Source organism: Nelumbo nucifera, chromosome 1 (assembly GCF_055504915.1).
Source record: "Nelumbo nucifera cultivar China Antique chromosome 1, China Antique-T2T, whole genome shotgun sequence".
In the NCBI taxonomy this organism is placed as follows: domain Eukaryota; kingdom Viridiplantae; phylum Streptophyta; class Magnoliopsida; order Proteales; family Nelumbonaceae; genus Nelumbo; species Nelumbo nucifera.
Genome location: NC_142649.1, coordinates 59,628,015 through 59,765,718, shown reverse-complemented (window position 1 = coordinate 59,765,718; position 137,704 = coordinate 59,628,015). Strand labels below are relative to the sequence as shown.

The 137,704-nt window shown below is 38.4% G+C and overlaps 2 protein-coding genes and 1 pseudogene across 7 annotated transcripts; 1 reads left to right on the top strand and 2 right to left on the bottom strand.

Annotated features, from left to right (window-relative positions):
• The first annotated feature begins 43,425 nt into the window (after positions 1 to 43,425).
• LOC104589805 (heat shock cognate protein 80) lies at positions 43,426 to 47,075 on the top strand. The gene is made up of 3 exons (XM_010248241.3): positions 43,426 to 43,754; positions 44,685 to 44,826; positions 44,928 to 47,075. Exons 1-3 carry the CDS (start codon positions 43,632 to 43,634, stop codon positions 46,760 to 46,762), a joined length of 2,100 nt encoding a protein of 699 aa, XP_010246543.1. The 5' UTR covers positions 43,426 to 43,631; the 3' UTR covers positions 46,763 to 47,075.
• Positions 47,076 to 51,345: 4,270 nt separating this feature from the next.
• Positions 51,346 to 103,766, bottom strand: LOC104589803 (calcineurin B-like protein 3). Of its 5 annotated transcripts, XM_088898733.1 has the most exons (11): positions 103,580 to 103,766; positions 100,593 to 100,747; positions 96,515 to 96,597; positions 96,332 to 96,404; positions 86,851 to 86,910; positions 81,953 to 82,061; positions 81,689 to 81,741; positions 72,116 to 72,274; positions 71,759 to 71,839; positions 59,137 to 59,249; positions 51,346 to 51,643 (listed from the first exon to the last, which is right to left on the bottom strand). In XM_088898733.1, exons 4-11 carry the CDS (start codon positions 96,344 to 96,346, stop codon positions 51,586 to 51,588), a joined length of 648 nt encoding a protein of 215 aa, XP_088754859.1. In that variant the 5' UTR covers positions 96,347 to 96,404; positions 96,515 to 96,597; positions 100,593 to 100,747; positions 103,580 to 103,766; the 3' UTR covers positions 51,346 to 51,585. The 5 variants fall into 5 exon arrangements, with proteins under 5 accessions (XP_088754859.1, XP_088754775.1, XP_010246540.1 ...); XM_088898649.1 differs by lacking the exon at positions 96,332 to 96,404 and having other exon boundaries at positions 103,580 to 103,765; XM_010248238.3 differs by lacking the exons at positions 72,116 to 72,274; positions 96,332 to 96,404 and having other exon boundaries at positions 103,580 to 103,765.
• Positions 59,175 to 68,080, bottom strand: LOC148803325 (uncharacterized; annotated as a pseudogene). The gene is made up of 4 exons (XR_016081133.1): positions 67,934 to 68,080; positions 60,511 to 63,347; positions 60,218 to 60,428; positions 59,175 to 59,249 (listed from the first exon to the last, which is right to left on the bottom strand). The product of XR_016081133.1 is annotated as an uncharacterized LOC148803325 (transcript).
• Positions 103,767 to 137,704: the final 33,938 nt, after the last annotated feature.

Sequence of the window (137,704 nt, the reverse complement as noted above, 5' to 3'; positions counted from 1 at the left end):
AATTGTTGTGATCAAATGATAAAATATAACTAATTATATATTTATTTTCTAATTCCAAAAATATAAAAAATAATTATTAAAGAAGAAATTTCAATTGGTCTATGGATATGATAGATCATCCATAGAATTATAATATATTCAATTATTGTGATCAAATGATAAAATATAATTAATTATTATTTTTTAATTCTAAAAATATAAAAAAATAAAAAATATATTAAAGAAGAAATTTCAATTACTCTATGGATATGATAGATAAATCCATAGACCTAAATATATTTAATCTTTATAGGTAGAGAGAAAATTACATTTTCAAATTTTTTTGTTAATTTATATTTCCCCAAATATCTTCATGAAATTTTCATAAATCTACTAATAACACAAGAAATTTGTGATTTTGAATGTATGAAATGTAGATCAACATAAATTTAATCATTCAAGAAAAAAAGAAATCACAAAATATTATAAAAGATTGAAAAGTTTTACCTATTTTTTCAAATTTTGAAAAATCTTAAAAAAAAAGTTTAATGATTCACACTTGTTTCTTGCAAAATTTTGCAAATCTAGAACTCTATGAATGAAGTTTGGAGTTTTAGAGTCATTTAGGGGTGAAAGAAGGCTTATTTCAAGGAAAAGAAGTTTGTTTTCCCCCCTTTAATTTTTTTTTTAGTTTTTGGCCGTATCTTTTTCGTCGATACGCCCTCGATACACCCCGATACAGGTTCGATACGCATGAAAAAAGATGAAACATCCTATTTCCATGTGCATCTTGTATCAATTTTTCAAAGATACGATACAATATGCCCCGTATCGGGCATATCGTATCGAAATTTTAAACCTTGTTGGCAACTCCCAAAGTGGAACCATAGTATCCGAACCGAGGATCCAGTGTGTTTAGACTCGAAGAGAAAATTTTTACGTCATTCATTGCTCAATTGGCCATTTATTAAAACACCCCTTGTAGTTTCATTAATTTAGTAAAACTTACTATGTTTTATTAAAAAATTCTTTACACAGTTTATAATTAATTTATTTAATCGACCTTTTATTAGATGAAAATAGAAAATGACAGTTTACACCTTAATATCCATTCAAATGAATTTAATCAAAACAAACTAAAAGCAAAAATGTCATTTTTGACCTTAATAAAATATGGACACCCACTCTATTTTTCTTTATTTGGTTAATTTTGTTTTATACAAAAAGTGTTATGAATACTTATGGAAGAAACAACCATGAATCATACCTTTGAACATTTTTCACTTAGTTTAAGGGTATTTTTGGAATAAATAACCATGGGTTCGTGCCCTTGAACATTTTCTAATTACTTTAGGTGATTATGTATTCATGTTACTATTTTCATATGGCAAAACGAATCAATGTTTTAAAAACGGACCCAAAGGTCGAACCGTTTTTATCTCCGAGTCATGGGTCACTTGTTTGACCGACTGGGTCAATGGCGGTTGAAAACATTGAAACAAATGGTTCTTAATGAAAGGTCAATTAAGTAAATAGGTTGCAAACTATAAGAGGTATTGTACAATTGTGGATTGGGGTGCAATAATGCACTGAACTGGATTTTACATTGTTGCCAAATGTAGCCCAAGGAACACCAAAGTTAATTATGTGAGTTTTTCATTTCCCAATTTTTTTCTTTTTCTAATGTATCTACTGATTCATCTATCAATCTTCCTGGTTTGGTGATTTGCAACATGTTAGAATTAAAACTTTTGTGGTTTAAGTACTTCTAAGTTGAATTGATTTCCACTCTTTATAGAGATGGTTTACAAGAGCTTGATTTTTAATGGAGATCTCTAAATACATTTTACATTCAAATATAACATCTACCTACAAGATCTGACCTAGATGCCCAACTAGATTCTTGTGTTTTTCCCTCAAAGCTTTCAATTAAAGTTCTAGCATTCATAAGTGGAATTTATAAATGAGAAAAGATGGATGGTTTCTTCTGTCCCATAATGGATGCAGCTGAACTAAGATGAACTGAATATTTACTTGCATGTTCTATTATTTCATAATATGCCCCAAAAGAATCCCCACACGCACAACTTAAGTTCTACTGTTTCTACTAAGTCAAGACAAGTAGAACCAGATTTTTACTCACGTGTTCTATTATTTCTTCTTTGTTAAAAGATAATTGGTCTTACATGTAGAGTTTGGGCAGCTTTTAAAGCTTATTAGGCTCCGATTCATGTAGACGGAGCATTCTCAAGCCTGCTTCTTTCCTAGATTTCTTTTTTGGTTTTTTCACTGGCTTTTTCTTGTTTTTGTTCCTATATCCATAGCAATTGTGATCGGGTAAGATGAAGAGCTTAATTTCTGTTTTGAATGTGAATCGATTACAAGGAGTAGTCAGTTGTGGCTAGTGGCAATGACTTGGTGGTTGATAGGTGGATGGACCATTCATAGGAATGGAGAGGAAGTGATAATTTTATTCAAAGCTAAATAGGGGGTTAATGCAGTAAATTTATAAAAATCGTTAATGTCCTAATGAGTGACAGGTCTACGTCTCTAGTATGGCACTATGGTGGTGTCTACAGGTTTTGAAATTCATTATGAGTTCAAGAGAAATGTGAAAAAAAAATCATGGCAAGTGTTAGATGATATCGCCAAAAGAATTACAATCACAATCTTTTAAGTAAATATCTTTTTATTTTTCAGACTCATAACTAGTTAATTTTTCTTGAAATCTAAGTGGTGTTCAAAGGTTTTAACTAGGGGTGAGCACTATTCCATTAAAACCGAAAATTTCGGTTTTAATTTTTTTGGTTTGTTTTTTTTCGGTTTTTTGTTAAATCGGTTTAATTAATTCGGTTTTTGGTTTCGGTTTGTAGAATTAAAATTTTGGTTAATCGAATTAGCCAAACTTTTTATTATTATATGTAATATAATAATATATTGAAATTTGATTTCATAATATATATTTTATAATATATAACATATATTATATGTTATAATATATAATATATTATATATTATTAAATTTTGGTTTTAACCGAAATAACCGAAAACCAAACCAAAACTTTTGGGTTTTGTTTTTAATTTCGGTTTCGGTTTGGTTTTATTTTTTTAGTTCATTTTTTTTTATTTCGATTTTTAACCGAATAAACCAAATGCCCACCCCTTGTTTCAACTAATATCAATCAAGTTATCCTTGTCCTTGAACATTGTAACAAATTCAACTAACATGATTGAATACCAAACTAACCCAAATAGCCATTGATGTCTTCTATTAAGATCATGGAATTAATCTGAACCACCCATGTGATGTACAAGGGTTTCAATCAATTTATACCATCCAAATAAATCAACACAAGTGTTTGGGTTATGGTTGAGTTGGCCCCCAGATCCCACGTGTCGCCCCGGTGGCCGCCCAATCACCTCGGCCACATCAGCACCACATCACCTCACGACCTACCTTATCTCCTTGGCCACGTCAGCGCCACATTACCTCCGCGGCCTACCTTATCTCCTCGATCATGTCAGATTCGTGTCACCTCCGTGGCCCACCTTATCTCCTCAGCCACGTCAGCACCGCATCACCCTTGCAGCCTACCTTATCTCTTCAGCCACGTTGGCACCATGTCATGCAGATAAGTGCGACCAAGACAAGAGAGTGGATGGGGACAACTCCGCTGGTGATTAGGTCTTATCCCGAAGACCTTAGTGGTTAACCTCATCCTGATGACCTTGGAAGCCTCATCTGATCAGGACACAGATCCTTAGCTATAAAAAGGTACCTCCCGCTCAATGCAAGGAATTCCAACTCTTGATTTCTATACCGTTACTCTGTTCGGACCAGCACCATTCTCCAACCGCTCGGCCTGACCACCCACCTTCCTCGACTAACTTGAGCGTCGGAGTATCTACTCGGGGATAACTCCTCGGGCCTCTAACTTTTCTTGGTTTCAGATCTTGGAGTGCGGCCTCATCCTTCCACCTCGACTTCGCCCAGTTGGCATGACTATCTGACTGTGACCTTGGTTCAAGCACTACCTCAGATCGAGCAACATCAGACATGAGTGGTTTCTTGAATGTAATGAATCAGTCAATGACCATCCAAGTATGCCCTAGTATTTAAATCCATCTTAGACATTCAATTAAAGCGGTACTAAAAAGGCATTAATTTATTACTCTAGGTAATATTTGACTTGGGTAGTCGAAAAAGAAAATGATGTATAAAGTTAAGAGGAAAATGATATATTACTTGGATAGTCAAAAAATAAAAGGGTAAATTTCTTATACTACCTTTATGATTCAATTAATTGACTAAGTGCACCCTTGTTGTTTGAAAATTAACTTTCGCTACCTTTATTGTTTTTGACAATTGTCTAAATCTTCAAGAGTCACTAAATACAGATGAAAAAATCAAATGTCCATTTTACCCTTCTGTGATCTCTGCCACCCTCCCCTCCTCTGATCCCTTCAAACACTCAATCGACAAAACAGGGAATCTCAACTTGAGTTTAATGGAGCTAATGAGCAAAGATCCCAGATCCGTATCCGTCTCCAGCGAAGATCCCAAATTGACTTTAATTTAGGGTTGGGTGGAGCACCATCTCCCATATCGGCAAAGGCATCACGAGAGGTTGCCGGTTCTGCAAAGGCAGAAATTGATGCTGCCAGTGCTGGTGCTGCAAAAGCGTTGGAGGGTATTTGGGTTGTAACAGAAAAGAGTCCAAAAAACTCTAAGGTTGTCGGTGATACAAAGGCGGAAATTGATGCTGCCAGTTGAAGCCTAACTGCATTGAAGCTAGAGAAGGCCTCCAGACCTCCGAAGGTGCAGCTTAATTTGACCTGCAAAAAAAAGCTTAATTACACTATAAAAGAAGGAGAGAGAAAGGCCAAAGAAGCTGTGACCATTAGATCTGGAGAGAGAGAGAGAGAGCAGATGTGGGAGTGTGTACCACAGATGTGGGAGTGTGGAACAGTGGAGAGCAGAGGTTGTGGGAGAGAGAAAAGTTGTTGTTCATCATCTCTCACCTTGAGACGAAAAACAAAGTAGTGGCGGCAAGAAATCTCTTTCTTCCCTATATGGCTTTGGTAGGAATGGTTCTTTTCGTTCTCAACCGCCACTGGTGGATGGTGGAATAGTGGAGAGCGGAGGCTTTGGGAGAGAGAGATGTTACTGTTCATCATCTCCTACCTTGAGACGAAAAACAGAGTAGTGGCAAGTAACCTCTCTCCTCTCGACGACAAGAAGGTAGGAATGGTTCTTTTCGTTCTCAACCGTCGCTGGTGGATGGTGGAATAGTGGATAAGGAGGTTGTGGGAGAGAGAAAACTTACTGTTCATCGTCTCCCACCTTGAGACGAAAAACAGGGTAGCAGTGACAAGAAACCTCTCTCATTTCAGCGGCAAGAAATCTCTGTCCTCCCTATTTGGCTTTGGTAGGAATGGTTTTGGTGGAAGTCCCTATGAGTATATAAGGGCGCACAGAACAGGGTCTGATGTAGGAGTACCATTAGACGTGATTTTTCTCCAAAAGACTTCCTCAAAAAAGTCCAGTTTATGAAGGCCACTGGGATTTGCTTACCTCTTCCAGAGTATCCTTTCTCTAATATAGAACAAAATAAGCCACTTGTTCTGCCAAGGGCATTTTCAAACTTTCTTGAACGTGAGGTTGAAAATAGCACACATCGGTGGAGGTTGAAGATAGCATGCATCAACGGTGGTGTTAGTTTCTCCTTCTTCCCCCTTTCGCCTCAAGTCTCTCTCTCCTTCTTTCTCCGTTCTCCATCAGACCTCCCTTGGAGAGAATGCAGAGGGTACTTTGGGTATTATATAACATTAAATCATATACTATTGCTACCCTTATTATATAACAATAAGGGTAAAAATAGTCAATTTTTAAACAATAAGGATACACTTAGTCAATTAGCTAAACCATAAGGGTAATTTAAGAAATTTATGAAGGGATGAGAGATTCATCATATAGATGGCTGAACCCTGTAGGTAGGTTGGGCGAAATTATAAAAATTTTTCTCTTTCCCATGTGGGAATCACATTCTCTGTTTTAGAAAATCTGCATTTTCAATGATCAATTTTGAACCTAAATCGAACCAGATCTGAAACATGAAATGAATGGTGGGATCCATCGTATGGATGCCAAAACTGATGCGGAATGGGTGGGCGAATTTCAAAAATTTCCTACCTTCCTTCAAACTGGGAATCACATTCCTTGACTTTAGAATCAAAATTCAAGGATCATACTTGAACCAAACCATACTAGATTTGAACCAGAAGAGAAGGGAGTGATTATACCTGATCCAGAGAAGTAGTATCTCCCAACGTTGGTGTTCACGCCCAAAGAAGATCCCAAAATCAACTCCCGCTGAAGATGACACAGTGATGATGGAGCCGAACCAGCAGTATTCGTCCCACGAACCAGGTTCTTCTAAAGAATTTGATGTAAGACTGTGAGCATCACAAACAATCAAGAACCTTTCTTGATTTTCTCTAGGTGAGAACTCAAACTGGCAGAAAGGGTGGCGGCAGCTGCTGGAGGAGAATGCTAGAGAAGAAGATGGCGAACTGTTATATTCTTCTCTAGAGTTATCTGAGATCCTATCTCAAGAATGCAGGGTGGTCTGCTGAAAAACACCTAGGGTTCGAATTTCAGTAATTCGAATTAGGGTTTTCCTCCTCTTTCTTAATGATTAAGAAAAACCTCATAATCATATCAAGAGTTGCCCTTATCTAAATCTGTATTTGGATTAGGACTCCTCTTAATCTTATCTGCAGATTAGATAAGCTTTTGGGCTTAACCTAATCTCAGATCCGCCCCCTTGAGTGACTGATCAAATCAGCCCAGATCGAAATGCGCTTTAGGCCCAATATATATTAAGTGCTCAATAGTCTTCCAAACTGCTGCCCAGTTGGGCTTCTTTGTATGGCATGGGACCCAAGCATTGATCTACACACCAACCACATGGGTTCGGCCCAACCTCTGTTACAAGGCCTAGCCGAATTCACTGGAAAGCCCGGTGAACCCCTTGAGCCCATCACATGGACCCCATGGGCCCAACACTTACATTAAGTGGTCCCTGGGCCAAGCCATCTTATAAAAACCCAAGGACTGTGGGCATATGCAAGATTAGCCCATTAGGTATTATCCTAAATGGCCTTACACTTAACCTCTCAGCCCATAATGCTGAAGCACTGCCCCGACAAGAGAGGACCTCTCCCTCGGCTGCAAGGAACAGTGTTGCACTCTCTACTCACATGGATCCCGAGAATTAAAACCATTTGCAAACTTTTTGAAACCATATGTAAGTATATATCATATATATATATATATATATATATATATATTTTGCAAAACAAAATTCCAATGATTGAAATCAACTGTCGGCAATTTGGTTTCTATCAGAGAGAGTGCATCCCCGATCATTACCTTTGTCCGACAAAGGGACTGATCCCGTCACTATGATCACCCACTCAGATGAACTCTCAGACTGTCCCAACATACCTAGGTTTTGACCCCCGCTAAGGATCTCACTGATTGGCATATCAAAGACAACCCAATCCGACACCTAGTGCAGTATCATAATCGGTTCTAGGGGTCAGGTGTAACATTCCAGTTTTGCCCACCAATCACCAAGGTCCAGGGCAATATTGGAATTCTGGTCCGGTTCAAGGTTTCAAGTAAACATACACTGCATGTACCTCGGGTCTCACCCTGGCAGCTGAGACACGCCACCCCAACCAATTTGGCGGCACATCAGTATCAGCCTTGGTAGGATGAATCTCCTCAAACTTACCCAACGGCTGTGAATATTCTAAACTAACACGAGTCTCATATGTGTCTAGTTTAAGGGTATTATACAGAAACACACCACAATAACATGAATCAAATATGTACTTTATTCATTTACAATAAATGTCATAATGTACATCATTCTTGATGGAGGGTGATTTTGCCCAATCTCTTAGCACGGGTACATGTGGGTGTGGCCTTGCTCAAGCAATGACTCAGCATGACAGCACAACAAACGCAACTGCAACTCGGAGGGAAGGGCCCATCGAGTTCAGCCTGACAACTCGGCGGGATAAGCTACTCGCCGAGAGCCGCCTGACCCGCACCTCCTCCCCAAGGCTAAGACATTCCAAGCTACCTCCGAGCTCGGGGCCTCCTGACCTTTCCTAATGCTCGAGCTCCTCCCAGTGGATTTTGGGCCACTCCCAAATAGGAACACCCCGATCCGTCTCTAGATACCCCGAGGTAAAGACACCTCGGGCCGGGCAGCTCGGTGTAGCTTGCCACGGGCAGCTTGCCACTTGTGGGATAGCTCCGCACAGGGTAACCCGCGAAAGAGCAGTTCAACATATCGCAGGAAGATCTCCTGCCCAACCATCGTACCCGACAAATCTGGGGACAACAGCCATGTCCCTCGTCAGACAGTGTCGTGCCTACCACCTTTAGAGGGTGCCTTACACCTGACAGGCACGTACCCTGCAATGACAGCCCCGCGCGTGTCACCTCATCCCTGCTTGTAACAGTTGCGGCAGGATGATAGTGGCGGTTATACCTGCCCTGTCAGAGGCTAGTGGGCCTGATGCAACCAAATTCTGTTATAAGAAGCCAAATCTCAAGGAACAGAGGTAACGTCCATATACTCGCGCTATCTGCACTCTTAGCCTTCATCATCTCTTTGCATTATTCACAGAATTTTAACTTAACCGTCGGAGTGTTCCCGCCAGGCAAGCCCTCGGGGATCCTTCATCTTCTCCATTTCAGGTATCTTTCAGGAGCCACGCAAGTGCCAGTTAGGAGTGACCGGGTTGCACACAATCAATTCTGATTGGAGCTAAGGGCATACACTGTCTAACAATAAAATGATATGTCAATTAGAGTAGTATTAAAAAGTACATCACTTGGATATATGATATTAATCTATTACTCTAGTGTCTACTTTTCAAAACTCGAATTTTGGCCTGAATTTTAGATTACTTTGGTATATTATTTGTTTGGAGTAGATGGGTTAGACATTGAATACAGAAAAGAAAATGATACACAAATTTGAATGTTGAGATTTAGTAACTGATTTTAGGAGGGCTTTTTGAATTGCCTAGATCTTGGTTTTTCCTTGACACATTATTCAACATGTTTTAGGCTTTTTTTTTTTTGTGTGTGTATGTATTGCATTGATATTAGATGAAATATTGGTGCATTATTGCATATAAATCATTGAACCTGACGCAAATCCGATGGTAAATTAATAAAATACCTATAAATTTAATATTATTTTTTAAAGTATCCTTGAATTTCTCCCTAAATTCTAGGATCCTATAATTCTATTTTTAAAATACCCACAAATTCCCACATCCCCAACAGGAAGAGGTGTCGCACCCTAGTGTTTCATACACATAGGACTTACACTCGTATACAAAGCATTGGTGTATCCGCTTATGATTGACTGTGTAGCATTCTACACACAGTGTGATGAGTAACTAATTTGAGATGAGATTTAATAATTAGCCAAAAAGGAGGATCTAAAGCAATTGGCAATGATATTGGAAAAAAGTTGTAAACAATAAACTGATACTGTAAAATCTGTAACCAATCAGTTGGTATTTACCAAAATGAACAAGGTATTTTGATTGGTCAAAGCCCTTAAAAGAGATCATGTCTTTCTAGCACCATAGATTTTAGGTTGTATTTAGTATGAATGAAAATGTACGGAAACCTATACAAGCCTTTTTCTACCGTTTTTCTTTCAAACCAAACACAATCTTTAAGGTTAGTTTGGTTCAAGGGAAGAATTTCATGGGATGGAATGACAAAGGGAAAATGGGTCCAACGTGATCTACTCACAAAGTTGTATATAATGGAACCAATAACAAGTGAATATGCTAGTATTCTATACACACAGGAATATAGGCCCATGCATTCGTAACAATGACGTATTCACTCTAGATCCAATGGACTCAAAGGGATTTTCTCTTTCATACACACATTTCTAAATTAACCGGAAAGATCCACATTTTTATCCATAAATCATTTCTCCTTGTCTCCTTTTCTCTCATCTTGATATTTATATAATGATGTTAGTTTAGAGGCATTCATTAGGATTGTGAAGCACCTCTGAATTAGTGTGCTCTTAATAAAAAACATGTTGAGGAGCTTTATTGATAAAATAAGATCATGAAGCTTTGAGAAATTTGGAGCAAGAGGCTCTTTGAGAGATTGAGATTGTGGACTCTTCGGATAAAATGCCATGGAAGCTAGTGCCAAAAGCCTAGGTTCAACCTGCATTACAACAAATATGATCATTAATGCCTCTTGATTTTATGTTCACTAATTTGCTTGACCCTTTCTTTGTTATCTACTCTACAAATAAAAAATTCCTTTTGTAGAGAGATCAATATAGATGCATAAAGTTGTACTACGTGTTCAGGTTTCCATGAATATTAAATAGTTATTTTTTGATTTTTGATGAGTGGGTATTAATAGAGTTGGAGCATCAAGAGAAGCTTTTTTGGTCAAAAAACTAATTTTAGGAATGGGGTGATTTGTTTTGTCCCATTTACAGTTGGAGTCTAAAGAATTCAGCCACTTCAAATAATTTTAGGATTAATTATTTAAATATACCCTATGATTTACTTAAATATACCTTATGATTTCAAAATCTATTTTAAGTCCTGTTTGGGATCGCTTATTTTAAGTATTTAGTCAAATAAATACTTTTTTTGGTAGAAATAAGTACTTAAAATATGTGATGAGATCACACAATAAGTGAAAAATAACCACTTATTATTCATGTTTGAAAAAAAAAAACAAAAAATAAGTGTTTAAAAAAAACAACCCTGTGCTAACTTATTCTAAGTGCGCATTTGAGAGGGATTTTGGGACACGGTTTCTCATGTTCCGAGCTGGGCCCCATATGAATTTCATACAAGTTATGTTTGGTGAAAATCGAGAAATCAGGTAAAGCTGCAAGTAGCTTGTCCGGAACGCAAGTGATCAACGATCATGACTTAATCACCTAACCCAACTCAATGCGCAATCCCTCCCAAGTCCTGGATGGGCTCGAAGCACTTATTGGATAAGTGCTTATTCTTTTTTGTGGGGCAAAATTCTCCTCACAAATTTTTTAAATTTTCATCGAGTGCCCCTATCGTCTTCTCCATTCTGCGTGAGGAGTTTTAGTGGCGGTGGAACCTAGGTGGGACTTCACGCTCCGGGTATGTGAAATCTCCTCTTTTTTATGTTTTTTCTCCAATTTTTGGGCAATCTTTTCTGGTTTGCTTGTAATTGGGAAGACTCCGTTTCTTTGCGATACAAACGCTAAATCAGGGTACATAAACACCCCGGTTCACGTTTGTGAGTGTCTGTTTGAAATGTAAAAAAGTAATGATTATCAGAGTAAAATTGTATTTTTTGACATTTTTGTACTCTGAGAAGAGAGCATTATTATACTTATTTTTTGGATACAATTTTGTATTATTTTGATAGTTAACTTTTTTATCAAAGTTAATGCAATGGAGTATAAAATAGTTGGAACATTTAATGATAGGCCAATATTTTTGCACCGATTTCAAACAAACAAGATGAATACAAAAACAATTTAAAATGTGAACCATGTTTATATTCATAAACCGAAAAATGGGTAAATATATAGTGCACATAGTTGCATTTACATTACAACCAAACGCAGAGTTGAACCACCTAGCCGGCAGAAGTCTCTGGGTTGGTGAATCCTAAATCCATTTTTTTCTCTAGTTATTTACAAATATATGATCGTTTTTTTTTTTTCCTAGCTATTAACAACAATTGACTTTAATTTTATCAAGATAAAAAAAAAGATATTTCCCTACTCGAACAAAAAAAAGTATAAAATGGCTAGGAAGCAACTTACATCTAAGTATCTTACTACGATGCTTAAGCTTCCAAAATAACAGAACCCAAAAATTAAGACTTTTTCCAACCGTTTAAGGCATTTACAGGACGAGGAAATTCAACATTGTAGAAATTCCCCCCATTGACTTCTTTAGATTTTTTTTTATAAGACTAGTTTCTTCCTTGTCTTTAGAGAGTTGAGATTAATTAAATTAATTAAAAAACATATTAAAGGCCCAAAATTCTCCACTTGAAATTAAAACTTTTTAAGTGTTGCAACTTGAAAGCGATATTGGTAGAGTGGCCATAGGCCCTCATTTGTTCATCCTCAACATGTTCCAGTGGCCATGTGACAAGCCATATGTTAATGGAAAATAAGTTAATCTTTGTGCTACACTTTTGCACCCACAATGAAGTTTTTCTTCTTTAATTATATTATTATAATTATCTATTTTCTATAATATTCTTTTAATTGTTTTTTTATGAAAGTGTTTTTCCTTCATTTTTTATGCACAAAGAATCCATTGTTTAGAATCTTTATTAGATCTATTTCCAGCTCCTATTGAGTCAATGACAAGTCATTTGACTTTATGTAGACTGGATAATCAAATGGTAAAATCCTTCGTCAGTGAGACATTTGTTTTAATTCGGAGGGGCTTGATTCAGTCAACCAAACGGTTGCACTTCAACATTCCTATTAACATTTATTGCACACAATAGGATGATGTTATAAAAAGGGCACTTGGCTTGTTTTTAATGCAACCCCGAAAGGAAGCTAGCTATTAAGGGAAGAGTATAGAACCTCCCACCTGGCCCAACTATTGAGGGAAGAGTATAGAGCCTCCCAAATGGCCCAATTCGGATTAAGCAGTTTTAGGTTGCATTTTGCTTCCATGGGCTAGTGTCTAGGATCTCCTTTGTTTCCTTTATTCTTGCAGATTGAAGATTGGAACGGATGACAAGTGGATTGAAATGGGTGATTCACCGAGTGGTTCATCAAACGAGAGGTGGAAATAGGAGATGAAGTTATGTGACCGAGGTGCTACAACAAAACAATGGTCACTTCTGGTAGTTTTGGCTCATCCACACTAAGGGCCCGTTTGATCCACAAGAATAGAGGTGTTGAATCAAACTAACTATTAGTTGGGTGGAATCGAAATGTCATTCCCAATCTTGGTGGAATGGCATTCCCTGTTTGTAAAGAATGATCATTCCCTCCCCTTCCCTTAAGAAATAGAAATCCATATGGAGGAATAGAGCATTTCGATTCTGATTCCCCTCGATTTTGATTCTGGTTCCAATTGTAAAATTAAATGAACCCTCATTCAATTGAACAAAATTCACCAGAGTAGTTTAGAGCTTTCTTGCATCAATCAAATGCATGGTTTTCAAAACTGGGAACCCGCTGATTCTGTTTTCCCCCAAAACCGAATTTTCTTCAAACCGTTGATTTTAATCAGCAAACCGTTGACCCAGATGATTAACCGTTCAAACGGTTTTGACTGTTTTTATTTTTTTTTTAATTTTTTTATCAGAACAGGCTGACCGTTCGACCCGGAAACCGAACCCCTGACCGATTCGTTCTCCGGATCGGTTTTAAAAACCTTGATCAAATGTTCATTTAAGTAAACTTAAAAGATGTTGAGAGAATCGGCGAGGGAGAAAACAATAGGGGAAGTTGGATGAGACAACGAGCAACGTCTTCAGTATTATGGCTTCAGTGATTTGACGATGAGATTGTCCAATTTAGGTATGCTGCCTACAACACAATGACCTTGGCCAATGTCTCCTGTTGGCCCACTTTGAAATCACTATGAAGGAAACTTAAGGCATTTTGTTTTTGTCTTTTAAATTGTTTCTGTCAGCCTTAAACGGTTAAAAGCTTTAACAATGTTCATTTAACTATTTTTGAAAAATAAGGATATATTTAAATAGTGTAGTAAAACTATAGAATATATTTAACTAATTAATTCATAAATTTGATTGTTTTATCTATTTTAGGGGTGAGAAAATGGGTAGTTCTACACAGAATCAATCTCGAATTGGCCTTGAATTAACCCTATCCAATCTGTTACAAGGTAAAGTCTAGTTCTAAATTCTTGGAACCGGTTCCCACCCAAATTAGTTCTAGGGTCTATGGATTTACCCTATTCAAACCGACCCAATGAACCAGCCTTGGTGGAACCGGCCTCGGAACCGAACTTGTCTTGAAATAAATTTCAAAATACTTTTGGGGATGTGAAGATTTGAACCCAAGCACTCCATATTTGAATGTATACAATAAGTAGTTTAAAAAATAATGTTTATAAAATTCAAATTATAAATTTTGAACCATACAATGATAATCTACATATTAAGTTATCCAATATAATCAATAAATATAATACAAGTTTTAAACTATATATTATATTTATTAAAAATCAAGTTTTTAGAGAACATGTTTTTTTTTTTCAAGGGGAAGAATAAAGAAAGTACAGATTCCATAGGTAGACCTTGGAATCGACCTTCATAGCATAAGGTTTCGGTTCCAAAAACCTGAAACCAACCTCTACAGGATAGGTTCCAAATTCTGCGATAGAACCAAACCACATCGGCCCATTCTCACTCCTAGTCTATTTAAAAAAATGAAATAAGTAATTTTTTAAAATGAGGAAAGTACTAGTCGCCTATTCTTACTTTGGACTATCGTAAAACGTGTGGACTAGAAGGAAAGAGTTCATATGGAATCCATGCACATCCTTATGCGCATTACAGGAGATGTTCCCAATGGACGGTTATGATATGTTGTGGGGCGCCTATGAGGTTGGGCTGGCAAATTTGACTCCAACCTGTTTAACCCACCTATTTGCATGTCAATATGGATTGAGTGACCCATTGGGGAGAGGGGTAAAAGGGTCACGGTGGAGTTGCTACTTAGGACTTGCTCAAGGCGCCATTTCTCCTGTCACTGTTTTCATCGCCACCACCGACAATGACACCTTAATCAATGGTAGATGGAGATTTTGAAGCTTTGAATCGTTGCACCATGATCGTCATTGCTTCAGAACGCTGTCTTAAAGTTTTTTGTTGATGTTCTTCCTCTCAAAGCTTTAAAGAAACGATCATTGGCATTCTTGTCGATGTTCGGCCTAGGAACCGTTCAAGCAACCGGTTTCGTTTTACTCCAAACCCGGAATTTGATAAAAAACTGTTAAAAAAGTCAATAAACTATTGACCTGGGCAATTAAATCGTCGATTCGTTCAACTGTTCTTGACAGTTTTATTATTTTTTAATTTTTTTAATTTTACTATCAGAATAAACTATCCATTCAAATCAGACGGTCGAACCGTCAATCCAGAAACCGGTGGCCAAAACAATTCCATTTCTGAGTCATTTTTTAAAATGTTGCTTGTCGATGTCTTAAAACTTCAACAAACTCCCATTGGCGTTCTCCTCCCCAAGGTATAACTTTCTCCCTCCTTGGTTTTCTTGTGTTTCTTTTTTGGAAGATTGAGCAGAGTAGAGGAGTAACAGGGGGCAAACAATTAGAATAGATGATGCCGGCAAGTGAGGCGGGACCATTTAAGCTGGGAGGCATTACTGCTGCCATTTTTTTAAAGATTTTTTTGTATATTTTATGTGATTATTATTTTTAGTTTTTTTTTGAAAAATTGTTTTTTTAGTTGAAATATATATAGCGGGAGAGATGATTATTATTTTATCTTTTTCTATGATTACTTTCTGCAATTTTTCTTTTATAGCAAAAAAATATAATTTATGTTTTTTGGCGGAAATAGATTTTTTTTTGAAAAATTTTATCATTTTATTTGTTTTCTTTAAACTTTCCCTTTTTACCTAAAATATATAGTTTTTGGAAATTCATATGATGCTTTTCTATATTTTTCTGTAATTATTATTTTTAGTTGAAATATATAAATGTTTGCATTTTCATTGTTTTATTTATTATTCTGAAATATCTGAATTTTTGGTTGTGTGGTTACCCGACCCGGAGTGGGGACGGTTATGGAATGGATATGGAGTCGCACTTAAATTTTTGAGAAATGAGAATTTAGAAAAACCCAGTATTTTTCAAGAAAAACAAAAGATTTTTCTTAGTGACTCGTTGATCCAATGGGATAGAGATTCTTAGAGTCGGGGGACCAAGGTACGGTGTGTAAATGTGTTAAGCACCCCACTCACACCTGGTTAAACCGACCTATACTTTACCAATATTCCAAGGAAAATCTTAAAATTTTTGGTTTGAAATAAAGTGATAAACAACACACTAAATTGACTAAAAAAACTATATTATACTAAATTAAACAAGCGAAAAAAGCTAACTATGGCCTAACAAATAACAAGAGAATAATAGTCAATAAACACTAAAAGATGAAAGAGCAATTTAATAATTAGCTAGGAAATTCAAACAACAAATTTGATGTACGAATTTTAAGGTAGAAAGTCATAAATAACAATTTAAAACTAAAAGGAAATGAACAATATGCAAGAAATTCTAATTTGACCTAATACTAATGCATTGGATGAAAAAAGATTTGCTATTGATTAGGTCGGTGCTAGAAAAAAAAAAAAGAAAGGACTAATTGAAAATGACGTTTCTAGCATACTTAAGTATGTAGAAGTAGAAAGACTAGAAGAAAAAAATGGAACTTGAAGCAAATGGAAAACAAGAAAGAAAATGGAAGGCATGGCAATTTCCATTAGTCCTTTCTTCTTTAATGAAGCCGAATCCTTAGTTACATAATTGAAAATTTTAAAGTAGAAAAGATGACCTATGTGTTAAAACAAAACACAATCTTTAAAGAAAGAGAAACCAAATGCTTTTGTGGACTAGCAATGTAATTGTTTGTCGAAAAGTAGAAAAACTTGATGGGAAGAGGCCAAAGAGAAATTGTGTATACTACTAAGCCTACGGGATGTCTACTCAATTCATAAAACTAATTTATTAAGGCTGCGTTTGGTAGAGGTGTAAATGAGAATCGGGTAAATTTTATACCTTAGTTCGATTTTGTAGGCATTTGGTAGAGGTGTTGGAAAATTCATCGAAAATCAGTAAAAATTTTATATCGCTGAAATCGATGTAAAACCTTACCGATTTGTCCAACGGTTAAAGGATAAAGTATAAAACTCGATCCCACGATCTGTCTGTTGCCCCTTCTACCGGGGCAAGGTTCTTTTGAGATAGGATTATCTGTTCATCATCTTCCTCCGACGAGAACAGAGAGGTGGCGACAGCAGTGGTTGACCATCGAAGGAAGATGATGGCGGGGCGTAGCCCCTTCTGTCGTGGTTGACTGTCGGCGACAGCAGTGGTTGCTGGGGCAAGGACCGATTGGTCATGCTATGTACCCATCTCCTTCTTTACCACTTTTGTATTTGCCTAGGTTCCCCAATTGACTATTGTGAGTGGCCATGGCATCACCTTGGCTTTTTCGCCATTCATGGGGTTCCCAGGTGCCGTGGCAAGTCAGTACCTGGGACTGTTCAATGAAACCAACAATGGAGACTTCTCCAATCATGTTTTCGCCATTGAGCTAGAAATTCTTAGCCCTGAATTTACTGATATAAATGATAATCATGTTGGGATCGATGTGAACAACCTTAAGTCGATTGAATCAACTCCTGTGCCTTATTATTCAAGCAAAGAAGGGATCAACAAGAGCCTGCACCTCATAAGTGGAGATCCAATGTAAGTTTGGATAGAGTATGATGGTGTAGAGAAGCAACTCAATGTAACATTAGCTCCACTTTATTACCCCAAACCTGGGATTCCCCTATTGTCGACATCACTTGAACTTTCTTCGATTTTTATGGACTCTATGTATGTGGGTTTCTCTTCGTCCATTGGTGCGATTATAAGCTCCCATTATATTCTTGCCAAGTGCAAGAACTGGGTCTGATACACCGCTCACGTACAAGAGCCTCTCCTGTTGCAACCCCTGGTCACCAGTTTCTACGTCTGGTACGCCACTCGTTGCTGCTCGCAGTGCTCTGTTTCTTGGCTGACCAGCAAGGACTACAAGGACTTTTACCTCGATGATTTACCAAACGCGAAGAGTGTTAAATGGGACAACATCCAGTTCCCATTTTACACTCTCATGAACCCATAGGTGTAATAATGAAGGGAAATGCACATAGTTAATCTAAAAAATGGCAAGCCAATGAGATAGTCGTATTGTCCCAAACAAGCCAAAAAAAAAAGATAATTTAACCCTATAATGCTAACTAAAAGGAATTGCAATTTAAAATGGACCAACCTAATTATTTGTGGAAAACAAAACAGTCTACAATGAAAGAAACCTGAATTAGAAAAAGAAAATTTAATGGCAAGTATGTTACTAAGGTTGCGTTTGAAAATGATGCAGATGGAGTGTAAATCCCGGTTCAGGGTAAATTTGCACTCTGGTTCAATTTTGCCTATGTTTGACAATATTACATTTTTGCATTGACAAATGATAGACCAATGCATATTTACATTGATAATAAGATGTAAAAGTACATTAATAAAAAAGAAGTGAATTTGCATTCAAGTGTGCTTTTGATAAAAAAAGTATATGCTTTATTGGAATTTGTGTTTGCATCCATTACAGCTAAAAGTTTATTTGGTAAGAAGATAAATTTATCAATGCAAAACTAACCCAACTTTGCAATTTATATAAACCGTTTTACACTCTACATATTTGCATCGTTTCCAAATGCAGCCTATGTTCCGACAAGTACCTTTACCTCAAAGAAAATCATTTCATACTTTAGACCATGGATGTAGGGGGTTTCTTTGACTTAAAGATTGATATGAAGGGACACAAGGATGTGGTGGGGAAAGTAAATGGGGGAGTTCTTGGACGTGAAGGGGGTATTCTCTATACTAGTGAGTGTAGGATAATCTCTTTGGGAGGGGGGGGGGTTATTTATAGATTTTTGGGTAAATTTCTTAAACTATTCTTATGGTTTAACGAATTGCCCTACTGTTTTTAACAATTAACAAAAAGATAAAAAGACTATTTTACCCTTTAGATATATTTCTCTCTCAACCCTTATTTCTCTTTCCTCCTTTTCCCCATTGGCCTCTCCCTCTTTCTCTCTCCTTTTTCCCATCATTGTTGGGTTCACAGACAGAGTAAAGGTCCATGAAATTTTCTCTCTCCCTCTGATCAAAATTGAGCTTTTTATGGGCCAGAGTAACCACTTTTGGGAGCAAGAAGCCATGATTGAACGAAACTGTACCCACAGGAGCGAGCAAATGCTTAGCCTAGCACATGACAGCAAAGGGTACCTACACGGTGACTATTTATGTTTCATGAGTAAGCATCAGTTTGGTTTTGTTCGTTCTATAACCAGACGGTTTAGACCCGAGAACGATTCTTTTCATGAAGGATCATTAATGGGTTCAATTCCTTATGAGGAGCCAAAATCCTTTGGTTCGTGATCTACTCTCAGATCCCGGATGGATGCATGGAGTAGTTAGACAGGATGACCACTCAAGACTCCCTCACATAATCTTCTATGGAAATTGTTTGCGGTCACTTGGTGGGTGGCAAAGACAAGCTAAAGGCTTGCTGGAGGTTGGGAGGAGAGCAGCACCAATCAAAGAACCTCATCACTGAAAGGAACCGAAGGAATAAGATCCGTCGAATGTTGCAATTGTCATCGGCTTTCAGAGAGCTTCAGCAAGACGAACAGGGGAGATCCGTCACTTGGTCCGGCCAAAACACACAGGAACAAAAAGGAGAAGGGGAGATTTGGCCGCTGCTCAATCTTCTGCTTGGTACAGCCAAAACACACAGGAAAAAAGGAGAAGGGGAGATCCACGCTGTTCTCTGCCATTGGTTGCCACTGTTGTCGGTGACAATCATCAATATTTTTAGTGAGCATGTTGCCGAAACTTTCATTTTGGGTACGTTGCCAAAACCGCCGTTGTTGACGAACAGAGGGGGGAAGAACAAAGAGAAGAGAGATCTTGCAACGGCGGTTAAAGAAATCGCTGTCTGCCTTCTCCTCCACTGCACAAGCCACCTGCCTTGAGGAGAAAAACGACCTCAGATCTAGATTCAGATCTGCACAAGCCACCTGCAGGTTGAAGAAATCGCAGGCAGCAGAAACAATGGCCACGGCTATCTCTGAAGCCCTTTTTAGTTTGTCCTCTTTGAATCCTGTAGCCAGTGAAAGGGGACTATTCATCGTCCCCTTCCTCTCGATGTGGCGATTAAACACCAGCACCCCCTTCGCCCTCTACTTTGCTGAGGACGATTTGAAAATCTTCTAACCAAAGTTACGATCTGAAGAAGTTGTCAGATCTGAATGGACGACCTCCATTCTTTTGTCAGCGGGCTTCGGCAGTTGGGTTTTGAGAGAAATATTGAGATTGGCGTGAACGCAAGTCAAATCCCATTTTAGATTGGCGTGAACTTCGCTGTCGTCGATCTCTCCGGTGGCGCTGCTTATGCATCAATGGCTTTCACTCTTATATCGGAGAGAGCTTGGAGCCGGGCCATGATTTGCAAGGTTCAAAACCGACGACAATTTGGCGTTGACTGAGACGGTTAGAGGAAGATAGAGAGAGGTCGGAGGAGGAAGGGGACGAGGGTAACATTGGGTTTTTAAACATTTTAAACGTCACATGGTGTTAGTGTATACGGGTTTTCATGAAATATTAGCGGTTACTGGTAAGGATAGAGCCAGACAATTGTTAGGGGTAGCATTAGTCAATTTTCAAACAGTAAGGGTACACTTAATCAATTAACTAAACTATAAGGGTAGTTTAAGAAATTTAAACTAGATTTTTTGAGAGGGGAATGAAGGATTGAGATGGGAGATAAGGGAGATCAATGGTTGAGGTTTAAAGGGGTTTTGGAGGGAGATTGATTGAGAGAATGGGCTATCAAGATAGATTTGGGAGAGATCCTCTCAATCAATCAAGACAATGAGTGGAAGATTTTTAAGGTTCCTATCTGGTTGATTGATTGAAGGTTCCTATCTGGTCAAATCTTGGATTTTTAAGATGCTTCTAGAGGCTGAGAGGAAGTTTTGGTCGTGGGATGCCCTAGGTTTGAAGTTATTGTGAAGAGGATTCCAAATGGAGGACCCGAATTAGGGGTGGCAATTTTTCTCGTCCCTGATGGGTACCTGAACTCCCCGATCTGACGGGGTCAGATATGGGGGGTATTTTGTTAGGGTCGAGGTCGGGGATGGGGGGGTGATCCTTGAATTCCCGATTGGGTTCGGGGATGGGGATGGGGAATGCAATCCCCGCCCTGCCCCAACCCCAATTAATATATATTATATCTATTATAAATTTATATATATAATACTACAATATTAAAACTTAAAAAATAGTAGAAGTGTAAAACACTGAACTAAAACCCTCGACAGAGAGAAGAGAGAAGTCGAGAACTCTCAGCTCTCAACTCCGTCTCTAGAATGGCTGAACCAGTGAACCCTAGCTTCATGCATGCCTTTGTCTTTGTCGTCGAACCGTCGTCGTTGTCGACCACAGTCGCTGTCAGAAGACTCAAAACCCTAGCTTCGTGCCTTCTCGAGTGATAGAGAAGAAATACTCAAAGAAGAGCTTCAGTCGTCAGTCCTTCAACCTTCATTTATCGTTGCCGACCGTCACCGCCCATTGGACTCTCTCTCTCGTCGCTAACCTCAACTCTCCCAACTGTCCTCTCTCCTTTTCTCTCTTAGTCTCAATCTCTTTGTTTCAGCCTCTCAGTCTTTCTCTCAATTTTGAATCTTTGATTGATTTCCATTATATTCTAGAATCTAGAAAATAAATTCTATTATATTTCAGACTTCAGATAGAATGCCTGGTCAAGATCGTTTGGCCCTTGGTATTTGGTGAAATAAAAACATTGATACACTCCAGTTCGTCGGGGATTCGGGTCTCCGACGGAGAATTCATCCCCGTCGGGGTTGGGGATGGAAGGGGGATTCCTTTCCCCACTGGGAACCAGGGACGGGGATGGGGGTGATTTGGGGGTCAGGGTCAGGGATGGGGAATGTAATCCTCGCCCCGAACCTGCCTTGTTGCCATTCCTAATCCGGATCAAGTCTAGCTTTAGGTCTCAAGATGATGGGATAAACGGTATCGAACTCGGGTGATTTTGGAGTCACTGGGTTTGGATTTCTGTTCTCTCGTGCCCATGGCCTCGGATTTTGGATTTGATGTGAAATGAGGTTCAGGGTCAAAATGACTCCAATCAGACGATCAAAATCGGTTTTGGCTTAGGGTCATAGGATGAAGGGGTAAACGGTGTTGGATTTGGGTGATCTTGATGTTGTCGGACTTGGATTTTTGGGATCTACATACCTATGGTTTTGTATTTCTGATCTGATGCGGAATGAGGTTCAGGGTCAAAATGACTTTGATCGGACGATAAGAATCGGTTTCATCTTTTGGTGTTTAGATGATGGGGTAACAAGTGTTGGATTTGGGTGATCTTGGTGTTGTTGGATTTGGATTTTTGGGCTCTATGTACCTATAGTCTCGGATTTTGGATTTGATGTGAAATGAGGTTCATGATTCAAATGCTTCCGATCGGACGACCGAAACCAGTTTCGTCTTTGGGTCTTAGGATGAAGGGCTAAATGGTGTTGGATTTGGGTGCTCTTAGTGTCATTGGGTTTGATTTTATGGGCTCTACTTACTTATGGTATTGGATCATTGAAGCCCCAACTCTTATAAAATTCCAAAAATACCCCAAAGTCGATTGAGAGGTCAACTGAAGCATGCTTGAAGCTCAAAATGCTGTAGAAAGACTAAGGAGCACAAAAATGGGGTGTCTACAGCCTATAGCTTTTTTTTTGAAAAACCCCAAACTTTACTCCAGGTGGAGGGGCGACCACCTTAAATTTTATTGATCATTTTCAAAGGAAAATTTGTAATAACAGGGGAGGACTTAGCCCGCCTTGCCCCATGACCCTAGCATGCATAGCTCTCCCTTACCACCTTAGGCCCACCCAAAAAAGAAAGAGAGAAAATTTCTAAACAAGAGCGGGGGAGGAGATAACCCCTTGGCCTTAATCCAACTAGATACAAACACTCTCTTATAACCTCAATCCTCCTACGAGAGGAATAAAATAGGAAATAAAAAGGAATTTAAGTTTCATTACAAAAACGGACTCTTGGAATAGCTAGACCTTGATTGTCTTGAGCAATCAAAGTTCTCACGTGGTTCGTTAAGTTAGAAAGATGATTGTAATAGTCATAGAACCTTTATCCACTCCCTCATTAGCAAGGCAATCAGCAGTTCAGTTGGCTTCCCTAAAAGCATGATGAAATTCAATGTTGAGACCAATTGAGAGTTCTTTTATTTTGTTGTGTGTATAATAGGTAGACCAAAGAGCAGCAATATTACCTTTCGTGATGTTCACTAAGAGCTAATTATCACATTCCACCTCTATATTGAAAAGAAACTTATCCACACAAAGTTGTATACCATCAAGAACTACTAGGAATTCAGCTTGAAGAGAGCTACTCACCCCGTAGTAGTTTGAGAAGGCACCTAAGATAATTCTAGTGCTATTTCTTATAATTCCTCCTCCACCAGCAGGCCCGAGATTTCCTCTTGAAGCTCCATTAGTGTTTAATTTGATGTGACCATCTTGAGGTTTTGTCCATTTAATCCAAAGCACTATTCTCTTGGTTGTACTTTTGACTGGGATGCAGAGGTCAATTAGCCATCTAGTATTACGATCAACATGCTTCGGGGAAGAAGCAAGTTTATTCCACTCTCTTATCCAGGCTTTAATGCGTTGAATTACATGAGTTGCAGTCGTGTACTTTGATTCAAAAGTTTTCCTACAACGCTCAACCTAGATTTCCCATAAGATAAGAGAAGGCAATCTTGCCAAAACCTGATTCTGTTGACAATCAACAGAACATTGGCTCCACCAATCAAAGATGCGATCCCTTATATGTTGGGATCTGAAAATTGGGAGCTCAAAATTAGCACTAAAGTACTGACAGCATTTATAAGCCAATACACCATTGCTGAAGAGGTGATCAATATTTTTTGTATTGCTCTGACCACAACAAATGCACTTCAAAGCAAGATAAACTCCTTTAGACCTGTTCCTATCATCCACAACTATAGCCTTATGGAGAAATCTCCACATAAATACTGAGATTTTAGAAGGCAGATCTGATTTCCAAACAAAGTTGTACCAATTTACTAGTTGGTTCTTCTTTCTAGAAATTTCCCAAGCTGATTTTATTGAAAACTTGCCATCTGAATTTACTTTCCAAATCAATCGATCATCAGAATTAGTAATTTTGAAGTCATAACTAGCCACCAAGGACTTAATATTGTCATTGATATTGTGGTCTTGTGAGAAGTGCCACACACCATTTTGGTCTAGGACTTCATTTAATTTAAAATCTTCAATCCCCATTGGCTCGTGATCCAAAATCAGAGGGCCAGTGCCTAACCAATTATCAAACCAGAACAAAATATCTCCTTTCCTGATCAACCATTGGCTTTGGTCAATTGTAAGGTCCTTTACTTGCATTAAATCTTTTCAGAACCGGGAGCTAGAAACTAAGGTGGTTATGGAACAAAGATGAGTACTATTCAAGTATCTAAACTTCATGAACTGTGCCAGTGGGACTTGCTATTTATGAAGTTAAAGCAAAACTTCATGCGATAGGCAATGCATACTTCATGCAGGGACCAAATTCCCAAGCCTCCTTTGGATTGAGGTTTACACATTCCCTCCCAACTAATCCAATGATGAGAAGGACCAAAGTCTAAATGACCCCAAAAGAACTGAGCAAACATTTTGTGAATTGAGTGGAGAATCTTCTTGGGTGGGGAAGTAGCACTAATTATATGAATTGGAATGCTTTGGATTACGTGTCTTAGAAGCACCAATTTCCCTCCTATTGATAGTAATTTCGACTTCCACCCCTCAATTCTTTTTTGAATTTTGGTTAAAATATTCTCATAATCACTACTCTTGGGCCTTTTCTTACTAATTAGTGCTCCGAGATAGGTAAAAGGAAGAGTCTTCTTGAAGAAGCCAGTGACCTCATATATCACCTTTACTCTTTGAGATGGGGATTTATCAACAACCACATAGCATGACTTGTGCTTGTTTATTTTTTGACTCGACTCTTTATAAGTGGATAGAATTATTCATCTGCAAAGAGACTGTGAGAGATTGCAATGGTGTTCCTTGGCATCTTGAAATACTACACTTGATTGCTTAAATAAATTATTCAAACCCCTACTGAGAACTTCTTCAGCTATTATAAAGAGACTCGAAGATAAAGGGTTTCCTTGTCTTAGGCCTCTAGATGATTTAAAATAGCCCACTGGAGATCCGTTGATCATAACAGAAAACCAACAGTTGCATAATCATAATTTGACAAGATCAATCCATCTATCTAAAAAGCCAAATTTCCTGAGAACATTCCATAAAAAATTCCAACTTAACCTATCATAAGCTTTTAACATGTCTAATTTGAGAATGACATTACCCCCAAGTGATTTCCTACTCAATTCGTCTGCCAATTCCTGAACAATGGAAATACTTTCCCCAATGTACCGGCCTTTAACAAATGCTCCTTGTTCAAGAGAGATGATTCGAGGCAAAATTCTGCCAAGTCCAGAGGTTAGGATCTTTGCAAAAACCTTATAGCAAAAATTGCATAGACTAATTGGCCTGTATTCAGTGAAGTTCCTTGGGTTATTCACTTTAGGAACAAGAACAATAAAAGTTGAAGTAAAATACATTGGAAGAGATTTGGTAATGAAAATTTCTCTGATTGCACGGCAAATATCCTCACCTACAATGTTCCAGCAATGAGTAAAAAATGGCCATCAAAGCCATCCGGACCCAAGGCCGAATCACCATTCGTTTCAAAAACCGTGCCTTTTATTTCATTGAAGTCCGGAACTCTTACCAATCCAAGGTTTGCTTCAGTTGTAATCATATCAGGGATACAACCATATAGCTGATCATGATTAGTGCAACTTTCTTCAGTGAGGAGATCTTTAAAGAACTGGATAGCATGATTTTTAATTATAGATATATCCTCTGTAATAGCTCCATCTACTTCCATTTTCCTTCTACAAGAGGAAATTTGGTTGGCTTTAACTGAAGAGTGAAAAAAAAACGAGTATTCTTGTCTCCCTCTTGTAGCCATTTTTCTCTATATTTTTGTCTTAAGAAAATTTCTTCTTGGAGCAGAAATTGATTGAGTTGCTATTTAGCATCAACCAAATTCTGTCTTGTAGCCTCTAAGCCATCGTATTCTAATGCTAATTCTGCATCTATAACAATACGTTCAGCCCGTTTAATGTTTAGAAAGACATCACCAAAAGTTTCTTGGTTCCACACTTTTAGTTTTTCCTTAAAGTTCTTTAGTTTAGAAGGTAGAACTTGCATAACGTTTCCTTCAAAATTAGGCCCCCAAGCCACTGACATGCTTGGAACCGACCCCTCAGTCATCACTCACAGGTTGAGTGTGGACCCGAGCTCTAGGCCAGTTCGGCAAAAGAAGAGGAACTTTGCACTGGAGCATTGGAAGGCTATAGGAGAGGAAGGTGGCAAGCTACTCGATGTCGGCTTCATCCGAGAGGTATACTACCCTAACTAGTTGTCCAATGTGGTTTTGGTAAAGAAAGCTAATGGGAAATGGAAAATTTGTATTGACTTCACAGACCTTAGCCGAGCCTGCCCTAAGGACAGTTTTCCTTTGCCGAGGATAGACCATCTCGTCGACGCCACTGCAAGGTACGAGCAACACAGCTTCATGGATGCCTTCTCTGAATACAACCAAATAAAGATGCACGCAAAGGATGAGGAGAAGTCCTTGTTCATCACTGAGCACGACACTTACTGCTACAAAGAGATGCCATTAAGCCTCAAGATGTAGGGGCTACCTACCAAAGCCTCGTCAACAAGGTGTTTAAAAATTAGACGGGGAGGAACGTTGAAGCCTACGTGGATGATATGGTGGTGAAGAGTCTGAAGGCCGAGATGCACACCTCAGACCTAACCGAGACCTTCGACACCTTGCGGAAGTTCAACATGAAGCTTAATCCCAGCCAATGTGCCTTCGACGTTACCTCAAGTAAGATTTTAGGCTTCGTCGTTACTCAAAGAGACATTGAAGCCAACCCCGACAAGATACAAGCCATACTGGACATGGCACCTCCTTGGTCGGTGAAGGAGACGTAGAGACTCATCGGCCGGATAGCTGCTCTCAACCGCTTCATGTCGAAGTTGGCTTATCACTACCTTCCCTTCTTCCGGGCCATCAAAAAGTTGAAGGATTTTTAGTGGACGGAGGAATGTTAGCGTGCCTTTGATGAGCTAAAGGCCTACCTCGCCTCACCTCCCCTCCTTGCTCGGCCAGCCCCAAGAGAGACCCTATATCTATACCTATCAGCTGGGGATGAGGTAGTCAGTTCAGTTCTGATAAAAGAAGATGAAACACAGAAATTGATATACTACATTAGTAAGGTCCTTTGTGATGCCGAAACCAGATATCCCGAAGTGGAGAAATTGGTCTTTGCCCTCGTGGTCTCGGCTAGAAAGCTCAGGCCCTACTTTCAAGCTTACACTATAACAGTCTTGACAAACCAGCCCCTTAGGGCTGTCCTCACCAAACCCGAGACCTCAAGGCACTTGACCAAATGGGCCATCGAGCTATCTGAATTTGACAAACAGTACCAGCCGAGACCCGCTATCAAAGCACAAGCCCTAGCAGACTTCGTAGTAGAATGCACTTTCAGCCGAGCCCCTAAAGATGCTGAAGGGGACCGCCCGACCGAGGGGACTCATCCCAAGTGGATACTCTTTGTTGGCAGTTCATCCAATGCCAAAGGAAGCGGAGTAGGCCTCATCCTCTTTACCCTAGACAATGCAGTCATAGAGTATGTGATAAGGTTCGACTTCCTGGCATCCAATAACAAAGCCGAGTATGAGGCCCTCCTCGTTGGTTTGCAACTTGCCAGGGACCTTGGCTCCTTACATTTTGAAGTCTTTAGCACAACTGGTGGTGAATCAGGTCAATGGTGAGTATGAGGCCTGAGGGCCAAGCATGTCCAAGTACCTCGCCAAAGTTCAAGAACTGGCCCGCCACTTAAAGCGCTTCTCCCTGTAGCAAGTCCCATGAGCCGACACCCTTTCTAAGTTGGCAAGCACCTCAGATGCAGTCCTCAGCTGTACGGTCCGCGTGGAGAAGTTACCTCGGCCCTCTATAAAAGAAGTTCAGGCACTTCCAATAGAGGTCAAATAGTCATGGATGGACCCCATCATCGACTTCCTACTGATAGAATGATTGCCAGATGATAGGAACAAAGCTAGGCGACTCTTGCGTCAGGCAACCCACTACACCTTGTTGGAGGGAAAATTGTATAGAGATCCTTCACCTTGCCTTACCTCTGATGCCTCCATCAAGAGGAGGGTGAGTATGTGCTCCGAGAAATTCATGAAGGCATTTGCGGTAACCACCTTGGCGGCCGAGCCCTAGCCCAAAAAACACTAAGGCAGGGATACTTTTGGCCAACCCTTCACAAAGACGCGGTCGAGATGGTATGAAAGTGTGACCAATGCCAGAGACATACCAACTTATGCCATCAACCAGCCACCACCCTCTCACCCTCTTGGCTCTCAGCAGCCCCTGGCCCTTTGCCAAATGGGGGATGGACCTCCTTGGCCCCTTTCCTCAGGCAACGGTGCCAGGAAATAACTCGTTGTTGTTGTGGACTATTTCACCAAGTGGGTAGAAGCCCAGCCCCTGGCCTCATCACTTGCCTTGTGCATGTACTAACTTGATCGTCGGAGTCCTCGCCTCGGGTAACAACCCGAGGCCTCTGACACCTTCTCCCTTACATGTTCATTACTGCGGGAACAACAACTCATCCTCCCTCGGACATCCTTCCTAGTACTAGCCCTCAGCTTCTACAGTATCTGAAGGAGTGATACGCCTCGGCCTCGGGTCCTCTCCCCTGGACCCTCAAAGCCCTCGACCAAACCGAGCATCAACAGATATCATTCATTTCCCTGTCCATAAGGCTACAATTATCTATGAGGTTATTAAATTCACTTGTTTGACTAGGAGAAACACTCTTTCCTCCAATTTTGTTTGAGCTGTCTCTAAGGCTATATTTGATTTGAAGGAAAAGGTAGGAAAAGGAAGGGAAAGACAAGGAAACCAGTACAAGGGTTGTAAAGGTGTCTCTACCTTTCCCTTCCTTTTCCTACATTTTACTTCAAACCAAACATAGTCTGAAAGAATCAAAGTCCCTAATTAAACACCATGCACCATTTGTATTCTTAGCAATCTCTTTAATCAGTTCCACACAATACTTTGCTCAGACTTACAAGGAGGGGCATAAACAAAATTTTGGAACCAACTTTTGTTGGAATTTAAATCACCAATTAAGGTGTGCACCAATCTATCATTTGACAAAATTATATTATTATTGCATTGATTGGAATCCCACATAATCATCCATAAACCCCCTGAAAAACCAATAGGATTTATTACATGATTACGATTAAAAGGAAAAGAACTAATAATTTTTTTTGCTATGTTCAGGTTGATTCTTGTCTCCATAAAAAAACTGATGTTAGGTTTATGAATTCTCACAATTTCAACGAAATGGTGCCTGAAACGGATCCTACTTGCACCCCTAACGTTTGAACTTATCACTTTTATTGCAACCCGTTTTGAAACCAGGACCCATATTGTCCTCCATAGTCTCATCCAGTAAATCATCCATCCCTGTAATGTTATTTTGATTATCCCATGCCTCATTTCCATCCCGTCCTTCTCAATCTTCATCATCCATGAGATCATCATCTTCTCCCTCCACTCTAGCGACAACATCTCTTCTCTTGTCATCTTCATCACGATCATTTAGTATTCATTTCCCTTTCTTATGATAAGAGAAAGATAACATGCCCATCACATAGTTTTTAGTGACAGCCCCCTCCCCATAACCTCCTCCTTGCTTTTGATTTTAGGCACCCACTGTTGCTCTTGTTGCTTTTTCTTTACAGGCATGGTTGTAGCATGACTAGGATTAACGAAACTAGCAAGAGAATCACCACAAGCACGGATCTGTCTTTTGTACCAAACTTGGTTCCAGTTAGTGTTTTTTGCTAGCCATGGCTTGAAATCAACACCTGCAACCTTGTTGTTCCTAACCATATTTTGGGCAACCCCGTTGTTCTTTCTCCTTATAATTTGATTTTGGGTAGCTACTTTTATTGTATTGTCTTCATAATTGTTAGAGGTGAGTCGAATCTACAGAATGAAAGGTTTTGTTAGGTTCAATTAACACATACCTAGGGGAACATTGTTCGCCTCAAGGATTTGATATCTTCATCAAGTCTGAGTCTAACCACAGGACCAACTTCCCTTAAGATCACCTCCAGGGCTCCAGGGTTCCAGGTCCTCCTATTCCCAGCATTCAAGCGGCATGTTGGATTTTAATCTCATTAGAGATTAAATCAAAGGGGTTTGATTGGTCAATTACATGAGAAATTGCACCTGCACACTTGTTGTAGAAAACAACTTTTCTCTTACTAAAACCAGTTTCGAACTTGTCCCACATTGGATATTTACAAGTTTTGTTTTGGGTTTTTTAATAGGAGCTGATTTACACTCCTAGAAATAGAAGAGGAGAGTATGGAGACTTGACACCGCGCAATGCACGCGCACATGTGTGCAGCACCTTAGAAGCGCACTTTGCTCGCACCCGCGTAGCTCGCGAAGGGCGGCTTTGGTTTTGGTGCGATGCTGACCGTTGATCATCGTTGATGTGATCAACAGTAATGATTCGATCAAGTGTGATCAAGAGGCACAATTCAAAATTAACAGTAACTACCTTTTAAATAGTCATAATGTTTGAAATTGTGACTGTTCAAGGAGCCTTCTCTGAACCAGCACCAACCTTTTCTTCATAACTCTTCAGAAACTATTTAAGGGGCATGAATCAGACATCTCACACACAACAATTTCAAAATTCACTTTTCCTCTCTCTCTCTCTCTCTCTCTCAGTCCAGTCTGCTAAAGTCTCACTGAAGGTTTTTTCAGAGAATCTTCAACTTTGTGGTTGCAGATTTTCACCAAAGGCTCTGTTGTATCCTAGGAACGGATTTGCCTATAACCCAATAGTAAACTCAATGAAAACTGAGTGGGGGCAAACAACATTCTAAAGACAGTGTCTTCAAACACGCCTCAGAGCTTCTCCTCAAACTTTTAGTGGCCCCATTTCCCAACACGACAGACCATGAAGTCTTACCCAAATATCAGCCTCTAGCCTTTTCCCTAAGTGGGTTGAATCCCACTTTCCATTGCACAAAAATGAAGTATTTCCCATTGATAATCCATGGTCCTTTTGTTAAAATCTCCTTGTAATCAGCTTTGGAGGTGAAAGAAAACAAGAAGAAATCGTTACCAATCGTTCGGATGTCGGTTTTGCTTTCCAGCTTCCAATCTTGGGCTTTCTCAATTACCACCTTGAGTGGTTCCTCTTCACCAAGAAACTTGGAAAAAAGACACAGAGCCCACTTACTTTCAAGATCCTTCTTTCCTTTGAGTTCATTTATATTAATTGCTTGAGCAATCTTGGACCTGTTTTCATGCTCATAAGCCCCCATTGCTTAGTGTTCATTTGGGACTTAATCACTTCCTTCTGAAACTCATTAACAAGCGTCCTATGTGCCTTATCGGATTCAGCCCTTTCATTGACCATACTGATATTGTTGAGAAAGGATGGGATGAGAAGGTAAAATTTATTTTCTCATTCTTGTCACTCTGTGTTTGGTTGCTAAGACCAATTATCCTACCAAATATGCTTTTCAATGTTTGGTTACTGAGAAAATTTTGCAAGATGATTAGATTCACCTTGGAGGTTAAAGGACAACCTTGATTACAATATCAGAAGCAACTTTGATATTCTGCTAAGTTTTAGAGTTGCACTTAAAACTTAGGATCAACTTAGTATTGATAAGGCTTTGATGATGGTTTCTGAAATTTATATAGTATCTTTATATCCACTCCAAATTTAGGATCAACTTAATATTAAAACTTATACTTTTCTATTATGATTTGATTGTAAATAACTAAATATTACCAATGACTATAAATATATTAAAAATTACAGATTTTGGTAAATGACATTTTCTCTTCTGAGTTGATTGTAAATTATAGATTAAAAATTATTGAAACTTCTACTTTCTATTATGATTTGATTGTAAAAATTCCAGATTTTGGTAAATGACATTTTATTTACATAGTGATATGCCTTTTGTTAGGTTGGATTCCAATACCGAACCCTTCTTTTTTACATATTTGTTTACATGTGATACTCGGGGTTTTGAAATATTGAACTCATTCCCTTCAAAAATTTAAAACTGTTGCAATCTATAATAGATTCCTATAAAAGGGATGACTAACAAAAACATCCGGATACAAACTAAGTTGACCAACAAAAGCTATCATATGATCTAATCTCTTTCCAAATATTTACACCATAAAAATGAAAACAATTCAACAAATGAAAACATGTTTTAATAGATTTGCACAAGGGTTTATCAGATCTAAAAAAATAAGGAGCAAGATAGAAGGAATACTTCATAGTGTTTTGAAGAGTCTACAAAACAAAAAACACTAGTTTGGTTTAGCAAATCTATCACAAGAGGTTGTAGATATGAAAAGCACAAACATGTTAGATCTACATCATTAAATTCATCCAATGGAAAAAACATCAACATAAAATGGTATTACCTTTGCTAGAAATGAAGTAGGTGATGGTTGGAGCTGTAATCATTGAAGGTGTGAAGCTTGATTGGGGAAGAATGAAAATGAGAAAAAATACAAAAAAAAAGGCGTAAAGAGAAGAGAAAGGAGAAGAAAAAAGTGTTTAGATAACCTACCTTCATCGGAGATGATATGGAAATGATGGAGTTGTGTGACTGTTGGGGTGTTTGAAGCTCGGTTGAAAAGGTGAGGAAATGTTGCCTTCAATAAATTGTCCCACTTGGTTCTCACTATTTTCATTTCTCAGTGGGGTTGCACCTATTTGGTGAGACTCTGCATCCCTATTTTTGTGAACCAATTTCTCATCGCGTCTCACTGTTTCTCCCAAACCAAATGTGAAAAAGGAGGAATCTAAAGGAAATATTCTTCCTTTCTCAACCCCTTAATAACAACCAAATGTACTGTTTGGGAAGATAAAGAGGATGATGTGTTGAGAAACGTTATCTTATCTTTATTTATATTGGGACTGGATCTAGTAGGCACAATATAGTAAGCACGTTACATGAGCACTTTACAGAAGTGGTTTTTAATCTTTTTCAAATATAGGCTACGTGTATTTTAAGGGTAGGTGTAGAAAAAAATTCTAAGTGCTCATTGAACATGTTTACAACGTTGTGCCTACCTGATCTAAACTAATTTATAATCAGCCTCAACATTCTCTGTCATTACTGGGCTTGGGAACTCGTAGAGACATAGAAACACACAGATTTACCTTTCAATTGGATACATCCAGCGAAATTGTACTAGGCCACACATACTAGCCTCCTGTGTTAGATGTATTGCTAAATGCATCTTGATGGTGAAAAATGATGGAGGAAAGATCCTCTCTAGATGACAAACTATTAGTGCAATCTCCCTCTCCATTCCGCATAACTCATCTGGGTTCAATACTTTTGAGCACAATTTCCTGAAAAAATTGCATAGCTCAGATAAAGAGGAATACACATTCTTAGGCAATGTTCTTTGCGTGGCCAATGGAAGCAATTGTTAAATTAAAATGTGACAATCATGACTTTTAAGTCCCCAAATTTTGCATTGTCTTACATCCACCCATCATGATATGTTGGATGCATGTCCATCTGGAGCCTTAATTGATTTCAATATTATACAAAAAACCTCTTTCTCAGTAGAAGATAAGGAGTAACATGCAGGGGGTAAATATGTAACATTTGATCCACACTGTCGAGGATGAAGTGTGGGCCTTATTCGCATTACCCTCAGATCTAAGCTTGCCTTTACATTATTCTTTGTCTTACCAAGAAGGTTCAAGAGGGTCCCCATTATGCTATCACATATATTATTTTCTATATGCATCGCATTAAGATTATAACGACACAAGTTGTGCTGCCAATATGGTAATAAGAAAAATATACTCCTATTCTTCCATCTAAAGAAACGACTCTCCAACTCAGTGTTGCATTTCTTTTTTCCCACAGTACTACCTTGGTACTTTTTACAAAGTGTGAAGTGCAATCCTTTTAACTGGTGCAATACAGTAATGCCACTTGGTGGAGTAGGTGCAACTCTAAACTCTTGATTTTCATCAAATGATTATTTCTCAAATCGATATCTATGGTTGGCATCCAAGAATCGTCGATGACCCATGTAACAAAACTCCTGACCATGCTTCCACTTATGAGAACAAGTTTCACTATTACATGATAGACATGCAAACCTCCCTTTGGTACTCTAACCCGGTAAATTGTCATACACAACAAAGTCATTTATTTTCAACAAAGAAATACGCAATTGGAAGTTCTGATTAGTAGATGCATCATATGTTCCGACACCATCCTCCCATAATTCCTTAAGTTTAGCAATAACGGGTTGTAAGTACATGTCAATATCATTTCCAGGAACATTTAGGCCAAGAATAATCAATGACAAAAACAAATATAGCTATTTTATATACATCAATGGGGGAAAATTGTATAGGATCAATATCACTGGCCATGTACGTATGTGACATTGAGTGTTCTAGAGGGATTTATGTCGTCACTTGCCAAATCAAGCCTAACATTACGAGGTTCAGCTACAAAGTTTGGATACTTAGCATCAAATTACTTCCAAGTAGGAGAGTCATCAGGGTGTCTCATGAAGCCATCCTTGATATGTCCATTTTCATGCCAAGTCATAAGAGATGACGTTTTAGTTGACATGAAAAGACGTTGCAGCCTTGGCTTTAAAGGAAAATAGCGTAGGATCTTTGTAGGAATCTTTCTCTCCCTCGTATCAACTACCCCATCAGTGTTGTTCTCATGATTGTCATTTGGCTTTCATCTTGAATCACCACACACAGAATAGATCTCATCATTAGCATGCTCTTTCCAAAATAACATGCAATCATTTGGACATGCATCAATCTTTTCATACTTAAGTACAAGATTTCCTATCATCTTCTTAGTTTCATAGAAAGAACTTAGTATTTGATTAGCTTCCGGAAGCACCTCCTTCAACAATTCAAGCAATTCGATAAACGACTTGTTACTCCACCCATACAAATACTTCATATGAAATAGACTAAAAATGAACGAAAGCTTTGAGAATCTTGTACACCTTGGATATTATTCTTTTTCTCTAACCGTTTCCTCATACTGGTGTTGCAATTTTGGAGAAAGTGTGTCAAATATATTAAATGGATGAAAAAATGCAAATCTATTAGATTGAAAATCTATTATTTTATACAATGCTTTAATCAATGATACATTTGTTTATTTGTATAGAAGACATCTTAACTTTAAAAAACACAAATCTATTAGATGGAAATGTTTTTTATATACGTTATTGTACACATATTTTGAATCTTATATTGTAAAAAGGCTTAAGAATAACAGATGATGTGATGGTTAAAAATCGAGAAATTGTAAATTTTGTTAAATGTGTCAATCAAGGTGAAACTCTATGTATTTGATGCTTGAAAGAGCTATATTTTATCGAAAAATGTTTTTTCTCATTTGAAATCATGTAATATCAATTATGTTAAGGGTAAATTTCTTAAACCACCCTTATGGTTTGGCTAATTGACTAAGTGTACCCCTACTATTTGAAAATTGACTAATGCTATCGTTACTATTTCTAACAATTTACTAGCTCTACCCTTGTCGTTTGCATCTGTTAATATTCCGTTAAATTCATATGTAGATGACGTATATTTTATTTTTAAAACCCAATTTTACCCTTTTCGTCTTCTTCCTTTCAACAACAAACCAAATTGATTTGGTCCTTAAACTGTCACTACGTTAACCCCCTCCACCTCCGGTTCCTCTTACACACACACTCACCAAATCAAGGCTCTCATTGTCACTCTCTTCTATTAAGTAACATCTCCATTTGGATTCTTTTCCTAGGTTGCCTTTTCCCTTTCTTGTCTTCATCGTCTGTCAAAAGCATGGGACGTCGGACCACCGATGTCAGATTCTTGGAAATCTTAGATTCTTCATTGTCTTCGATTTTAAGAGGCTTCTTCCTGTCTTTGAGTTGTCGATCTAGGTAAGAATCTTGGAGCAGAGAGTTTTGAGAGTCTTCCGATGTCGAGATTCGGTGATGTAGAAGGGTCGTTGATCCTTTGCTCTTATCCATTAGCTTCTTGTTGTGATTCGCTAAAGTTTACAAAGATAAGGTCTATGTCATTTATGAAAATGTGAAGTATACATGGAGAGAAATGTTGGAAAGGTGTTTTCTAACCATCTACTACCAAACTTGTTCGGTCCTTAAAGAATCCAGTAATATCTGAAAAATGGACATTTGAGCTTGAAATCAATGGTGAGTCTCCTTCGGTGCCTTACGAATTGCGTTCCTCTATCTCCCATTAGCTTCTTATTGTGATTTGTTAAATTTTATAGAGATACGGTCTCTGTCATTTATGGAAATGTGAAGTACAGATGGAGAGAAACATTGGAAAGGTGTTTGAGGCTCGCTTCTTCTTTGACCCATATGGGGATTTCAATTGGGGATGTCGTAAGCTCTGTTTTTTTGGCCATCTGCTACCGTTTTCATTTTTTGGGTCATTTTGTCATTTATGGAATTTGAATTCGTGTTGATGTTATGATGTAGTTGACTAGTTTTCATGTTTTCTTCTTCTAGTTTATCTTCAACTATTCCTCCTCACGTTTTCCTTTTTTTTTTGCATGAGGCGTAGAGAATGCTTTATTTCTTTTTTTCTTCATTAGCAATACTATTATGGCTTAAAAAAGCACTAAAACTAGACCATTCGCTGTTTATATTCAGCTATTCTTCCTCATGTTTTCCTTTTTTTTCTACAATTGCACTGAAATTTTCTCAAGGAACCTAGATTTGCATTTACACTAAAATTTTCTTGTTGAGACTTTTGAAATCCCCATATGAAGTACACTTAAAAAGCATTTCCAATGAAGAACCATGATGTTTCTACCATCGAGGCTTTTGTTGATGTCGTTGGTGCTATTCTTGAAAAATCAGAAGAACCCAAATCTGATATGGAAACCCAGATCTAGCTATTCTCTCGAATTCCCAGATCTGCAAGGAACCTAGATCTCTCAAGGAACCCAAATCTGAGATCTGAGAGATACTCAGATCTAAGATATAGTCATCATCCTCCATTTCGGCAATTCCAGTGGTTCCGATAATTCTGGCAAGAAATGAGAAAGAGAGGGAGAGATCTGAATGATGGGTAAAATAGTCTTTTTCACATCTCCGTTGACACATGTTAATGATTGAGAAGGATTAGTCAATTGTCAGAAACAGTAAGGGTAGCATCAATCAATTTTTAAATAGTAAGGGTACACTTAGTTAATTAACTAAACCATAAGGGTATTTTAAGAAGTTTACCCTTATGTTAATTCTCCAATTGGAGAAGAATGGGTAAAGGTTAAAAAATTGTTAAGTTTTTAAAAGTTCTCTATGACATAACCAACTTTTTCTTAGGAACCCAATATCTAACATAAAATTTATATTTTTCATGGGGTTTGGAAAGTTAAAAAGTCTTTAAGGAAAGCATTTAAAGATAGAAAAGAATTATTGTAAGGAGATGGATAAGTCCATGTTAAGTAAATTTGACAAATATTGAAAAGAATATAGCATTATTTTGGTAATTATTATGGTTATAGATTGTTATTTCAAATTAAAATTTATGAAATTTGCATATAAGAAGTTGTATAACATGGAAGATGCAAAAAATCACAATATTCTTGTCGAATAAACATTGAATAACTTATTTGATGATTAAATGAAGTGTAGTAGTGTTATGCCTAATGTGAAATCAATACTGAAACTAATGATCAAAATTTCATATGATATGCCCCATATCAAACATATTATATAGCACCTTTTGGATTCCAAAACCTATTTATAGGTGTTTCAGAAACCTCTCTTTTTTTATATAACTATATAAAGACCAATTTGAAAAATAAACTAAAAAAAATAAAAACACAAGGTTTTTAGTACTGATACACCTTTGTTGATACACAAAGGTGTATCGATACTTTGAACCTTGACTAAAAATAAGGTCATTGGTGATATGATGCATGATACGGAGTTTGATCCATTAGAGATAATTATAATTTGAAGGCTTTTTAAAGAATAAAAATATAAAATTTTCATATATTAGTTATTTAGTTAATGCCTACTTATTTCTTATTATATATGGATTTGATACTTTTCAAAGTCAAGTCTATGTTATTTATGAAAAAAATTCCAATTAGACTTATATTTAGAGTAAACAAGCATTGATAAAAAAACATATTGATATTTTAGGATTTTGGAGATAGAATGAGCTTTGCTTTCTTGAGTTATCTATGATGCCTTTTGTTATTCTTACAATTACAGTTTCTTATAGTTGCTTCAGAAACTACATTTAGTGGTGGAGGTAGAATTTTAGAGGCAATATCGCAATTATCTTCTTCCAGAAAAATGTTGAAGCTCTAATTTGCATAGGATTGATTGTTTGGGTTATAAGGTAAGTTTTTCCCTTTTTGTAGATTTAATGAAACAATTGATATTCGTTTAGTGATGGATCCATAAAATTCTAAATCTAATCACTCTAGTAGTGTAGAATCATAGAATTTCTATATTTAGATGTTTCATAATTACAAAGTACAAATCTTTAGCCATTGGAGTTGCTTTTAGAGGCCATGCTATTGAGGTTTTTTCAATACACTCCAGAGCAATTGGCAATTATACTTCAAATGTAATTAGTTTTGGGCTTTTGTTTTAGGGTCTCCTCATTGAGTGGCTATTGGATGTATAAAATGTAGCAATTCGACTTACAATTCTCATACTTTGGAGTGAACTTTTTTGTTCAACTAGAACTTAATAGTGCATTATACTATTGTAGATAGGTTTCATAGGAAGGAGCATAAAGGATGGAATGATGGATATTCACTTGGAGATTTAGTTTCATTTTGCTATTTGGTTTTAGGTATTTGCTTGTTAGTTTGTTTTTGGTTCTATTGTCACATTTGTAAATGGTTGTTAATTTCACGGAAAAAATGCTCCATTGTAAAGAATGCCATCTTAGATGGAAGCTATTGCCTACTTTTGCTTCATTTGTCTTAGTTGTGCATTGTCTTCCCTTGCTCTTAATAAAATTGTTGTTTGGTTATAAAAAGAAAAAGAATATTTAATGTGGGTTTTTTTTGTTTATACTAGATTTATAGGGTTAAGGTTTAGGTTTATCTCGTAAAAAGTGGGAAGTTATCAATAAATATACCCTTTTTAATATTTTCTACTTTAACCCTTGATATTTCTACCCAAATTATTTCTTATTTTCTTGGCTATTCCTTGGTAAAATTTCAATGTTCTTGCTAAACTACTTGTCTAATTACATCCATACCTTATGATTGAATGTTAAATATGTAGCATCCTGTTGTTCTAGTACTTGTTAAGAGTTTGGATTTTTGTGTAAAGACTAATTAATAGGTTTCTTAAAATGTTTAGAGTTTATGCATCTTCTCTCTTGCTCAAATGCAAGCAACAATCTACTTCGTAGTCTTACTATATTAGAGCCTCTAAAACTACTAAAGTCTTTAAAAATGTAAGATAACTCCTACAACAAGGTTAGTTTGTACTCCATTGACAATTCAAGGTATTTTATCTCTTCTTCTGTCTCACATCAGTCATATGGTAGGTAATGATTGGGATATCAATACATATGTTACAAATTGTGTTAAAATGGTGAACTATTGGGAAGTGGTAGTGATATTAATGGCATGTATTTAACTCAATCAGATGTTGTAGGGATTGCAATAGTTAATGAGAAATTTAGCTTATTTTTTATACACTCTTCCAACATTTGTGTGGTTTTGGCAACAATGAAGTGATTTGTATAATTTAGGCCCAGTTTGAAATCAATTCTTAGGATTCTCATTCTTAGAATTTTTTCAGAAAAGGATGGATTCTAAGAATTTTCATCTTGTAAATCGCCAGTCCTGTTTGGCACAGTCATATGATTCCTGTTTTTCAGAAATAGAATCATGTTTGGCAGCGACCAATTTCTTTGAATCAATTTTTCGATCATTTGATAGGCAAAACAATGTCAATGGTTTTATTAATTGTTCCCAGAAAGGCAAAGTGACTATGTTCAATCGTTGATTATAGTATCATTAGTATTACTAAAAAGAATGAGTAAACTCCATTCAGAAAACGAATGATGGGGTAAATTTATCTGACCATCCACCTAGACGTTAATGGTTTATTTGCAATCAAAGCGGATTAACAAAGCAGGTTCGTAGCCAAAGAAAAAAAGGATGTACCAAAGTAGATTACCATCCACCTGGATTTTACTTTTATTGCCATTGCCATGTTTGTTTGGATGGTAGCTGCCAAAGAACAAATGGATGCTTTCATATAAATTTTACCAACATTTTGTTTCTTCTAGAAAGGCAAAGTGGAACAGGAGATGAACCGAGAAAGATCAAAAGAAATAGAGGCGGGTCATCAACTGAAATAAAGGCAGGTCTATTTTGGTAATCTTGGTGGTTTTGAATCTTTTTTTAGCGTTGGTTGTCAACAATTGAACAGAGACAGGTCTTAAAGGTTAAAGTCCATACCTGTAACGAGTGGGAGATCGAAGATCTTCAGAAAATACTAGTTCGTGAGAGTCACCTCTATAAGGAAGAAGAAAACCAGTCAGATAGATGACACGACTTCTGAAGAGATAACTGGCACGAAGAAAAATTGAATGTTTCTCACTTTAAACTTGGTCGGCACCAAAGATCTTTTGGACCATTGTAGATGATGAGGAATAACCATGGTTTTCAAAACCGGACTGGACTGGACGGTCGGACCGGAAAAACCGATAACCGGTCAGTCCCCCGGGTCCAGTTATACTATAAACCTGCAATTCTTAAAAAATGTTGAAAAAGTCAGAAAACCACTGACCCAAGTGATCAAACCGTTAAACCATTCAACCCGAACAACGGTTCGTGGGTTATAATTTTTTTTTCTGATTTAATAAAATAAAAAACAAAAAAAAAAAATGACTACCATATCTCTGACCCCAAATCTTACATGCTTGGGGTTAGAATGACCCCATTTTCATTCTAACCCTTCCCTTCTCTTAGCCCTTACACCCAACCGACCACCTGCGGTGGCCACACCTACGACATCTGACTGCGATACACAGCAACCGATGGCGACTGGTGATGGCGGTGAACTTCATCTACGGCAACAACGTTGATTTTGCAGCAGGTCCAGCACTAACAGATGCGGCAATAACAGGTCGGACGACTGATTTGTAGCAGCAGCTGGCGATTTTGTAGTGGTGATTTTGCGGGGGTTTCTACTTTCTAGCAATAGTAACAGTTGCAGGCTTGCAGTAGCACTTGTAGTGGCAATCACCTACGACCAAGCCTGAAGCCTATCTTTCTTACAATTGATAGATAAAGATAATAGAAAATGAAGCCTATTTCACTTCAACTTGAGATATATACATAGAGAGAATCATATCAAGATCTCATCTCCTCATTCTAGAAATTCACCCTAGGTATAAAGAAAAGGAAAATGGCATTGCTCCTCTCGCCTTGTTAAGAATCATCAATTCCCCAAAAAGTTTGAACTTGTCAATCTTCTCATTCTAGAAATTCACCTTAGGTAAAATGAAAAGGAAAATGGCATTGCTCCTCTGGCCTTGTTAAGAATCATCAGCTGAAGTTATCAATTCCCCAAAAAGTTTGAACTTGTCAATCTCCTCATTCTAGAAATTCACCCTAGATAAAATGAAAAGGAAAAGGGCGTTGCTCCTCTGGCCTTGTTAAGAATCATCAACTGAAGTTATCAATTCCCCAAAAAGTTTGAACTTGTCAATCTCATTCTAGAAATTCACCCTAGGCAAAATGAAAAGGAAAATGACATTGCTCCTCTGGCCTTGTTAAGAATCATCAATGAAGTCATCAATTCCCCAAAATCATTAATTCTATATTTTTTCTATTTTTATTTAATTTTATGATATTTTTATTATTTATAAATATATTTTTAATTTTTAATTTATTTATAATATCACAGGTCGAACCACTTAACTGGAAACCGGTCCCCTGACCGGTTCTGTTTCTGGTTCGTTTTTAAAAACCTTGGGAATAACAGAAGTTGAAGAAGAAGAAAAAATAAACGAAGGGGTAGGGTTTCGGGTTAGTGTTAGAGCCTAAACGGAAATTACAAAAATATCATAGTTTTCATGTGTGACTCTGCCACACTTGCTCGTTGTTAGTAATTAACATGGTGAGAATTGAGAAATGCGAGTTTTTAGGATCCACCTTTTTTAACTCCGAAAAATGTTGTTTCTGGAGGGATTTTTCAGAGCTTGGATCTCTGCCCACGTTTATCTTAGCCATACACGAAGAACATCTCATCCTCTGCATAGTATTATGTAAAGGGAGATGTTCCCAATTCACGGGGGGTGGTGTATTGTGGGTAGGCGTGGACAAGGTTCTCGTGGGTAGGAGATCTGGAGTATCCCGTTTCGAATGGAACTAACGTACTGGTTTGAACCAAACACCATTCTCATCCTGTGAGAATGAGTAGAATTAGAAGAATCAGCCTCCAAAGTGATGCCAAATAGGGCCTTACATTTTCCTATGTAAAATTTAAAATTTGCATTTTAATTTTCCTATAATTTATGTATTTTTCTGTAATTTCTATTATTTTCCTATATTTATGTTTCTTTTTGTTAAATTTCAGCATCTTCTATGTCTTTTGTATATATATATATATATTTGAAAATTTTGTTAAATTTTGTGCATTTTTACATTTTCTATAATTTTGTAATTTTTTGCAATTTCTATTTGTTCATTACTAGCGGGGTGCATGCGCATTGCACGTATATATTTATCATATTATTACTAAAAAAATATTTAAAATATTATAAAATAATTTTCAAATTTCAAGTATGTAAAAATAATAATGAATCAATTCTCCATTAATTTATAAACCAACTTTACCTTATAATAAAATAATTAGGATTATAAGCTAATCATCATAAGGAGGGAAATCAAGCTATTAAAGTTTTGAAAATTTACTCGATTTGATAAAACTATTCATAATCCAACCTGCTTTACATGATTACACGCGGCATAAGACCCTCACACAGTTGCCCACACACAGTGCGTCCCAACCTGCCATGGCAGCTGTATATCTAGAACATCTCTCAATAAATGACACAGAGATGTTCTCAATATACGGCTGCAGTGGACTATTCTGAACGTTTTGTTAGTAATAGAGAAGCGGGATCTGCGCCTCACCTATGGGCGCCTCACAGGCACATCCGCAAGAGTAATTCAGGTGCCATGAACACGTGATGGGAAAAATAATTTCATTCTCATTTATATTTTCCTTCTTAATACTAATTGCAATTTGACTTTCCTTTCATTTCGGGTTTAGAATAGAAGGATCTAGAAACCCTAGGGAAGTCCCTATATATCGACACAGTTCGACTCCAAACCCATTCTCTATTTGTTATTTCTCTCTATCAAACCCTAACCAACACCGATCTCAGCTCTGTTTTCTCATTTTTCTTCATCATGGCGGAGACCGAGACGTTTGCCTTCCAGGCTGAGATCAACCAGTTGTTGAGTCTGATCATCAACACCTTCTACAGCAACAAGGAGATCTTCCTCCGAGAACTTATTAGCAACTCTTCCGATGTGAGCATTACTACCTTCAATCATAGCCTTACAGAAATGTTACTTAACTCTAGAGTTTATGTCTTGTTTCTCTGTCGCTGATTCTGTCCCTTGTTTTACACGGTTGTTTTGTCTGTTCCGTCGAAATCTTCTAGATTTGTTATGGTTATTTTGCTTACTTTACGTTGTATTGAAGTCGATTATTTTGGCTTTGGGGTCACTTTGTTATCTGATTTTGCGTGCTTTAGCACTGTTTCAAAGTGGGATCTGTGATTCTAGGCGTGTGTTATTGGGTTTTAATAAGAATATGGTTTGTATGTTTTTGTTCATTTTTCGTTGTTCTGCAATTTTACGTATTCTAAAACTGCTTTGAAGTGAAATGCGTGGTTCTTATTTTGTGTTCCTTTTTATATCGAATTTAAATGCAATATAATTTATCTTTATTTTTCATTTTTAGTCCGCTTGTTCTTTAATTTTATGCACTTAATCAATGCATTGAAGTGAATTATTTTTTTGTTTGTTACCCATGTTTGCTCTGTTTTCATGATCTCATCCAATACAAAACTTCTTACTAGCTGCAGTGCCATTCCTCTACTTAAGATATTTTTTTTGTAGTTTGTTCTCCTTGATTTTGCTGTTTTAAAGTTTAATGAAGCCATAGAAAACCTTGAATTAGTTCCGGTGTGATTTTTTTTATATGCTCCATTCTGAAATCTTCTTGGGGTATTCATGTTGGTTATTTTACTGTGTTGTTCTTAATAATGTTTAAACCAACCTAAAGGGTTGGAACTGGTGTTGTTTTTTGGGGAATGCGCGAACTTTGTTTTGGACCTGGGATTTCTGTTTCTATGCTGTAATTCGAATGTTTTCGTATTTCACGAATTGGTTTTCAAAATAGTTACCCTATTGTCATTTTGATGTGTTTTTTGTGTTGTTGATCATCTGTGATAGGCCTTGGATAAAATCCGATTTGAGGGCTTGACAGACAAGAGCAAGTTGGATGGACAGCCGGAACTCTTCATCCATATAATTCCTGACAAAACCAACAACACTCTGTCCATAATCGACAGTGGTATTGGCATGACAAAGGCTGGTAAGTGTTGGCCTATGAGAATATTTTCAGGAAGGGGTGCTTATTCTAGATACATATGCTTTATGAGATACTAAGCTAAACGATATTTGCTGTTTACTCAGATCTGGTAAACAATCTTGGTACAATTGCAAGATCTGGAACCAAAGAGTTCATGGAAGCCTTGGCTGCTGGTGCTGATGTGAGCATGATTGGGCAGTTTGGTGTTGGTTTTTACTCTGCTTACCTCGTTGCTGAGAAGGTCGTTGTTACCACAAAACACAATGATGATGAGCAATACGTGTGGGAGTCTCAGGCTGGTGGGTCTTTCACTGTCACTAGGGACACCTCCGGTGAGGACCTTGGAAGGGGTACAAAGATAACCCTCTTCCTCAAGGAGGACCAATTGGAGTACCTGGAGGAGCGCCGTCTCAAGGACTTGATCAAGAAGCATTCTGAGTTTATCAGCTACCCTATCTCTCTCTGGACTGAAAAGACCACTGAGAAGGAGATCTCTGATGATGAGGATGAAGAAGAAAAGAAGGATGAGGAAGGTAAGGTTGAGGATGTTGATGAAGAGAAAGAGAAGGAAGGGAAGAAAAAGAAGAAGATCAAGGAAGTTTCACACGAATGGAATTTAGTGAACAAGCAGAAGCCAATCTGGATGAGGAAGCCAGAAGAGATCACCAAGGAAGAGTATGTTGCCTTCTACAAAAGTCTTACCAATGACTGGGAAGAACATTTGGCTGTTAAGCACTTCTCGGTTGAAGGCCAGCTTGAGTTTAAGGCTATTCTATTTGTTCCTAAGAGGGCACCCTTTGATCTTTTTGATACAAGGAAAAAGCTCAACAACATCAAGCTCTATGTCCGCCGTGTCTTCATCATGGACAACTGTGAGGAGTTGATCCCCGAGTACCTGAGCTTTGTGAAAGGCATTGTTGACTCTGAAGACCTTCCCTTGAACATCTCCAGAGAAATGCTGCAACAGAACAAGATCCTCAAGGTAATTCGCAAGAACCTGGTAAAGAAGTGCATTGAGCTGTTCTTTGAGATTGCTGAGAACAAGGAGGATTATAACAAGTTCTATGAGGCCTTTTCTAAGAACCTCAAGCTTGGGATACACGAGGATTCCCAGAACAAAGGAAAACTGGCTGAGTTACTTCGATACCACTCTACCAAGAGTGGAGATGAGATGACTAGCTTGAAGGACTATGTGACAAGGATGAAGGAAGGACAGAACGATATCTATTACATCACTGGTGAGAGCAAGAAGGCTGTTGAGAACTCCCCCTTCCTTGAGAAGCTGAAGAAGAAGGGGTATGAGGTTTTGTTCATGGTTGATGCCATTGATGAATATGCAGTTGGTCAGTTGAAGGAGTTTGAAGGGAAGAAGCTTGTGTCTGCAACCAAGGAGGGTTTGAAGTTGGACGAGAGCGAGGACGAGAAAAAGAAGAATGAAGCTTTGAAGGAGAAGTTCGAGGGTCTCTGCAAGGTGATAAAGGACGTCTTGGGAGACAAGGTTGAGAAGGTTGTAGTGTCAGACCGTGTGGTGGATTCTCCTTGTTGTTTGGTTACTGGGGAGTATGGATGGACTGCCAACATGGAAAGGATCATGAAAGCACAGGCACTGAGAGACTCAAGCATGGCTGGCTATATGTCTAGCAAAAAGACCATGGAAATTAATCCCGAGAACCCCATCATGGAAGAGCTCAGGAAGAGAGCTGATGCTGATAAGAATGATAAATCAGTAAAAGATCTGGTTCTCTTGTTGTTTGAGACTGCTCTTCTCACTTCGGGTTTCAGTCTTGAAGACCCCAACACATTTGGCAATCGGATCCATAGGATGTTGAAGCTTGGGCTGAGCATTGATGAGGATGGTGGGGATGCTGATGCGGACGCTGATATGCCCCCACTAGAGGATGCTGATGCTGAAGGCAGCAAGATGGAGGAAGTTGACTGAAATCTACCACATCTCTAATATTCTAATCTAGGTATTCTATGATTTGTATTTTTTTTATTCGCCTTTTCTTTCACGAGGAGGATTAAGGTTGGGGGTGAAGAACCTGACAAAGTACTACTTTTTTTTTGGTTAGTGGGTTATGTTTTTGTTTTCGTTTCCAATTAGTGAGTGGTTCATGGATGGCAGCATATTTTCATATTTTAGTCTTTTAATCGTCGCAGGTGGCTTCTGATGAGCTTATCTTCATTTTATATACTTTTGTTATATCATTAAAATTTTGAGTTTTAATCAAAGAAATGTTAGCTTTTCCTTCTGGGATGGATGGGTTATCGCTTTGGCTTCGAGCACTTGTCTGACTATTATGCTGTAATGCCCGTTCTCTCTAGTCGTCGTTTGTTTGACCCAGTTTTTTAAAGTGGGTAAAGGTTGGGGGCCGAGAACTTCGTTCTTAATGGATGGATGAATTATGATGTGCCAAGTGCTAGTCTTGTTATGGGAGAAATAGAGACTGCTCGCTTGCTCAGTGCAAATTAACAAGGGTGTCTCTAGTCCAAAGTTTGCTTTTGTAGTTGTTTACAAAGATTGGGCGCTTGTGATTTATCAATTTGGTTGTGCCAAAGAGGTCCTATCCACACTTGCCATTTAGGATAGGCGACATTTCAGAACTCGCAAATGTGGATGTGGTCGGTCATATGGTCTTGTTGCTGAGAAAACAGAGTAGGAGGCTCCAATGGAGGTCTGCCACTAGGATAAAACCCAAGGCAAGAATGTGTGAAACTGATAACCAAGTGGGCCAATTTTGATACCAACCAAATTTGTTCTTGAGAAATATGGTTAGGTTTTAGAAGTTTCGGTTTATTTTTTTTTAGAGTTTAGAAGGAATTGCTTACATTTTCTTTAGTTTTTCTAATAAATGAGAACTAAGTGCTTTAATTGTTTTCAAGGAGAATTGTGAGACAACTTTTGTTTTTTTTTTTCACAAATTCTGAGAAAGGCAGCAAGCAAATTAGCAAACGCAGGATTAGATTAAACAAAGGATCGTCTTTTTAATTTGTAGTAGTGGAGTGGGACTTCGGGGCATTGGAGGAAAATGATGTCCCTTCTTCTGTAAAACATTTCTTAAATAGGGACTAGGGAGTAGGGAGGGTCCTCCATCTCTCTATCATGAAAAAGAAGGTCCCATCTCGGTTCAAATATCACAACCATAATGCGTTCGGGTTGTTTTCCTAGTTTAAGCAAACACAAATCAAATCACGAAAACGATTTGGGCCTTGTGAAGTTAGGGGGCCACCAAATATTTATTTATAAAAGTTATAAGCCATTGCCATTCTGGGTGGCGCGTTGCCGCATTGCTAAAATGTAAAAACCAAATGTTGAATCAATAATCCTCCAAAAATTGCCACAGTGATGAATTAATATTGGAGCATACAAAAACCTTATGAAAAAACATTTATAGTGCTCAGCAGCTAAGGCATCCCGTTTTAACTTTTAAGCAATGTAATGTAATAACGGAGTAGGCTGCAGGTTGTGTGTACTCCACTCCGTTATTCAACATATATAGAATCCCTGTTCTAGCTTCTAGGAGTAGCTGAATAAGACCGCCATCTTGCGGTGTTTGGCTTGGCTACTCTTTCTTTGCCATTGACCGCACCATTTGTGGGGGACTTGGATCGCCTTCTGTTGCTGAAAGCTACATCTCTAAAGCCAAAACTTCCATCCACCCAGTCTATGAGATCTTATATGCAAGCAAGGTTCAAAATATCGATATGCCCGATATGCCAGTAGGGGCGTATCAGGTGAATCGATACTATTTTTTTTTTTATTCTTTTTTCCTGAAACCGGTTCAGGGGGGTCGGTTTAGGGCTTCTCCACCCCCTGCACCAGTCAGACCCCTGATACACCCACTATAGGGGCGTATTGGAAGGGTCCCGAAATGATACGTATCAACTAATACATATCGATACTTTGAACCTTGTATGCAAGTGAGGTTGGTTAAATTTCAAAGTAGGGGAGGGGATTTTGTTGCAAAAGAGCACTTGCTCAACTCCTTTGCTAAAAAGCCTACTTGTTGGTCAAACCACATTTGCAACGACACTTTAAAACCTTTGATCTATTACAATGGCCCCAACTTGAATTAGATGAAGTAACATTTTATTGGGGCCACTCGCCATGATTTTTGGTTATAGCTCTGTGCGACCCTGTCGTTGTAAAATTGAACTCCTGAATCCTGATTGGTGTGGTTCCAAGCAACACGTAAAAGAGAAATCAAAACCATGAAATCACAGCCTTCAATGCATTTCTGCGACCCCAGTTTACTTCACTTGTCTAATTCAAGGTAGAGCCACTTCAATTCATAGGGACATGGTCATAGTTACAGCACTACTAGTCACAGCCCAACATGCTAAGTACGATTAATAGTTCAGAACTAATTTTTAACATCCATATCACTGTATAAACCTTAAAATAATTAGGGATAAATAGTTTGCACTCTTTCAGAATTCTGAATTTCACTGCATACCTACAATAATTGAAAATTTCAAATTCCACCTATAACACCAATACCTGCCTGTGTATTAACATCAGTTCCAACCTGACACCTACTTCAACTGTACCGTGGAGCTAAGATTTATAGGGGTGGACTAAACAGTAAAAAACCTTAATTAGGGAGGGTTAGTTTATTAGGATGAATAGCCTCTCCTACCATTTCTCAATGTCGCTCTTAGTTCTCCACTTTTGAGCCAAGGATGAGCTGGAAGGTGACTGGACGAGCCAGAGATTGCTGGTGACCTGCACACACAATGATAGCCGAAGGCCCCAAAGGTGGTTGGTTCCCCAAGGAAAGGTTCTTCGACCCTCGAGTCAGTAACACAGGATGGTTGGTAAAGACCGAAATGAGCTGAACAGTTGAACTGGCAAGGTGAGCTATGAGCTGTTCGCGAGAGGTGTTGAAGAGGGTTAGAGAGTACAAAAGTATACAAGAGTGCGTAGGGAGTTTTACCTTGGATGGCATATCTTTATATAGTCATCTAACGACTTGTTACGCTTCCAGTTTGTGGGCCACACATCACCTCCTTGCAAGGGCATGGTTCTAGCCCTCGGGTAACAGTGCCTCCCCATTGTCAATGTTTTTTAACTGCCATTGACCTAAACAGTCCGACCATTCAGCCCGGGAACTGTCCAGGCAATTGGTTTCGTTTTATCCCAAATCCGGTCCTTGGCCAAAAATCATTGAATTGGTCAATGATCCATTGATCCAAGTGGTCGAACCATCAAACCGGATGATCGAACCATCAACCCAAAAACTGGTAGCCGAAACAGTTCCGATTCTAGGTCAATTTTTAAAACATTGGCCTGTGTCTTGTCACTGATGGGGCAAAAGGGCTAGAGCCGTCCGATAACACACCACTCTTTGTTGGTCAATTGAACACGCATCCAGTCCTTGGCTTGGCCATGTGTCTGCTCCTTAGGGGTGTAGATTACCATATAGCTTCTGTTTACCTAGAAATGATATTTTCTTGTAAACTTGATTTTTAGAAATGCCTTATGGTCTCCATTTCCAACAATTCATTAATAGATCTTTTATAATGAATAGGAAATGAAAATAATTAGTAATGAATAGGAAATGGAAATAATTAGTCTTCCATGGATTCTAGGAGAGTAGAGAATTCATAAATGCTTTTCCGCCCACCTTTTATATTTTTTCCCACCCCAATCTATACGCAGCCCAAGCCTCATGCTACATTTCTCATCTATGCCACCATGCAAGTGCCAAATTTCATGATTGTTCATGTTTCCTCTAAGAGCTGTCAAGCAATTAGGTTGCAGCCGTATCAATTGGTTTGATCTTCATGTGAAAATACAAGGGTGCTCGACATCTTTCTAGTCTTGAATGGAGTGGAGGGAAATCAAGAGCTAAAGCTTAGGAAAAGAAAAAGATGTCTAACAATTTCTTAGGCTTCATCCCTAGATGATTGATCCTATTTGGCTATTTCTACCAAGTGAAAAGGGTCCCTTTGCAAATTTATTTTTTTAAGAGAAATCTATGATTTGCTCCCCTCATAAATTTTTATTGATTTTCTGAATGTATTGTCCCAAACCCTACCTATAGGGTTGGTGGTATTCCATCAATAAATTAGATACAAGTGATGAAGTGATAACATATGTTCAACAAAAGATGGAGTAGAGGACGTTCTAAACACAAGATAAGCATTTTTCCAAGCAATGAGCAGCTTCATTGGCTCCTCTAAGAACATGCACCGCAACGTTGGTCTTAATGCAAATGTTAACAACCTTGTACATAGTCCTTGCTTTCGGGGCAAAATACCATAGTTCCCCTGATGAAAAGACCACGGCCCTTAATGCAACTGTAAATGACCTTGCACAGACCCATTGTTTTCATGAATAAATACCAGTACCACATCATTTATGCAACAAATTATGACATAACGGGGAATCCTGGGATTGCTGGAAAGGTCGAGAAGGGTGGTGCATTTCCATCCATTGGTGTTTTATTTTTAATTTTTAGCATTCATTAAATAAGCAAAAGGAGTGCAGTTTGCTTTACGACCATTAAGAACGTCCCATGAAAAACTTGTGCACCATGTTTAATTCAGATTGAAGATCTCATCATTTTGAGGAACCGCTGCCCAGGGGGGAGAGTACCAGTTGAACATAGAAATATCAAACTCCTCAATACAATCATCAAACAACTCCAAAAGCTTTGCTCTGCACCTCTAAAACTCAAAAGACCCACCACATCATTGTCTAGAAATGAGCAAATCATCATTGACAAAGAGATCTAAGCTCTAAATCAGACAGAAACCTCAGGTATCATCAACTTGTGAGTGAAACACGAAGCTTGGGAATGTAGTGGTGATGTCCCTATTCAATTTAAACAAGACAGAGAGTCAAGTAGGAGTCTTTTAAAGAGACAAAATTATGTATGTATGTAAAATTCAACTCATGTTAACCATCAATTAATCATCCTAAACCACACAACTAATGAGTCACAACATAGCCCAAATTGGAGCTGAGGTTTGCCATTGGAAGTAATAAGCATGACATCAACCTAATTTTTAGGCTCTGTGCAGTATACCAATCAACAGGTAGTGAAACAATAATTTGTTTGATAGTGAAAAACAAAATTGCATTCCATTAGTTGTCAAGTAACAAAAGAAGCTATTTCGAAAGAGTTGGGTGAGTTACTGTTCACACCCAAAGAAGCCTTTTTACTAACTAGGAAAATTACATAAATGCCCCTAAGAGGGCGCAAATACACAAAGAATTAAAAACCCAAAAGCCCCTGATGCAATATATATTCTCAACATTCCCCCTCAAGTTCAGTTTGTAGAAGACCTTTGGTGAGACAATCAGCAAGTTGATCTTCAGACTTGACATACGACATACATATTTCTCCACTAGCTATTCTCTCTCTAATGAAGTGTCTGTCAATTTCAATATGCTTTGTCCGATCATGCTGGACTGGATTATGGGCAATGTTTATGGCAGCTTGGTTATCACAATACAGTGTCATTTGAATATCAGTTTGGGTTCCAACCTCAGATAACAAAGTCCTCAACCAAAGTAACACTGATACACCATGAGCCATAGCTATATATTCTGCTTCCACACTAGATCGGGCAACAACAGATTGCTTTTCACTTCTCCATGACACAACACTACCTCCCACTAACGCACAGTAACTAGAGGTGGATCTCCTATCATCCACAAAGCCTGCCCAATCTACATCAGTATAAGCCTCAACCTTGAGATGTCCATGTTGGAATACAACATTCCTTTGCCTAGACATCCCTTTAATTAGGCAAGAATTCTATTAATCGCCTACATATGTGAAGTTCTGGGTCTATGCATATATGGACTCACCACACTTATAACATAGGATATATCAGGCCTGGTCAAACACAGGTAGAGAAGTCTACCAACAAGTCTCTGATAAACACTTTTGTTAGGAAGAATGTCTCCATCATCAACACTCAATTTATGATTGGGATCAATGGGGGTTTCAACTGGCTTGCACCCCAACTTGCCTACCTCATGAAGAAGGTCAAGAACATACTTTCTCTACAAAATGAAGATTCCTTCCTTTGACCTTACCACTTCAATCCCAAGAAAGTATCTGAGATTCCCGAGGTCTTTGATCTCAAATTCAGAAGCAAGGAAAGACTTTAGTTGGACAATTCCGGAGTTATCATCTCCAGTGATAACAATATCATCAACATACACTATCAGAAGAGCCACTAAGCCATTAGCCCTTGTTATAAAAAGAGTATGATCTGCCTGTGGTTGAGTAAACCCAATTTTAAAAATAGCTTTTTTGAATATGTCAAACCAAGCCCTAGGAGATTGCTTGAGCCCATAAAGAGATTTCTTTAGACAGAAAACCTTCCACTCACTATCAGGGAAGCTTACTCTTGGGGGAATATCCATGTAGACCTCTTCTTGAAGATCTCCATTGAGGAATGGATTCTTTACATACATCTAATATAGAGACCACAAATAGTGAGTAGCAAGAAACATGATCACTCGAATGGAGTTTATCTTAGTCATTGGTGCAAAAGTCTCTTGATAATCAATCCCATATGTCTGGGTATACCTTTTTGCCACCAACCTAGCTTTGTATCTTTCAATTGAGCCATCAACCTGATGTTTAACTATATACACCTACTTGCAACCCATTGGGACCTTACCCTTAGGGAGAGGGACAATCTCCCAATTTTGGTTCTTTATGAGGGCCTCCATTTCCTGGTTCATAGCATCCTTCCACTGTGAGGACTGCACTGCCTCTGTAACATTAAGAGGAATAGAAACAGTAGAAATGACAAAGATGTAAGCATAGTATGAAGGTGATAGGGCATCATGAGAAACATAGTTAGTATTGGGATAGGCAGTGCACTTCCTTTTTCCTTTTCGAACTACAATGGGAAGGTCAAGGTCATCCTCAGAGATATCAAGCTTAGTACTAGAAGGAAAAGGAAATTCGGGTTCAAGACTATTTACAGAGCTACCTGGAGCCAGATGATTAGATTGTTGTGGACCTTCAGCTTCAGGAGCAATCCTTCTGCTTTTGATGAACCACTGCTACCAAGACCGCTAATGAGGAACAGGAGGAGGAGCAAGAATATTGCCACTACAAGCAAGATGAGGGGAAGACATATTAGGAGTATCTATAGAGGCAAGAATAGGAAAACAAAATGGAGTCCGATCTTCACTAACACTCCCCTTGAAGAGAAGTGTGAGGTCGTTGGAAAAAAGGAGTAGTTTCAAGAAATGTAGCATCCTTGGAGACATACCGTCGACCAAAGTGGGGGTCAAAGCACTTGTATCCCTTTTGGATAGGAGGGTAACCAAGAAAAACACACTTGATGGACTTAAGATCAAGTTTGAGACGAGAATGACTCATATCATGAACAAAACACCTACACCCAAAGACTGGGAGAGGAAGACAAAAAGTAGGATCATTGGGGAATAAAAGTTGATGAGGGGATTGGAGATGTAGAGTTTGTGGAGGAAGCTTGTTAATGAGATACACATACACCGCAACTTCAACATCTCCCTAGAAGCGAATGGCCACATGCATATGAAAAAGTAGCCCCCTAGCAACTTCAACCACATGTCAATTTTTTCTCTCTGCTACACCGTTTTGTTGAGGGGTATGGGAACATGAGCTCTGGAGAATTTCCCCCTTTTCTTCAAAAAAGATTCATAGATGCTTTTCAAAGTACTCCTTAGCATTGTCAGACCTTATTATTTTGATGTTCTTTTCAAATTGTGTTTCTACCATTTTAAAAAAGTTCTAAACAATGGAGGGGACTTCATCTTGACTCTTCATCAAATATAACCAAGTGTATCTTAAGTAATCATCAATAAACAAGATAAAGCATTTATAACCACCCATGCAAGGAATAGAATATGGGCCCCAAACATCAATATGTATCAAGTTAAAAGCAACATTACCTTTTCTATTACTTGCAGAATATATAGTTCTACATTGCTTTGAGAGATGGCAAGCTTTACATTGTAGACTTGGATTGGACATAGACCGACACAAGTTCGGAAACAAAACTTAATAGACTTAAACAACACATGACCAAAACAATAGTGCCACAGTTTCAAAAGACTAAGATTCCCATTTTGGCATGACTTAGTTTGGCATAGTAATCCTTGCCTAGGAACATGATCAAAAAGATAAACTCAATCAACTTCATGCCCAATTCCAATCATCTTCCCCAAGCTCAGGTCCTAACAAACAAAATGTGAGGGAAAAAAGGTCACTGAACAGTTATGGGATTTGGTAAGAGATAAAAAGGTTTTTGTGCAATTGTGCAACAATGAAGGGCAAAGCTCAAGGAAAGATTCGAGTGAGCTTAACTTCACCAAGACCAGAAATTGGAGTTTGAGATCCATCAACTACAATGATATTACCTTTCCCAGGAGCCAACTTATAGGAGGTAAAGTGGGAAGGCATACCAGTCATGTGAATGCTAGCCCCAGAGTCCACAATCCAAGAGCTAGGAGATGAGGACTGACAAGCAAGAACATTACCTGTTTTAGCAACAACACTAGAAGAATTACTAGAGCCCATAGAGGTAGAGGGCCCAGTCTTTTCAAACTGAGTCAAAAGGCTCCTGAGCTTCTCTATCACATCAGAAGAATCATGTGAAGCAGCTTGAACACAAGGAGACAAACAATAAACTCCCCTAGTAGCAAAATGGGCATTTCCTTTCTTAGATGTTTTAAACTTCTCAGGCTTCAAATGGAGATCCATCTTTCAACATCGGCCCTTAGTGTGTTTTGGTTTCTTGCAATATTCACACACCACTTCATTAGTCTTCTCATTAACACCTTGTTAACACTTTGCTTGGGTTTAGTGGACATGTAAGAAGAATGTTCACCAATTACAGTTTGCATCGTGGCAACCCTCCTACTTTCCTCTCCCTGCACCAAGGAGTATGCCGTGGCAAGAGAAATAATATCTCCACTCAAGATATGTTGCCAGGTAAAATCATACTCTGCAATCAAACCTACCAAGAAGTCAAACCCTGTTCTTCTGAATATATTTTTTGTATTGTTCTCCATCCTCAAGATTCTTCCATTCCAAGGCCTCTAGATGATCTATTTCTTCCTAGAGAAATTGCAAGGAAGAGAAATACATTGCCACTATCCTCTCCCCCTGATGCATATTGCAAGCTTCCCTTTGGAGTTGGTAGACCCAAACAGTGTTCCTTGCTTGGGAATACGTAGCAGTAACATGAACCCAAATGTCTTTGGTAGTGGAGAGAAACATATAATTACAAGCAATATGTGGCTGCATCGAACAGACCAGCCATGACATAACTAGGGAAATTATCTTGTTCCCACTTGGCAAACTTGGGATCATTAGATTTCGGCTTCACTTTTTTCTTTTTATTGGAAACGGTAACTTTCATTATACTTAATAGTTAATCATGTACACTGTCAACCATTCAGAATATGAATGTTGAACCCAAACAACTTTAATTCTTACAGCATAGCCCAAAAAAGATTTTCCCTAAAGGTCCCCTGCTTTGCTAGTGTATCAGCCACAAAATTGGCTAATCTTCTTACCCACTTGAATATTACTCCAGCTTCCCTTGCTAGGCAGAGTATTTCCCCCATTTGTTGTCTAAGAGTCCATACACCCAAACTTTTTGTCTGCAGCCATCCTATTAATAGTTTAGAGTCTCCTTCTACCACAAAATTCTGAAAGCCCCATTGCTTCGCCAGCCTTAATCCTTGTAGTAGGGCCAAAAATTCAGCCCTCAAAAAATTTCCCTCAAGATTTCGGCTTCACTTCCTTGTCTTTAATGAACCCAAGCTTACCTCTTCCACCAATGGTAAGCTTGGCAGATTGGGACCACTCTAGAAAGTTGGTTCTATCAAGTTTTACAACGGTATCATACCACTAAAAGTATTTGCATTACATGGGAGCACTTCGGAAACAATCTGTAATTCCTTAGATGATTCCATTTGTCTTTGTCAAGCTACACAACAGCCCTACAGCACTCCAATATCCAACAAGCACAAACTAGACCCACTAACACAAGTCAACACGTGGTTGGAAGCCAATAGGAAGCCAAAACTGAAATTGGCAGCAATATATGTGAAGAAAAATCTCCTAAAAATTAACCAAGGTTCAGAAAAATATGAAATGACTTCCCACAACTCCAAAAAGAAAAACGACTTGAGAGAAACAATTCTCAATCAATAACCACTCTCAGATGTGGAGGAAAAAGAGAATACATTGATCCTGTATTTTTATGTAATTTCTGATTGAAAAATCCGGGAAAAATCAAGGAGGCATCAAATGGCAATGAGAATCATACCAAAAACTCTCTAAAAACAGGGTGCACAAAACTGAACAAGTTTCAAGGGTTCCCAGTTCCCACCGGCACTTGTACGGACTGCTGACATCATCCACCAGCAGTCTAACATCAGCAGATCTTCCTGGGTTCAAGGGTCAGCAGTTGGGTGAGTTACAGTTCACACCCAAAGAAAACTTTATAACCAAATCGACCAAACTGATTATTTCAGTTCTGGTTCTGTGGTTTGTGTCTCGATTAATAATTGGGTAGGGATCAGTTTTTGCTATTCCAAACTAACTATACAGTTAATAATATATAGAGGTCTCTCTGGTTTCCTTCTAATTTTTATTATATTTATATCTAAAAGGATAAATTTCACAGACAGCATATAAGATAATTTTGGTTAAAAGCATGCTTTATGAACATATAAACAGTCGAATATTTTACTGTCATTTTTATCAAGGTTATATTATCAAAAAATTCTAGGCTGTTAGTCTCATAGGTAATTATAGACACCAAGTATAATTGAGTCCAATTGCATAAGACCTCATTATCCCAATTAATAATTGGTTCAGTTCTGGGTCTATCTTATAGAACTGATTAATTCTCAGTTTGGGACTGGTCCACCCTGTCCCAAACCAGACCCAACCCATTGACAGCTCAACCACTGATGGATAAATGTTTCTATCAATCCATGAACAATAAAGATGATATTGAGAATATAGATGGTGAATATATTTTGAGATGCTAGAGCAGGATTTCATAGAGGGTGAATATATTTCAAGCATAAATAACAGCACTGCTTTTGTATGCAAGACCTTGGGAATTTTAATAGTGAAATAATGAGCCTAGAGTGCCATTCCTTAGGCCATAGGGTGGGTTAGAAACCAAGTGACCTGCTTTTGCCACAAGAAAACCAGTAAGCATGTTCTATTAAACACATATAAAGGGGCATGAAAGGCTTCAAGTCTGAAAATTAGAACATCTCTACAGACCATTTTTGCAACAAGGTCCCATGTAAAACAAATAGAATAGATCTATATGAAAATAGCATCCCTCCAAAATGGCAAATGCTGTCATTATGCACATATATTGTCTTTATCTTTTAATAAATCTATAATTTTCAAAACTTTTGTCAAATTTCTAATTTCATATTAATGCCTTGACTTTTATGTGTATTATGTGTCAAGGCGTTGCCTAGGCAACTAGGCGCCCTTGGCTGGGCACCTCGCCCAAACACCTTGACTTTTACCAACTAGGCACCTGCCTATGTGACAAAAATGACAAGGTGGGCACCTTTTATAATATCATTTATATTGTTGTATCATATTAATGGATGTGTTAATACATTTTATTATATGCTATATATATCAATTATACTTTGTTTTAATGTTTTACCATTGAAATTTAAAAGATCAAAGGGTTTTGAGGAGAGAAAAAGAAAGAGAAAAAAAATAGAGGAAAAAAAGAATAGAATTATAAAGAGGTTCATTTTTTTATTCTCTCTCTCTAATTAAATAAAACAGAAACTTCACCCTTGTTTCTTTCTATTTTACTTTCCATCTTGAATATTTGCCATATAAAGTTCATAACCTTCTTTAGCTGCTAATTGATATGAAATTGCTCTATGAAATACTTATTATAGTAGTATTATTTTTGAAAACAATGAAATTAATATATGTAAAAGATTTTTATCTTTTAGATATGATAATTTGCCACATTTTTAGAGGAAATTTAATGTTCTTAATAAAGAGAATTGCTATTTTTTCACTTAATATACATGCTTAAGTTAGTTTTTTAGACTATAAAGTTTTTATTGCCTAGGCGACTGGGCACCCCAGTGTTGCCCAGAATCACCTAAACACATTGAAAACTATTTATTTGCTTTTTGTCTATTTATAGAAGACGGAATACACTATATTTGCAACAAAACAAAATAACTTTGCAATTTTTCAAAAAAAAAAGCCCAGAAATTCTAGCACTATTGACTGATGCTCAAATGAAAGAAGACACAGGCTCAAATCCAGAGCTTACTTGAGGTATTGAAGAGTCATATTCTTCAAAAGAGATGGATGCCGCAAAACAAGATTCCGCCACTCTTCCTTGTCAATCTTCCCATCATGTTTTGTGTCAGCCTCCTCAAATGTCTGCCATGGACAAAAGAAAAGCAAGCCCGATTATAAATGTTTTCAAAAAATTCATGCCCTAAACCCTTAAAAATATATATGTAGTAGAAAACTAGAAATGTGGAATTCAAAAATTTCAGAACATTGACAGAAAAGACAGTCATGTTTAAAAATCAAGTATGTTACACTGCAAGCTAATACTTAAACTAAAGTGCTGAGAGAAAGTAAATAATTAGTAATTATCTTCTTCCTGAAGTTGTAAAAATCTCTCTACCACTACAGGCAATCAGATATAAGAATCTCTCAACCATCTCCCCGCCATGTTTTGTGCATACATCACAGAAACTCACTTGAGGTGGTTTGAGTGTCTCAGACAATGTCCAAACGAACTTCATTTAGGGTTTAGACATGGTTTATTCTTGTGCATGGAAACCACACCTCCACTAGGTCTAGACTATGAATTGCATTAAGAATCTTGTAAAAAAGTTGCTCCTTAATGCAGGAGAACAGGTATAGCAGATCTGTTCTAGCGATTTTTACAGTAAAAATCACATAAACCGATTGAGAAATTCAAGGGAAAGAAAGTAGCGTGAAGAAAGAAAAAACAGCTTTCTTAAGTTTGAAGTAACTGAATATCCTCCTTTTTCTCCTTTGAACAGCAACTAATAATGTTCTTATATAGAGGTTCCGTTTAGGTCGGCAGCTAATACAACCCTGAAACTACAAAAGTTACCCCTGCTTCAACATAATAAGAAAAAAACCAAAATAAGCCTATCTAATAACTATATACCCGTAAGACTCTTCCTAACAGTAATAATCAACTAGAAATCATTAACTGACAGAGAAACAACCTAGAAAAATCATCAAAATAAAATTAAAACAAAAAATAGCTAAATTCAGGCACGTGAGTGATGTGAACCAGAGTTTGCCACTGCTGACCAGCCCCTTTGTATATCATCCACTGAAAAATCTTTAAATAAATCACTTACTTTCAGCCAATGTATGACTTTAATGGCTACACAGTCAATGATTTGTTCTGTTGATCTTTGTACCCCTTGGAACATTCTGTTGTTCCTTTCTTCCCATAAAGACCAAAGAATGGCTGCTCTTGTTGCCCTCCACATCACTCTCCCCCTTTTCTTTGAAAGTCGGAAGATACTTGGGTTGAAAAGACTTGTCACACCCGGGGGAGTAGTCCACCTGCAGCCAAATAAGGAAGAAAACCAATTCCATACACAAGAAGCAAAGGGACAAGAAAGTAAAAGATATGTTACTGTCTCACCATTTCCCATACAAAGGCAACAAACATGAGGGGAGAGGCACTGATTCAGCCTTCTTTTTTGTAAATTATCCAAAGTATTAATCTTCTGAAGCACTACCTCCCAACAAAAGGCTCTTACTTTTGGGGGTACAGGACTACACCAGACTTCCTTTGTGGGAAAGGAACCTCCTGGGTGTGAGGAATGGAGAGCGGAGAAAAAGGAGGCACAGGTATAGGAGCCAGAGGGGGACTCTAACTAGATCCTGATGTCATGACAAGATAGGTCCAGGAAAACAGTATTAAGAAGTGAGATTAGTTCATCTACTAAGTCCATTTCATGATCCCTCAACCCTCTTCTTTTATTTTAGTAATTGTTCTCATCAAGAAACACTGCAAGAAACACAAGCACAAAAGTAAGTGCAGAATACATAAAACCAAAAAAACTAGTTCAGAAGGGGTAGAAATCCATCGGCTTCTTATTTTTAAATTCCATCACTTAGGCAAGGGCTAGGCATCTGTTATGGGCCCGCGAATAGGAACTCGTCACGGGTTGGTCCACGGGGAAAACCTCCTGTTTTCCCTTGTTCCTCCCTTTTCTTGAGGAACCTATCTTGGCGCCTTAATGGTGATTTGTTCAAGAGATCACCAACTCTCCTCTACTCTTGTCTTGACTGACAATTTCCATGCCTTTATTGAATATTATCAGCTCCTTAAATAGGAGATTACAAGAGATAAGAGTCCTACTGAACAGATAAGATAAGAACACTGAATAGATAAGACTCCCTACTAATCCTACTACTGAAAACAGATAAGATAAGATAAGAACACTGAATAGATAAGACTCCCTACTAATCCTACTACTAAAAACAGATAAGATAAGAATGCTGAATAGATAAGATAGAACTGTATCTAGCTGGAATTAGATAAGATGAGAACTGAGAACACCCAATTACTGCTGCTGCCGGCAGCTATACTTCTTCCCAATAAACGCGTCCACATCATTACTCCTCTCCTGGACTAAGAGCTTGTCCTCAAGCTCGGAATCAGGATATGTGTCTTGAAACTCAGTCAAAGGAATCCAGGATAGGTGGAATGATTTTGCCCCCCTGGATCGGGTTCCAATGAAGAGGGTTCATCCTCAGTCAGCTACAGTGAGATACCAAGATTTGACCATGCGTAGCTGCATTCTTTGCCGCGGGCAACTGCAGCCTTAAGGTACTTCTGAGATGTCTTGAACCGTAGAGTACAAAGATTGTGAAGGCCAAGCAGGTGCCACTGAACTGCATATCTGGATCCTCTTCTATTGCCTGCTTTAGTGTGTACAGAGCTCGCTCTTCCACTTCTGTCAAATCATTATGTCTAGTTTCAAACGTTGTTGCAATTTCATGCTGAGCCTTGTGAACCATGGCAAGTCCTGCCCATGCTATCCGAAGCTCAATTGTTGCAGAGTCCCCTTCTCTGAGTATTGAAGCCATTTCATTCCCAGCCCATGAAAGTTGTTCAGTGGGATCTTGAGACCTTTCTGCATCCTTGATACGATGAAGCGCAACAGCATATCGAGTTGATATGCAATTAGGCTCCAGTTTTGCTGCCTTCTCCAGGCACTTTCCAACAATTTTATGATCACCAGCCAAATAGTATGCATTAGCAAGATTCACCCAGATATGTGCAGCCCTAGGATCTGATCTGACTGCAGCTAACAAACACTCATTTGCAACATTTGCAACCACAACATGAGGCATACAAGCTCCTTCACCAGCACTTGCCCCCGCACCTGCAACAACTAAACCATATTTACACAAAAGAAGAGATGCGTAATTGATTAGGGCCGCAGGATGGTTTTGATCTTTTAGAATCAAATCTTGAAAACATTTCATTGACAGCTCCAAGCTACCACTTTGAAGATAAGCAATCCCAAGATTTGCAAGGGAGTCCAAGTGGTTAGGAGCAATAGACAACAAAGAGGATAAAACCGATATAGCACTCTGTAGACGGCCGGTTCTAATAAGTAATAAACCAAGTGTATTCCAGACAGATGCTTGTCTAATATCTTACTGCACTGACTCCTTCAACTTAGAAATAATTTCTCCAAGTTCTTCATGCGTGAGTTCTTTATCAGCACAATGATCAATTGTACTTCCTAGCAGGAGGCACTGAGCATGATGAATTTGAACCAAAGAAAGTAACTCAGGCCTGTCAATCTCTTCCTCATTCTGAAGTAATATTTCTGCTGCCTTTTCATATGCTAGCACTGCCTTCTGTGGCTGACCCAACCTCTGGTACATTAGGCCAAGTATAAAATGTGCATGGGCATTTTTGGGCATCTTCCTTGCAACATGAACCAAACCAGTTTTAAGGCTGCTGACTTTTTCCTCACGGGATGCTGGAGCCCCTTGACAGTGTTGATCGGCATCCGCGTCAGGCCCACATTCAAGAGAACATTTGCCCTTGTTAATTCTTGAACGACACTTCCCCAGTTTATTTAACCGTTTAGCTTCTCCTTCTGTGGCATCAACCACAACGTCTTCACATACTGAGGTACTTTTCTCCCCACAATTTTCTTCTTTAATGCTCCTGGTGGAATCAGGAGGAGCGATGGAGGCACAATCATCGCCATCGCTTTCGGGAGGGTCGACGTTGAGGTCAGCAATGACGACCTTGGAGTAGTTGCCCTTATTCTTCTTTGAACTCTCGTCGGTGGAATCCTCGACGACACCGGATTCCTGCTTAATCGGGACACTAGGGCAACGACCTGCTGCTTGCCGGACGATTCTGCCATGTTTGGTCGGCGGCCGATTGTGGTTGCAGCCCCTTCCGGATTCCTTTCCTTGCTGGAAAAGTACAACTCCATCAAGCGCCTTAATTCTCGGACGTCATCCTTGATCTCGCTCACCTCCGTGCTGTTTTCCACGATCTTGAGCTCCAGTCATGAACCCTAGTCGTCAACTGCTCAAGGTCACTCATGACGCCTTGCTCTGATACCAAATTGTTATGGGCCCGCGAATAGGATCTCGTCACGGGTCGGTCCACGGGGAAAACCTCCTGTTTTCCCTTGTTCCTCCCTTTTCTTGAGGAACCTATCTTGGCGCCTTAATGGTGATTTGTTCAAGAGATCACCAACTCTCCTCTACTCTGTCTTGACTGACAATTTCCATGCCTTTATTGAATATTATCAGCTCCTTAAATAGGAGATTACAAGAGATAAGAGTCCTGCTTTTAGGAAGACTCCCTACTAATCTATACTATTGAACAAATAAGATAAGAACACTGAATAGATAAGACTCCCTACTAATCCTACTACTGAAAACAGATAAGATAAGATAAGAACACTGAATAGATAAGACTTCCTACTAACCCTACTACAGAAAACAGATAAGATAAGAATGCTGAATAGATAAGATAGAATTGTATCTAGCTGGAATTAGATAAGATGAGAACTGAGAACACACAATTACTGCTGCTGCCGGCAACTATACTTCTTCCCAATAAACGCGTCCACATCAGCATCCGCCTAGGCACGTGCCTAGGCGCCCCATGGTCACCTAGACTCGCCTTGGCGCCTTGAAAACTATGTGAGGTTCCATAAGAAGATCAAATATCTAAAAGATAAAATTAAGGAATGGAATCTCCTAGAGTTTAGGAGGCTGGAGGAAAGGAAGCAATCTATGACTATACAAATTGAAGTCATGGATTTGAAGGGAGGGGATGCCTTGTAGAAGAAGATAAGGAACAAAGATGGAGACTGCAGAAACAATTAGAGGATTATCTGCTCAAGGAGGAAATCAACCGGAGGCAAAAATCAAGATGTAAGTGGTTCAAAGAGGGGGATAGGAATGCTAAATTCTTTCATGTTGTGGAAAATGGAAGAAGGAGAAAAAACTTTATCTCAAGCCTAGAAATTGGAGGGGCAACACTATCCAATCAAAGTGAGATTGTTGGGGCCTTTACATATCATTTTAAATCTATATTTAGAAGACCCCTAAATAATAGGGTGTGGCTTGAGGGGTTGGAATGGCCAATCTTGAGACTGGAGGATAGGGAGTGGTTGGAGAAGATGAAGGGATGAGAGATCCATCATATGGATGGCCGAACCCTGCAAGTAGGTTGGGCGAAATTTCAAAAATCTCTCTCTCTCCCATGTGGGAATCACATTCCCTATTTTAGAAAACTGCATTTTCAATGATCAATCTTGAACCTGAACCATACCACATTTGAAACCAAAAGGTAGGAGAGGGATGTACCTGATACGGAGTAACAGTAACTCCCAACGAAGGTGTTCACACCCAAGGAGATTACCAAAGAATGCTCCCACTGAAGATGACACAGCATAGGGTGGAGCAGAATCAACAGGATGGCTCTTCAGCAAGAACCTGATTCTTCACCAAGAATCTGATGGAGAGCGAGTGAGCACGACTTCAGATCACCTTTTCTGCCAAAAGGTGATATCAAGAACCCTTCTTGATCGCTCCTACAGGTGGACATTGAACTGGTAATGGCAGCAATAGCAGGAAAAGGCAAGAGCAAAAAATGGCATCAGTCTAACTGTATGTTGTCTTCTCTCTTGTATCAGTAATCTGATTGATGAATTGGGGTTCGCCCCCCTCCTTTATTTATAGCCTTAAAGAGAGGTTCTCCTAATCTCATTAGGAGTTTCCTAATCCAAATCTTGTATTTGGATCTGAACTCTCTTTAAGAGATAAGGATAATCCCTTATCTTATCTGCAGATAAAGATCAGCCCTCCTAATCTAATTAGGAGTTTCCTGATCCAAATCTTTATTTGGATCTGGACTCTTTGAGTGGATAGGGGCAATCCCTTATCCTATCTGCTGATCTAAATCCCAGAACCACCCCTCTTTAATTAATCAAATTAAGCCAGTTCAAATTGGGCTTTAGGCCCATTAAGTCCATGTGCTCACTTATCCTCCAAATTGCTGCCTAGTTGGATATCCTTGTACGACATGGGACCCAAACATTGATCTACACATCAGCCACATGGGTTCAGCCCAACCTCTGTTACAAGGCCTGGCCGAATTCACTGTAGGAGACAGTGAACCCTTTAGCCCATCACCATGGGCTCTTAATGGGCCCAACATTTACACTAAATGGTCCTTGGGTCAAGCCACCTTATAAAAAACCCAAGGACTGTGGGCAGATGCAAGATTAGCCCATCAGGTATTACCCTCAATGGTCTTACACTTAACCTCTCAGCCCATAATGATCAAACACTGCCCGACAAGAGAGAACCTCTCCCTCGGCTGCAAGGTACAATGTTGCACTCTCTACTCACATGGATCCCGAGAATTAAAACCTTTTGCAAACATTTTGAAACCATAATATATATATATATATGTATATCTCTATATAAATATATTTTGCAAAACAAATTTCAATGGTTGAAATCGGCTGCCGATAGCTTTGGTTTCCATCAGAGAGTGTGCATCCCTGACCATTCACTTTGTCCGACAAAGGGGTTGATCCTGTCACTATGATCACCCACCCAGATGAATTCTCGGACTGTCCCAACATACCCAGGTTTTGACCCCCTCTAAGGATCACACTGATTGGCATATCAAAGACAACCCAATCCGATACCTAGTGCAGTATCATAATCGAGTCTAGGGGTCAGGTGTAACATTCCACTTTTGCCCATCTATCTCCAAGGTCCAGGGCAATACTGGAATTCTGGTTCGGTTCAGGGTTTCAAGAAAACCCACACTACATGTACCTCAGGTCTCACCCTGGCAGCTGAGACAAGCCACCCCAACTAACTTGGCGGCACATCAGTGTCAGCCTTGACAGGATAAATCTCCCCAGATCTATCCAATGACTGTGAAGATTCTAAACTAACACGAGTCTCATATGTGTCCAGTTTAAGGGTATTACACAAAAATACACCATGATAACATGAATCAAATATGTACTTTATTCATTTATATTAAATGTCAGAATGTACATCATTCTGATTGGATCTAAGGGCATACACTGTCTAACAGAAGAAATTTGATTTGGAAGAGATAAAGGGGCAGTTTTCTCTATGGGTTAGGTCAAAGGCACCAGGCCTAGATGGCTTTACAATGACATTTTCTCAAGACTGCTGGGAGATACTGAAAGAGGATCTAATGTTGGTGTTTGATGAATTTCATTGCAAAGGAGTGATTAACCCGGGTTTGAATTCCATCTAAATTGCCTTGGTTCCCAAGAAAAGAGAAGCAAACCATCCAAGGGACTATAGACCAATCAGCCTAGTAAATAGTCAGTATAAGATTATTGCAAAGGTGTTGCCCCTTATGATTAGAAAGGTGCTCCCTATTGTTGTAGCAAATAACCAAAGAGCCTTTGTGAGGGGGAGGCAAATAACAGATCAAATACTTATAGCAAATGAGAGTGTTAAAGGTTTCAATAAGATCAAAGAAAAAATGGGTGGTTTGCAAAGTTGATTTGGAAATGGCTTAAGATTTGGTATACTGGTCATTCTTGCCAGAGGTGATGATCAACTTTGGATATGGAGATAAATGGTGTAGGTGGGTAATGGGATGTATTAGGATTTGCCACTACTCTATCTTGGTGAATGGGATCGTGAGGGATTTCTTCCCGACCTCGATAGGAATAAGACAAGGAGACCCCCTTTTTCCTTTTTCTATTTACTTTGGTAGCAGAAGTGTTGGGGAGACTAATCTCTAGAGCAAATTCTAGGAATTTAATTAGGGGATGGAAAGTTGGGAGGGAGAATATACCACTTGCACACTTGCAATTTGCAAATGATACAATATTATTTTGTGAAGGAGGGGATCTCAGTTGGATTAAGAATTTGAAGCTCACTAAACTGTTTAGGCAAATGTCAAATCTTAAAGTGAATTTTGAGAAAAGTTGTATAGTAGGAGTAAATCTAGGGGAGGGGGAGATACTTGAGTGTGCAAACATTTTAGAGTGTATAGTGTCTAATTGGCCTTTAAACTACCTTGGTCTACCTTTGGGAGATATTCCTCAAAGGAGGGTTCTAGATTCTGGTTATGGAGATTCCAACAAAGGTGGCTAATAAGCTGGAAAAACTAATGAGAGATTTCCTTTGGGAGACAAGGGAGGAGAAAAAGGACCATAGGGTTGGGTGGGAGGTAGTGTGTAGGAGTAAGAAGGATGGAAGCCTTGGCATTAGAAACATAAGGAAGAGAAACTTGGCCCTATTAGGGAAATGACTGTGGAGATTTTCGATTGAAAAAGAAAAGCTATGGGCTAAGATAGTGGGTAGTATTCATGGGCTCGTAGAGAATAGATGTGACTCTAGGGTTTTGGCAAGGACTATAAGGGCATCTCCCTAGAAAGCAATCCAAGCTATTTTGCCTATGTTTTCTCCCTAGATCAGGTATGATTTGCACTCAAGCAATCTCATTAAGTTTTGGGAACATGTTTGGGTTGGGGATTATCCTTAAAAGACCAATTTCTGACTCTCTTCGCTATCTCTATCTTTAAGAATGTATCAGTATCCACTTTCCTTATACCCTCTAACTCGATCTCTAGGTTTGGTTGGAACTTGGGTTTGAGAAGAGATATCAAGGACACGGAATTGGATAGTACCTTAACATTATTATCCATCCTTGATGGGGTTTTCCTGGAGCCAAGAAAGGTAGATGGTAGAATTTGGACCCTCTTTCCTTCGGGTTCCTTTACTTGTGCTTCTTTCTTTAAAACCCTAACACAGGAGATTTGCTTCAAAGAAAAAGGCCCGATAGATGTTTGTCTCCTCACTGGTGTCCTTTGTAAAGCTGTTGGTGAGTCTGGTCATCACTTACTAATTTCCTATCAATTTGCAAACTCTATTTGGGAATGATTTACTTCTTTGTTTGGGTACAGGTGGACTTCCCCAATGAATGTGCAAAGCTTGTGTACTTCCTCTCCTTCCAATTGGCCAATAAAAGGGGCAAAGATTATGTGGAGATGTATTAAGGCCACAATATGTTGGACTATTTGGGAAGAAAGAAATTCAAGGATTTTCTCAGAAAAAGGAGAGAAGTTTGAAAGTAGTGTTATAGGTGCCTCATATAAGGGTAATACATTGGTTGAAAACATTTGAAATGTTTGCAGAATTTTTAGTAGATGATTTGATTAGAAAATGGAAGGAAACTGCAAATTCAACTTCAGTTGGGAAGGTCTCAAGTTCCTAGTACTAGTGTTTTAAAAGGCGTACGCCTAGAGACGTGCCTCCAGGCGAGGCGCTCCCAAAACGCCCTAAGGCGTATGCTAGAGGCGCTGACACCTCTGAGGCGTACCCCTCTTGCGCTTTTTTCATGAGGCATGCTAGAGGCGTACACCTCATGCACATCTGATATAAAAAGACAGAAAAAAAAAAGAAAAAAGAAAAAAAAGGAAAGGAGAGGAAAGGAAAAGAAAGGGAAGGGAAAGGAAAGGAAAAGAAAGAGAAGAAAAAAAAAAGGAGAAAAGGAAAGGAAAGGGAAGAAAAGATAAGGGGAAAGAAAGTGGTTTTCCCTTTGCCCCTTGCCCCTTCAGCGAGCTCCGCTTCGACAAGACCCCCCCTTTGAACTAATGTTATGTTATGCATCTTTATTCTTCTTAATATAAAAGATTTTTATTAAATATAAAGAAAAATGAGATCCCCCCTCAGAGATCCCCCCTCAGAGATCCCCCCTTCCTCTTCATCCTCCTCCTATCCCCCCTTCCTCTTCATCCTCCTCCTAACCCCCCTCCTCTTAAGGAGGCTTACGCCTCCTTGTGTTCGGGAGGCTTATGCCTCTAGGTAGTGGAACGCCTCGTGTCACGCCTCCGCGTTTTAAAACATTGGTTCCTACTTGAGCCCTCCACCTCTCGGTTTTTTCAAACTGAATTTCGATGGCAGAAGCATGGGCAATCCAGGGCCCTTCAAAATAGGGCAAGTTATAAGGGATGAAAAAGGGAATGTGATATTCATGTTCTCTGGCCCAATCAGAGTGGGAGATTCTTTGAGGGCTGAGATTATTAGCAACTCTAGAAGGGGTAGAAAGGGCTAAAGACCTGAATATTAACAAACGGATCATAGAAGGAGACTTTGGGACTGTAGTGAACTAGCTAAAAGAAGACAACTCGAGGCTTTGGAACTACAGCAACAAAAAGAGGAAATTCAAATGGCTGACTAAGGGCATTGAAGTTCAATGCACATGGGTAAAGAGGAAGTGCAAATTCATTTATAGACGGCTTACTAGGAAAGGGGTGAATAGGAGTTCTGTTTTTTGGGCTCAGTTGTAATTGCTCTTGTATTTTGGGTATATGTTGGCAGTTTTGGGGAGTTAAGATATTTTAGCTCCCCCCCTCTGTAATCATTTTCTTAATCTATTAATGAATCTTACTGTCACTGATCAAAAAATAAAAAGAGATTACAATGAGGTATTTCTTGGCCTCTAATCTTAACCATACCCTGATTCAACCCCTATTATTATTAAATAAAATGCATGTATTCCAGTTTAGTCCCACTTATCTTAAACCCTCTTGTTTCTAGAGTATCTCTACATAGATCTAACTTTTGTATTTAATCTCTCTCTAATTTTATCAATTGACACTGCCAATTAGGTCCAACATACACCATGTGACCTCTTGAACATGCCGTAATTAATCCATCTATGACTAATGCAAACAAATAGGGCTATGACCTAAGCCTTGGTGAAGAACCATTTTAACCAAAAATTTTGATGTTCTAACACTAGTGGTGGCACCCTCATACATGTCCTCATTCCTTAATTAGGTCCATATACTGATTTGGTACTCCTTTCTTTTCCAAAACCCACCATACTTGTTGTAACCTTTTCTTAGTCACTCTCTCCCAAAGTTTCACTATGTAGCCCATAAATTCAATCCAATGATGATTACTGCATTTTTTTTGGAGAAAAGGGAACCTTTCATTCAGCAAAAAGAGGGGGGGAGGGGGATGTACAAAAGAGCTTAGCAACAAAGAGAATAAAGCCCAATCAAACCTCAGGTAATCTGTTATACTGTACAAAAAGTCCCTTCCCATCCCTGACTTAGCTAGAAAGTCATCAGTCTGATTTTGATCTCTAGAAATCCATCTGAATCTACAACATAAAGAAGCTGAAATGCCTGCTATTTCATTGAGGAAATGAGAGAGCCCCCATGGCTCAGCCTTAATTAAATTGACCCAGCCGATTACATTTTTGAAATCTGCTTCTACAGTAACGGGGTCCAGTTGGAGTAAGTTTACTAAACAAAGACCCTGAAGGAAAGCTTTTACCTCAGCCTCTGAAGTGTCTACCGCCTTAGTAGGGCCACTAAAAGCCTATGTCAAACTGCCATCAAGAGAAAGAACTACTCCTCCAATACCAACTGCCTGGGTATTCTCTTGAAATGCTCTTAGGCTAACATCAAAACGCAAAATAAAGGTAATGGAAGGTCTTGGAGATAGGGGAAGTATGTTTTGGGGAGCAGGAGGGGAGGAATGCATGATTTCCAATAGATTTCTATCCAGATCAGCAAAACTGAAACCTGTGAAAGTTTTGTGAGTAATGATTACTGCAATTTTGTATATCGCCTTAAAGCACTATAATGCCCTTTCTCCATTTTCCTGGCATTCTCTTTGTTTTTGTTATCTTATTAAATAACTTGGTTAATCTTTTTTTTTATAACTAATAGTTTTGTTAATCATGACAGGCCTGCCTTTACCATATATTTCCAAACTTTTATTGGAATACCATTGGGTCCCAATAACTTTCCTTTCTTCATTTTATTTAAATTTTACTTCAGAAACTCTAGTTTTATAAAACCATTACTGTTTCTAGTTATATTGGAGTTACTAATCCCTTTCCACTTCGTACCATAGCTCTTTGATCTTTATGTTTTATGCATCTAACATAATCTAGGTCTTAAATTTTTCTCTCTCATCTTTACAAGTTTATAGATTTCATTTTCTCTTTCTCAAGTATTCAGTGCACAATAAAGTTCATCATGTGTTAAAGTTCAGTTTATGATAAATTACCATATCCATGAAAGGCAATTGCATATCTCACTTTCAATAGATGCAACAATTATTTGTAACAACAGCTTACAACTAGTCATCAGTTTGAGAGTCCAGACTGGACCTCATAAAGACTAGAAAGGTGAAGAAAATAATTATATTGCCATTTATATGACTAGAAAAAAATATTTGTCAAGGAGCACATAGAAAAAGAAAAGACCCAGAAAGGCACACAAGCTAAAAGGTTTGCAGAAGGTGATCAAGAAAATGTATATAAAGGAAACAACAAATGAGAGCAAACTGAGTCACACAAGCACCTTGTCAATAATACTTTCTATAACATCATCTGAAAGATTCATTCCAGATTCAGCAAGTGTAGCTACTACCATTTGTTTCACCTGTAAAGAAGTGAACAGATCAATGATCTTCCTGAATGTCTCTAAGAATCAGTACCGGGGCAAGAACCTTGAAGTAATGTAAAGCAAATGTTCACTGATATCAAAATTTTAGAATATAAGGTCAATCTAAAGCCAAAAGGCATTCCCAGATATCTGGATTCTTGGGAGGGATGAAGTGGGTATGGACCTAAATCTAAACTACAGTATATTAGCACAAAATGGCCATTCTCACATTTGAACCAGTGTTCTCATGCTTGACAGCCTGGCATTTTTTACCATTTTCTTGGTGCTGTGGTGAAACATTGGGATGACAGGCATGAGAATGCAAGTTTGAGTCTGAGGGCAACCACTTCGTGCAAATAAATAAAAGCAGCAATATAATCTGAAGCTTGAATCCTGGAAAGCAGGGACCATCACTGGGTAATGGCCTTTAATCTGAAGCATTGACAAAAAAGAATTAAACAAAACAAGCAACATAAGCATGAATCTCTAAAATACAACCAGCATATCCCATTCAAGTATAGAATGCCTATGAGAGGGAATATTTTGCTTCTTGAGCTGGTTTAACTCTATATTCAACAGTTATTAAAAATAATAACCATTTCATCCTAACTGTAGAGATGTAGACAGGGATACTTACTTGTTTCCCCATCTTTATTCAGTATTGTTTCAGGCTGCTTTTTGTGTTTTTTTCTCTCGGTCACAGTCAACAGGGGTATTTTTGTCATTGTACCATCTTTTTTTTATCAAGTCATATAAAAGCCGATGAAGGGGGCGACAGAACCAATTCATTCTGCTCTTTCTTTCACTCATTTCTTCTTCTCTTCTCTTTTTCTTCTTCTTCTCCTCTTCTGTTTTTCTTTCTTTTCTTTTTCTTTTCTTGAACTGATTTCGTACTAGACCTAGGACTGCTACAGCAATCTTTCAAATGAATCTTATATCCATTTTTCATTTCTCATTTATTCAAGCTATTGTACAAGAATTGCATATACATTATCACTTCAAACTTCAAAGGATTCCAAACTATATGCAAAGTACAATGTGCCTGCGTTAGAAAACAGAGAGAGCCTTCTAATAGGTCTGGAAATACAAACGATAAAAAGCATGTAAAACAACAAGAAACAAATGCCATATTAAATTGTAAATAGCAGCATTAACGCATAGTTTTCAAGGGCCTTGAGGCAATGCCTAGATGGGTTACTAAAAATGATGATGCCTAGGCGATAAGGCACTTTTGAGGATGGCTTTGTGCCTCACTTTTTTTTTCATAGAAGGTGTAATAATTTGAAGTGTACTGCAGATAAACCATATCTAGGACTGTCAATGTACTGCAAAAGTCCGGCATTCAATTGAATTATTTCAGGATTTGGATATAAAGTTATAATTAATAAATTTAATACTTGATATCTATATAAATTTAATATCTATATAGATGTATAAGTTAAAAAATTAATTAATTTTTTAAAACTTTTTTAGTTCTCTTTATTTTAAAGACAATGCGGATTCGAGTTTGAAGTTTCAATAATCTGATCAGATTCGGATGAAACTGGATCCAACCCAATTACAGCCCTGACCATATCATATTACATAAACAAAGTAAAGGTGTAAAAGAACATCATACAAGACAAAATTTCAACTTAAAGAACCACAAAATGAGTTTTACCCCTTCTTTTATTCTTTTAAAGCCTCTGTGACCAGAATAAGGGATCTGCTTTTCATCTTTGTCCTTTTCTCTTCAATTAAAATACCTGCATATTCTCTCCTCTATATCCTTGCACCATTCAAAATGACAAGGGCCCATTCTTTCACATGCTTGTTTCCTTCTATTCTTATTTTGCACACATGCACTCTTTCTATATCTCCTTCCTGCATTAACAACATAGAGATCCACTCCCTAGTTTTGAATAGGCTATAAAATGCTGTCTTAGTTCTATTTTGGTGTTTGATTTGTTTATCTTGGATCACTTTTAATGTTTTCTAGTTGCTACACTAACCAGGGAAATAAGCTAGTATAAAGCTAGTAATATAAGAGATGGAAACAAACTAAAATCACCCAATTCTTTTTATATAAAATCAGAAGAGGTGATTTGGGTCCCTAATAGCTATGTTATCTAGATGCAAATTTTACACAAAAAAAAAAAAAAAAATTGAAGCATCTGAAATGATACAGCACCCTTGTACCATAGCTTTATAGTTTACCACCTGGCAGGTCTTTAGAAGATCAGAACCCATCATGACATATTTCCCACCTAGGAGAGGTCTAAACCAAAAAACAGCATGATTAAACGTTATTTGACCATCTGATAAAAGAACAGACATGCACAAAGATGTTCATTATGCCAAAAACTTGTTAAACCATTACTACATGCTTTACCCCACAAAAACTATCGGTGCTCTCGAAGTGCTAACCTCCACCCCAAAAAAAATTAAATAATTACTCCCTATGTACCCCTTGTTTGGCCAAATTACCCACTAAACAATTTGCTGATCTTGGAAAAAGCACCCGGTTCCAATATCATATGATTGATTTCCCTTAAAGTGTGTCAATAGTATCATGGCCCTTGACTTTGACTTTTTGTCCTCCCCACTACAACCTGAAAATCCCTTTCTATTACCACATATCTAGCATTAAGTGATCCAGCCAACTTCAGTACTTGGAGTACAGCTACAACTCCACACTTCTAGTGTCCCCCACTATAGTTCCCCAGAAGATTGCTGATATGGCCATAGTTGTCAAGGCAACACCTAGGCGACAAGGCGCCCTTTGAGGCTCGCCTCACCTAATCGCCAAGCAGCTTTCTATTTCCTGCCATAAAATACTTTTTTATTCATTCTTTTTTGAGATTATAATTATAAAATAGACACTATTAAACTAAAATAATCATTTTGTGTGTTTATATACTAATTTCTTTTTATTATTTTCTTATTTATTAGGGTTTAATCAACACAAACATTGCTAAATGCTGTATTGAACCCTCAAAGACTTAAAAACCTGAACCAATAAGGAAGAACTTAAAATTTTATCTAATCAGCACATTTTCCTCTTCCATATATTCTTCTTCTACTTCTTCTACTACTACTACTACTACCAATACTTTTTATTTTCTTCTTTTCCTATAACAAAAATAAGGGTTCAGCCCCTATATTTTTTGAATTTTATTTCCCTTCTTCCTTTTCTTCTCATGAATATGTTGATTTTCTATACTTTAATATGAAATGTATACTTTTCTTATGAAAATCATGGATAATTATTAAAGTAATATGGTTATGATACCTAGGGAACTACCCTAGGATCTATGTTTTTAACATAAAAAATCCATCGCCTAGGTGATGCCTAGGTGCCCGCCTAGGCGACTAGGTGACAAGGCACCCCCCAGTCGCCTAGCCTCGCCTTGGCGCCTTGAAAACTATGGATATGGCTTCACCATTGTTTCTTAAAACACTTACCTGAATTGCCAGGATTTCCCATGTAGATCCGTCAAAGTTAAGTTTGATTTGATTGGGGGTGGAGGAACCGAGGAATTCAGTCAATTTTTATAGAGGGCATTGACGATTGTGAATTTGCCACATTTGACCAATCTCTCAACATGCCACTAGTATTAAATGGAGCAAACAAGTCCAAAGTTTAGAGCCAGTGAACCACTCTAATCAAGATATTTTGAATAGTGGTCTTCTTGGTTTGCGATTTTTCCAAGAAAACTCTAGCATTCCTTTGTTCTCAAACTAACCATAAAATAGCTGCTTTGTTGCATCTCCACATCACCATTTCTCTCCTCTTATGTGGGCTGAAAAAGGAGCTTTTAAATATGGTTAACACATCACCTGGAAGAGTCCACCTGCACCCAAAAAGATTGTTGAGATTGTTTGGGTACAAGGGTATCTTTTCTGTTCTTTTGTATTTGGGCGCCCATATGAGGGCTTACTTGTAATTTCTCTCAATAGTATAAAATCCCAAGTTTGAGAGAGTGAACAGTAACTCTCTCTTCTCCATTCGAACCTTTCTCTATTTTCTTCTCTTCTTCTCCTTGTTTTCTTTCTCCATAAAACCTAGATATTGTAACTCTGTATCAGAGCAACTAGAAGGTCATGGGAGAGTCTTTCTCTACTGGTTTTTGCTCAGAGGGTGAGCTGCTGATGTCAGACTGCTGCTGGATGACATCAGCAGTTCGTACAGGTGGTGGCGGCAATCTCTAAAAGTTGTATGGTTTGGTTCACCCTGATTTTAGATGAATTTTGGTATATGTCACGTTGTGGTTTGATGCTTCCATGATTTGTTGTGGACTTTTCAAGTGAAAAATCACAAAAATTCGTCTGGTTTAGAGGCTTGTTTCTCTTGTTTGATGGGGTTTTATTCTGCAAAACCTAGTTCTTCTAGGTCATTTTATATTTTGGGAATGACGGGAAGTGGTCCCATATTTTTTTGAACCTTAAACAATTTTTGGGAGTTTTTCTTCTGCCTCTATTTTACCGTCAGCCAGCTTTTTGGCCCCTTTTCTAGCCTTTAACCGAGTTTGACCCTTCCTTTTGGGTTTGTATTTCAGTTGGGTGTTGGGGTGCTCCTTGGTTGCCAAGGTAGTTGTTTGGGAGGTATGGAATCACCAAAAGATGTACAGATGGGTTCCAGTGTGTTTCTTGGAAATGCTGATGTTTCCATTGGTATGATAACCATTGTAACACTTGATAGGACCAACTTTTTGGAGTGTTCCCAATCGGCTAAACTTACTATCCCAAGGAGAGAGTAAGTTGGGATTCATTACAGGCAAGGAGGTGAAGCCAAAAATTGAAGACCCTAAGTTTGCATAGTGGGAACAGGATAATTCACTGGTAATGTCTTGGCTGCTCTATTCAATGCAACCTCACATTGCTTGTAACTACATTTTCCTCTCGAGTCTCAACTGCTAAAGATATTTGGAACAGGGTTGTCACCACTTGCTCACAGGGTAACAAGAGAAGCTTGTAGTATGCGTCAAGGGGAGAGAACAATGGCTATGTATTTTTCCTCTCTACAATCTCTTTGGGAAGAAATGAACCATTTGAAAACTTTTGAGTGGAAGGATCCTATAGGTGTCGAGCAGTACAAGAAGTACATTGAGGAGAACAGGGTCTTTGACTTTTTGGCTAGCTTAAATCCAAAGTTTGGTTTCACTAGGCAACATATTCTGAGTTTGGGCATTGTCTCCCCAACTACTACTTACTCTCTTGTGCAAGGGAAAGAAAGTAGAAGGGAAACCATGATGGAACCCTCTGTGATTGAGCACTTTGCCTTTATGTCCTCTAAGCCTAGGCCAAGTGGCAGTAAGCATCCTACTACTGAGAAGTTTGATGATGTCATCTGTGAATATTACAAGAAGCCAAGGCATACTAAGGAAAGATGTTGGAAACTCAATCCTCACTTGAAACCGAACAAGTTTAAAACTGGAAGGAAAGACAATGCTCATTTAGCCACAGTTGGTAACGGGGGTCAATCTTCTAATGTGACCATTCAATCTCATGACTCCTCTAACGTGATGGATAAACTTCGGAGTCTTCTACTGCACTTGGAAAAGAGTGGGGCATCTTCCTCATTTGGTTTTGATAATCCATCTAGTGCATATGCTAACACAGGTACTGCACTTGCTTGTTCCACCTCCAGCCCATGGATTGTTGACTCTGGGGCTTGTGCCCATATGACTGGTATGCCTTCACACTTTACTTCATATAAGTTAACCCCTAGAAAAGGCAAGATTACTATTGCAAATGGATCTCAGACCCCTATCTCGGGTCAGGGAGAAGTCAAACTTACCCATAACCTTTACCTTGGATCTGTTTTTCAAGTTCCTCAATTGCATAAAAACTTATTATCTGTCAATTCTCTTACCAAGTCCCATAATTGTTCTATTTTTTTTCCTACCCATTGTGTTTTTTTAGGATTTGAGCACCGGGAAGATGATCGAAAGTAGGCATGAAATCGATGGAGTCTACCTTTTTTATGAAGCTTCAGAATATGGATTGTTGAGCCAAGATAAGTCTTGTTCTAATGAGAAATTGAGTCTTTTGCAATTATGGCATTTTCATCTTGGTCATATGTCTTTTAAGTCTATAAAACTTTTGTTTCCAAATTTGTTCAACTCTGTCCAACTTGAATCCTCAATGTGAAGTTTGTCATTCATCCAAACAATGTAGAACCAAATATTTTGTGAGTAATAAAAGAATGTTGCTTTCCATTTGATCCATACTGATGTTTGGGGCCCATATACCATTCTGTGAATAGGTGGGTATGGATACTTCATTGCCTTCATTGATGACTACACTCGATATACATGGCTCTACTTGATGAAACAACGCGATGAAGTTCCTATGATTGTTCAAAATTTCATGAATATGGTGGAAACCTAGTTTGAGAAAAGAATTAAGATAATAAGATCTGACAATGCAAAGGAGTACTTTGAAAACCACCTTCGTGTTTCTTGAAGAATGGGGCACTATTCACCAGAGATCATGTAGTCATACTCCACAGCAAAATGGGGTTGCTGAGAGGAAGAATAGACATGTGGTTGAAGTTGCTCGTGGGTTAATGTTCCAGACTCATGTTCCTACTCGTTTATGGGGAGATACTGTCAAGGCTGCTATGTATCTTATTAACCAACTACCATCAAGGGTGCTAAATCTTCAGTCCCCTCACCAACTTCTTCTTCCTGACGAACCCACCTTCAATTTACCTCTCAGGGTCTTCGGATGTGCCTGTTTTGTTCATGATATGAATCCTTCGAGACATAAGTTTGATCCTAAGTCTATTACATGTGTCTTCCTTGGTTACTCTCCTATTCAAAAAGGTTATAGATGTTTAATCCTCAGTCTGGTCGGAGGTATGTTTCAAAGGATGTTACCTTCCTTGAGTCCTCATCCTTTTATCAGTTATCCCGTCCATCTCTTCAAGGAAAGATTGCTAGTGAAGATCAGACTCCATTCTACATTTCTACCTTCTTGTTCCTATTTCTATGTCTACTAGTTCCTCTTCGTCCTCTCATCCCACTAGTTCTTCTTCTTCCTCCCGTCCTTGTAATGAGGGCATTCCTTCCACTCCTCCTCCACCTCCTGTGTATCAGCCTCAATCCTAACAGCAATTCCTCATCAGGCGCAGTAAAAGGGTGGCTCCTAAAGCTAAATGCCCACCACAATCTAATCCCTTGGACTCAGGTAATCTTGAACCTCCTAGTACTTCTATTGCTAACCTTGATCTTGAGCTTCCTATTGCCCTTCAAAAGGGAAAGAGAACATGTATAAAGTATCCCATTACGAATTATGTGTCGTATAATGCTCTCTCACCCTCCTATTATGCCTATATTTCTGCCATCTCCTCTGTTTCTATTCCTCACAGTGTTACTGAAGTAGTGTAGTCTCCTCATTGGAAGGAAGCTATGAACCAAGAGATGGAGGCCTTATTAAAGAACCAAATTTGGGAGATTGTGCCTCGTCCCAAGGATAAGGTTCCTGTTGGGTGTAAGTGGGTGTACACTATTAAGCATAGATCCAATGGTTTAATTGAAAGGTATAAAGCTCCCATTGTGGCTAAAAGATATACCCAAACCTATGGCATTAGCTATCTAGAAACCTTTGCTCCTATTGCTATGATAAATTCTATTCGTGTGATTATGTCACTTGCTACCCACTTCTCTTGGCCTTTATATCAGATGGATGTGGAGAATGCATTTCTTAATGGGGATCTACAAGATGAAGTGTATATGGACTTACCTCCTGGAGTAGGCTTCCCTAATAGTGAAGAGAAAGTTTGTCATCTGAAGAAATCTTTGTATGGCCTCAAGCAATCCCCTAGAGCCTAGCTTGACAAATTTAGAAATGTTGTTCTGAAGATTGGATTCTCTCAGTCTCAGGTTGATCATTCCTTGTTCATAAGGAAGGTTGATGGTCAATTAATTATATTGATAGTATATGTTGATGACATTGTTGTGGCTAGGGATGACATCTCAGGTATCTCTCAGTTAAAGTCTTTTCTTGCTTTAGAATTTAAGATTAAGGATCTCAGTGATTTCAAGTACTTTATTGAAATTGAAGTTGCAAGATCCAAGAGTGGAATCTTCCTCTCTTAATGAAAGTATGTTCTTGATTTGCTCCATGAAGTTGGGAAATTAGGATGCAACCTTGCAAAAACTCTAATTGATCCCTATCACAAGTTGAGTACTATTGAAGGAGGTGTTCCTCTAGACAAAGGGGTTTTTCAAAGAGTGGTTGGCCGCCCTCTTTATCTCTATTTGACTAAACCTAAATCATTATGCAGTCGGGGTTGTCACCCAATATATGCATGAGCCCAAAACCTCCCACATGAAGGCTGTTAATAGAATCCTAGCCTATTTGAAGGGATGTCCTGGTAAATGGATGTTGTACTCCAACCATGGGCATCTAAAGGTTGAGGCCTACATAGATGTAGAATGGGCAGGGTCTATTGATGATAGAAGATCTACATCCGATTATTGTGCCTTAGTTGGAGGTAATGTTGTTTCATGGTGAAGCAAGAAATATTTAGTTGTTGCTCGATATAGTGCTGAGGCAGAATATAGAGCAATGGCCATGGAGTGTCAAAATTACTCTAGTTGAAGACCTTATTGACTGAGATAGGCATCCAAGTTGATACTCCAATGAGACTCTATTGCAACAATCGAGCAACCATAAACATTGCCCACAATCCTCTACAACATGACCTTACAAAACATATCGAAGTGGATAGACATTTTATCAGAGAGATGATAGTAAGTGGAGAGATTTGCCTACCCTTTGTAAGCTCAAAAGGTATTCATCATCCAAAGTTTGCCAAGAACTTAGACAAGTTGGGCATGATTGACATATATGCTCAACTTGAGGTAGAGTGTTGAGATTGTTTGGGTACAAGGGTATTCTTGTCTTTTTTGTTCTTTTGTATTTGGGCACCCATATGAGGGCTTACTTGTAATTTCTCTCAATAGTATAAAATCCCAAGTTTGAGAGAGTGAATAGTAACTCTCTCTTCTCCATTCGAACCTTTCACTTCTCTTCTCTTCACCTCTCTTCATGTTTTCTTTCTCAATAAAACCTATATATTGTAACTAAGATAAAGGAAACAACCCTAAATGCTAGGCACAAGAGGGTAGGAGATTAGCAAGTGATATATAGTTTCACAACTTTTTCTTTTTGTTTTTCACAATTTTCATTACAAAGGAAGCACTTATGTGGAGAAAGAGTCCTTTGACCATCTGATTCACACATCTTTTTAGATAGTTAAAAGAGTTGAAATGGAATTCTTGATTATCCAAATTATTTTCTTAAAAAACACATTGTTTATAAGATTCTTAGTTAAGTTTTAGGGCAGTGAATCTTCAAGGTGGGACTCATAGAATGGTAGGTTCTTTATCATCCTGCGTAGGGCAGATGGCAACTTATGGGCCCTAGACTGGTTACAAGTCCTCTACCCTCAGACCCTAAGCCTTTTCCTATCTAGTCTACTAACAACAACACTAATAAGAGAACGTACCTTAAACCATTGCAACCACTGAAGACAAGAGAAGCATTCAATTAATTGAAATGCAACCCTGTAGCACTTAATAACAACATTGTGCCTTTAAAAACCAAATAAGCATTACCCTTATTGTTATAAATTAAAAACACTATCACTGTCCCATACTCCCCAAGACAGCTGCTAACAGCATATGCCAATCTGGACAAGTGAAATAACAGTTTTTTATGTTCTAAAAGCTAAACTTCACAATCTACAAGGCTTCAAAGAAGAAAGGGCCCTCTATTATTAAATCAGTAGAAATTAAAATCTAATGCTCTCATGATTTCAGGACTGGTTAATTTCACTATAGCAACATAATTTACCTCTTGTCTCTCAATGAAGCCTTGCTGCTTAAGATCATAAAGTTGAAAAGAAACTACAAGACAACAATGTGGAAATTAGCACTTGAATATATTTTCAGCATATAAAAATAGGCATCATAGAAGAAATGAAAGTTCATTAATGAAAAAAAAAAGTACCACCAAATAATCTACCAAAGTAATTTCCATTTACTTCTCTTGAGAAATTACTGAGATAAACATAAAGAAAGCCAAAAATATGAGTACAAATAATTTGGTATAGCTTACACTCAATCTTATCATCAATTGGTGCATTGGGATGAAAAACAGAGAGTGCATGCGCAAACTCTTCAAAACCTAATATCCCGTTGTGTTTTGTGTCAAACAAATCAAATACCTGCACAATTTGAAGCAAGGACATGCTCATAAGAAGACACTTGGAAGCTTAAAAAGAATATGGGGAAGCTTAACAAGCTATAACATGAGATTTAAAATATTCAACACCACCCAAAAAAAGAACATTTAAAAAATGTACATTTATATGCATGCATGTATAACCATAAACTGTTATTGTTATAAAAGATATATCTAACCTGGATATTAAAATATATGCAGAACATACAGCTAGCTAGATTCTTATACTAGCTTAATTGCTCAAACAAAACCTGGGATAAGGTAAATAGTTATTATCCCAATTTCTTGAGGACACTTTTGCCCATCCAATATATAGTACAATTTAATTGATTATCATCCTAAATTTTGTATTAGAGGTTAGATCTTTTAATGTATACCATGACAAAATATTATCATGTTTCCATCTAATAATACCATAATTAATTTTTTTACAGGAGATCATTAGTGATGTATAGCTTTTTTTTTTTTTTTTTGATAGATAGTGATGTGATGTATAGCTTTAATCTGCAAATAAGAGAAGGTGGGGGAAGACACTCCTATACAGTAAAGGGATTGCACAAAAAGAAACCTCCCAAGTGCTAACAAAAACCTAATTCCTCATGAACATATTAATAGGAGCAGAAAAGAGAGGGGCTTGGATATTTGGAAATTCTTTGTGCACCAAAAGCCAAGAGAAAGCCTTTGCTAAGGGTTTTATCATTTTGAGACTTAATGTTCTTGAATACTACAAGCTTTCTTTCCATCCAAATAGTCCAAAAGAGGGCTGGTGAGATCAAATACCAAACTACTTCATAACATTTTCTCATAAATTTGCATCACATTTAGAAGAAAATATTGAATTATGGTATTTTGAACATTTTCTCATCCCTGTTTTTTAAGATTTGGATACCCTACTCTTTTTCTTTTCATGCATTAGTAGTAAATATCTTTGATTTAACAAAGTAATGCTCCAAACACCTTGCATATGGAGAGCTTAGCTAGAGAAAAATACAAACCATTAGATTCTATTAGTTGATAATACCATTTTTTACAATAAAGAGAAGTTTCGAGAACAAGAGAAAGGAAAACAAGTATAGGTGACAAGGAATCACCAAAAGATAGAAAACAGATGGAAAGGGACAGAAGTCAAGAAGGTCTTTTGTTCAAAATCTAACAGATGGAGTTGATGATCCCGACCACGCGCAAGAGGATCAAGTGTCAAAGGAGAAGTCAGAGAGTGGAGGAGGATTTGAAGATGGGTCAGGTCACTAGCTCCAGTTGGGTGTTTGAACTGGATCAAGCCAGTCCACGTGACGGTTTAAGTGATCATGTGGGAGGAAGTTTAATTGATACGATTGAGTCCATTGTAATGAAGCCCAAAGATGTGTGCAATTTAGGTCAGCTGTAAATAAACCAGTTATTAGAAAAGAGGAATATGCAATCTTAAATGATCATGTGAGGGACAGGGGAGGGGTGTTGATGGACGCCTAATGCTGGTCCATTATCTCCCTCTTCAATCAGAGCTTGACAGGCGGAATTAGGGGCATACACAGATGGATACTTGTATGCTGGTCTCCAGGAAGTTGAGGTAGATGGGAACAAGGGACTACCAGCAGAGGAGTTGAATGAGAAACAAGCTTATCTTGTAGGCAGCAGATTGTAGCAGGTTGGTGAAGAAAATAGAACAAGGCCTTGTTTGATTGCCGCAGGCAGAAGGGAAGATGTGTTGGAGAGACTGGAAGGAAAGAAAAGGAAGAGGTGGAGAAGGACTTGAGGAAGTGGAAGAAATGTCTGGTGGGTTTTTGGAAAATAATAAGAGGGACACTTCAATTCCTGTTGATAGGTGTTCAGTCGAAGAGGTGAAGGGGGTGGTTTTCACAGCAGAGCAAGTATTTGAGAAGAATGTGGTTTTAGAGCTAGAAAAGATTGATGATAATTATGGGGAGAGGAAGAGTATTCTTAGATACCAAAAATGTAACCGTCTAACAGAATTCTGCCAGTTTCAAAGGTTTTTGCTCAACTAAGGGGAGGCCTATTTGGGTTGGAATTAACAAGAGGGTAAAGAAGACAAGAGCTTTGAAGAGAAAAAAAAAATTATTTTTGCAATCAATGAAGGTCCGAAGTGAATGTATTTTGATATCAGTAATTGGGAAGGGAATTTGTTTGGGTGGAGAACTAGGCTGGGCTCTGGGAAAGATGGGAGGAGAGCTCAAGTCAAGGATTTTGGTTCCATAAGTTTGGGTTCTGGTGGTGGGTGGTTTTGATGGTTTATTTGGGTTTGGCTTGTGGTAGATGAAAATATTTTTAAAATCAGAGGTGGCTAGGTTGTTTGTTGTTTTTCAGTGATGCCTTATCACCTCATGTAATCATTTTTCTTTTTCTTTATAACAAAATTTCTTCTTTATTTAAAAAAAAAATACCCTTATCAGCTCAAAAAAATACTACTATTAAGAGTATGAATGAGGTGAACATTTTCTTCTTGATTAAAATACCATTGCTTTTAAATTTAGTCCCTCTCTAATTGTGAGGGTTGAAAAATGTAATTTGAATTAATATTTTTCACCTCATTTAATTCCCTTTCATTAGGTCTTATATTTATGGTATGAATTCCCATTTTCTCTCATTAAATCCTACATTTAAGGTAACTTTTTCTCACCAATAAACTCTATTAATTAGATCTATATCCAATACTTATAGTAATACAAACCCATGTTTTCTTAAAACTGACTCAAAAATGAAGCTGTTCTCTTGTCTATGCGAATAAGCAATTCAACCAATTGGGTCAAATAGGTCAACCCATGATATCATAATTAAATAATAAAAATTAAAAACATAAAAACATAAAGAATTACAAAAATACATAAATTTTCTGGAAAATATTTGAGCACATTTCTAATATTATATATTCATCATATTAAACAAAAATAAGTGTGATAAATAAGAATTATTTTTATACACAGAAATACAAAAAATTGTAGAACTATCATCATCATCCAAAGTTGCCACATGCAAAGGACATGCACATTTGCTAGTAGAAACAAAGAACACCACCCACTCTTGCAAAAAAGAAATGAAGAAAGAAAAAACATTGATTCCAAAACCCAAAAAAAAAGCCCAACCCATGACCCTACAATCCAAAAACTAAGATAGCATCCCACTCAACTTTGAAAGAAAACCCCAGAAAACAAAATCCTAAATCAAACCCATATAAATGCTCACAAATGGAACTCATATTGCCAACTACTTCCTAATCTAAGAACAAACATCCTGACCAAACCCCAATCTAAAACATAAACTTTCTCCTGCCATCCAGTAGCAAGCCAACCATTCTCAACATAACTGGACACTCCATCTCCTTGAACCTCCTGGCAACCAAAATATTCTCATCGCTCTGCTTTGTTGTTTTGTGTTGTGCCTTGAATTCTTTAATGCATAGTGGTTTGTGGTGGAAGTGTAGCCCCGTGGAGGTATGGATCTGATCCATTTTCAGCTTATGGATCCAACCAAAATTCATTACGTCATGTTGTTTGGGGTTTTCTCTTTTATGTAATCTTTGGCTTGTGTGAGAAGACAAAAGAGCAAGTATGGTAAGAACTTGGGTGTGTTGGGGTTTGAAGTTTCAGCTCCTTCACCCATTGACATAGGTTATAAGCCGAACCACATAAGCCTGTGTGTGTTCTCTTAAGTTCCTCTGCCTTTGCATTTTCTTCTTGTTTTTTCTATTTTTGTCAATTGTTTGCAGGTTTTGGGTTTGTTCTACCATAACACTTTGTTTATTCCAGGGCTATAAATTCAGAATCTCTTGCCTGGTCCCTTTCTTCTAACCCCAAAAACACTTTTCAAGAAAGCTCTTCAGTCTTCACCACCTAAAAAGAACTAGCCTAGATTTTTGGCAGTTTAAATCTCTCTTTTAACTATCACACCTAAATCAACCATCTTTTGTGCATTACAAGCTTCATTAATTGGGATAACATCTTCAGCAGCTTCTAGATCCTCTTCTTCCTCAACCTCTTTCTCAAAATCATTACTATCATCTATCTCAGACTTCTTGCTTGATGGACAAGATTTGTATATCATATTCTGAAGAGCACCATCCACAATAGAAATATGAAACTTTTCCTCATCAACCTGAACATTGTCATGTACATAAACAGATTCTAAATAAACCTTGATTTGCTCACAGACTTCAACACCCCCAGCTTCCAGTCTAGCCCTATCCTTATTTATCTTCCAAAATTACTGGGTTTAATTGATAAGACCATGAATGGCGGAGTTAATAAATGAACAAGAAAGAATAATGAGGAAGCAGAGAAAAGTGAACAGAATGAAAGGGCAAGGCAGGATTCACGCAGCCAACACCACATAGTTAGGACAACGGTTAGATGATAATGATGATGAAGAAATATATGGGGCGAACTACATGAATCCTGTTTCACCATTCCATTCTGTTCAATATAAAAATATAATTTTATTTTATAATGAATCTTATATTTTGCCCTTTATTGAATCACCCAAAATTTAGAAATCCAATAAGGATCTCAACGGCAAATATTTACTCTTTCAGTATTTGTTTCATTTGTAAGTTCAGCCAATGATGTCTCAGAATAAATTAATTGATTCCTAGTTCATTTCATGACCTTGAAACAGTCGGAATACTTGAATGGTTATACATAGAAGCTAAAAACATAAAGAAGGATAATCCACCCATTATATTATATCTGATGCCACTGTTAAACCAAAAAATATTCAACAAAACCAGCTGAATCATAAAGTTTGATGAGAAAAAAGAGTACCCGATCTGCAAATAAGCTTTCTTTTTTGTTTGTCTTGAACAATGCCAACTGAAACTCTTCCTGCATAGAATAGTTTAAAGCACTGCTAGTTGAAGGACTATTTAACAAGATAAAATGAAATCTCAATGAAAGAACATGATAGTGTATATATTAAAAAACAAAGGTGACCTACAAAGTTGTAATAATCATCACGGGATTAAACTCATGAACCATACTACGGAACTTTAGGAGAGTGTAATTGAGCAAAGATTACAACATGAAACTAGTATATCAAAAAAGTTGGTTTTATGCTAGGAGATCAACCATGGAATCCACCTTCTTTCATTGAAACGATTGAGAGAAAAATTCAGAGAGAAGAAAAGAGATCTTCATATAGCATTCATTGGTTTGGAGAAAACATATGAGAGTCCCCAAAGAGATTATATGGTGGACTTCAGAAAAAAAAGGAGTGTCAAATAGGTATGTGGACTTAATAGGTATGTGTCCTGATGCAAGATTGCCACCTTCTCATGACAAATCTTGCTTGCCCCTTTCCCTCTCATGATGTGGTGCCACAAGTTATGGACGTCTCAGATGACATATCTGAGCCTCGCCATGTTGGTGTGGAGGAAAAGTGTACATTTTCTCAGAGGTGTCTGGAGAATTTAATAGTTGAAGAAGTGATAGTGGGTAAGGTTAGAGTTGATTTGGGTAGAAGAAAGTATTTAACAGTATCCGTGGACCCTGATGGGTTGAGGATGTAAAGAAATGTAGGGGTTCTAGTAAATCTCTTCTGGTGCTGGTCGGAGCTGGCCTTTGCAGTAAATATAAAAGGGTGTATAGAAGAAGAGCAAGCAAGAAAACCATAAAGCAGAAGTCCCTTGGTGGGGATGGTGTTGACAGTCAGAATACTTCTGCGGTGTGTGTACTCAAAGGGGTGTTTGAGAGTCCAGAAAAATTTTAAGGAAAAGGGAAAAGAAAAGGAGGATTGCAAAGTCACAAGGAGAGATGAAAAGCTAGTGTAGTTCCTAAGGAAGATTTTGAAGGTGGCCCAAATGTGGTGAGGCTTGCAGATAGAGATGTTAAGGTTGGTGCAAGAAGACCTTTTTAAAGGAAGGAGGGGAGGTGTGGGTTGAGGGAGAAGGTGTGGAGGAAGATTCATTGAGGAGTAACTTTGATGTTTTTTGATGCTGGGATTTTCTTTTTCTCTCTCGAGTGATTCCTTGTCACCTTCCCCCTATAATCTCTTTTTTTATAAATGAATTTTATTTTATTATAAAAAATATATATATATTGGAGAACCCTCAGATTTTACAGCTACAATGGGTCTTTTCTTATCAGCAATACAAAAATTAGAATTTCATTAAAGATTAAAAAGAACAGAGTACAACAAGAAGTTGGGAGAAACTAGAATACCCATTACAGGATTAGCCCCCCAATTATATTACAACTGTGCCCAACCAATATGTTGTCTTTGAACCCCTTGCTTATCTAAACTGTCTGCCAAATTGTTAGTAGATCTTCTAACCCATCTTATTTGAACATTCATATCTTTTGAAATCCATTTGAAGCGCCCTAAAGTCATTTCTAAGCTGCCAAATCACCCCTCACCTTTTTTCAGGCATTCCACTACTACCTTTGAATCACCTTTAATGATCAAACTACCGACTCCCACTTGTTTGGATTTCTCAACCCCAAAAACTGTTGCTAGGGATTCTGCTCTTTCTTTTCTTTTTTTGAAGAATAAAGATAACATTTAAAATAAAAGAGATACATCAGAGAGGTGATAAGATATCACCGAGAGAAGAAAGCAGTCTCAAAGACTCTTTGAGAGCCCACTACCCATGCAACTTACTAACAAAATGGACACCCAATCAAGTCCAAGCTAAAAACAAGGAAAGACCCCATACAAATCCCCATTAATAAATAGACCAGCAGCCCATTAACTAACCAGAAAACAAAAACCCCTCCTTGCCACAGCCATGACTTCAGTCTTCCTATGCGATTGTGTCATCCTGGATTGAAACGTCCCCATCACATACCTTCTTTCGAAATCCTCAAAAGCCATTCTAGCAAACTCGTCACCACCCCAAAAAAACAGACCCAAGCTTTTACCAATTGTAACCTATTGTTGGTGTGAAAATTTTAATAAATTCTCATGCAGCATAATTCACTCAATCAAATGATTGAGTTTTTATTATTTTGGGTAAGTCCCATTCAGTGAATCATATGGATTGTTCCCCCTAATTACATCTCCACAAGAAAGTAGAGAACACCTTTTGATTTTGATTTGGAGAAATGAATTCATAGAACAAAAGAAAAAAACAATAAAGTACTTAAAAAAAAAAGAACTTTTCATTTGCATTTCTTTACAATCGAGAAACTCTACAACAATACACCTCTCTCTTTCTTTACTTTTTTATACAAAGAAGATTTCCTTCTCACTCCTTCCTTCACAATAAGCTGTAGTCAATCAGATAAAATTCTGACTGTAGACAGCCTTAATCCTCTGGATTTTGTATACAAGAAGGGAATTGTAGTTAATCGAGTTGAATATTTGATTGTATACGGTTTTTATTCCTCTGTTCTTCATTTTCATTTGAAGGAAACCATAATCAGTCCTTAGGAATTAGACTGTAGATGGTTTAACCCCTAACTTGTCTTGGGCCATAATCAACCAAGTAAAAGCACCTGGTAGTAGATGGTTTATTTCCCTCTATTTCCCTTCTTAAAAGTAAAAATAAAAGAGAGAGGAATAAAGATACATAGTAGAAGACATATAAAGGAAGTATTCACGGAAAGGATTTTCCTTTTCCTACCTGTATTAGTGAGATTTCTTTTCCTTCCTCGGCTTCCCTTGAGAACTTCTCTTTTCTTCTCTCTTTCTTGGCTTTTCTTAAGCATCTACTGAGACACAATTTTCTCCGCCTCTAGCTTCTCCCTTAAGGAGCTTAAATAGGGAGTGGGGTAGTTATGCAACTACCCCCTCCCCCTAGGTGAAGGACACCTGTCCCTCCCACTTAAAGAGAGGGAACTCCCATTCAAGACACCTTATTTAGTTTTGATGATTTGGCTAGCACACTAGCCAACCCACTTATCTGGGCTATAAATTATTTAAATATTATTTGGATTTAAAAAATTCCTTCAACACCTCTCTATCCATTATTTTTCGGAGGGTCACCCCACCTGATTCCCCATTAATACTGTTATTATTCTACGGCAACTGCCTCACAACAAACTCAACATCAACACCACTCGATTTGTTTACTTATTGCTCATTCAGAAAAAGGGGGTTGATGACTAAACCTGCCCCGATGCCCCCCCCATGGTCAATACCCCTACTGTCTCTCGTTCTTTTCCTCCTGTAAACCCATTTGTACTTTTTGTAGGTCTTGCTCCTGCCAAGCCGAGTTTTAGCCTAGAGAATATCTTTGTCACATGCACAATATTATGATTTCTCGAACTACGTAGTTCCTTGCTGATTATCTCATTAATCCGTTCCCCCTCCTCTTCAGGTTTGCTCCTTCAACCTAAGACAATGCCCAACCTTCCGATCTTCACCTCCTCATAGTGTCAGATATCCTCGATGTAGCTTTCAACCTGGTTTCCAGACCCTTCACTATCACCTAAAATTTCCTCACCTCCCATTTCAACTCCAACATCGGGTACTGACGTCCAACTCCTTGCCCAGCTCCCTGCCATCAATCTCATTGGAACAAAAGCTACTCTTTAAAGAATTGAAATCAAAGTTCTTTCTTTTATCACTTCCTCCTCAGCATTATCTCCCACCTCAGCTCTCTCCAAACGATATGATCATCCACGGCCCCCTTATTACTAAGCTTAAAGTGTTGACCCACCACCTCTTTAACTGACAACAACTAAACATCTAAAGCATTTTCACTTCCTTACTTTACCTCATACAAGGCAACGTGAGAGCCTTTCTCAAAGGATACATATCTAATCCTATCAGTAGCCCTTCCTTGTGGAGTGTCATTTTCAGTAGCCAATAGGAGTGCTTAGGAGTCGATCTTTTCTGAAGATGCCACATTCTTCAAGCACTTTGACTCACACAAATCACCAAAACGAACAAACTTAGTAATCACCCACTCACAAATCTCTTCCTTCCTTTTTCCTTTAAGAGAGAAGGATAGCAGTTTTTAAAACTTATCACCTTTTTTGTCCTTAGCATTTTAGTTGTACCCACCCTCACCAGTTGTCCACCCCTGGGGTAAGGCCAAAACATTTCTGATGGAATAAAATGGGAACCTTGAGAATCATCCTTCGGACGGCATTGCGCAGAATCCCTCTTCAAATCGGTGCTCAAAAATAATAGTTGGGGAAGACAATGGACAAAGACTACCATCCTCTAGTGGCCAGCGGCCTACACAATAAATCGGGTTCTTGACTCGCCTGACCACTTAAAGCCCCATGTGATCCCTTCTTGCTTGGTCCATCTACACGGCTTGGTCCAAAAACATGGTTCTCCCCTATCACAATCAGTTTAGGAGTCCATGGCCTAGCCTACTCCTCTTCTTTATTAAGTGGACCGAAACTCGTATCTGACATGGCCTCAAATTGTAAATCTTCTAAAAATGAATTGCTACCCTCTTTCCTTTCTCTGAAATCAAAACAATTTGAACTATTTTCCTTTTCGGGTAGAGTCCCTGAAAAACCTTTTATGAGTGACTTTTCAGTTACCCTTAATGCTTGCCCCTCCAACCTTTTCACCTCCCCCAAACTTCCTTCTCCATGTGTGTCACTCATCCCACCAATAAGCTATCGTCTTCAACCTTCGAGTTCTTCCACAAAGACGCTTCAGATTCTGTCAAGCACCAAACTTTCAACCATAAACCATTAGAGAAAAGATCAATGGCTCGAGGAACATCACTTGGCTTCAACCCCAAGATTTGAATATTCACCACCTTGAAATCAAGATTATATTTAATAAGATTTCCTCCCAAAGTCTTAACAATTCTGTCTAGGGAAACTCCGTTCTAGAGATTGAACAAAAGCCCTAATAATTATAAAATGAGGCTCTCATGAGAAACCTCCATCCGGTTACAGGATAAGTGCCAATGTTCAATCACCACCGAACCATCCAAGGTCTCCACCAACTCATTATTCGATATTACAGGCCTCTCTTCCCCAAAAGGAATAACAGAAACAAGGTGCTTGAATGTGAGCCTTTTCATGATACTCTCCAGGATCCTCCCTCAATTTGTAACATCTCTTGCTGCTGTAAGAACCAGCCGCTGCCTCCAAGCTCCTTTCTCCTAGTTCAAGAACAATTTTTTGCTTCCGCTTGAACTCACTAAAACAAGCTTCGAGCTCATACTTTCAAATTTTTCTCCCTTTGATTATTCCGTAGTGAGATGTGATTCAGATGTCTCTCTCACTTCTTCACAGTAAACCCCTTTTGTCTTCTGCTGACTTTCCTCCTGTCTCATCAACAACTCCTGTAAACTATCCACAAAAACCATCCAGCCTCTTCTCTCCTTGCCCTCTGGAACGCAAATCAAAAACTTTCTGTTATCCCCAAAGTACTCTGTAATAGCTACAAACCATGCTTCTTAACAGTAGACCAAAGGAGCTTTTCCAACCTGGTTTCTTAACAGAGTGCATTGTTCCATTAACAAAACCTTTCAGCCAGCAGATGGCTTCTCCTACTAACAAAATAGAAGCTCTTTTGTCTTCCCAGATCTTCAGCGCTGCTATTCCACTGTTTGTTACTTCCTCAAGTACAAAAGTTTTTGCTTCGATTTCCACCTCCCTTCTCCACCTTAGAGCCACTTGGAAATCCCCAGCTTGCTTCTCCAAGATCCAAGTTACTTAATCTTTCCAAGAAACATTCCCCAATTAAGATCTTGCACTTTAGGAGGGATTGGTTTGCACCAGATTTCTCGCTTACCAAATCACCTTGCTCTTTTTTTATCAGTAGAATCACCTTGTTTAATTAGTCCTAATGAAAACAAGGCATAGATAGCATCACTCTCATCCCTAATCACCCCTCCAATGCCTGAGGGGCCTAGATTGCCCACTTTGCTGCCATTACAATTCAGTTTCATCCAACCACCCACAGGGGGTGACCAAACCTCTAGAATTTTTTGTTTCCTAGAGGCCCCCCAACTCCTGAAGAAATCCTCCACCTTGAATTCCGAAAAGAGTGTCAAGGTCTCAAACCAATGTGCAACTCTTAGAGTTAGGATCTCTATAACTGTCTCCCTACTCTCCTTCTCCCAAAAAATTGTTGTGTTTCTTTCTTCCCAAATTGTCCAGACCACCGCTACTCTTATACATCTCCATAGAAGCCTGCCCCTCCTTTCTTGTGCTTCTCAAAATAGAAGAAGGAATAAACAACCACTCCAAATTGGCAGGAGGGTCCCACCTATAGACAAAAAGAGGAAAAAAAAACATTCCCAGATACAGCAAACAAAGGGACAGGAGATTAAGAGATGAAAAACAATCTCACCATTCAACTTGCATAAGCAACACTAATTGGGGGATAAGGACCAATTTTATCTTTCCCTCTGTAACAAATCACAAGTGTAAAAGAAACCATGGAATACTCCTAGCATATAGTACTAACCTTTAGGGGGATAGGGAAGCACCAAATTTCTTTAACAGGGAAGGAGGGGGAGAGGAAGTGGTTACAAGGGAATTAAAAATGGAGTTATAGGAGAAAATCCCTATAGGATTAAGGGACCAAACTCGGTATCTCTCCTCTCATCATCAAAGATGACAAATCCCAAAACGTTCAACAAGTTAAATGCAAAGGGGGCTTCAGACTCTAAGATTTCTGGTAAAGCTCAATTTTCAATTCAGCCCTAAAGAAAAAGGATGAGGTTGGAGGAAATCAGCAACAAGTCTTCCTTTAAAAGTGGAAAGAGCAAAGAGGGAGCAAAAGCATCTTTCAAAGAGGTTTCCCCTATCCATACATCTTCCCAGAATCTATCTTATTGCCAGAAGCCGAATCATATCTCACATGATTAAGGAAGCTGGAAAGGATACCATTTATAGCTTCCATTCCTTGATAGCTCATGAATACCAGCCACCACTTTGTGCCACAAGCTCTCATTTGCTACAGGAAAGCACCAACACATGTTCAAGAGAGCCAAGTTTTTCAAACTTACATTGCCAATTCCCAATCCCCCTTCTTCCTTCCTTTTGACCACTATTTCCAATCTCACCAAGTGATTTTTCTTCCCTTCCCCTGATTCCAAAAGAAAATCCCCCAGTAGCTTCTTGGTTCTTTTCATGACTACCTAAGGCATCCTAAAAACTAACATGAAATAAACTAGGAGGTTAACTATAGTAGATTCAATCAAGGTTAATCTCCCCCCACCCAAAAAATTTCCACAATAAGCCTTATCTCAATCCCTTCCAATACTAGGTTCCAAAAACTAACCAAAGCCCTCAAATCTTCTTCTAAATTAATACATTTTTTGATGATAATGAGAAGTTCTATTAATAGAATTATAAAGATACACAGATAAGGTTCCCAAAAAGAGGCGCAAAATGCAGCATCAAATCAGAACAGAGAATTACAGCTTAGCCCAAAACATCTGATTCCTATGCACTCCTTGTTTAGCTAGTGAGTCTGCTAATCCATTTGTAGATCTTCTTTCCCATTGGAAATGGACAGACATGTTTGTAGTTAGCCATCTGAATCTTCGAAAAATCCCTTTATAGGACCAGGCTGTTGTTTCTGGCTCTTTTAACCACTGGATCACCAGCTTTGAATCACCTTCAATTAAGAGCTGTCCACAGTTCAGTTCTTTGGCAAATTCAGCTCCTTGTAACACTGCCTGAATTTCTGCATTATCTGAATCCCCTACTCCTATAGGGCCAGAAAAAAAGAGCGATGATGAGCCTCTCTGCATTTCTAAACACTCCCCCAATACTGGAGGGTCCCAGATTGCCTAGGCTGCTACCATCAAAGTTGAGCTTAATGATACCCTCAAGAGGTTTCCATTCTACTAACAGCTTGCTTTTTACACTAGAACTTTTGGCAATCGCTTCCCAATTTCTCCATAAGTCATCAAAAGAGAAAGGAGAAAAGAGTTCCAAAGTCTTAACCCAGTTGATGGCTCTATTAAGTAAGCATTTCCAAACATTGACCTCATTCCTTTCCTTCTCATCGAAAATTCTGGAATTTCTTTCCTCCCAGACAGTCCAAACCAGTGCAGCTCTAACACACCTCCATATCATCCTACCTCGTTTCGTAGGCCACCTGAATGTTGCAGGTTCAAATAGATTGCTAATCCGCAACAGCAATGTCCACCTGCACCCAAAGAGACTAAAAAGCTTTTCCCAAAGACCTACAACAAAAGAACAGGATATTATTAGATGGTTACAACTTTCTCCATTTGCTTTGCAGAGGACACACCAATCAGGGGATATATTGAGACAAGGTCTTCTCCTTTGCAGGTTGCCCAAAGTGCTTAGTTTCTCAAGAGAGGCCTCCCAACAAAGAGCTCCCACTTTAGGAGGAATGGATTTAGACCAAATCTCTTTACATGGGAAAGACTGAGAGCTAAGGTCAAAGCACAGGGAGGAGATGAGGCACGAGAGAAGGTACCCGAAGAGTTAGGGGACCAAATACGTGCATCTGGTTTAGAAGGGTCCAAGCAAATAGGATCGAGCAGGCTAAGTAACTGAGCAGTCTGGTCAAGCTAAGTAACCCGCTCCAGCTCGCTCGCCTCCGCTTCGACAAGCCCCTCCCCCCTAACTAGTGATATGCATCTTCATTCTTCTTAATATAAAAGACTTTTATTAAAAATAAAGAAAAATGAGATCCTCCTTCCTCCTCATTCCCCCCTCCTCTTAAGTAGACTTACGCCTCCTTGTTTTTAGGAGGCTTATGCCTCACGCCTCTAGGTTGTGGAACACCTCATGTCACGCCTCCGCAATTTAAAACATTGGTAGTAGGTGAATACCACTTAAGCTAAAAGGAAAATTTTATATAGAATAGTTGTAAGGACAGCAATACCATATGGAGCAGAGTGTTAGGCAGTCAAGAAACATGTCAAAAAATGTATTTTTTATCAATATGTCAAAAAAAAGTATGGAAGAAAAGCAAAATGTTGAAATGGATGAGTGAGAAAACTAAGAAGGGCAGGATCAGTCACTCGAAGGAACTTATGTGTAACTTCGATAAGTAAAAAAATGAGGGTAAGTAGACTAAGAAGGTTTAGTTATGTACAAAGAAGACCATCTACAGCACCTGTAAGAACATGTGATCTCTTACAAGTTGAAGGGGCTAGAAAAGCTAGGGGTAAACCAAAAAGACACAAATTTTAGTAAGAAATGATTTAAGGGCTCATGATTTAACAAAGGATATGGCACTAAGCAAAACAGAATGGAGAAACAGGATTAATGTAACTCACTGACCCCATGTAGTTGGGACATGACTTATATGATGATGATGATTATGATATAAAATTCCACATCTTAAACAAAAAGACAGAATAACCATAAGGGATAAGACAAATGTGCATATCACATCATCTGCAACCATTTCAACAGAACAGTGCCTGAAGGGGAGAGGCAAACAGGGATCAATCTTGATGGGGTTTCTGCACAATTTCAGTATCTATGTTATTCTTTTTTATAATATCAATAAAATTGGAAGTTATCAATCAAAATAGAAAGGAAAAAAGTAAACAGAATAGCACCAGAAGTATACCTTATTTATCAACCCATCATCAATTACAGCACTGCTAATCTTCTTAAACAGTTCATACAATGCTTCTATTTCACTCACACTAACTGTAACCAATAGCAGGAAAAATCTTAGAACCTTTATTTTCACTATTTAGTAACTTTCAACAACCCAAAAGATAACATAAAGAACAAAATTAACACAAGTAAGACAACAGCAAACAAAATCAAGTGCAATGAATATAATACTTGCAATCACAGATATTATAACTTCCCTATATGTTAAGGTGAAAGGATTCAAGCTGAACAGTTCAGATTAACCAGACAACCAAAATGTTTGAGTGGAAGTTGAATTGGGCAAGGAACCAAGAGAAAGGGAGTGGCAAAAAAAGCTTCAAATACAGTTACTTTTTTTGTAAATTATATTTTGGGGAAGGGGGAAACCCTAGGCTGTTATAACGACTACATGATTAATGAATACAAACCATGGAGAACCATATGCAGGTATAAAATTATAGTTTCTATACTCATACATCAAAAGAAGCACTGAAACTAATACCTTCTTAAAGATACATGAGATGTTCATACTTTAGACATAGAAAGCCTTTCAAAATTCAGGCCCAGCAACCCAAGGTTCTTGCAAATTTCCATCTGTAGCCTAAATGCATTGTCTTTTATTGTCAAAAGATACACTCATTGCATTCCTTTGATGTACACTAACAAAGGGCACAGGGGAAATTGGGAAAGATTCCAATTTAGCAATTTAAATTGTCAAAGGCATTACTTGTGATTATATTAACTTTTTGTGTGTGTGTGAGTGCGTGCACGCGCGCGCGCGTGTGTGTGTGTGTGTGAGAGAGAGAGAGAGAGTCTAGGAACTGGTGGTCAAAGTAGTTATGTTTGACCCAAGCAATCAGCCAACCTCCGAGGTTCCGACCTGCACAGAAAATTAGCCTTATCCGGAGTAACGTGCCAATCAGTTCCGAGTCGTGTAGTGGCACGACCTGCATTTGGTGCAGATGACCCCATCCCCCATATAACTCGGAGAGGTCGGATAACGTCCGCCGCCAACATGGAAGGTACGCACCCCAAAGATAGCAGGTAGATAAGGCCCGACATCCCCGGATATCTCAGACGCAAGATTGGGACCCGACGCCTAAAGGACTCAAGCCTCCTCTACCATGATACGCACGATTTAGTGCAACTTTGCTCTCACTTTCTTGCTCTCTACTCAACTAGCTTGGCTGACTTAAGCATCAAAGTGCTCACCCCGGGTCTAAAACCCTGAACACTCTGGTCTTCCTCTACTCTTGTAGATAGGTGCAACGACCTTAGCACTTTTCGTCCGAGCTGTCCTCCAGCAGGGAAGCAAGCGAACCCGCGTATCATCACTTACCGGTTCAAGTTTTGAAGCCTTCAAGGGTTCAAGGCAATATACATGTTGTTTAAAACCAAACAAATGAGAAAAATAACAAAAAACTATATTTTAACTTTAGTTTAATGATGTCTATTTTATTACTATAATCTCAAAATATTAAGAATATAAAAGTATCCAAGAGCACCGTGTAAAAAATATCTTGGTGATTAAACGAGTCGACCCTCCATGAGCGCCTTCTCACCTAGGTGTCACCTTGACAATTATGCTTCTAATTGATGAAGGTTGGATACTTCACCAGACATTCCACTGCCACCTAAAAGTTGAACCACTTGCCCATCCTTTTTTTTATAATAACAGAAAAGAAAATTTTATAAAAAGGAAACCACAGATTACATCCTGGTGTAGAGATTACACCACAAACCATTACAAAGATCTTTCCAGATTACATTCTTGAATCTCAATTGCACTCCAAAAGGAGGACCCTAAATCTGACAAGGATATTTGAGCAAAATCCGGTAGGATGAGCACCCAATCAGAGACAGCCCTTCCAATGGACTCAAAATCCGGTAGGATTAACACTTTGTGATATGATCCAAAGGAAAAGACCACAATGGTGCTTGTCCCCCAGGTGGTGTTTTTTATGTAAGTTGAATGGCGAAACTACTATTCATATCTTAATCTCCTGTCCTTTTGTTGGCTGCACTTGGGATTGGTTTTCTTCTCTTTTTGGGTGCAGGTGGTCCTCCACTGTCAGCTTGGAATGGAAGGGTTGTTTACTTGTTTAGCCCGTCTTCTTTTAGTTGCTCCAAGAGGAGGGGTAGGACCTTGTGGAGATGCACGAGGACAGCAGTGGTATGGTCAGTCTGGGAAGAAAGAAATTTAAGGATATTTGAAGGCAAAGAAAAGCAAAAGCTTTGATAGAGGTAATAACCTCAAGAGCGGCACACTGGGCTAGAACTTTTAATCTTTTCTCTGGGTTTAACCGTTCAAGGTTGATGATTTTTTCAGGTCTTGGGGTGCAATAGACAATTCTTCCTCTAGAAGAGAAAAGGTCTGTGTGCAATGATCACCACCAAGTTGCAGTTGGAAGAAGCTAAATTTTGATGGTAGTTGTGTGGGTAATCCAGGACTATTAGGCATTGGTGGAGTAATTAGGGATGAGAAAGGAATTATACTCTCATTGTACTCAGGTCCACTTGGGCAAGGTGATGTACTCATATCAGAATTTTTGGCAATGGTTTGTGGGGTGGAGAAAGCAAAAGAGTTGGGTATTGAAAGACTTTTTTTATCAATACCGAAAGACTAATTATTGAAGGGGACTCGAGAACAATTGTGAGTTCGATGAAAAAGGGAGAAGAAATAGGTTGGAATTTTAGGAATGATTATAGAAGGTTCAAATGGACATCTAAAGAAATGATGATTCAAGTCACTTGGGTTAGAAGATCTGCAAACCATTTGGCAGATGAGCTAGCTAAGCAAGGGGTTCAAAGACGGTCTATGTATTGGGCCCATTTGTAGTTTTCTGGGATAAATTTGTCCTCTTGGGTTTGTTATATCTTTTCACAACTTCTTGTTGTACCTCTTTTATGTAATTTTAATGAATTTTTTTCTGTGTTGCTGATTAAAAAAAAAAAAAAAATAGGTTGTCAAGAGGTAAGAATATTATAGTAAGTTGGATAAGAAGGTCAGCTAATGGATTGGCGGATGGTTTAGCTAAGCAAGGGGTTAATAAACAGCAAATGTATTGGGATCCATTGTAATAGAGTGGGGATGTTTACTATTGTAATGGGTTGTCAACAGAACAACCTCTTGTTGTAATTTTCCCCCCCCCCTTAATTTTATTAATAAAATCATTTTTGTTTTGCAGACCCAAAAAAAGAGATTAGTGCTATTTTACATTCCAGATTGCATAGGGATATATGTAGGAAGTAGGATTTAGGTTCTTTTCATATAAAGACATTCATCACCTGGGCAAAACCTAGGTAGGTGCCTAGTTGACTAGGAAGCTAGGTGCTCTCCTTGGCAATTACGCACCTAGGTGGCACCTTGCCAACTTAAACTATACTGAATTATACTAATTAGGAATAATTAAACAAAAGAGCACAGCACTTGTTTAAACAAAAATGTGTATCTCTTGTTTTAGTTTGAAATTGTTTCAAGAACAATGTAAATTAGGGTAGATAAGCAATTTTAGGGGTTCCATAAAGGCCAGGGAGTACCCCCAACCTGCAGGCCAGCAGGGCATCAGAATTCAGAAGAATAACAACAATGCAGTCCAATCCATGTTCCTACTTTCTAACATATTTGAACTTACCCAATCTGCCAGGGGTAGTTTCTGAATTTACTGACAGCCAAACCAATTTATGCTTCTTGGGATAACTATGCTATGGTAGATGACCTAAATTTTTCTGCAGTTACATGTGTCACAAGGCATTCATAAAAAATACTTTCAATCAGGCATAAAAACAACAAACAATATGCTTACATACAAAATCAATCAAAAAAAAGTATGCTTACATACAAATAAATATATTACAAGCCATTTTCGAAATAACAGGAAAATTTTAAATTTTGAAATTAAGAACCTGTTAAACAAAATAAGCATGTCACCATCTAGATTAGAATAGCAACCACTGTATTGACACATATCTTCAAGAAGTTTAACAGTTTCATAAAATCGATCGAGCATCAAGAAAAGAAATTTTAGGGATGATATGCAACTCACACACTGTTTCGCTTGCAAGAGCTTCTGGATCTTCGAGACCTTTTGTTTGTTTGTATAAATCTAGATCGCAACACCCCAGCAGGAAAGCAAACAGATGCTTAAATCCCTCTAGGCACTGCAACATGATAATCCCAGCTCATCAGAACACTCCAAACCTGTGTACCACAAAAAAAAAAAAAAAGAGCACAAAATTTTCAGATCACACCAATCAAGATAAAATCAATCAACCAACATACAGCTAAAAAATAGCAAGGATTTTTTATCATTTACTGTTTATGCTGACACAAAACCAAGAACAAGGGGTCAAAGAAAGTGGAAAGTGAATTCAAAACCCTGTACATTGTCTACAATGAAATGAACAAATGCAGGTAACCCTCCTTTAAGTACTAGAAGAGAGAAAGGTAAACCAAGATGATGCACATAAAATTTGCAAACGAATGAAGACTGAATATTCACACCATGATGACATACAATATAGCAACCACCAAAAAAAGTACTGCACAGATATGTACAACAATGTACATATACCATCCTTTCATCCAATATCGATAAAACTTAACTGTTAATGATTAAAAAAAAATCTGTAATTGCAATTTTATTAATTACCCAGCTAAATGCCATGCTTCTTAAGACAATAAGAGAATGATGAAGGGATAACAGATTTATGGCTAAATGCCTACACAATATCGTAAGCAATATCCTCAAACCTATTTAATTGCACCCCCTAAACAAGGTGAAGACATCAGGTGAACATAAAATCCTATACTTGCATGAAACTTAGTTTAAAATACTTTTTTTTTGGGAAAAGGTTAAGTATAAATTAGCTACTTCAATGACGTTTAGCTTAAAATACTTAAGTACACATACGTAAATAAGCAGCATGAATCACCTACTCAACATGTTTCACTGAATCAAACATTCAATCTGATAAAATTATTATTATTTTGTTGATATATATATATATATGTATGTGTGTGTGTGTGTGTGGTTCATACATCCTGCCCAGGTTGGTAGAACATACACCTTCACAGCTCACAACCTGGGCTAGTAGTTGACTACTAGCCTCAGGTTGCAATATCTTGTGAGTTTGTGGTGTTTTGTGAGTTGGAAAAAAAGGTTTTGATGCCTCAAGTTGTGGTTGTTTGTGAGTTAGTGATGGTTTGTGGTGTTGTGATAACTTTGTTGGTGAGCGTGTGAAGCATATGATTAGTGATGGTTTGTGGCGTTGTGATAACTTTGCTGGTGAGCGTGTGAAGCTCCTGTGGTATTCGAAAAGTGTAGTGATGTGGTAGTTTGTGGTGTATTGGTGGATTGTTGGTGAACGTGTGAAGCTCCCTTGGTGTTCGAGAAAAGTGTAGTGACGTGATAATTTGTGGTGTATTGGTGAACTGTTGCTTCAAGTCCCTTCAACATCTCAAGGTTTATGGTTTTTGCTTCAATAGTAAACCTGTTTTCATGGAGGTTGCTTCAACATCCTTATTTGCAAACTCAAGCTTGTTTTCACACCTTGAGTTTGAGGGGGCCTGTTGAGAGATATATTGTATTTGGTTGTATTTGGGTTGTTGGAGATTACAGGGGTATATTTGTAATATTGATAAGTTATGGGGACATGGATGTATTTATGAGAGAAAGAAGGGCTTACGTGTAATTCTGATATAATCTGGACTTCGCTTATTTAAGCTAGTGAGTGTGTGAGATTAGGGTCTGAGGAGAGAGTGAGAGTGGTATTTTGTTGTGAGTCTATAGAAAGATCAATCATGTATCTCTTGTTCTCATAGTAGATATTTTTCCCTCTCTTCCCGTGGATGTAGGCTACCGAGCCAAACCACATTAAATCTTGGTGTTCTCTCTATTTCTTCTTCTTATTTTCTCCTTGATTTGTTATTCTATTTTATGTTGGTTGACAGAAACTATAAAAGAAAATTGTTTTTTTTGGTAAATTATAAAACAAAAAAGTTGATACTTAGATTTTCATTGACCGCCCCAATTTAGTGAGCAAGATATTTACCATGAAACTAATATTCTGGCCAACTTAGATTTTTCAAAAGATTCATTTATCCATGCCTTTATTAAACAGGAAATGACCCTCTTTAACACTTAAGCTTTGATTACCGTATGCTTCAGGCATCCAAGGCCCCGTTTGGCAATGGAATTTCTGGTTCCTGGGGAATAACACTAGTGTTTAGCAATTTGTTCCTTAGGAGCAAGTTTCTATTCTAAAGAAACAGAAACAGCATTTGGTAGAAGCAGATTGAGTAGAAGAAATTACATGGTAATAGGGTTTGACCATTTAGAATAACTTCAGAGCCTAGCCCCAACCATACACTAAGAAGCATGTGACCTTAAAGGGTAGTTGTTCAGCAACTGTGCAGTATATTGATAATCTATTTTATTTTCGCTGTGAGTAAACTTACATGGAAAGCACACTCCACTCTCCGTTAAATTTCCTAACACTCAATTAATTACAGTGAGAATCAAATCACATTGGCTTTCAGAGGAAAAAAAAGAATCAAATTACATTGTTTCAAGTTCAATGGCCTAATCCAAACGATCGACGATGTAAATCAGATGGAGAAACATAGTACTTTACAATAGTAGTAGCACTAATCATTATTGGTTGTAGTTAATACAAACTTAGAAATCCAAACAAAGAAAATATAGATCTGAACATGCAAAATACGCTCCCAGCACAGGTATCAAACATCTTATCAACTAATTACTCAGCTCAGCATAACAGAACCCGATCCGAAATTCCATTTCAAAAAACAAAAATGAGAATCGAACGAAATGATGATGATAACTACGAGTTCTTTGATTAGGACAATAAATGGGAAATCAATCCGGAATCAAATTAATGTTCCAATGAGATAATGTACGAGGAAAAGAACAATTAAAATAAAATAAAATGTGAAAAAATCGTTCAAGAGGAATGAAGGAAAATAAAAGTACAATAGGGATAGATAAAGAGGGGGGAGCGGAGAGCTTACCATTGGAGAATCCATGAGGAAGGTAACAGGAAAGCAGAAAAGGAATCGAAATTCTGCAACATGTCTCGCTGCTTTTGTTTTCTCCGGATTCTAATTTCCCTTTGCAGGTGGCGATTGTGATTGAAGAGGTAATAGACGTGGGAGTCTCTCGGTGTAGGTGCGCGCGTGTGACATGTCTCTCGGAGTGGCTGCGCGCTGTTTTTTGGCCAATGGTATATACTATTTTTAAATTATATATATCATTTTTAAATTTATATTTTTATATTAAAAATTATATATATTTATATATATATATATATATCATTTGTAAATTTATTTTTTATAATGTTACTGTGATTAATTAAATTTAAATTTAATTTTGTAAGTTTAAGTCATTTGAATCGACCATTAATCTGAAAATCGATACAATTCAAGTGGTCGATTTTCAAAAATGGCTAGTTGGTTCGGGTGGCCAATTCCCCAACTTGACCAGGTCAATTTGGTTGGCCAAATAGCTTACAACCGAACTGAACCAACCCGGTGAATACTCTTAATTTTAGTTAAATTAATAGTCTAATCTCTAATAAATAACAATAGTTTAATCTCCAATAATTATTGAAAATTTATAGTGAAAATATACATTTTTTGAAATAAATTGATAATGAAAATACAATAACAATACAATACAGCAATTACAAAAAATATAATAAATACTAAAAAACATATTAAATTAGTGAAGAAATAGTGTATTCTCAAATAATAAAATAAATATTAATCAATAAGTTATAAAAAAAAATATAGTAAGTACAATAAATTAAAGGTAAAAAGTTAAATAACAGTATTTTAATATCTAATGATTATTGAAAATTTTCTATTAAAGAACAAAACAAAAAATATATTTATACATACATTAAGATTTATACATAATTATTAAAAATATATTTATCACAAAAAACTATAAATAATTATTAAAAATACAATTAATATTAATTTCATTATATATTAAGATTTCAACGTTATTATTAATAAATATCAATATTTCTGAAAGTTATTTTCTATAATTATTAATTGATATAAGTGAAATTATTTATTTACAATATTATTTAGTTATTTAAATAATATCATTATTTAAATTTTAAAATATTAATTATTTAACTATTTTAATAATCCATAAAATTATTATTTATATTTTTATTACATAATTTCGTTATTAATTTTTTAAAATACTAAATTATTATTAATTTGAATATTATATTATAATTATGTTTCCACTTTTAAGAAAATTTTTTAATTTAATACATAATTTCATTATTTTAACTATTTAAAATCTAGTTATTTTAAATATTTCGTTATTTAAAATATTTAGTTATTTAAATATTTAAATAATATATAAAACTATTTAAAAATTGTTTGAATTTAATTTATTTTAAAGTTGTTACATAATAATTAATATTTTGTTATATAATTATTTAGCTATTTTTGCTTACGATATTTAGTTATTGAATATTTAAATAATACTTTATTTTTTTTAATGTTAAATTCTTATTATTTGAACAATATTTAAATTGGATAATTTGGAAAATTATAATTTATATTGTTAATACATAATTTTGTGATGAATTTTGTAAAAATATAAAGTTATTAAATAAAATAATATTATTAAATATATTATAATTATTTTTTGTGTTTTTAATAAATATTCGAAAGTTATTATATAATTTTGTTAGAATATTTAAATAATTATTAGATTTTTAATTCAAACTTTATTTATATAAATATAGATAAAAAGTGATGAAAAGGATAAATAGGAATTAGAAATAATTTATGAGATAAATTCTCTATTAAATTAAAGATAACTAGTAGGGCCCGTAAAAATGCATGAGGGAATCTTATATGAAATCTGAGTCAATTGGGTCATAATGAAGATAAATTTAGGCCTAGTCCTAAAGGTGCAAATCTCAACATTAGGTCTGATCCAACAAGTTTATCAACCCAGGCCTAGATTGAGCTAGCTTAACCCAATATAATTTAGAGATAGGCTTAGGCTCGGACTAGGGTTAAGTATGGTCAAGCTTAATCGAATTGATTGGGTTTTAAAGAATGCATGGATATAATTTTATTTTAACATCTTTTATTGGGCTTTATGTCCCAACTTCACAATACAATTGATTCAAAATATGCACAAATCCAAGCTTACACAATCCTATAATTTTCGAGCTAGGGTGGGCTAGGCTTAAAATGATTACTACTATATACATGTATATATAATTTGAAAAAAGACATACTTATACAAATATAATGCATGTATGTATGCGTTTTGTTGGGTAAGACTTGAGTTGGAGTAAGCCCAACTTGGGTTGGGTCAGGCTTTTGACTAACCAAGCCCTTAACACCCAAAATTTACATCAAGCCCGAATTTTCTAACCCAAGCCAAGCCCACAACCCGAAACATAAGATAAGCATAACATGTGCAAAAACTCGGGTTGGGTCAAATAAGTTTAAATCCAATCCAACCATAAACTTATTAATGTTTAATTTCAGAAATTATTAAATGAGATTTAAATTAATGAAACAAAATTTAAAACTAATAAATTTATATTGTATTATTTTATTTTTATTGCTTTTAATTTTATTATTGTTAGAGGTATGGGTTGTATCAAGTTTACTAGGTTCAACTTACATGGTTGTATCAAAAGTAGGGGTGTAATTCGGTCAAGCTATAGGTCATGTTGAAGATCAACCCATGCCCAACCCTAAAAGGTGCAAACCTTAGATGCAGACCTGGTCCAACCTGAGGTTAAGCCCAAGTTTATCAACCCATACCCAATATGAGCTTAAACCAACACAACTCAGGTTGTGCTTGGGCTTGAGTTGGGCCAGGCCAAGTTAGTCAAGCTTGGACGAATTGGTCAGGCTTGAAAGAATTCATGTATCTATTGATTGAAAATATGTACAAATTTCATTTACAAACATATATATATATATATGTATTTATACATACTATATATATACGCATATATAATTGGAAAAAATATATATTTTTTTATATAAATATAATACACATGCATATGCATTTGTTTGGATGGGCTCGAGTTGGGTCAAGTTGGGCTTCGGCTACCCAAGGCAACAACCCAAGTTTAGGTTGGGCTCAAGTTTTCTTGCATAGGCCCAAATCATAGTCCGAAAGCTTAGGCCTGACCTGTGCAAAAACTCAAGTTGGGCCTGGTCAAGCTTGGGTTGAACCGACCAAGTTGCACCCCTAATAAGGAGGGATTAGAAAATTAACATACCAAACGATGGGTCACAAGAGTCAAAAAAATCAATTTACTATTATTTAACAATAATTTATTGTTATTTAACTATAATTAGGATTATTTTCAAGTTCAATTAACATTAGTTTACTATTAATTAAATTAACTTTATTTGTTAACTCAGAATTATTTTTTGCTAAATTAACATTATTGTTAAATTTCAATTAATTTAATGGAAATGTTGACAACTAATTGTGTCATTAATGATTCTGAAATAATAATTAACTATCATTGCTCATATGCACAAAATTAGCAAAATTATATGGGTTAGATTTGGTTCGGTTAGTAGTGTAAATATATATATGTGCAGGAAATAGAATATACTCGTGCGAGTATATTCTCAGAGCAACCCATTTCCTATTAATAAATATATATAAGATAATTAGATATATATAATTATCTAATTATTTAAATAGTATTAGATAATTAGATATATAATTATCTAATTATATAAAACTATAAATATATAATAGTTATTATAAATATTGTTAATAACTAGATATCGAATCGTTCAGACCGTTTTGACCATTTTTATTTTTTGTTAGAACGGGCCAATCGTTCGGTTCGAACGGTTGGACCGTTGGACTGGTAACCAGACCCCTGACCAGTTCGATCACCGAGTCGGTTTTAAAATTATATAAATACGGTTAGATATATTTAATTATATAAGTATTGTTAGATAATTAGAGATATATATATATATATATATATAATTATCTAATTATATAAATATATAATAGTTATTATAAATATTTTTAATAACTAGATATCAAACCGTTTGAATGGTTTTGACCATTTTTTTAATTTTTTTTATTTTCTTGTCAGAATGGGCCGACCGTTCGACTTGGTAATCGGACCCCTAATCGATTCGGTCTCCAGGTCGGTTTTAAAAACATGATGTTATGTCATTCAGGCGTGACTCATACGACCCAAAAATGGAACCATTATGGCCACCGGTTTTTGGGTCGACGGTTCAAATGTCCAATTCAAATGGACGGCCCGTTCTAACAACAAAAAAAAAACAACCAAAAACTATTGAACGGGTCAATGAGTCATTGACCGATTCAACGAATTTTGGCCAAGGGTCAAGATTGGGGTAAAACGGAACTGGTTGCCTAGATGGTTCTCAATTAAAAAAATAAAAAATTGATGACCTGTTCTGACAACAAAAATTACAAGCAAAAAATTGAGTGTGAGGTCTATTAAGCAGTACCATACGTGTTATGTCATTCGAGCATCTGATTCATACGACCTGAAAATGGAACCGTTCTGGCCACCTATTTTTGAATCGACTTTTCAACTGTTCGGTTTGAATGGGTGGCCCGTTTTGACAACAAAAATAAAAAAAAATAAAAATAATAAAAATGACAAAAAACCATTGAATGGGTCAATGGTTCGACCACCGCCCAGGTCAATGGGTTGTTGACCGATTCAACGATTTTTGGCCAGAGACCGAGATTAGGATAAAACAGAACTGGTTGCTTGGAAGGTTCCCAATTAAAAAAATAAAAAACGACTAAAATCTATTGAACAGGTCAACAGAACGATGGTTCGACCACTCGGGTCAATGGATCGTTGACCGATTCAATGGTTTTTGGCCAGGGACCGGATCAACATGTCAATGGTTCCATTCCAGCCCCTGCGAAGTAGGGCCCCTCGGCTAGTGTATTCCTTAAATCCAAAGGTAAACTCATTAACAAGCACAATATTGACATTTTACAAACATGGGTCTCTAACTCTCCATTCCTTTGAGTCCAAATAGTTTGGTCGCTTTGTTCTCTTTGTTTCAATAAACAAAGGAATGACATTTCACAAACAAATTGAATGGAAGAGGAATGAAAACGTACCTTCTTAAGGTAGATGTAGGTTGTAGTATCGAGCAACTTGTTTTGGATCGCACACATGTTTTAGGCCTCTCTGGACACATGTTGCATTATTGAGCAACCTATATTGGAGCATTGCTATTGTTCTTATAATACGTCTTTGTTTGTTACTGTTATTCTTCTAATATGAGAGTAAAAGAAGGGAAAGAGATATCTAGAGAAAGAAACCAAAAAGGAGACAAATTATATAAGATCTATCATATAGTAGGGTCCGAACGAGGCAAACTCATAGCCACTTTTGATTTGCTATCCACAAACTCTAAAAAGAAAAACAAAAATGGAAGAAAAATCGTATGGAGGTAAATACATGACCCTTTTAGTAGGAGAATACGACAAAATTTCCTCTATGAAATTAAGTGTATTCTCTAAAAATTAAAAAAAAAATGAAGGAAAAGATAAGGAAATAAAGAAAAGAAGTAGGTCCCTAATCTGTCGCATTTCTTACAAATTGAAAAGTGGGTTAGGCATGATGAGGTGTCCATATCAAAAAGGGAGAGGAGACTGATGAAGTGGCTTCTTCAGAGAGCAAGGAAGGTTAAGCAAAGAGGGGTCGAGAGCTCATGGTTGGGGTAAGGGAGAAAGGAGAGGTCATCTGACTGAGCCTCAACTACTTTAGTGTATAAATAAATAAATATATATATATATATATATATATATTTAGAAGATAAATAAGAATTAAAGATGATTTATGAGAAAGTGGAGGATAGTGAGGGAATTAGTTTAGGAGGAATTTTAGGAGAGGAGATTATTTAGGTTATTAGGAACATGGAAGAGAAAGTAAGTGAGTGAATGAGAGAGAGAGAGAGAGAGAGATTTTAGGTAATTCTACTAGTTTGCGCTTTACAGTAGGAAATAGGTTTAACTTCAAATTAACATGTATTAGGTGTTAGTCACTTCAGAACATAGCAAAAAGTTATTTGAACAATGAGTACTTATTATTATAACTTATCTCCGCCAAAACCTGGGAAAAAACTTCTTTATATACAATTTTTTTATGTAGTTTTGTATTGCTCATTATTACTAAGGATCAAATTGTTTAAACATCTTTCATAGTAGTCAAAAAAAGAAATCTTTCGACAATATGTAGTATACTGTGCCCACTACCCACAAATAGTTAAGTTTGTAGTATAAGCATGAAGTAAAATAACACAAATATATAGAAACTGTGCCCCACAAATAGTTAAGGTTGTAGTATAAGCATGAAGTAAAATAACACAAATATATAGAAACCCTGCAGAAAGTTTGTGCATGATGCAGGCTCTGGGCCAACATACAAGTAGGGTTTTTAACAAAATATCATAAACCGATCAAACCGACCAAACTGGACCAATCCAATATGAGATGGTCAGTTTTATAAACACTCAGTTGGTTTAAGTTTTGATAACAGTAGAAACCGACGATTCGACTCGGTTATGGCTTATATTTTTATGACCCGACTTAAAACCGACCCGACCTGATATATATACACGGTTACACTACAACGTAAAATTCTGTCCATCCAAGGATCCATTGGTCTTTGATACAATCTAGATTTTATTGATGGGACCTATATTCCATGTGTTTGAATAGTCATTTCATTTGTCATTTGTCAAGTTTTTATGAAACTATGGGATATAGCTGCCTATGGACGTGGGCCCCTTACTAGTCATTTCATTTGTCAAGTTTTTATGAAACTATGGGATATAGCTGCCTAAGCATCTATAAAATCCACCCCACTTTTACACCAAACCATGTCATTAAATTCATGCACTTGAACTTGACACATGGCATAGCTAATCATCTATAAAATCCACCCAAATGAACATTATCAAAGTATTGTACTTGGGCCCACAAAGGAGAACATTAGATCGGTTGAATTCAAACTAACTAAAACTGACCCCAATGATAACCAATTTCAATTCGGTTATAAATTAACTTTGGTCGGTTCCGGTTGATTTTTAAATCAACCCGATGTGATCGATTCAGTTGACAAAAATACGCAAAATCGAACTGATCCGACCCATGTATAGGACTACATACAAGTTTGTGCATTACAACAGGAAACATGATTTGGTGAATTCAAATGAATGAGTAGGCATTTTTTAACTTCTCTTTGCAAAAACCTAGAAGAAAACTTATTTATAAACAATGTTTTTTTTGTAGTTTTTGTATTGCTCATTATTATTGAGGAACATATTTGAGTTTTTGTCATTGGTTTTTGTTAATTGTCATAGCAAATGCGAGCTTCACTGGGAATTGTGTTCTTCTCAAGTTAAAGGGTAAGCTTGTATTTGTTGAAGACATGACAATTCATAGGTCTTACCACAATGACTCCCATTGGCTTTCATAAAATCAGATTCAAATGGGCCCCAAATGAGATAGGGTTCTGGCAGAGTTCCTTTTTGAAGAGGAAACAAGAGGAGGGCCCATTAAAAGAGATCATTAAATGATCTATAGAAATCATGGCAATGATGTGCATTCAATCATAATGGGTGTGGAGAGTCACATAAGTCTTTTCATGGGCCAAGCACTTATGGCTCATGAACGAATCACATTCACATAGCATATCGCATAAATAATTGATCCAAATCAATATAAAAACTTGTAAGAATCAGATCCATTTAGATTAACACATGATCAGCCCATTAGTGGACCGAATTATCTAATAATTTTCATCTTGGTATATAAGCCTAACTAGAAAAGGCAATTCGGCCTATATAGCTGTCTATGCTGAAATGTAGGAATGACGAGTAAGGTACCTGTGCAAATTGCCCTACCCGTTCCTAAACTTTCTTACGTACCCTTGATCCCAAACCCGTCTAACTTTTTCTCTCAATTTCCCAAACCTGTCTCGTCCCACCTAATTATCATTTGATCTAGACTTTTCTTCAATTTCAATATTAAGTATATAAAAAAATCTTAAATGTTCATTCTCAACCAACATTCGACAAGAACCAACATTAATAGAATCCTTTCATATAAAATAACAAAACAAAATAGTCTTAAGTAAAAAATAAATAAATAAACTTAAGTGACATAAGAGAAGCGTTATTTCAAGAACTCTTGTTACATTTTAATCCTCCAATGTAATATCATCATCAATTGAAGACATGTACATTGAATCAACTGCTGAATAATAACATGCATATATAAATATTTTACAATAAGAAAAAGAAAAGTTAATGTTTTATAGTCTTGCATATATTATTTAAAAAATAAGAATAAAATATAGTTGTTACCTTTCATTTCACTCCATAACCAATTTTGTGAGCATATTAAAGTCTCCAAAGTATCCGGGTGAAGCTTACTTCGATGTAGACTAACTATCCTCCCACTAGTACTAAAATCTATCATCCAAAGTGGGATATTTTATCCCACTTGTCTTCCACGAATTAAGAATATCAAAATCTTGGGTCCATGGCAACATAGGTTCTTCTAAAAAATGATCTAATTCAGATTTTACATTCACACAAGAAGAGTTAGTGTTAAGAAACTGAACTAACTTTATCATGCCTCCCTCCTCTTCCTCCTCATCACCATCCAACTCTATTCTTTTCAAATTTAAAGTTGATCCATCAAGTGAATGGCTAATATGTACCTCATCAACTCTTGATTGATACTCTTGAAGCAAGTCAAAACATGTCTTTCTAACATTTTCAATTTCATGTGCTGCAAAATTACCATAAATAGATGGGAAGTAGAATTTCACAACTTTTAATTTATACATAGGGTCCAAAATAACTGCAATTGTTATAATAATGTGTACAACACTCCAATATTTGTCAAACTTTTCAAACATTTTTTTGCCATTTCATTTATCATTTCATCTGAAAATGTCATTCAATTACGCAAAGCCTCCATAACCATACAAGTTTTGACAAAGTAAACATTTGAAGTTGGATACTTTGAACCAGAAAAGAGCTCAATAACATTATAAAAAAGCTTAAGCTTTCTACAAATATTCTTAACCATATTCCAATCTTATTCAGAAGGCATACAAGAGTAATGTTTCTCCCTAAGCTTTAATCTAGGAAAAACATCCCTATATTTTAAGGTTGTTTGAAGATTCAAATAAGTGCACTTCCAACGAGTTTTACAATCAAGAATCAAATTCTTAGAACAACTAAGTTTTAGTTGATTAACCATTTCCTCAAAATTTTCAACCCTAGATGGAGTAGCTAACCAATATGCAACACTATCGTGAATTTTTCAATGACATCTTTTATAACTACCAACCCATCATTCACAACTAGATTGATAATGTGGGCACAATATCGCATGTGAACAACACTTCCATTAAGTAAACAATGCTGAAATAATTGGTCAACTATTATATTAAATTATCCCATCATTTGAACTACAGTTATCTACAATAATGGTTGACAATTTTGTATCTATGTGCCATGATGTTAAACCCTCCATTAACTTATTAACAAACACCACCATTGTGTGAGGTGTAGGAACATACACAAATCTAAGTTTTATAACATAAACAAAATAAATTGCATATTCAATTATATAGAAACCAATGCTTGAATGTGAAAATAATTAAAAAATAATATACCATGAATATTTAATAACAAAAGAAGTGTGTTACCTCAAAATGCGGCTCTGCAACACCTAATTGTCATCAATAAAATGAACTATGATACACATATAACCCTTTTTCTGGTTAGAAATCCACATATCAATTTTCATTTCTATCCGGCTTGATAGTATTGCGAGAAATCCACATATCAGTTGTCATATAACCTTTTTTCTGGCTCTGCAACTTTTCCTTCTTAATGTCATAAATTCTAATGATGTCCTTCTTGATAGTATTGTAAGAAACCATTTTAAAGAGAGGCTAAAGGCTAACAACAAATCCCATAAAACCAATGTGGTTAACAATAAAAAGATGATACTCATGTAAGATAATGACACATTCAAGCTCCTTTCTAGATACTTTTGGGTCAAATGTAAAGTTGTCAAATTGCACATTTCCATCAACTTTTTTTTTTCCACCGTAATTTGTTTTTAACGCTTTAAACAAGTCTCAATATTTTCATTGTTCTTTTTTGGATAATGGGATAAGTGATTATGCAAACTCTTGGTCTCATGCTTACCAATAGCCTTAAGATGAGTTACAATAATTACAAACAACTCAATCTTCTCCATCTTTTGTTATTTTCTATATATGTTCTCAAATTTCACTAGTTAATTTGCGCTTTTTACTATGTTGATTGGTCAAAGTAGTTGCAGGACCAATAGGTGGACTAGAGGTGTGCTTGATGTAAGAGGTACATGACCAATAGTTTCACTTGAACACTGTGCATAATGACGACATGATGGAGTGGGTATGTGACTATAATCCTCATTTTGGAAAAGAATGATTTTATATTACCCATTGATAATTATCTAGTCTCATGGTGTGAAGATTTCCCTATTTCATGGTGTGGCAATTTCTCTCCCTCATCATGGTGTGATGACTCTTCCATCTCATAATGTGATGACATGTTTAGAATAACCTAAAAATTAAAAGTTTTTATAAAAAACTACCACCATTTATTATCAATATAAGTGATATAAAATTATAAATTACAATTTTCACACAATGAAGAAGACAATGACATAAGGACATATTCAATATTGTGAAAGATAAAAAATTATTTTACTACAAAAAAATATAAAAAAATTAACTGTTAACACAGAACGTGGACTTTTGAAATGATAGGATGTACGCAAAAGAAAAAAAATCTAGGCTTCATTTGACCATTACTCTATATCAAGAATTCTCTAACACTAAGAGTCAATTAATCTATTGCTCTTCATCTAGGAGCTATATAATGCTAATATATAGCAGGTTAGCAAACATCGGATTCATGTCTGTTGCTTTTGAACTCCTTCCACCGAACAAAAACATTTTGGGCTTCATCTTCTCATTGCTCTTCATTTTCTAGTTCTCTAAACTAAAGAGGCATTGAGGCAATGACTTTCTATAACAATCAACAACTATACAATTCTCGTTCATTATACTAATAATTAATGAAACATTATTATTATTTCATATAATTTATGGATTCTGAAATTATTTTCACTGTGGGTTTTATATGAAGCATTATTTTAATTGTGGGTTCAAACAATTCTCGTTCATTATACTAATAACGAAACATTATTTTCATTGTCATTTTCCTTGAAAATAATAAGCATTATTAATTCAAATAATTTTTGGATTCTGAAAAAGACAATGAACCAGAGGTTTCTCATATTTATAAAAAAAAAAATTTGGTTTCATTATGGAAAAGACAAAACTAGCGTCCAATATGGTCTCATTCTAGTTTCAATATTTCAGTATATGTCCAAAACCAAAAGATAGACAATACAGTGGAGTTTTAACTTCTAATAAGGACCAAAACATATTTGTATTTCAATATATGTTTGTAGCAAAAAAAAAAAGAAAAAAAAATACTTATGTCAAATAGCCAAAAAGACAAAAAACGTTGGATGGCAATGGTGCAAAACTAGCGTCTATCTAGCAATAGTTTATTTTCTTTTGAGTTTTGTATGCAAGTAGAAGTAACAAAATGCCAGAACCAATAGTCATAGATGATTTTCTTCTTCTGGGTTTTCGTTACATTTTTTTGCTTGAAAGTTGAAAATCGAAACTTGGAAGATGGGAAGAGCAATAGTTACACAGGGCGGTGGAATGGAATAGTTTTTGTTGTTTACTAATTACTCATGTTGGCTGACTTGGGTCCCCAGAGAGTTAGGAGAAGAAAAGTCCAAAAGCATTCCAACAAACAATCCGGGTATCGGGTATCGGATATCCAACTATCAAAAACAAACCCATCCCAAACCCTAAGGGTTTTAGTCTAAAGTTCCAAACCCTATAGGGTTTTGATAAATGGGTCTTATTAGGGTTGAGTCGGGTCAGATACCCAAAAGATACCACGAAATTGCCATCCCTACTGAAATGGGCTATTCCTATTTTAATCTAACTCAAAATAGGTTTTACAAGCATGGGTCGAATTGGTCCATGCAATGGCCCATCAAACCTTGGCTCAAGATTCAATCTTGATCACTTAATCGAAAATTCAAGGGGTTGATATCAGTCCCCATTAAACCATAGGTTTGGCCCATGCTAGTTGAACCAAAACTAGATCAAATTGGCCTAGGGTTTGATGCCCGAAGCATGCATCAATTCACGAAAATTATGATCTGAAAATTCTCAATTATGATTCACAATCAAATCAATAAATAAACAACAATCAATCAAAATTAAATAACAAGGGCTGATAGTGTGATGGTTTGAATTCAATCCGGACGAATGTAGGAAGCCATCAAACTACTTGTCTAGATCGATCTTCTTCTCTCTCTTTCTCCATAATCTTTGGAGATTTCTCTAATGTAAATAAAATAGAAAAAACCCTAATTTCTAATGCTTACATCAGAAAAACCAAATACATTTTTCCTAGAAAAAAAGAATTAATTACAAAGCAAATAATCAAATAATCAATTGTGCGCATGAATCTTGCCACCATCAAAGATTGCTCATTATTCCTGAGGATCAAAACTTTTAAACCTCTTTTGGAGTGACTCTTGAAATGGCGATGTATAATTGACCATGTGTAAAGACTAGAGTTTTCAAAAATATGTCAACTTATTTGAGCATTTTTCCTTAGCTTGTATTAATTGTCATAGCAAAGGCAAGCTTCACCGGGAATTGTCTTATTCTCAATTTAAAGGGTAAACCTGTATTTGTTGGAAGTATGACAATTCTTGGTATACAAATTGCTAATCCTCTATGGCTTCCTGTAATTACCTTTGTTTCTCTGGTCCTTGTGCCTTGCTGTAAAATTATAAAACATGTTCCATTGCATAGTCCATTTGCCTGATCCAAATTCCGTAGTAACATAATGAGAGCATCAATTTTTAAGTGGAGTCCAGGCTCTAGCAATCCATTGAACTTCATGGAGTCGAGAAACTTTGGAAAATAAAGAACTGAGTCTTTGGAGGAGTCATCTACTGCATCCATGGTATTAGCACTTCTGTAAAAGTGGATATTTGCATTGCTTTCAGCATGCAGTTGTTTATGTAATCAACTTCCTCATTAGTTGGGGCCAGTAATTTTGGTTCACACAGATAAGTTTCAGATGTCAATTGTCTATCCAAATAAGGATATATGGAATCAACGAGTGGTTGGACCCCATTCCCTTGGTCTTCTATTAGAAGGTCACTTGGTATATTTATGAAATTCCATTATGTTCCTAGTATTAGTGAAATCAACTCTATGTCATTACCAACACCAAAGACCCATTTTTCAAAATCAATAGATTGAATAGAATCAATAGTATTCCATTGATGCAACCTCATGTTGACATGAAGTTCTAATACTTGATAGGAAGAGCATAACAAAGACCTTTGTATTAATGCACAAACTATGTTTGCATGTTGTCCTTTTGTAATCATTAATTGCATTTGTTGGAAGTCACCTCCTAGTACAACTGTCTTTAAACCAAATGGTTGGTCACTTATCTTCATGATGTCTCTTAGAGTGTGACCCAAAGCCTCAAAAGCATAGTGATGTGCCGTTTGTGCTTCATCCCATATAGTTAAAGTCATCGCTTGCAATAATTCGACTAGTTGAGAATTTTGAGTAATTGCACAAGTGGACGTTTCATTCAAATCAATTGGGATCTTGAATCTTAAGTGAGTTGTTCTTCCACTTGGAAATAGCAATGATGTAATCCTCGATGTTGCTACGAGAAACACTACATTTCGATGTGCTCTTAACCTTGATATGATTGTTTTCCAAAGAAAAGTTTGCCCTATTCCATCGCTTTCATAGACAAAGAAGAAATTAACCTTATTGTTAATACATGAGTTGATGATCTTGTCAAATATAAAACTTTTTTCATAATTCAATTGGGGAAAAATGATTTCAAATTTTGTTAAGCAAGTTTCCGGAGAACAACCTAAATCATTGCAAGTTAATCAGTTCATTGTGCTTTGATACAACGTTTCCTCGGCAATTGGTGTTCTAGAATAGTCCTTTAGGCTGCATTTAGATGCGATGTAAATCAAGAACCGATGCAAAATTTACATTGGTTCGGTTTTGTGTGCATTTGGAAAGAGGGTGTAATTATTATCGATGTAAAACAACACTTCAGTTCAGTTTTGTGTGCGTTTAGATGGATTGTAGTTTTACGCCGATAATCGATGTAAAACCTCATCAACTCTAAAGTTTTACATCGATTTTATCAATGTAGGACTTTACACTCTTCCACCCACACTATTTTCATAAAAAATAATGATCACTTTCTAGTTCAATGTATTTTTACACTGATTACAAATGCAGCTTTAAGGTTACACTGATGACGTATTACACTAATTCCAAACGTAGCCTTAGGGATTTGCCATTTTTCTTGAGTATCTTCTCTACCTCAATCAATATCGAATTTTGGAAGTCTTCATTGTGTACATGAACTGTTGTTGCATGTAGTTGTGATCTAAGGTTGTAGCTGAAATCATCCAATAAGTGCTTCCTGTTAGAATAGGGTTAGAATCTATAAGATGGATAGCCGAACCACGCAAGACGGCTGGTCGAAATTTCAAATATTTTCTAACCTTCTTGGGAACTGATCTTCTAATAAATTGAAATCTAAAATTTTAGGTTTATTCTTGCATTGAATCAGACAAGATTTGAAACCAAAGAGAAGTGAGATTATACCTGATATGGAAACCAAAAATCGCAGCTACAAAGGTGGTGTTCATGCCTAATATCAACACTATTTTTAGCAAAATCTGCTATCCAACTTGTTTGGATCGAGTGCGTTAATTGAGCCTGAAATTCTTTTAAAATTTTCTTGTAAAAACAAAGAAAAAACTGATCAAAATAAGTTCTTGAAAGCCTAGGCCATCATAGGGTTTCTTGGGAGATTAAAGAGAAAATGAGAGAACAAGAGATAGAGGTGTTCAACTTTTGTTTGCCCTCTTCTTTTAAGAGAAAAGCTTTATCCTCTTAAGAGGAAAGATGCTTCATACCCAATACCAAACCCAGATTTGACCCAAATCACATGATAGCTTGTCATATGACAACTTAACTAATTTTATTAATTTTGGGCCTTTGGTCCATTTTCTTCAAAGGCTCATGACACTAGATGTTTCGTGGACACTTCAGGCCTGATATTGTATAGCGTGAAACCCAATCAAGGTCTCCCTTAAGTCTATAAGGGTTCGGCCCCATCTCTAAAAGATGTTAGGCCGAATTCACAACCTAGACAAATGAACCCCTTAGCTAATTAGCATGGGCTCAGTTTGGGCCCAACATTTACTCCTAAATGATCCTTTGATTCAACCACCCTATGAAGACATAGGGATAATGGACTTAAGTGAGATAGAGCCCATCAAGTAATCAACCCTGTAATGGTCTCTTACACTTAACCTCTCCTAATTGCAAGGTGCAGTGTCACACTTTTTGCTCATATGGATCCCGAGATTAAAACTTTTTGCAAACCTTATTTTTTTATAAAATAGTAGTATGTAACATATAACTACATTTTTCAAAAATAGATTTCAAATACAATTGAAATCTTCTGCCGATAGTTTAGGTTTCTATCAGAGAGAGTGTGAACCCTAATATCCATTTTGTCTGACAAAGGGGCCGATTCTATCATTTGATCACCCACTTAGGTGAATTCCCAACCTGCCCAACATGCCCAAGTGTTGGCCATTAATGGATCTCACTGATTGGTACATCAAAGACAGCCCAGTCAAACGCATACTGTAGTATCATAATCAAGTCTATGATTATGTGTAACTTTCCAATTTCTTTCAAGCACACACTGCCTGTTGTTAGGGTCTAACCATAGCAGTTGAGACAAGCTGATCCAATTATCTGGCAACACACTAATGTTAGCCTTGGTGGGATAAACTCCCTAAGTCAATCCAATGGCAGAGAACATTCTAAACTAACACGAGTCTCAGCCACATGGTTTTAGCGTAGCCTCTGTTACAAGGCCTAGCTGAATTCACTGTTGAATATTGTGAACCCATAAGTCCATCAGTATGGGCTCTTAATGGGCCCAACATTTACACTAAATGGTCATTGAGTCCAGCCATCTTATGAAGGCCCAAGGACTGTGAGCATATGTGATATTAGCCCATCAGGTTTATTATCCCTAAATGGTTTTACACTTAACCTCTCAGCCTTTAATGATCAAACACTGCCTGACAAGAGAGGACCTCTCCCTCGACTGCAAGGTACAATGCTGCACTCTCTACTCACATGTATCCCGGGAATTAAAACCATTTGCAAATAATTTGAAAGCATAATATATACGTATATATCTATATAAATATATTTTGCAAAGCCAAATTTCAAACACATTTGAAATCCACTGCTGGTAGTTTAGGTTTTCATCAAAGAGAGTGCATTCCCCAATCATTCACTTTGTCTGACAAAGGGGCCGATTCTGTCACTATGATCACCCACTCAGGTGAATTCTCATATTGCCCCAACAAACCCAGGTTTTGACCCTCGCTAAGGATCTCACTGATTGACATATCAAAGATAGTCCAATCCAGCACGTAGTGCAGTACCACAATCGAGTCTAGGGGTTAGGTGTAACATTCCAATTTTGCCCATCTATCTCCAAGGTCTAGGGCAATACTAGAATTTGGTCCGGTTCAGGGTTTCAAGAAAACCCACACTGCATGTACCTCAGGTCTCACCCTAACAATTGAGACAAGCCATCCAATGGCTGTGAAGATTCTAAACTAACACGAGTCTCATAACTGTCCAGTTTTAGGGTATTGCACAAAAATACACAAATATAACATGAATCAAATATGTACTTTATTCATTTACAATAAAAGCCATAATGTACATCAATCTGATTGGAATTAAGGGCATACACTGTCTAACAAAAACCTTGAAAATAAGGAAGACACATAATAGATGACAACTATTTGAACTAGGGATGCAAGAGGGAAGGTTTCTTTTCTTTTTTCTATTTAATTTTGAGTGCATAAAAAACCGAAAAACATAATCGTGGAAACCGATCAAGTTGGTTCGGTTAAAAAAAACCCCATGGTTCGATTAATCGAACCGTGAACACCCCTATTCATATGTTGAATACCATATACTTTTACAATCAAGAGACAATTTTTTACTACTTTGAATTTGCAATTGTCGGGATGTTTCCTTAAATTTTTGTTTTTCTCAATGGCATCTTTAATCACAACTAATCCATATTGTATAATCAAGTTAAGTATATCTGCATAACAATGCATATACAAGAATCTGTCATCCAACATAAGTGAACTCATAGAAAATTTATCGATAATATCATTGAAAATAGGAACATTTGTAGTGCAATTATCGACAGTAATTATAGACAACTATACATCAATATTCCAATCTAAAAAACATTCTACTAACATATCTGCAATAACATCTTTTGAGTGTAGACAAGGCACATAGATAAACCTATAACAATAGATAAAACAGGAGAAAAGCTAAGCAACAAAGGTAAATATAAAAAATGGCACAACTTATTTAAGCATACTAAATACTAGTAATGAATTATTATATTAAAAAGGCATATCTTATACTTCGACTTTGTAGAACCTAATCAACATCAATGAAATATGTTGTGGTCGCCGTTAACCATTTCTCCTAATTATTAGTAGTCCACATGTCTGTTGTAATGGCTACTCTGCTCTCATTCTTTTCCAACAACTTAATTGTATTTTTCTTCTCTTAATAAAAAATCCCCAGAATATCTTTTTTAATTGTGTTTATTGAAACCACTGTAAAGTTACGTTGTAGACTATATGAATACCGCATAAATCCAATGTGGTTGATCATAGAAAGAGGATGCTCATGTAGTGTATGTGACTTTAAACTTTCCATCATTCTTATTTTGACTTACCCCCAAACTTTGTTGCCTTATATCAAGTTGATTACACCTTTGACACTTACGGAGATGCTCGTGCAAATGATTAGTTCCATTTTTTGAATCCCTACCAATTTTCTTATTACAGTAGTTACAAATTGCCTTAACTTGTCCATCAATAATTACTTTTTTAAAAAATTCCTATACAATAGAATTGACTATCTTTTAAGATGGTGCCTCTGAAGTTGTGGTACTTGAACTTATTTTTCCAACATCATTCCTAAAGCTTGAAGATGAAGCTATTGCCGTTGTATCAATAGAGGTTTAAGTAAGAGATGGGATAGCACTTTGGCTAAATGGTACTAGTAGAGAGTTTGAATTATCTCTTTGCCTAAACATCAATACAAGCTTTAAAGAAAAAATATTTTATTAGTTAAAAATGTTAGACAAATAAAAAAACAAGACAAAAAATAGTGACAAGATAACTAGGTTTCTATAAAGAACCAGAGATATTGGGCATTAACAGTTGTTAATGCATTTAGATTCAGTTAGATTCACTAGGTCATTTGAACAATTTGATTTACTTATATTTTCATGTATTTTGCATTCCTCTTAATATTTTCTATTGTTTTGAAGTCTACTTTATACTTTGTCCAAACAGATTGATAGTTTCATTTTAAGAGTAGAGAATAGATCATAGATTGATAGTAGGCCAGATTAAAGAACACATTATAGGTGCATATTAGACAGTGTATGCCCATAGCTCTAATTAGCTTGATGTACATTATGACATTTATTGTAAATGAATAAAGTATATATTTGATTCATGTTATATTGGTGTATTTCTGTGTAATACCCTTAAACTGGACACTTATGAGACTCGTTTTAGTTTAGAATCTTTATAGCCATTGGAAAGATTTGGGGAGATTTATCCTATCAAGGCTGACACTGATGTGCTGCCAAGTGGGTTGGGGTGGCTTGTCTCAGTTGCCAAGATGAGACCTGAGGTATATGCAGTGTGGGTTTTCATGAAACCCTCAACTGGACCAAATTCCAGTATTGCCCTAGACCTTGGAAATAGATGGGCAAAACCTGGGTATGTTGTGACAGTTTGAAAATTCATCTGAGTGGGTGATCACAGCGACAGGATCAACCCTTTTGTCGGAAAAAGTGAATGATCGGGGAATGCACTCTCTTGAAAGAAACCTAAACTGTCAGCATTTGATTTCAAACTTGTTGAAATTTGTTTTGCAAAATATATTTATATAGAGTTATACATATATATTACGTTTCACAAAATGTTTGTAAAAGGTTTTAATTCTTGGGATCCATGGGAGTAGAGAGTGCAACACTGTACTTTGTAGCCGAGAGAGTTGTCCTCTCTTGTCGGGTAGTGTTTAATCATTAAGGGCTGAGAGGTTAAGTGTAATACTATTTAGGGGTAATAAACCTGATGGGCTAATCTAACATCTGCCCACAGCCCTTGAGATTTCATAAGATGGCTGGACCCAAGGACCATTTAATATAAATGTTGGGCCCATTAAGAGTGATGGAGGACGATTTGACCCAACCTATGAAATGGTGACACATGGACACTGACTCAACACAAGCGACAGCTCAGCGTTGTAGCCTGGTATGACTAAGTGACGGGCCTACGGAGCAGTTCGCTACATTGTAGCTCATGAAAGGAGAAGCTCGCCGCGACGCAAGCCCCGGGCTCCCCAAGCTACCTTTGAAGAGATACTTCAAAGCAACTTTAGCTCGCGAGCTAAAGTTATTAGCTCGTCCAAGCTCCCAAGCATACAAGTCATCCCGAGGACAAATTCCACTAAGGGTAATCTTGGAGTGTTCCAAGTTCGCTACAAAATAGCTCGCGAATGAACTGCACGAGCGCTCCTCATGAAGCTTCTGACGGACAAACCGTATCGGTCAGACTGCGCCATATCCCTTATTGACGGCATAGTCCCAGTCCTTTCGGCAGTCTGTGTCCACGTCTCTCAGCAGGCAAAGGCGTGCCTGTCACTTTGGAAACGTGTCACTCACCTGGGCAAGACGTACGCCACAACGGCCACCAACGCAGCCCTGATAGGTAACGGCTGTGGCAGGAGCCCAATGGGAGTTATGCCCGACCTGACGTGAGTGTCCCTTTAAAAGCTCTATCTGCACTCTTAGCCTTTGTCTCCCTTTTTGCTTCTCCTACAGAGTACTAGCTTAAGCATCGGAGTATCCCCACTGGGTAAACTCCCTGGGGATTCTTCTTCTTCTTCATCTCAGGTACCTTCCAGGAGCCGTGTGAGTGCCAGTTAGGAGTGACCCGATCGTGCTACATCATTTGGCGCCGTCTGTGGGAAACGCTTCGAAAAGCCTTTCTCTAAACTTTCACATCTTTTTTACTCTCCAAAAACTCAACACTTATGGCGTCCTCAAGTAGTATCGAACGAAGCACGGAGATGAATAACTCCAGGGAACAGCCCCAGCCTCCTACTATCTGTATTGGACAGTTCATCGTCCCCCGCTCAGCGGACGAGATCCCTCGTTTGAACGTGCTTCTCACGGCGGCACCCGTCATTGCTCCACTCCCTACCACAGTTGGGACAACCTTCACTGAACCCTCGGTTATGCCTCAGTGGCCAGCCCGGTCTCCCAGTACCAGTATCAACAGCAATTTCCCCAGCTACCACAACCTCAGTTTCAGCAATTGCAACTCCCTCCTCGGCACCCAGCCTCACAGCGGGCTAGGCCCCATCGTCAAGAGGAGCACCTTTCTCGCCAAGGAAAGGCCCCCCAGAACCCCCCAAGGAGCCAAGCCTCCTCCCACAGTAGACAGGAAAGGCCGGCCACTCCGGCCTCGCCACGGGAGGTCAGGTCAGAAGGACCCCAGCTCGCCAAGTCCACATCGTCTCAGCCCTCCAAGCTCGATGCCCCGTTCTTAGAGAATTGGTTCGAGATTCTGGCCGTAGGTTCTAAGCAGGATCCCTCTGTCCACAATCATCACCAGTGGCCTGAGCTATTTTCTGCACACACCATCCTGGACAACACAGAAGTGAGCAGTACAAATGTCGAGCCCGCCAAGAAAGAGAGACGCCACCGCCGAGCTCGCCGGTCTGCCACTCGCGACCTGTCCGAGCTCGGAGGCAAAGAAGAAGCAAGCTCGGGCGAAGTCAAGGCTCCCATCCTTTTAGTTCAATCCCTTCTATCTCCCGAGCTCCTAGCAATCCCAATGCCTAAAGACTTTAAGCACCCCCCTCTTGACAAGTACGACGGGTCATTTGACCCAAATGATCACGTGGATGCCTTCTAATCGTAGATGCACTTGGCAAGAGCCAGCGAGTCGTGCATGTGCGTAGCCTTCTCCACCACGTTTAGAGGAGTAGCCCGTATGTGGTGTCGGAACCTGGCACCTGGATCGATAAAAAATTGGGCACAGTTTGTGCAAGCCTTCACGTCCCACTTCGTCACCAGCAAGCGATGCCCGCGAACTGAAGAAAGCCTCCTCAACATAGTGCAGAGCGAGGGAGAGTCCATCCGGGGCTATATCAAGCGGTTCAACGATGCGTGCAAGTAGATACCGCGCCTGGACCTCGCCGTGCGCCTTGCAGCAGCCAAGAAAGGCGTGACGCATAAAGAGTTCAAATGGCACATGGTCGTCAACCAACCGGCGACCATAACCGAGTTTCTTATGCTTGCAGACAGGTTTATAGCCACGGAGGAAGAGATCAACTAGAAGGGCGAGGGCGTGCCCGAGATGAGGGAAAGGGAAGGAGAGCCTTCCAGCCAAGGGGACAGTCAAAAGAAAAAAGATGCAGCTCGGGGAGCAAAGCCAGGTTAGTCATTCCGAGCTCTTGTGGCGAACCGAACTGATTACACCCCACCGAACGCGAAACAGGCCAAAATTCTGATGATGATCAAGGACGCCCCGTATATGAAGTGGCCACCTCATTTGAGGGGGCATCCCAATGAAAGAAATAAGAATTTGTTACTGCAGTTTTCATAGAGATGACGATCATAGTACCGAAAATTGTAAAAACCTCCGCGACGAGATTGACGAGCTCATCCGTCGCGGGTATTTAAGAAATTTGTACATAATAACCATAATAACAATAGTAATAGTAAAATTAAAGCAGGTCGGCAAGGGGAGCATAGTAAGGATGCTCCCGAGTCCAGCAGTAGGCTGGCCGAACAGCCACAGAGGTAGACTCCGGAAGAGAGGCCGGTGTTCGGGGACCATCCACATGATAGTGGGAGGCTCGATCGTCGCAGGCTCGTGCTTTAGCAGCAGCTCGGACGCCAGTTCGTAAGGCCGCCTGGGAAGAGCAGAATCCTCCAAAGCGGCCGAGTGACAGAAGAGCCAATTTTCTTCACAGAAGATGACGCGCGAGGGGTCCACTACCCCCACGACGACACACTCGTAATAAAGCTGAGAATCAACGACTTCGAGGTCAGGTGCATACTCGTCGACTCGTGCAGCTCTGCCAACATTCTCTTCAAAGATGCGTTCGACCAGCTTCAGCTGCAGAGAAGCGACCTGAAGTCTGCGAACACTCCTTTGGTGGGCTTCAGCGGAGAAGAAGTCCGACCCCTTGGGAAAATAACAGTACCTCTGGAAGTTGGCACATGGCCTTGCGTTGTCAGATTCAAACACGACTTCCTGGTGGTCGTGAACCCCTCCCCCTACAATGCCATAATAGGTCGGCCGATCACCCATGTCCTATGGGCGGTGGTCTCCACTTACCATTTGGCTATGAAGTTCCCAACAGACTTCGGTGTGGGGGTAGCGCGGGGTGACCAGCTCGAGTCCCGCAAGTGCTACGTCGCCGCCCTAAAGGGAAATACCAAGGTGGCCGACGACCTCGAACTGGAGTGGCCTACAGAGCAAAGCGAAGAACGAGCCGTGCCCATGGAGGAAACAGTCGCACTCCCGACCTCAGCAGCCGATCCGGCTCGGACGCTTTAGATCAGTGCTTCCGTCCGGGAACCTCTACGATCCGAACTGGTAAGCTTCTTACTCCAAAATTTAGATATTTTTGCGTGGTCCGCGACAGAGATGCCCGGTATAGACCCCGACCTTATAACTCACAAGTTGAATACTGATCCTGTAGTTAGGCCCGTTAGACAGAAGAAACGCAACCTAGCCCCGAAGCGGTGGAAAGTAGTCGATGAGGAGGTCGAGAAGCTACTCGCAGCTGACTTCATAAGAGAAGTCCATTACCCGAGTTGGGTAGCCAACCCTGTTTTGGTAAAGAAGGCTAATGGCAAGTGACGCATGTGTGTCGACTACACCGGCCGAAATCGGGCTTGCCCAAAAGACTGCTTCCCACTCCCCAGAATTGACCGCATAATGGACGTGTCCTCAGGGCATGAGTTGCTAAGTTTCTTGGATGCCTATTCAGGCTATAACCAAATCAAGATGAACCCAACGAACGAAGAAAAGACTGCCTTCATCACGGAGTTCGGTCTATACTGTTACAAGGTTATGCCCTTCGGGTTGAAAAACGCAGGGGCAACCTTTCAAAGGCTTGTAAATAAGTTGTTTGCACCACTAATTGGCAAAAAAGTAGAATGCCAGGTAGACGACATGGTTGTCAAAACTCAATTTTCACATGAATTAATACAAGACTTGCATTCTATTTTTGAAATTTTGCGTAAGCTTAATATGAGACTGAACCCAAACAAGTGTGTATTCGGTGTGACCTTGAGCAAGTTCCTAGGATACATCGTTAACCGGCGCGACATTGAGGCCAACCCGGACAAAATCAAGGCCATCTTAGATATGAAACCACCCCGAAAGTTGAAGGAGGTTCAGAGGTTGAATGGCCGCATAGCCGCCCTGAGCCGTTTCATGTCCAAATCGGTGGACCGCGTCTGCTGTTCTTTAAGGCAATCAAAAGCAAAGGGTTTGAATGGACCCAAGACTGTCAGCTCGCATTTGGCGAGCTCAAGAAATACCTCGCTAGTGTGCCGATCTTAACCCGACCCGAGGAGGGTGATATTTTAGAGCTGTACCTCTCGGCAAGTGACGAAGTGGTCAGTTCGGTACTAATAAAAGAAGTAGATCGGGTTCAACGACCCATCTATTATGTTAGTAAAGTATTGCAAGGAGCAGAGACAAGATACCCAGAGATAGAAAAACTGGCGTACGCACTGGTAATTGCAGCTCGGAACCTCCGCCCGTACTTCCAGGCTCACACTGTCATCGTTCTCACCGACAAGGCTCTGAGGCAAGTCTTACTTAAGCCCGAGGTCTCTGGTCGGTTGACGAAGTGGGCCATCGAGCTCAGTGAGTATGATCTCCAGTACAAGCCGCAAACTACCATTAAGGCGCAAGCCTTAGCAGATTTCATAGCCGAATGCACATTTAGCTCCGAAGTTCCCCGGCCAGTTGAGCATGAGGCTCCCAGCTCGGGTGAGCCCGAAGCTCCCAGACCGGTCGAGTTCGAACCCCGTGAGGTAGCAGCCAGTGTGGCATCTCTCCTAGTTCGGCCAAGCGCGAGCTGGGATGAGGAGCCCTGAATTTTTCACGTAGATGACTCCTCAAACCAACAGGGCAGCAGAACCGGAATAGTTCTACACGGCTTAAGTTGCAGGAAACTGGAGTACGCGCTATGCTTTGAGTTCGCGGCATCTAACAATGAAGTGGAGTACGAGGCGTTGATAGCTGGACTAGCCCTAGCCAGAGAAGTAAAAGCAAAGCACATCGTATTCTGCAGCAACTCCTAGCTCGTGGTCAACCAGGTCACCGGTGAGTACGAAGCTCGCGAGCTGACCATGATAGCCTACTTAGCCAAAGTTAGAGAGGCCCTGCTCAACTTCCAGTCACACTTTATCAAGCAAATCCCAAGGTCGGAGAACGCTGAGGCCGACGCCCTATCCAAATTAGCCAGTGCCAACGACATCACCATGAGAACCGTGCACATAGAGGACTTGCCTCGGCCTAGCATTCTCGGGGGGGGGGGGGGGTGCAGAGGAGGTCGCTCCCGTCGTTCAAGAAGAGCCGAGCTGGATTGACGCGTTCGCGAGCATCTTGCTACACGGGACCCTCCTTGCAGATTGCAATGCAGCCAGAAAGGTGTAGCGCCAGGCAGCCAAATATGTCATGATAGACAAACGGCTATATCGGAGATCTTACACGCTCCCCTACCTGCGTTGCTTGCGACCCACTGAAGCCGAGCTCGTACTCCGTCACACTCATGAGGGATTGTGCGGTAGACACTTGGGGGGCAGGGCCCTTTGCGCAATGGGGCATCGACCTACTCGGGCCATTCCCACCAGCAACGGGTGGGAGGAAGTTCTTAGTAGTAGTAGTGGATTATTTCACCAAGTCGGTAGAAGCGGAATCCCTTGTAATGATCACAGCCCGGAATGTCCAAAACTTCTTTTGGAAGAACATCGTGTGCCACTTCGGGTTACCTCGTGTATTGATTTCCGACAACGGCAAGCAGTTCGAGGACATCAAATTCCAAGACTGGTGCCAAGACATGGGAATCCGACAGAATTTTACTTCAGTCGCACACCCTCAAGAAAACGGTCAGGTTGAAGTCACGAACAGAGCCATCCTTCGCGGACTGAAGGCACGACTGGACTGGGCTAAAGGGTTGTGGGCAGATGAGTTACCTAGCATCCTATGGGCCTACCGGACCACGGAGAAGACCGCCACAGGGGAAACACCCTTTAACCTCACCTACGGTACCGAAGCAGTTATCCCCACAGAGATCGAAGTTCCTACGCTGCGACTAGAAGCATACAGTGATAAGGCGAATGAAGATGAGATCCGTACCAACCTCGATCTACTCGACGAAGTAAGGGACCTCGCGTATATCAGGACTGCAGCCTATCAGCAGAGAGTAGCTCGGTACTATAACGCCAGAGTCAAGAAGCGGAACCTCCGCGTCGACGACCTAGTTCTTCGAAAGGTTATGGTACCTGAGCCCGGCGCTGGCAAGCTTGGGTCTAACTGGGAAGGGCCTTACCGAGTGAAACGAGTCCTCGGGGAAGGAACGTATGAGTTTGAGACCCTCGAAGGGAAACAAGTACCTCGGGCATGGAATATTGTCAATTTAAGACAATACTATCTATAACAAATGAGTAGGCCAAGAGCCACTCCCAAAGCCTAAGGGACGAAATGCCGAGCTAACACGATCTCGGTGCAATAAGACCCGGTCGCCTTTGAGGCACGGGCGAACTTCAAAAGTAGGCTATAAGTCACTAACAGAGCCTAAGGGCAAAAATGCTGAGCTAACACGATCTCAGCACAATCAGACCCAGTCATCTCCATGACATAGCTTGTTCAAGTGAGGAGTGTAAGCAGCTCGGGCTAAAACCCCCACCAAGCATAGCTTGTTCTAGTGCGATGATCGAACTAGAGAATAACCGATGAGCACATAGTTCAGGCACACGTGGTAATCGCTTTGTAAGTGCACCATAGAGAGACCTTAAATGATTTAGGGAACAGTTCGAGATAACGATTATCGGAGAGTCCTACTTCGGATATGTGGCTCTAATAGCTTGGGTGTTGAGATCGCCTTAGCAAAGATAAAGAGAGCACATCTTACTTGGAAGAAAAAAGGGAGAACTTTCATTATCATTTCAAAAAAAAAATGACAATGCAATAACCGAGGTAAACAGCTCGGGAAAGTTTGACTATTATAGGGCACAACCGCCCAACCAAAGACCTTTGAAAGACCCGGTTTATGGCACCCAAAAGCCGCCAGAAGCCCAGAGAAACACCGCCTCAGGAATCCGCCTCCTCATCCTCATCCTTTGGGGAGTCAGGCTTCTCTTCCTCCGCTTGGTCCGCCGTCTTAGGAGACAGACCCTTCATAGTGATGCCGTCGAAGTTGAGCTCGGAGAACTTTTTCCGAACCAGCCACCGGCAGAGCTTAAACCCAGAGCGATACGAACTCGAACCATATTCCACCTGGAAGTCGTGGTATTCCTGTGAGTCTTTAAAATCCCAAACCGCTTTCTCTCGTTTAGCCTCCACCATCTAATCAAAGTTTCGAGTCTGATCTAGAAGAGTGGACTCCAAGTCCTGCACTTGTTGCCTGAGGAGCTCCCTCTCCGCCGCCACCCTCGATGACTCATCCCTGTAACGCATGCCCTCTTTAGAAAGCCGGGCTATTTGAGCCTCTTGGTCGTGGACGAGCAGCTCTTGAGACTCGCTTCCCTTGCGAGTGTGATGGAGCTCGCCCCGGATCCGGTCGAGCTCGCCTAGGAGCTTCTTGTTAGCAGCCCGCTGGTCGAGGGCGTTGACGCGGTGGACGCGCGTCTGGAGAGCCATGGCATGGATGGCGGAATTCACCTGCCAGCAGAAGAGATCAGAGGACAGTGAAAGGGAGCAAAATGAAAAAAAATGGAAAGGAGTCACTTACCACCATGCAGTGGGTGGAGGCGAACGTGGTGAGATCCCCAGGCTCCATATTCTCCCAGTGAGTGACCTCATCGTTATTAATCGCCTTCCGGCTCCTCTGGCGAGCCACGAGGTAGTCGTTCACCCCTTCCTAGTTCCCCACTGGGAACCGGGGGTAAGGGTGTGGCTGGAGGGGGTTATAGGGAGCCTCCCCCTGCTGAGGGAGCTCGTCCCCTCCGAAACCAACCCCACCAGTTCCCTCGGGTGGGGGTACCGGAATCTCAGGCGGAGGGGAGGATAAAATCGGCTCGGCAAACCTGAACTCAGTACCTCCCGAGGGGGGAGTCCGGTCGGGGCGCGTCCTCTTCGCATGGCACCTCTGGCTGCTCGAGAGAAGGCGGCATGAATTGGTACTAGACATGATGGCTGCCAAGAAGAACATCAGTGTTAGTTCAGCAAGAATGAAATATATGCATGCGAATGTGAGTATGATGCTGTTACAGAAACCACGCGACCTAAAAAGACAACCTACCTGGGCTCAGGCCGGCTTGCACGAGTTTCTCCTCGGCCAAGTAGTCCGAGCAAAGGAAGCCTACCGATGCCCAGGACAACATTATTTTCTGAGTTTCGGGGTCCAGCTCGGCCCCGAGGTCTTGGATGGCACCCCTCCAAGCAATTGGGAAGGGCCACCCCTCAGGGTTGCGAACCACAAAGTAATCCCGCTTCCAGGCGGGAATCTTATTCGGTAGCTTGTACAAGAGCTTATATCCACGACGGGGAGAGAGGTAGTAAAAGCGCTTCTCCGGAAGAACCTTAGGAGCATTATTTTTTATACAGAGGATAGAGGCAAAAATGTCAAGGTCCAAAGGAAGACAATACTCGTAACACAAAGATATAGTCCCAACCATGTTTCAAATGGCGTTGGGATGAAGCTGGTCAATGGTGACGTTAAAGTGATTTAGCACCTCCATTATCAAGGGGTGCAGGGGGAGACGCAAGCCAGCCTCGAGTTGTTCCTGGAAGATTACTATGTCATTGGGACCATGCTCCCAAGGGAAGTTGCCAGTAGGGAGGCTGTAGACCAGGTCCCCAGGGAGGCGAAAGTAGCGAATTAGAGACCTGAGTTTCTCCGCTGTCATGGAGGAAGGGCCAAAAGTGTCAGGCTTCCTCCCCCTAGAAGTAGAAACTACATCGCCGGAGGCCTCCTGAGCCTCCGGGATCTGCTCCCAAGCTCCCCTCGAACGTGAGCCCGAGGCTCCTCGAGCTACGTTTGAAGAGATACTTCGAGGCAACTTTAGCTCGCGAGCTAAAGTTATTAGCTCGTGCAAACTCCCAAGCAGACAAGTCATCCCGAGGACCAATTCCACTAAGGGTAATCCTAGTGTGTTCCAAGCTCGCTACAAAATAGCTCACGAATGAGCTGCACGAGTGCTCCTTAGGATGCTTCTGATTGATTGACCGTACCGGTCAGACTGTGCCATATCCCTTACTGACGGCGCAGTCCCAGTCCTTTTGGCAGTTTGCGTCCACGTCTCTCAGCAGGCAAAGGCGTGCCTGCCACTTTGGAAACGTGTCACTCGCTCGGGCGAGACGTACGCCATAACGGCCACCTGCACAGCCCAGGCAGGTAACGGCTGTGGCAGGAGCCCAGTGGCGGTTATGCCCGACCTGACGTGAGTGTCCCTATAAAAGCCCTCAGGGTAGAAGAGAAATTTCTTCTTGAAACCTCTAATCTCTTGAGTATAGTGAGAACACACTATCTGCACTCTTAGCCTTCGTCTCCCCTTTTGCTTCTCCTATAGAGTACTAACTTAAGCATCGGAGTATCCCCACCGGGTAAACTCCCTGGGGATTCTTCTTCTTCTTCATCTCAGGTACCTTCCAGGAGCCGTGTGAGTGCCAGTTAGGAGTGACCGGATCGTGCTACATCAAAGAGCCCATACTGATGAACTCAGGGGTTCAATGTATTTAGCAGTGAATTCGGTCAGGCCTTGTAACCCATGTGGCTGATGAGGAGATCAATGATAGGTTCCTACTCCATATAAAAAGAGCCAAGCTAGCCAGCATCAGAATGAAGTGAGCTTGAAAGTCTAATGGGCCAAAAGCCCATTTCGAACTGGGTTAATTGGATTAATCAAATAAGGGGCGAATTTGGGTATGAATCAACAAATAAGGATAAATTGATAACTCTTATCCACTTAAAGAGTCCTGATCCAAATAGAGATTTGGATCAGGAAACTTCTACTTTGATTAGGAGTAGCTGATCTTGATCTACAGATAAGATGGGGGATTATCCTTAATTAAAGAATCCAGATCCAAATAAAGTTTTGGATCAAGAAACTCCTAATCAAATTAAGAGATTGACTCTTTAAGGGTTATATATAAAGAGGAGGGCGAACTAAATAAGACACACATAGTTCTACTGTTTTCTGTTTCCAGTTCTCTCTCTCTACTCTTGTTGCCGTACCCTGTTCGATCTTCACCTCATGGAGTGATCAAGATTGGATCTTGATATTGTTTCTTGGTGGAAGAAACAATCTTGATGTTTTGCTCACTACCGTGTTCGATTTTTGCTGAAGAATCTGAGGTTTTTGGTGAAGAACCATTTGCTGATCCTGCCTCACCTAAGCTGTGTCATCTTCAGTGGATGAAGGATTTGGTACTCTCTTTGGGCGTGAACACCTACGTTGGGAGGAGTTTTTGCATTAATTCTGTATAAGGTATTCCTCTCCCTAATCTTGGTTTCAGATTTGGTCCAATTTGTTTCAAGAACGAACATTGAAAAATGTAATTTTTGTAAATCAGGGAATAGGAATCCCGGATGGAAGAAATAAATTTTTGAAATTCCCCAGCCACCCTACATGGTTCGGTCATCCATATGATGAATCTCCCATCCCTTCAATGCATCACATTCAAAGGATCGATAACCATTAAGGTAAAATTTCTGTAGTTCATCCATACTTAAAATACAGTGAAGATAAAATAACTCACTAGTCAATAGCAAGAATGACTTTTCCAATGTACTCATTAGCAACAACGACTTTTCCAATGAGAGGAGAGATAACAGTGACAAAATTAATTGGTATGAATAGTTCGTTTATTAATTCTAGCAGAAGCCTCATGTTTTATAGGAAATAGAAAGAATTCTTATGTCAAACATCATATGAAAAGCTGATGATGGATATAAGGATATTAATTTAAATGAGCCATTTTGTCTTTATATTAAAAAGGCACAAATTGGAACAGTATACACATACATCAAACATAGTGTTTCCGGTTCCTGGCATGTTTAATATAGTATACACATTAGCAAGACAACAACGAAAATATACAAGAAAACTCATTTATTCACAATACGACAAGTTCATAATGGATTGTAGGTTTGTGTGATCTATAAGAAAATGCATGGTTCTTGCATACAATGTTGCAAGTGCTCCACTTATTATCATGCAATGTGTGCACTAAGGGTAGGTTACCACAAGGAGGTAAATTGCATTGACATTTATGGATTAGCTAAAGGCATTTTGTGATCTGACTCATTTCTTTTCCACTATATTTTCTAAAGCCCTCAAGTTGAAAGTGATTGAAACCTATCAAAAAAAAAGTTTAAAAGCAATTAAACCTGAAAAGCTTGAAAATTTAGAAGCTCTGATTTTTATGAGGTGAAGAAAAACAAATTAATGCAATTTTCTTCCATTTGGCTTCTGCTGCTTCTATTTTAATTTGTGATTTCTTGAAGCAAGATAGAAGATAAGTTTTGCTCTCTCTGTCTCTCTCCTTCCCTCCCTCCCTCCCCTACAAGGGTCTCATTTTTCTCGTACTCAAATTATTGATTGATTGATTGAGTTCCATTCTTTCTGCCACCATGTCTTCTTGAGTTAAAAATGATCTATTTATTTTTCTTTATTGATATGTGTATACAAAGTATATCTCACCTACATTTCTAATATTGATTACTTTGCACTTACATAACAGTTAGCTGTCTATATTCCATATCATGTCAATGGTGGAGGGAGTATGCAATTTGACAAATAACATAAAAAATGCAACATTTTCCAGGGGATAACGAGGATAACATAATTTGTTTAAATATTTGACAAATAATATTTTGCAGTTGCATAACAGTTAACTATTTGTATTTTGCACTCACATAACATTGTTTGTTGAAAGAATAAAGCGGAGGTTAACGACTGACTACTATATCAAACTCAAAATGAAAACAAAGAAACACAATTACAAAGGGGGAAACACAGTTACAGAGAACTTAAATATAGTTTCAAACTCAAAATGAAAACTTAAATACATACCACTACAAAGAACAATTTTGGAGTAAAAGGAGATTGGGAGAAAAGCAGTTACAGAGAAATGAGAGACTGAGAAAGGGAAAAACAGAGAATGGAGCTACCGTTTCACTGTTGCTACGGTGTCTGGCGGTCTGCGGGTGAACTGAGAGAGGGAGAACGAAGCCAAAAGTGAAAAGTTCAAAACTGTCACTGGTAGTCGGCAAACGAATTGTGACATGTGAAGAGCCGAAGACTGAAGTGAAGAAGAAGACAAATTGACAAACTGGAAGTGAGAAGAGAAATAATACGCCAAAACCTAACTTACATCTATATATTAGAAGGGTATTATTGTAATTTACAACCTGATTTGGGGATTTATATGTGGACCCATCCCTGCTCCGTCCCCAATTTGGGGCAAAATAAAAATCCTTGAACCTGACCCGTCCCCATTTTTGATCAGGGAAAATCCACTCTGTTCAGGACAGGGCAGATCAGGGACCCGGTTTTGTGGGTAAAATTGACATCCCTAGATGTAAGAGGTTTCTCCAAGATCTTCCATTGAGAATTGTGGGGTGGATCGGGGATCCGATTTTCTAGGCGGCACGACACGACCAATGTGCAGCCTGTGCAAAGTGTGGGCTAGGCTATGCCTCCCTCCCCTAGGATATTTTTGGGGTCGGCATGGCACGACCCATGACTCAAGCACATACAGGCCCAGGCCGAGCTGGGTCGAGTTGGTCCATGGGCCGAGCCTAAGGCCAGGCCAGGCCATGGACTGGGCCAAAGATATTTATTAAAAAAACTGAAAAAAAGTTAAAATTTTAATTTTATATGAATTTTGATGTATATAATTACTTATAAAAAGTGAATTCTTAGTTGGACTTGTGGGCTCATCTCGTAAATGCCCCTGGCTACTCAATAGACTTTTACATATGGGTTAATGGAGTTCAACATTATCCTCAGTTACTTTACTATTTTAGAATCAAGACACGACTCAAGTAATAGTTTCTTTATCAATCAAGTTCTAAGCAATTCTTTCCTCCGTTGATGTAAATGGTAAAATTGAATTGTAAAGTCTTATAAAATCAACAAATTTTTAAGGGGAAGTATCATGTGCTCCTTTGAAGAGCATATCTAAAAAGTTGGGCATTTCTGGTAATAGTGGCAATCTAACTCTACCATTCTAATAGCACATATAGAACACAAGTGCTGAAATTGAGCTTCCGGGAGAGCGCTCTTGGATCCACATTTTTATTGAATAATTAGAACAAATAACTGATGGTGGGCCTAGATCTAACCTATTCATAAAGTTGTCCTGTGATCCTCTACGATTTCCTAGAGTGCGATGCCTGATTTGAGCAATTATTGGAAGTAAGAAAGAGCCATGCGTTCAAAAGATTTTAGTATTCAGAAAGTAATTTACTTTTTGAAGCAGACTGTACACCATGACGAAATGGTAGGAGTGTTGTATTAAGGTCGGACAACCAACACGTGGTCGCAATTGGTCATGTTTGCAATGATTCCGCACTAAAGCTCTAATCATAGATTGATGGGACACAGTCACTGTTTCTATCTTTGTGCTTAGAAGCTGAATACTTCCACCAACAGATCTTATTTGATTTTAAATTTGGGTAGTTAATTGTCTCACCCCACGCATTGCTCCGCCATGAAAGGTATTTGAAATGAAAGTATCATTAGAGGTTGAGGTCTCGAAGTATATGTGTCTACCTTCCCAACTTGAATACTGCAAATTTAGTGTAGCACATCGTTGTTCTATAACAAAGCAAAGTCTTGATTGTTGAGCAAGATGATGAAGGGGAATATCTTCACTTGCTGCTTAAAGTATGGATGGAAATTACATAGGTATATATTGAAAAGGCAATACAAGGAAAATTATTTGAAACTGCCTTACCTGGTTAGTTGGAATTAAAGGTGGTCTAGGAGGTTATATATGTTGTATTGACACTAAACAAACCCGACTTTGTAATTTCATGTATTCCCATAAAAATGCTGACACTTGCTCTACTCTGTACAATGTCAACAGTAGAATTGTTGTCCAAGAGTCCTTGTGAGTGGATGTTTGAGTGTTCTGTAGTTGAATATTTAGAAGTTTGAGGAAGAAATCTTTTATCATTTAGAATGCGAACTCGTTATTGCTTAGCAAGACGCTATAGGAAATTCATTTTTTGCAACACTGCATAAGATTGACCGTTCAAATACGCTGAAGTGTTGGTATTTGGAGCATTGCAACCAATAGAGTCAACACAAATTTTGAGGGGAGGAGTATCTAGAAGAGGTGTTTTAGTAAGCGACAGACCGCTCTACTAGGAGTATCTAGAAGAGGTGTTCCAATAAATATAACATCACCCAACACATGGCAGAAGCCTAGAAGTGAGTGCGCGAGGTGGTTATAAAAGGCTCCAACCCCACAAGAACGAGGTACGCTAACTTTTGCGCTATCTGGCT

What these genes read in the sequence shown, in the direction of transcription:
- LOC104589803 (XM_088898649.1), bottom strand. Translation starts at nt 100,716, where the DNA reads ATGTTGCAGTGCCTAGAGGGATTTAAGCATCTGTTTGCTTTCCTGCTG. An exon ending in TCTTGCAAGCGAAACAGTGT is followed by an intron (nt 96,598 to 100,592) that starts GTGAGTTGCATA and finishes TATTGGTTACAG; the next exon opens with TTAGTGTGAGTGAAATAGAA. An exon ending in TAGAAAGTATTATTGACAAG is followed by an intron (nt 59,250 to 71,758) that starts GTGCTTGTGTGA and finishes TGTCCATGGCAG; the next exon opens with ACATTTGAGGAGGCTGACAC.
- LOC104589805 (XM_010248241.3), top strand. Translation starts at nt 43,632, where the DNA reads ATGGCGGAGACCGAGACGTTTGCCTTCCAGGCTGAGATCAACCAGTTG. An exon ending in TTATTAGCAACTCTTCCGAT is followed by an intron (nt 43,755 to 44,684) that starts GTGAGCATTACT and finishes CATCTGTGATAG; the next exon opens with GCCTTGGATAAAATCCGATT. An exon ending in TATTGGCATGACAAAGGCTG is followed by an intron (nt 44,827 to 44,927) that starts GTAAGTGTTGGC and finishes CTGTTTACTCAG; the next exon opens with ATCTGGTAAACAATCTTGGT.